Here is a 130,307-nt window from a genome sequence, read left to right on the forward strand (position 1 = left end):
TGCTTTACCAATTCATCTGTTCATGTTAAATATTCACCATGTTAATTTATTGTTATGCTAACCTCGCCTTTTTGATATTATGATCATCTCTCTCATTTATCTAATAAATAAAATTATGCTTATTTTACGCATTTCATCCGATGTAATCGGTTTAGTAATTTTGTAATTGTGTCTTTCAATCAATTAATTACAGTTACTTTTTGCGATTGTTATATTTTAATTATATTTTCTGCTTGTCATTTATTTATTGTTGTTGTGTGGAACGTTCCGGCTTTGTTCACGATAAATGTGGTAGGCAGTATATTTGTACCTTTGTATTGTCTAAAATATGTGTTGTCATTGAGTTATATACTGTATTTGACCCAATAAAGCGCCCCATCCCCTTTTTGAGGCCTCACTTAAACTTACGTTGAGTTAAATACAGACTCACACTATTAAATTCATGCAGTGTTCGTTCTCTATTAGATTTCTTTTTTTGAATTATTAATAGTTCACTATGTGCAATAATTTTGTTAAAGATTATTCCAATGGTCTTATTACATTGTAACCGCCCTCTTCATTTTTAATTTTTGTACCGATCTCAGTGCATATTGGGTCAATTACGTTTTAAACGACAAAGTATAATATTATAAATTCCTATACTTCTGAAATTGTCATTTGTTAGAGATGCTCGACCGCTGACAAATGGTATTTTTTCACTATCAAAAACAGGAGAAGACGATTTTGTATTTTTTCTTCAGTTACAAAAGTTACTTATTTTACACCAATACCACCATTGAAAAGTTTGAGCTTCTAATTTTACATCAAGTTAAAAATATGAAAAATAATTAATTGCATCCCGAAAAATTTCCGTGGCACTATATTTTATATAGAATGAAGTAATGGCACTATATTTTATATAGAATGAAGTAATGCACCAAAGGCGAAATAAATTATTTTATGTTATTAATTTTGTGTTAATTAGGCATATATATACGATTAAACATCAATTATTGTTCAAATGATGAATATCATTTATGCTCTATCGGCGGTGGAGCATCTTTAAGTATTTTTATTTAAAACAAGCGTTATTCTTGTGCCGTAATCTGCAAACATTAATTTGTTTTTTGCTCTACTACTACAACATCGGCGTATATACAATTAATATACAACTTAAGTGCATTATTTATCAAAATAAATTCACATGTATATCAGTCAAACATTATGAACTACTTTCATGTGTAAATGTATAATTAGAACCGCTATTATTATATACCACGTTGATGTTAAATTGTTGATCGTATGGCCATATTTGCTATTAGAATCATCAAAAAGATTTTTGTAATTCAAATATCTCCCCAAAAATAATTTAATTTCTATACTATTATTCAAGTAGTAACAGAAGCTACACCCATATGCCGTGAATCACCAGAGAAACTGCATTAGTTCCCGATCTCTTTTTTATCGTTTGCACTTCAGGCCTATAATTAGGTTACGCGGCGGAAAATATTCTTTAAAATACATATCTCTGTTTATTAATAAGATTATTGGTTTGAGGTAAAATTTTGAAGTAAATATTTACCTGTGTTTGTTCGATTTTATTATTTAATACATGTAGTTATATTCCATAATAAATGTCGAATATTGACGTAATCTAATATAATAATACTCATTAAATTCCATCAAAGGCTGTGTTGACACAAAATTTACCAAAATAAAATTTTGAACAATTCTCAGACTTTTTCAATCAATAAATTGGGACAAATCAACAACCTTGATTTTTTTGTAAAATCATTCAATTATTTGTAAATATAACCTTTATCATTCTTAAACACCTTTAAAAAAGGCTGAAAAGAAAAATGGTATATAAATGTGGTATGTATACCAATTGTATTTTTAAAATTAATTTAATATTTATTGTACCTGATAAAAGATTAGAACACCTAGTATCTTATAAAAATAAATACCTAGAAAGAACTTTTAATATTTTTCTAATAGGATTCTTTGTCTTTTCGGTAGATAAAATGACTAGATTTCTAATCATGAGAAGTACAGTCATTTGCTCTCTCACATAGCTTAGTATTAATGAGTAATACACGTCGATGCTAATCAATACTCGCCATATCTCTTACACTAGAAACATTTTGTTTGGTTACGATCTCCCTTTATCATTAAAGACAAAAATGCAGCCCAACATTTTCAATAAACATATTTTCATTTCATATATTTTCGTTAATATTCGTCTTAGTAATTTTATTTATTTACGCGTTAACATGTATAATAGACAGTTTTAATTGATATGATTATGTCAGATGCTTAGCTATTGCCCAACCAGCTGTAAGCGACATTGAGATGGAAAAAAGGACATCGGGTTTATACTTTCAATAATCTATTCCTTTAAATGTGTACCGCAAAACGCTCCCCATAGAAACTAGATGACAAGGATTTAAGCATACGTCATTGTTGACGCCCATATTAAAAATGGACCATTTTCTGACACTTGTACTTGTCCTGTTGTCGTTGATAGCCTTAAGAAAGTCGTACGCATGAAAATATTCACAAAATGATGATATTGACGTCAGTATTTTAATAATTCAATGAAGAAATATTCAAATTATCATTTTTTTTGGTTTAAACTCATACTAAATAATTCCAATGTACTTTGTACTTTTACAGAAAAGTGATCTGAACAGTAATTCGGTATATCAAAATGTCAAAAAAAAGAAAAAAAATGATCATTCTTTGAAAAAATATATAATATTTCACTACATACTTGATAATTTGCCAAACAGCCAAAATGATGCCAAATTTTATACTAAACATTTTTTTTATTTTCGTAAAGATTTACCTTAATTATTAAATCTTTTTGTTACATGTTTACATGTATAATAGACAGTTTTAATTGATTTAATGATGTAAGATGTTTAGCTATTGACCAACCAGCTGTAAGCGACATTGAGATGAACAAAATGACATCGGGTTGTATTAGATTTTTATTAAAAAATATTGAATATGGGACTCAAATGGAAGTGTCATGGTGTATACATTGAGGTTATATCCTTGTACAAATTAATAAGCATAGAAGCTCGCGGTGAACATTCAGACTTTAATCAAATTTTTAAATATTGGGTCTCTTTTTCTCGATTATATCTTTTTTCATATTTTGTAAGTCCAATTGTTAATCCGCAGCTAAAATCATGTTGTTAATATTTTAAACATTCAGCTTTAATCGAATCTTTATCTATTTGGCCTCTTTTTCTCGATCATCATATTGTTGTCATTTTTATTAATTTTTTTAAGTTGAATTGTTCCTTTGCAGCTAACATCGTGTTGTAAATATTTCCAATTTTGAGACTTAACTCGAATTTTCAAATATAAGTTTTTTTCCTCTATATCATTTAATGATATCGTTGTCATTTTTATCATTCTTTAAGACCAATTGTTTATTTAAGGATTAACCTCTTACTTTGCTTAGTTTATGCGATGGTTAACCCAATGGAGCACGAAGGAAATTGCGAAAAAGCAAAAAATCCTTATATTTACAATATTTTCTTTAAACAATAAAATCAACATAAACGTCAAATACAAACATTTACATGTGTTATTCTCCGTCGAAATTATACTACAGTCATGTTGATCAATGCACAACAGCCATTCAAAAAAGCGCGCCGTTTACTTACCGCTTAATCCCGCCCTTTTTTCTATGACGTCACGAAAAAAGTTATTTTATTCATGTCAAATAGCAATAATGTATTTAAAAAAAACAAATATGTTTTATAGTATGTCTCCGACTGTTTCGTACATGTGTTATTTGTAAAAATTGGCATGTGATTTTGTGGAATGTCAAAGGAAGTCTGCAATGATTAAAAGTATTCATACGCACCGAATCGGCTCACGTTCTGCACTCAAGGTATTGGGAAATAAACAGATCTGCCCCAACAGTGTTACAGAAACAGGGGCAATTGTAAATAGTTGCGGCTAAAAATAGTAATGTTGTAAATATTTTCAATATCCAGAACCTAGATATTTACAGCCGTTAAAGCGATTCAGGGTAGTTACGTCAGGGTATAATCGAACATATACATGTATATGTGATCTGATACTACTGAATATTACATGGTACAAAACATTGAATAAATATCGACATACTATCATAGCTTGAAAGTTACAAAAATACACATTCGATTATACAAAAAAGCTCTGACATTTTAAATTTGTCGCATCACCTAAGAATACACATTATTAACTATAGCGGCTAATAGCTATTTCATGAACACAATAGACTTATATTTGCAAGGACCAAAAACTATCGAAACCATTTATTCCTGTATGCCTATGATGTTTGTTCTGCTGGTTTTTTTATGTCCTTGACTGTCCTGGGGGCAGTAGGTCAAATAAAGTGTATTGCCTCAGGTCTGCCCTGCAGGTAAAGCTTTGGGATATTGTACCTGCTGCCTTAATTGAATGGATCGTAAATGGCGACTAAAGAACAATGTGTGGTTAGGGCCCTTTTTGACCACCAATTCCATCGAATTTTCAAACTAAGCATAAATAATTAAAATTATTGCATTTGAAATGTTTACAACATCCCTGATTTATTTGTAATAAATGTTGTATAATCTGGTAGCTCTATTTAATTCAATTACTAAATAACAGGTTTGGAAATTTGATGGGATTCTAGGACAAAAATGCGCCCATACCATACATAGTCCTTTTGGATCTTACTCCTAACTACCTTTCTTATTCCAAATGTCTCCCTTGATATCGACTTACTTTCAGCTATCGCTTGGGCGCTTGCTCCCGTGAAGTAAGTGTATGTTATAAGGGCCCTGTCCCCTTGCTGAGATACACCTTATCCTATAACACTGGTAGTTTCTGGCCCTGTTAAGTGCTCATCAATAATGAGGTGGAACGATTGGTTGATAGTATAATGTGACTGGGTTGAGTGTTGCTTGTTGTCTTTGGCGACATGCTTCCCAGTTCATACTTATCATCAAGGATAGATATGTCTTTGGTGCAAAATATCTGCCTAGATGGAAATAATATCATTACATAAATTGGAAATAGTTCCAATTTCATTTGATGCATGCATCTTATGGTATACCCATATAATTACAGCAAAAGCATTCTACATATTTTCAATATTTTTTTCATAAGTTACCTTTCCTACATTCTGGGCTGTAAAGAATATTTTGATCTATTCACATAGACTCAGACATAGACTGCCTTAACATGTACATCCTTTGATGGGTTTACCAAATCCATTTAATGTATTATTAAAAAGCCTACAGACTTCATTAACATGATAAGCATTACTCTAAAAGTGTTGATGGATACCGAAACCAGACTAGCTTTTATTAGATATATGTTTGAAATGGCCTTCATAATTTCAAGTAGGGTATCGGGTGATTTAAATATTGAATTACATCCAAAACTGGTCGATTGAAATGCATGTAATTACACATGAATTGAATTTGTTAGTGATATTCACAAGAACATCACTGCTATTTATAAAAAAATATTATATCTAATGGTCCTTACAAACTGTCACTTTGACGAATCTGAAAATGACTGTGCACTATGTTTTTTTCTTCTTTACCTGATGAATCGGAAAGTAAATCCATGTGAGTATGAAATAAAAAACAAATCCCGTAAAAGTCCTGTTTTAATTAATAAACTTAATTGGTTTTAGGATGTATATGCTCTGTATTATGTTAACCTACTATATTGCGTTAACAAGTTAAAGACCTTTTCAAATTTACATGCGTGGTAAAACCGCTCTTAAAATAGAGCATTTCCATACGCCTAACAAAGCACATGGAGCTATTCTTCCCTCGAGAATAGGATATTTTTGTTAACAACAAAGGTTGAGGTGTAATTCTTGTATGGAGAATAGTATATTTTGTCAACACGAATAACCTTTATAATCGCTAACCACTTGTGAGGGAGTGTCACGTAATACACGATCAAATTGGTCGCAATATCTATGTGGTAACCTACATAGGAAAATCATCGTTCTGCTTTTTTACTGTAGTACAGAGTTACGAAGACGAAACAATGATCAAATTGTGGATATACTGTGCTTTAATTCTTCAAATCTCCCAAGGCAATGCCGTTAACGTTGTAAGTATAGTATTCTATTTTAAATTATTTTGACAGAGATATTATCAATATTTGTCACACATTTTTATCGTTATCAACTTGGGATTTTTTTTGCATCTCAACGTCTTCAATATAATGTTACTGAACTCGACAATAATTACTGTCAAAGTGAGATTATTGGTGGCTTTGCCATTTTCGTGTATTTTATTTTGTATTAAAGTGTAAACTTCTTGACATGTAAATTGTAAGACTTTATATACAGAGCGCTAAAGTTTGAAGCGAACTTTGCGAATTAGAGTGATATGGTTCTAATATACCTAAGCATGATACTTTTTCGCGGACTGAAATTTTGTAATAATTTGCCCGTGGAAATAAAGTGCAAATTGATTTTACATAGCTGGTTATTATTATATGTGCATGGAGTTGTACATCAAAATGTTTAAAAATTGCAAAGGAAGAGATATTCTTATTGGTTTCATTGTCTTCAAACTTAAAACATGCATTGTATACATGTAAACAAAACATTAATTTAAAACAAGAGCTGTTGGAGAACAGCATAGCTCGCCTATTCAGAAGAAGTTGATGTTCAAGTATTTACTATTTAAACGTGGAAATGTGACAAATTAACAGACTCAAAAAACCCTAAAGGGCCCCAAATTGGTTTTATTATCACGTTTATCACGTTCAGCATCCATACACATTAGGAAAATAAAATCATAAACATTTATGATGACTTAAGCCTAAACAATAGACAAAATAGAAACTTGCTCAAAATTTTTAACGTGAAATGGGACGCCAACGCTGACGCCGATGCCGGGGTGACAACATTAGCTCCCCCTATTCTTCGAATAGGCGAGCTAATAAAAAATTACGCGTGGATCAATTTTTTATAACTAATTTATATTTTACCTTGAAATATCGTTTCTCGAGTTTCATGCTGTAACAAACGTGTATTTATTCTTTCTTTTTTTGTTGTTGTTATTAGTCTTAAAGTTATATGTGCCATAATTTTCATAATCACGAATCAAGATAAGCTTCTGATATCTTTATTCAGCATAAAAATTACCAATATTTAAAAAATAACAATACTTGCAATGCATTGGTTTTCATTTTACAAGTACAAATAAGAGCTAAAAATGATTTTAGCAGTACTGCTTCAGTGAAGTAAAATTAATACATATAGTTATACTATATAGCCGAAATGTGGGCGACAATTTTCTTTCACATTATTACATGTGTACATCCAAGTAGTAAATATAAAGTGATTTCTGCAGGTATGTTTCCATCTAAACATATAAAAACAAGATATTTACAATACATACATTATGTGTTGTTACTATTTTAAAGGCATCAGAATGTTTTTTTTTCTGTTCATTTGAATTGTTTTCACAGCTTGATCCATCTAACCTAGAGATATTTTCTATAGATTACCAAAGAAAAAACATAATGTCAATATTTCCTCCCAATTAGGCACATATGACTTTAATTAAATAATGTATTTTTTACTTTTATGGGTTAGTGAGTTTTAGACATATATACATATATCCTTGAATAATTTCATCTTGCTTATAATGAACATTTCGTTGGTGTAAAACGTGTAATGATACATTACCATAACATTAAAACGCTATAGCAGTTTGTAAGGTCGTTTCTGAATGGTCAATACGACGGCGTAGTGATATCTCACCAAAAATGAATCCCACAGGAAATATAGAATTTCTGAATGAATTATCATGATTAACCTGAATTGATTGTATGTTTCTTAAACAGAACATATCACAGTGAACTGTCATTATCAAACGCTTACCAGTTTATTAAGAGTGCATTCTGATTTTGAGTTTACTTACAGTAATCTATGATTCTGTGTTTATTTATAGTAAACCCTGATTTCATTTTTATTTACAGTAATCTATGATTTTGTGTTTATCTGTAGTTCTGATTTTGTTTTTCATTTACAGTAATCTATGATTTTGCGTTTATTTATAGTAAACTTATTTTGTTTTTTTATTTACAGTAATCTATGATTTTGCGTTTATTTATAGTAAACTTATTTTGTTTTTTATTAACAGTAATCTATGATTTTGTATTTATCTATACACTTATTTTCTATTTTTATTTACACTTTGATTTATTGCATCTCCATATGATAGAACTCCATTAATGTTAATCTTTAATCATAAATAAACATAAACAAAAACAAAGACGGGTCAAATCTGAAGTAGAATAGCTGTTTAATTCTGTTTGTATGTGTTTGTTATCACCTTCGATTGATCAGGATATATCATTCCGAAATATCAACATTCGATCATCACGTAATTGGTGTTAAACGGATCTCTTTGAGATAAAATTCATGACACGTCAATAATATATTTCACACACATGAACTTTCAGAATGATATATCGTCATCAGAACAATTATGTTATAACAACATGACATGTTCGATAAACGATAACGTATATCAACGAGCATGCAAATTAAGGGCCGGTTCAGTGAAGAATTAACCATATATTAAATTCTATCAAACTAATGCCGAGTTTCTAATAATTGATTTTTCGTTTGGATTAGAATGATATGACGTAACGTCATATCAACAGCTAAGGTCATTTATAGACGGACTCTTTGGTATCTCATTGGTTGGGAGATGTGAAAGTATTAATCATTGTGTTTGGAGACTGCAAAGTGGCAGTCGTGTAGTGTCTTATAGTTGAAGTTAAAGATTTAGAAAGCATCTTTCACAGCTACAGTACAGCTTACACAAAATTCACCATGCCCACCACAGATCCAAACGCTATGTGCACCAGAGAAGTTTGCGTACAAACTAAGGTAAACAAATCCTAAGTGTGTTTTGTAATGCTATGACAGAACATAAAATCCAGAAATTCTTGGGTGCCTGTGCTATGGATGATTTAATGTTGCCATCCAGAGGTGAACACCAAGATTCTCTTTTTTTAACCCAAACTATATCAAATGAATGTTCAATTTCATAAAACGATATCATATTCCCGAAAATATACTTTTCTGCAAATTTTGACTGAAAATTTATGCCTTAAAAATGTTAATATTTTCACAGTCTTGAAACAAATTATGACCAAATTTTGAGGTCTATTTAAGCAATGTTATTTTTTCAGTGTCATAGTACTACAAAATGTACTTGAGCTTTGTTAAATTGGTTGTCAGGCAAAATAAGATGATGTCATTACATGATTCTTTCCAAAGACATAGAAATATAATTACACAAATCATATTGTTTCCGTTACATAGATATAACTTGTATGGCCAAGCCAATAAATCGATTTCAAGAATTTTTATATTGTCGAAAGATATTATTGAACATTGAATATTATATTCATCATTTGAACAATAAAGGGTGTTTAATCGTGTAAATAATAGAACACAAAAAAAATAATATAAAATAATTTATTTTGCCTTTGGTACATGCGCATTCAGTAGTTCATTTCATATAGGATATAACTATATATAGTGGTACGGATGTTTTTTCGGGATGCAATTAATTATTTTTCAAATTTTAACTTGAAGTAAAATTAGAAGCTCAAACTTTTCACTGGTGGTAATGGTGTAATGTAAGTAACTTTTGTAACTGAAGAAAAATACTAAATCGTCTGCTCCTGGTTTTAATAGTGAAAAAATACCATATCAGCGGTGGAGCATCTTTAAGAATGTATAAGATTTGGAGTGCTTTTGCTTTCCTGCAGCTAGGGTGTTAGAATTGTGCCCCTATTGCATGATCGACATTCGATGAATTTTAATAATTCATCAAATTCATTGAAATGTTACTAAAATACTGGGATAGCCAATGGTGTGTTTGTTTATTGAAATAATTTCCACTGGAAGTATTATGGTTTAAAACTAAATTATGAGTTTGCGCATGTTTTTTTTTAAAAACTGCAATTATAAAAAATGAAAGAGGTTAAATACCTTCAATACCTAATGTTCATACTTTGTCACAGATTGAAATTCTACAAATACCTTTTAGAATGTTTATATTGCCTTGATATGAATACATGATACTAATCAAAATGTTATGAACTATTTCCTCCCTAACGCAAACGATCAATTCGCCTTCTATTTTCCTTCATTTGAAGATTTAACCGGGTCACTTTTGTATTTCTTTAAGTATATGCTATGTGAAATGGAAGTCAAATTTGTCAATTCCCAAACTTACAAATTGAATGATGCAGATCGACCGAATTGACATTACGAAATTGTTTGTTTAGTTCTTTGATCTTATCTTCATTATCTGGTTTCCAAATTATGTAGTCAATGTGGCGCCTACGTATTTCTATGAGACAGAAAATGGAATATACAAGATATAGGACAAATATCACTGCTATTTGAATCAGAATGCATTATTGTCGATGTTATAATAATATGACATTTTTATTAAACAATAACTTATATCAATGTCCCACACTGGGAAGATTCAGAACATTTATCAATGTGGTCTAGTTCCTCCTTCGTCCACCGTGTTATCAATATTTTCTGTTTGGTTTTCATACACTTTTGAAGATTCCAGAAAAGCGTATCCTGAATTCACTGGCTGTTGATAGGACGTTTATGAATCAAACAAACAAAACCAATCATCAAAATACATCATGAACTCAACAAAACGTTTCGTTTATTAGGCCTTACCGAGCTATCAACAGTTGATGCCAGTTAAGGATGGCCTTTCCAAAGCAATTATTGTAAACGTCTGTATATTTTGGAAGTCTGGTACGTTCGTGTTGTGTCTCTTTGTGATGGTGGGACTTTTTATTGTGCTATGTCACGGAAACATGATTTGCAGAACATCGAACAACACACATCAACCCGTCGCATTATACTGACAACGGGCGAACCAGTCGTCCCACTTCTTTTGCACTGAGCGCTAAGCAGGAGCAATGTAATTAAAATATATATGCTTATTATCACTACGTTAGATAAGAGCATCTGACAACATCCAAATAGGGGTCATGTTCAGGTGACCTTTGGAGATGACCAATCAAATTGCTGCTGCCAGAATCTTGAATGTGACTTTAAGGGGACGAAATTGTTTAAAAAAGCTATCGAAATATTTTCGTGTAGAAGTCATCTCGCCCAAATAGCACAACAACCCTAAATGTATATGTATACTGGGACGAAATGGCGTTGTCAATTGATGTAGCAATGTGCAGAAATTCCACTGGATCTGAATTACACGTGGTACAAAGGTCATCCGAACATGACCACTTATTGGATGTTGTCAGATCCTCTATAACGGAGTAGTTATAAGGATCTGTATTTTAATCAGATTGAAGCAGGAGCAGACACTTTCTATGATGTATTCTTCTGAGGTTTCAGTCCCGTTGAAGTCTCGTTTCAACAAAGATCAAAGAATTTATAATATTTTCAAATACAACTTATCATTACCTGAAGCGAGTTGCCAAGTGCAAATTTTGTCAAAAAATTACATTTCTATTCTTCGATTCTTCAGATTGTTTATAAGTTTTTTTTTTAGTATAGCCAAAGTTTTACTATTTTTTACTTAAATTGTTTTTACGTAAAAGCATTTTTAGCTGTATCAAGCTAATTTTTGCTGTAAATCTTTGCTAGGTGTATGGTAATTAAAATATTGAGAATTCATGTGTAAAAGGATACACTTTTGTCATTTTATTTTTTACATTTAATGATAATCTTAGCACAATCATTTTTAATCTGAATTATTGAAAAAAAAATTAAATGGGGCAAAACGTAAGCACATGGACCCTCCATTTTTCTGCCTGATTTAGAAAGACCAACCCTCTCCCTATTGACTTTCAAAATATTGACAAAATTTCCATACAAGAACTTTTTCTATAAAGGGTTTTGTTTGGCACAAATGGCTGAAAATGGTGCATTTTTTAGCTCGAAATTAAGGGATAGGGGTAGCATAAGTTGTTATGCTTAGAACAAAATGAGTCTAATTAATCATAACTCGTATATTTTTAAAGACTACCGGAAAATAATTCCTACAAACATCCATACATATGAAACACTTCATTAGGAAATTATAGCTTTAATCTCTCGTGTATATGTACAAAACGGCACGATTCCCATAAAATCTAATATTTTGTCAACTAGGTATCCTTGAGTGACAATAGCTCAAAAACGAGCACACGGACATATATTTAATTATAGAAGAACATTTCGGCTTCTCAGAGCAGTACATCGTTAACAGACTGTGGCGTCTCTCGACCAGGACAGATAATCCGAACCGCTCAACTTGGGTTCAAAATACATGTATAGGCGAGCTAAACGTGAAACGTTCGGTTGGAGATAGTGAGTGAGAAAGAAAAGATACTATATCCTAAATTTAGTCGCCTCTTACGATCATGATATTAATTTCATGTCATCAGCGAACGTTAATTATGAAAAGCCACTGTCTTATACCTGCTATCAGTTTACTCTTATTCAATGAAATAAATCCGTGTGATGTCACTTCGTCAAAAAAATATTTTAAACCAATGAATGTATAGATTAAATTAAGTAAGCATACCGTTCCTCATTCCTAGGCGCCTGATGTGACAGGTTTACCGACGTCCGTCGGCGTCGGCGAACTGGAGACGGCCAATAGGCTGATATACACAATCTCAGCGACGGACCCAGATAACGACGCTTTTCTTTGTGACGTCACAAGTACTATACCAGCTGATGGGCCGTTTGTCTGTAGAAAAGACTCAGACACCGATCGTAAGTATAGACACACATGTGATCGTTGTTACATTATTGTAGTTCTTATGGATTCATTTTGGTCTCTAATTACACAGTGATGACGTAACGCGCGATGTTGGTGACACTTTACGTAACACAGAATGACGTCGTTTTAGACCGCTTTCGCGACGCGTCACTACAACGTTATCCAATACACATATTCAAGTGAGTAAAGAATGATAAGTTAATTAAAGGTGTATACACAAGAAATGGAAATTTTATCAATGTAAAGATATTACCGCAGCATGTTTTACATACATTGTAACACCGGTTCCATGAATACATATACAAAAAAATGTACATGTATATATATAATGTCTCCAAAGTTACTCGTCAATGTATTGTACATATGTAACTACTACATTGTCCAGAATTGCTTTCTATATTAATAACTTCTTCGACTACACATACAACAGTGAATCGAGGGATGCCAGTATTTCCACATGATCATCTTCACTAATAGTTAGCGTGTTGTTACTTTCACTGGCGTTTACCAGAACGTGGCGCACAGAACATGCCGGCACCACAGCCAGTCGGTCTTTCAAAAGACGGTAGGTGAAAACGTTATTCACAGTCTCAAAGTAAAACCCCCGAATAACTTCACACCCCTTTTCAAAAGTTGCACCCCAACTGTCTTTCAGTTTCCTTTTTAGTTTTTCCGGTTTACTCTTCGCTTTAAATAGATAAAAATCCTCACTTGGATCGTATGTAAAGACCGCGAGTATACTGGTAGGTTGACATAGATCATGCAAATCATTTACATGTGAATTGTCTTGTAGATTATCGTCTACACTGACTTGATCGTCACCACCTTCCCTGCTAATCTCAGCCGTCCTTGTCTTCCCGATACGATTTGTACACGCTCCATAATTTCCGGTGATACACTGGTCACATGTATAACATGAGATATTCCTAACAAAAAGGTGGGACGGATTTCCAGTTGCTATAATCTGATGTATTTGTCTATTTCTTGGGATTGGTTTGTAACGCATTTGCGTTTCACGCGTAACCTGTTCAATGTACCTGAAATGAAAATGAAAGTTTTTGTTAAGGCTTATTTAATATCATTGATCATGTCATGGTATAATGTGCATTTATATAAGCGCACACATATATACAATTGAATATATAGACAATATTATCATGTACATGTATTGTTTTATATACATCTATGAACTACTAAAGAAATTAGAAAGCGCATGTGATTGTGCTCATCCTTGCTGCTACAAAGATAAATATTGATAATCAGTTAAAGATAGGGACTCTGTAAATGATGGACATAAAAATAAAACCAAGCTAATGTCATACCTGAAATGTCTTCTCTTGCAATTAGCAGACCCACTTGGCTGTTCAAACTTGTTTTTTCCAAAGTTATAAAGGTGCTCTGCTGACTGGATCGTTTCGGTACCTCTGATAATGGCCATTTCGGCCTGTCGCTTAAAGCACCCTCCAGCGGCGTCTTGGGGCCCTTTTCCATGTGATGTTTCAAAGTAATTTCTTATGAAGCATTCGTAACCAAAGTCGTAACAAGTATGAGCTACAGAGCCCATGCAATGACGACTTTTATACTGGGCTTGACATCCGTCCGTAAATTCATGCATTGTTCGGGTTTGATAACGAATCGATTTCAGGTGTTCCGATACCAAGTTTTGAACAGCATGGGTGAAATATTGGTCATGTGTTAAGTCCGGACTGATAACAAAGAAGTGTTCTGTGACGATATCTGGTGATTCCTCAGTACTTTCAGCCCCATCATATTCAAGAATTGCATGGCGGTGAATAACAGTAACATGAATTGAAACTTCATTCTTTTGAAAATAACTTGACTGTAGTTCATGTTTTTCGATACACGAAAAATTTTCAGAAAAATCGTGAATACAAATACAGTCGTTCATTGGCAAATTTTCAATTAAAGTTTTCATTTGATTTGTCTGCCAATTTGCACGGAACTGGTGAGCCGGAAATGAAACTAAAAGGTGCTTTAAGTAAGAAAACATCTCTCCTGGCGCAGTTGTTTTTTTTAACCAAACAAAGCTTTTTAATTTCTTTGTTTTTCTTTACATTGACATTGACATATTCATATTTTGACCAAGTCACTTGTAGAGCAGTCTCAGATGTATCGCATTCTTCCGGAAGTAGTTTAAGTAAATGTACGCCGCAGTTGTTGCATTCTCTGTTTATACAATCAATGTCCGTGTCCGTTTCTTGGCAAAATGTTGTAGGTATTATTTCGTTTAGATGATTGTATATAGGATATTCTCTCTGTTGGTCTTCTGATTTATTTTCAATTATCTTTTTTCTAAAACTCATGCAATCTTTGAACACAGTTCTTGTTTCGACGTGATATCTACAACAGCAAGTATTCCGGTCCTTTGGGCGCGTCGGCACAACATAATACGGCTTACATCTTTCAAATGTTCTTTGGCACATTTTGATTTCAGGATGTGTTTCTCTGAAACTAAGAAAAACTTCAGTTTGTGTTTTTTCTAAAACGTGTACCATGTGACTTGAGTACAACTTTGGACCTACTCTAATTCGTTTGATATCGCATTTATTTCCGGTTGGTCGAGAGTTTTGCGAAGATGTCCAGAAATTATAAGCCTTTTCTCTGTCCGAGTCCGTTATTTTATCGGAACGTGTTTTCCGGCAAGTGTGCGTCCATGACGATTTTTCCGAAGTCATTATTTTATGACGTACACGTTTTCCATTAGATATGCGTCGCACTGGCAAACCAAGTTTGCGAGCTACTTTCTTTTGGATTTTCTTTTCCGCTGAATTGGGCCCGTTAATAGCTGCACATAAAACATTAATAGATGACCTGGCATCGTCGGAACGTTTGGATTTTGTGCTCTCAATTGCCTGTTTCATGTCACCAAGTATACAGTTAGCAAGTTCGATGTTTTCAACGTCCCCAGGGGAAGAGTATTTCTCTGTTCGGAGAGATTTTGCCGTCGGTGAGTTCGACTCTAAATATGCAGAGATAACGGCGCTTCTCTTTACGGGCGTTTTAGGTAAATTCTCCTTTAGTCTGAGTAATGATCGACATTTACTCATTCTGTTTTTAAATGGTGTTACTAGAGTACCTGTCGCGTTTTGATCGCCATTCATAACTTTTGTTTTATTTTTTTCTCTGTATTTTCTAACCCGCTCTCTAGTTTTTAACCTTTGTTTATTCATTTTTTCTATTTGTTCTTTGCAATTAGCGCGTTGCTTGCGTTTTTGTAATGCTGAAGTTGATACGGGTTTTTGAGTTTTTGGAACAAATTTCTTCTCGTTTTCATAATATTCTCTTCGTTTCCTCTTCCGTGCTTCTTGGCGTTCCTGTTTGTATATGTTGATACGCTGCGTTGCAGTTAAAATGCGCGAGTTTAAATCAATGTCCTGCAATTAAAAGATAATATAATATTTCACATATTGCTTATCGACATGACTCTGTAATTTTGTTAAATAGAGAATAGTTCTCGATTTAAATGCATATTTATCAGTATCAGATTCAAAACGTCGCGTGATAACGTTACGCTTTGAACGTATAACGTAACGACGTTTTTTTTACGTTGTATTAAAAGTGGACATTTCACGGAATTTTTAAATGGCGTGTTATTTCTTTATTATTGATCGTACACTCGAAATAAAGAGTGTTTTTTAATGTTCAGTTCAGACACATTTCTAATATGGTTTTAAATCTATATTCAATATTTCATGATATGCTGATAAATGTTATCAAAATCTTTATATTTGCAAAAAGTAGATTAAAATCACTTGGTGGACAAATTACGGAATTTTTCATTTTCTTCGTTTGCAATGAAAACGCTCTTTAAAGTGGGCTATACTACGGTCATGATATATTCAATAAAGACACATTTCATTTATGATTTCAAAATCCTGAAATAGCTTACCATTTTCTCTCAATATTGCTAGAAATCTGTATGTGCGTTCTTCTGGATCCACCGTTACATGTTGACAATGGTTAATAATCAAGATATTAGCATAATGTACGCCTTCCGAAATCATCGATACGTCATTGGCGTCATTTGTCACGTCATATCCGATTCCTTGCATTATGTTCATTTGTTTGTACGTATGTTTGGCGCGTTTTTGGAGCAGTTTTACAAACAACCACGACGGTAAATGTTACGCGTTACATACGTTTTCGGTGTATTTTGGGGATTTTGAACGCAATTGAAACGTATTTGTATTTCGCTTTACCTCCTATATTTCACATAGAATTAATGTACATCAAAAAACAATTCCATTGATATATAATGTGACGTGAGACCATAAAAAGAGAAGAAACCCACAACGCTTTAAATAAGGGGGGTTTGTGTTTTGGAACGGTATCACCAACATCGCGCGTTACGTCGATGTCATTACATGCGTCATAAATTCAAACATTATGCATTTATAAATCAATAATATTCATATACCGATCATAACAACTAATACATCGTGTACCTTCATGCAAGTGTGCAACTTTGTAATTCAGTTTTTGCATATAGTTAATTTTAATACGGGCAGATTTCAATTGTGATGTCATCATTTTATGGGCTCAATTTATATCGTTTTCTTAGAAATACATGACATTAATTACGTTCGCGGATGAATGACTTCACAATACATACCCGCAAGTGCAGATAACTCTGTAATTTGCAAATACAGAAGGGTTATTCTGCCATTACGGTTTTACAGAGTACGGTGTCTACACTGACAACCCAGCGTTTGTCTACGCCACTAATCCAGTCCACACCATCAACATTTCTTGTACGGACAGCGGGGGATTAACTGGGACCGGAACCCTTAGCGTGGACATCATTGAAAACGATAGACTCACGTTTAATGACTTACCAGGTATGTTGTAATGTCTACTTGACTCTTTGTTAAACGTCTCAAATTATACCGTAGCCGAATTGACTGATGTAATTAACATTTATGGGACGAGTTGTCTTAAATCAACTATATCATTATACAGGGAGATCCCATTTCACTACACATGTTGAGCACAATTTTTTGTAAAAAGGGGTGTTTTCGGTAGTGAACCTCCGAATAACCCTAATTTTTTATTCACGTTAATAAATCGTGATTTACGTTACTTCGCATTTGCGCTAATGATTACACTTCAATAGGTACGTGTACAATGATTTGGATGAGAAAAACTTGACTACAGTGCCTGAAGCTGTTCCAGTGTGTCGAGGGTTATTCAGAAGTAAATCAGAAATCAGAGATATGATGTCTGAACTATTAGGATATAATCTCAGCTTCAACTTATTATCATGTTCATATCAATCAGATCTTAAAGTCAAACCTTACAACTTCAGTTTAATGCTTCATCGTCTCCGATACTCCAGGGGTTACAATCACTGAATTAACATTTACCCCTAACCTATCTTATTGCAAAACTGAGGCAACTGAGGACTACAGAGATGTTATGATTCTTTGATGAACGTCAAAGAAAATGTATAACGGTTCATCTCTCTGAAATCTTCAAATGAATTATCTGAATGGTGTTATTTTTTTTTATTTCGCCTGAATTGCCATCAGTTTTTTCTATGAAAAAGTCCATGGATGGATAAAACGTCAGTGATAGTAACCCCTGTATAATCGAGGATGGTGCATCATATATGTCACATAGAGCCACATTATATATTAATGGAACATTTACAGGCAAACAAAATAATCATTACAATTCTGATTTTATTTTAGTAGTTTAAAGCCGTTTTTCTGAAATGTGATTCAATATTACTTAATAACCAATCTGATTAAAATACAGATCCTGATAACCACTCCGTTAAATAAAGGATCTGACAATATTCCATAGGGGGTCACGTCCGGATGACCTTTATACCACGTGGTCTTCATATCAGATACATTTTCTACACTTGTCACATCAATTGAAAACGATATTTCGTCCCAGTATACATATACAATTAACTTTGTTGTGCTCTTTGGGCGAGATGAATACGTAAGCCAAAATAAGTCGGACAGCTTTTTTCAAACTATTTCGTCCCCATAATTTCACTGTCAAAATTTTGCAAGTAGCAATTTGATTGGCCATTTCCAAAAGTCACCTGGACATGACCCCTAATGGGATTTTCTCAGATCCTCCTGTAAAACGTAGTGATGATAAGGATCTGTATTTTAATCAGATTGCTTGATAACTTGACTATTATAGAAGAGTTTAAATAATGTTTAAACACATATTCATCTTAACTGAATCCCAAAACGCAACTGTCTTCCATGGGCGGATACATGTTTTTGGAGCATCGTGGGAAATAATGTACCGGTTGGTGCGGGTCTTGCAAAGCATTATGGGTATTGATGGAATGAAATGAATAAGAGTATTTTCTTGCTGATTTTTCTCAGATTCCACATCTCACAATGCCGCCACCACAAATAACGGCGATAGAATATACCGGGTGAAAGCAACAGACGATTTGGCAAATACTGCATTGACGTTTAACATAACGGGTTCAGTTCCTGCAACGACGAGCTTCGCTATCAACACAGGTATATATGATTATCAGTCGTTATTGTTTTTTTTTCTTAAAGATTTGGTCCGAAAGGATTTTTCTTCAAATTTATCATAATTATCTATGTATATATATGATCATTGAAGTGTTTTGGTTTACTGTTTATGAACAGCATTGTGACGTCATTTAGAAGGAGAAAGATGTGATGGAAATCTTGGTAAGGGTTGTAAAGGATGTGTATAGTAGAAATGATTATTAGAAGATGAAATCAATAATAAATTCTAACACATCATATCCTTGCTTGTTGTAAAATAGGACACGGGGGGGGGGGGGGGGGGGGTTATGTTCTAAATGTCCTCAAAAGGAATACAAAAGTAAGTGGACTAACAAAAGAATGTGCACCGTTTACGAAAGGCGTGATGGAACTGACAAGGTTTAGTTTTACATTAGAATTATAGAGAGTTGTTATGTACATTTGTCTATGTCATCTTTATCAAAGATGTAATTATCTAGAGCGATGCATGCATTTAGACAGTGATATAAGCTTTAAAAGAACTATGAAAACTGAAGTATGATGATGCATTCGCTATTTTCTACATATATCTCGAAATTAGGAATTATAGGTGTCTATGCTAGTATGCTAGTGTCTAAATCCTTGGATCATTTGTATGATCATTTGATATTTACTCATTTAATGTCTGGTAATATATCCTGAAACACAAATGTAGATTTTTACACTAGATTGTTGTATATCTTTCATTTTTTTGTATTATAAAGAAAAAACAAGTAAAATAATAAAATAATTGTTTTATATAATTTATTTGTATAATTGAATTTCTTATTCGGTCGACGCGTTTTTTTTATTAACCAAAGAAAAAGATATAAACATCGGACTACGTCTACAGTCGATAATTTTTCCTTAGTCAATAAACCCATGCATCTACCTCATCAAAATGCTATAATTGTATAAGGTTTAGATGACTCTTGTTTATTGTTTTAGGTAATGGAGACATAACGGCCACCAGGGATCTGATTACCGAGACCTACGACAGTTTTAAGCTATACATTACTGTATCCGACGGGGGCATATCAGTCGTCGACGTTCTCACAGTAACACTTACAAGTAAGTTAATGTTTACCGTTATTGACTGCTGGTCGATGTTTTTACTCTGTGTACTCAGGATTTCCTCAACCAACAAACCTGTCTACAATCTAACCAATAATAAGTATTTATATCATAACCTCAGCTCTGTAGCAAAATCACCTATTAGTATTTTAATTGTATCTACAACAAATTTGAAATAACCTACAGGTAGCTTGGTACTCCCACTTCCGTAGAACATTAGGTTTATATATCTGTAAAGAGAATTATGCCTTGCATATGTCGTTTGTCCGTAATGTGTTCGAGAGGGTTGTGTTGTATCTTCTGCGTCTGCATGCTTCAGTGAGATAGCACAATAAAAACGGCAAGGATTCCACTATCACAAGGAGACACGACACGGCCTTCCAATGACGTCATTCATATACGCAACACATTGCATACAGTGGAGGACGTTAAGCCTAATAAACTAACAAACTATATTCTGAACAGCTCATGATGTGATAAATAGACATAAATGATTGTCCATCTGCTTCGTATAAAATTCACTTCTATATTTAAATGTGTATTTTGTGTTTATTATAGACATACAAACTGCTCCAATAATCACCAACCTCGTTCTGAATTCGGTGACTACCTTGTCATTTTCGGAGTCCACTGCTGCACAGGCTGTTCTCTTTACTCTTGATGTATATGATCCCGACACCGGACAGACGTATGTGACCTTTGACACAACACCAGCCGCCGAGGCCAGCACGTTCAACCTCACGAATAGTAAGTATGACGTCATAAATATTATAAAGGCCTAGACATTATCTTCCAAATAAGGAAATCAGTACAAAACGTATTGCTTTTTGAAAAATATAGATATATATTACCATATTAAGTGAGCAACTCTCTAACCGAAACGTACTGAGGTTTATGAATGTAGCATTTATCATTATCTACATTAATTTGATTCTTAACAATGCTAAATAATTTGACATATGTATATATATATACACACGATTAAACACTAATTATTGTTCAAATGATAAATATCGTTTATGCTCTGTCGGCGGTTATCTTTAAATAAATTATTACTCTGTTATCTTCATACAATTCTTGTTGCGCATTTGTATTCTGCTGAACCACTATAACATTAGTTGTATGCGCGAATTTATCCTTGCATTCATTTCTTTAAATATGATCAGAATATATTCAGAGGGTTTGTGTTATGTCTCCACAAGATAAAAATATTTTCAATTCAATCCTTATCATTTAATTAACTAAAACAAATCCAAATTTATTTTGGGACTCTTTTTTCTATGAAATCATTGCGCCGTTGTCACGGTCTATCAGAATCTACGTTACAAGCGACTCTAGATTGCAATTACGTTAAATTGAGTCCTTTTACATATTACTACTCGTAATCATTCCAAAATATCACTTTCAGATGTGTTGTCTTTAGCGAGCCTAAAGTTGTTCAACTTTGAAGATCATATTACGTATACGCTTGCCTTCTACGTAACGGACACCATTTTCACAACAGGCCCGTACTATCTACAAATTACAGTAATTGACGAGGGAGAAGTGTGTGTGTTTGACAAGCAGTTATATGAATACACTGTGGAGGAGGGTGGGGTAAGGTTTCATTACATTTAGCTTCACAAAGAGTTTCAACATTTCCAGAATTGTCTCTTTAAGTAAACATTACGGATAACACAATCTATGTTGCAATGCACAACATAACGTGTCTCACTCTTACAGTCTTATTCCGTATTTTCATATTATAGAGTTATCTGCCCTTGTGAGTAGGTATTTATTATGACGTCATTATTTCCGAGCGTAACGTAATAATTTTTTAAGAAGAGAAAACGACGTGAGTTTTGCGTGCAAAAAAATAACGTCAAAATGGATACCTACTCAAAAGAGTGGTAACTCTGTTATTGCAAAGACGGCCTTTCTGAACGAGTTTGAAATTTGCTTTTCCAGATAGGATCCGCTATCATTGACCTTGGATTCACCATTACGGATCCTGACAATCCGGATTCCCAAACCTACACAATCCAGGCCGGGACAGACTCCCATCTCTTTGGTATAGATTCCAATTCCGGAATATTGACGTTCGCCGTGGATTACGATTATGAGAATGGAAATCATCCAAAGAATGCAACCCTTGTGATAGAATGCACCGATACATACTATCTTACAGGTAATATATTGGTAAAACAACTTATTTTCGCTTGCAAATACATTTCGTGGTTTTCGCGGTGCGATAAGAATTCGCAAAAATATAACTCTTGGTGAAACTGCTTTAAAATACAGCTCAAGTGGTGCTCCAGAAGGATAGATAGCGAAATTAAATCTCCACAAGAATGTTTTTATGTAAAAAAGCGACATTGAAGTAACCGCGAAAAAAAGTTCGTTTACAGTAGAATTTTATTTGGAGAAACAAAGACTAGCCCCACTTGGCCATGAAATAATATTTTTTCAGCCGGTATATGTATCCACGATACAGCGGAGTAAAGTGACATTTTAGAATACAAACAAAACAATAAATGCTTTATTGCCTTTGGTACACCACTGATTAAGAAATGGATATATACACTAATAATGCTTTCTATAGCGTTTTAATTAAATTCAATTTTATTAATTACAGGAAGTACCAACGTTACTATTTACGTTCAGGATAAAAACGACAATGCTCCTGATTTTAACGCAGGGGGTTACGTAGTAGAGGTCAACCAGCTGCACACTCTTGGAGAGGTTTTCGGAACATTAAACGCTACGGATCGTGACTCCGGAAACAACGGTGAAATTGAGTACACTGGGCATTCATCCACCGGAAGTAGTTATTACCGAATCGCTAAAAATGGTCAAATTGTACTGCTCACGGACCTGCCATTCGACTACGGTACAACACATCGGTTTTACGTGACAGCTGTGGATCATGGTTTTCCACAACTAACAGGAACTACATATGTGGACATTGTGTATCGATACAGGACCACTACTACCAGGACAACAACAACTACGACACTAGGACCGACGGATTTCTGGACGGTGGAAAATATCGCACTGATAGCGGCTGTCGGAGCACTAGCTCTGCTTGGACTCTTGCTGTTGTTGTGTCTGTTGTTAAGAAACACTGGCTGTTGTCCTTCGTAAGTGATGCGTTAAATTGATAAATTCATTCATAACCTAACGAACGCTAGCTTATGTAAAAAGATGAATTAAAAAAGACAACACTTTCATTTGTATACATCCAAACCTGCCATAGCAACCACCTCTGTACAAAAAAAACCACTGTTTAATAAAACTACTTTATTAGGACCGCAAATGGTTTATATCAACGCAATTTCGCATGTGTGTTTAGACCACCTGACTATAAAGACCATGGTTCCCTGGGTGGTCTTTATAGACTGGTTTGATTGTATTCGATCAATATGTTCTGGAGGTAAAGGTTCTATGTTACTAAACCCTACAAGATTTTAACCTTGTTTTAAAATATGTCAAGAACAATCTTTTCAAAATAAAACAAATAAAGAAACCCACCTTTTTATTACAAAAATACTTCTTTTATTACAGAAATTGCAGCGACCTATGTAAATGTCCAAAACGCCCGCCAAAACGTATTATTGTTACGTAAGTATTACATTTTTACCCCTGTATGTGAACAACGCCTCACATTGGTTATCTCCGACTTCTCTTGATTCCTATTGGTTGTATATTACTTACAACACTCCATACTTCCCAATACGCCTTTTCTTTTAATAACGGGTAGTTACTTACACAGATTATTGGCTCACTACTGTAAACCAACTGCTTTTGCGTGCGGTTCATTTTCGCATATTTTGCTATCAAAATAATTTCGGAAAAGTTTATTCTGCAATTCTTGCACAATTAAAATGAAAGGTGTTTCCATTTAACTTTTAAACCCACGAAAATGCTTTAAACTAAAAATCCTGGAATTAAGTTGTAAGAAAGGCGGCTAACAGTATGTTTTAGTATTGAAAGATATGGCGCAATGAGTAAATGTATAGGCTCCCTTAATGTAGACAAGAAACGATCATGATAACCACGGTATAAGGGGTAAACAGGGCGACCTTTTATGTCCTGTTTTTTATTTAAACGAAGTGTTTTTGTTATACCACGTTGTTTCGCTGTTCAAAACATTGCAATTTTCACTAGAGACGAAAAACATTGAATCCAAATTGACCATATACAATAATGTTTTGTTTTCTTCGATTGCAGGCCTCAAAATCCGAAAACAGCGGAGTGGAAACTTTGGGATAACAGTAAGCAGAAGTTATTATACTCTAATGAAATACATCATATACCCATGTTTTCTCACAATAGTGATCCATTTTATTGAATATTTTCATTTTGCTTGTATCGCCCACACCATATTGTCTCATACCACAAACACGAATAATCTGACTCGCCACACCAATACATAAATGCGGTATAGCTTATATGTGCGTCGGACTCTCTATCGCAATGTGTCTTTAAATTTGTCAACACACCCATAACGTTTATGAGTCTCATTTTGAAACATTATTATAGACAGATACCTAACACGTTATGTCATTAAAACATAAATACATACCTCAATTTTAATAAAAAAAAAACAAAAAACAAAAAAACATGATATGTTATCATAGGTGTTGAACCAGTTGAACCAAACGGTATTAACTGTCAATTTTGTCACAAATCATTAAAGAAATACTCTAGATTGTTTGATGTTGCAGGCTATTTGGTTCCCAAAACAAAAGCAAACAATTCTGTTTTGTCGTAGTCGTCATATAGATGTGTCATGGACTTATTCGCTCCTAGAATTGTGTAATGGAATGGTCTAGTCTTTGATTTAGTAGAGTCTAAATGTATTTTCAGGGGTGAAATTAGTTAAGCACTATTAGGAGCTCACAAAGAAGAAAAAAACATCTATGAGCTTTGTGTGATATTTATCTTACACCTCTTGGGAAACTTATAATAGGGAAAGGCCAAAGGTCATGCCTCCAACAGTGAGCTCGCAAACACGATTTCTATTATTATGGTAGCATATCAATAACTGTTCAGTGTATAGTAAATACAATAGTTGGATAAAGACCTTATTGAATTCATTTCTCTTCAGGTGTAATTATACGGTTTTTCTTATGAATACTTGGCATTGACCACAAAACTTTACACCTGACGTTTGTTATCAAATGCATATTAATTAAAACACGGTTTTCTTCAAAAGTGGGTATGTACTTGAAATAATGTGGAAGGTGTAGATTATAACACCTGACTCTCTCTAACTCATTAAGATTTAAGGACGAACCCCCTGATATATGTTCTTATACGTTCAGAAGAATACATCAACGGAAAATAAAAACGCTAAACCAACCATTGGCCTACCTGTCAATAGAAATCATATGTCTAGCAGTCATATCACAATGAACGTCATTAAGAATTTGATATTATTAAATATTCTTTTTTATGTTTCTTTTATATTAAATCGTTGCTTCAATTGGTATCAGAACTATATTGTTTGAAAAATTAGTCTGTATGCCTTGGCATATGATTAATGTATTTAAAACGTTTCTGATACAATATTTGCTTAATCTAACGGGAGACTGAGGTAAACAATGATGAGCCGCTAGAGGAAATGCGTATAAAGGCATGTTGCCAATTCATTTTCTCTTTAATATCTGACAATTAAATATTCTAAAATGAAATTAAAATTCTGTCCGTCCTGATTATATACGTTATTGAATATGGCAAAGTGATCTCTCAATTAATCCGCCCCTCTTCTTTTAACTCCAACCCCTTCCTCACCGTATCTCTCTCTTTTCTTTATTTACTTTTTATGTGTATATGTTCGTTATCCTTCAGTATGAAAGATTTTATAAAAGATAACTTTGAACGTTTGTGAGAAGTGAGATTGTTAGATATGTATGAATGTATGTGTGATTGTTAATGTTATATCAAATATCATGTATGTTTTGAAAATCTTTAAAAAAAATGTAAAATTAAAACAGTTTCAGTGTATCATTAAACTGTGAATTCAATATATTAAAATTTACTCGAATAATTCTAAATGATGATCGTAAGTGCTCACAAACGATTTTATTTTCGTGGATTTCGGAATCAGTGAATATAATTCCCACGAACGCATTTATGATAAGATATTTTATTCTCTTCTTATCGTCCTTTCTTGTTTATACTGTATAAGGTTTACTCCTAACATTTTTTGTCATTGCTCACTAAAATATTGTGGAAAGGAATAGTAGAAACCTAGCCTGTTGATATTGCAACAGAGTGCAGGACCTTCAATTAACTTAACCGCTGGCTCTGCCAGTGATCGAACCCGACCTCTGGATTACTCAACTGATCGAGCTAAAGAGAGGTTCTCTCTAGCCGAACAGTATATTGTGAAGTGTATTGAAAAAGAGTACAATATCAACCACTTCTTTAATCCTAGGTTTAACGCCTATATTTCATCAGCACTTGCTCGTACTGAGTACATGAAAGTACACACAGACATTTGTTAGAAGTGCTAACGCTAACGTTGACATCAAACAAGTCCAAACTTTAAATCACATTATTATAAACCTATACTTATGAAAGCTGTACATAATATATTATTAATTGTTGGTGATATTTTGAAAATAATTCACTTGCATTGTTAGTCATAGCGCCTTATTTTATTTCCAGTATAATCCATAGCTATCATACTGGGAATATACATGAAAAGTCAAAATCGGCTAGAAATCTATTTTTATTCATAAAATGAATCTTCACAATGTTTTAAAAACAATTAGAAACACACATATTGTTTTGCAATATCGGATACACTACATTGTATATATAAGATATGCTATGATTTTCTACTATTTTCATTGCCTAATACAAAGTCACAAAGTTTCCATTTTTATTGCCTAATACAAAGTCACAAAGTTTCCATTTTTAGAAACATGGGGAGTTAATATTCCTTTGTAAACATCATTGTACATTCAGGGTGGCGTTCGTTGACCAATGCTTTTCTTATATTAATATGTGCGTAAGAGATCGTTTTTGACATCTGTTACAGAAACGACATATCTAACATAAAAATTAAGGACCATTGTATTGTTCCATATACTGTTATATCGCCCGTGTAGAATTTAAATTAATGACCTCGGGTTAAGCCCTCGTTCATTATTTATTCTTCTCTTGCGGTATAACATCATATGTACCTCAGCAAAGGTCCATAATTGATATATATTTGATGTTTTTTAAAGTCCATAAAAACGTTACCCAACGAAAATAAATGGTACCATTATAGTAATGTTTGTACAAATGTATTGCAAAGTGTAAAAACGCTTCTTTATTAATTTGTATTATCTTTTGTTTTGTAGATGAACTGAACGTACATCGCAAACCATTTGTTACAAATGTAACTGAGACGGCTATACCGCAAACGATGAAAATGTGAATGCTACATCTGGCCATTTTGGAGTCAGAACAAAGTTATGCTCTTGGGGCGCTAGCCCATAATAGCTGGTTTCTCGATCACTGAAAAAATTAAGATTTTCTGAACATGACATTGACAATAAACTACCGAATGTGAATTAATTAGCATTCAGTATTTTTAACTCTATAGTAACGCTTAAGACATCTACAAAACAACAATAGATACGTGCCATTCGAAGACGCCTAGCGACGTTCGTATTCGTCCTCTGTCAGCCGAAAACATGTGGTTTTTCACCCTTATGACTTTATTCGGTTGTTGGATTATCATTGACGTTGTTTAATGTCTTAAAAGAACAGACTTTGATGTATTATTTATTTTATTTTTTTCTATTTATTATTTTTTGTTTATGTGATGATATGGATGAATACTTTAATGCTATTATAGATAAACAGATTATTTCTGATATTTTCGTGTGTAAAGTAAAATTTTTAATATGCTAATAATGCAATCATGAAAGAAGGAATAAAGATCTTTAATTGTCATTTCCGCAATTCATTCTGTTCTCTGCAAATTCGTCGTATTCCTATTTTAAGACACAACACGTTTCCGAAGCGAAAAATAAAAGTTTCGTTAATATAATTATAACAAAGAAATATTATATCGGTGGTATAAGCACCTAAAATAAAAAAACCTAATTATATAGGCAGGTTTAGCGGACTACTAAGCACCAAACGAATACAGCTTTCCCTGTGTAATGTATGTTAGCAGTGAAGATTAATTTCGCTTGTTTCGTTTGGCACAATGTTAGTCAATTAAAGCGTTATAATTACGACGACGTTGTGCAAATTAAAATTATTTTTTTCTTAATTGAATTGACCAGAAGGTGAATATTACAGTTAAGTTATGCATTTGTGAATCAAAATTATCAATCTCGCTTTGCATTCCAATTTAAAAACTAAAAACCGTTTAGGAAAGGAGGTGGTCTTTTATATACTAGTAAAGTATAGGTTTTTTCCCTCTTTGTTTTGTTGATAGTACTAGATTTTGTTTGTTCTATTCTATTATTGTAAAGTAGCAACACCTGGCATTGAACAAAACTCTTCTTTTGATTTGTTTGCATTTTGCTATGTCATATCGAAGCAAAGGCGAGCCCAAGGCAATGCAATACAATACAAAAAGTATGACTTGGACAAGGTTCACGATTAAAGAGCTATTCCTTCGTGATGGAGACCCAATGCGTATATTGCATACCGTATTCGACCCAATAATACAAGTCCAGGGACTTGTAAAATATAATGGATGCTTAATAGAAAAAAGAATTTAGACTAGACTTTCATAAAATGCTTGCACAAAGAAACCTATCAATCAATATGCAAAATGAAATAATAAAAGAAACACATACACTTTCTATAGTATCAGTCCGAATTTAATTTGAGATAAGTAAAGTCGGGTCCTCAAAACTCGTGAGAGAAGCATATAGGGATAGGTACGCTTATTGAGTCGAATATGGTCATAGAGGCTGTGCACTAACCTGCGCAGAATACTATCCTTCCCACATACACAATATGATATTGATATATTGCTAAGTCACAGTAACAGAACAAAAACCTCAATAAATTGCTTACAATTAAATATTGTTTTGTATTTTTTATTCTTTTAAGCATGAATTGAACCGTTTGTTTAAGCGTTAAATTGATTTTCGTTTTTAATAAACAAATTCAACCACCAAAATTTCAAATTCGTTTCTAGATATGAGTGGCAAAATTCAATCAGGATTTGATGTTTCCACCTACCGAGACAACCGTTCAACGTAATTCAATATAACGTCATTATTACCTGTGACGTCGCAATATTTATTTTACGATATTGATATTTATGACATAGTCATATGAAATACCTGAACTGGCAAGAAGTGCGATAAAAAAGGTTTTTTCGTACTTTCTGATCGCTTCTGACAAGGTTTATTGTAAGTTTTGTTTAAACAGACCAGTCAGTTACATGCTAAATATATCATGTTCCGTGAACATCAGGACAATCGAACATTATTTGCAAAGAGGGGGTCACAAATATTCATTAAATATATATCTTTATGATTGTCGGAACATTTTCAAATACGCCAGCAAGTATATAATTACACCGGCTTGATATATACTTTTTCAAGGACTAGTCTGTCTAAAAGCAGCCAAAGACTACTTCTACGGGTCAAACATTCAATCCTGATTTAAAAAATACAATATACTACAGTTTGTTCAAATAAAATGACCTATTTCCCTATAGAGAATGGTTGTGATGTTAAACCTCAATATTCAAACAAGATAAGGTTTGCATCGATACTGTAGAACCTATTATATACGTAGGTCAAATTTTCGATTAAATTTTAAAATCGATTATAATTTAAAGGTCCTCTACCTTTCCGAAACAAAAATAGAAAAAACAAAGATAGAAAGAATGAACGAAAGAAAGAAAGAAGGAAAGATAGGATAAGTATATATCTATCGACGGCTTAAGATATGGTTACAACTCCATATAAAATGCTAGATTTCTTGGGTAATCTATGTCTAACAATGTAGATTAATTTCGCTGTTTTGCCGGCTGGTGCAGCGATAGTAAAATAACGTGCGGTAATTAGCATGACAGCGGGAATCAAAAGGCGACCCGCGTTATGAAATTTCAATTGCTCAGAATGTTATGATTAGAGTAGTATTAACTTTAAGTTCATAGTTTTTGCGACTCTACAAAATTATATATCTCGTTTTACATTTTCCATTTTAAAATCTAAAAGCCGTTTGGGAAATGAAGTGGGAATTTTAACGGAAAAAAATAATTTTAACGGATTTATATGTCCACAGTAAGGATTTATATCTGTCAACCATTCCTCAAAATTTTTGGTATCAAATTTTCGCAAACATAACAATATACCGCGATATGGTGAAAATATCAACCCTGCAAAAATTACAAGATATACGGCATTTTGATATAAGTTTAAATTAAAATATGAAGTTAGAAATTCATGATTTATTTTCATTTTGCTGTTTGTTTACGATTACTCATAGAAGCTATAAGCAATAATTTCATATATAAACTGACATGTGCAATATTTATAACGAGTATTCTCGGACATTTTTATCTTTTAAAATAAATAAACAAATAAATGAATTATGTTTAACGATAATAGAAAATGAACTCCAGTATGCGGAAGCCATCTTTAAGAATATTTCCTTGTTTTTTAGACAATATATTGTGTAGTTTTTTGCTAAGTATGAAGGCTATGTATCAAAGTTTACCGAATTTTAAAGTTGAGTAGTGCAATGCGTTTGCCTATGGTTTTGATTAAAAAACAATCAAATTGAATATAAATTTGACTCTTGCACTGTGAATTAATTTTGATGCCCCTTAATTTTTTAATGGTAAAGAAATAGTCCCATAACTTCAAAGCACAAAAATATACTGGGAAATAGTAGATATTACTACATTCCTTTGAAAAAAAAGAGTTATCACTTAACTTAAGTTTTAGTGAATGAATAAATTATGTCATAGTTACCACTAAAATCAAGTAGAACTGAGTAAAATGATGGTTTTGTTACGTCAGTTTTTAATGTCTTCGTGCTTTTTTTACCAAATATTGATACCCTAGTCATCCACCAGAAGGATACTGTATGACGGATACATTTAGTGAAGGTTTATTTCCACGGTTTTTCTTGATATCAAACTACCAGCGAAATATTGCATATAGATGAATCGTTGTACCGTGAAAATAAAACTTCACGAATATGTTCAGTTAAAGGAACATGAACCCAAGTTAAGTTGTTCTGTATGCTTAGATAAAATTTTACGTGGGAAATACCAAACCCAAACATGTTAAAAATAGACTGTTATATTCTATTTTAGGAACACAAAACGAAAGCTGGTCAAAAGCGAGGTTACCATGAACGACAATTTTGCTGACACGTCAAGGAACATTCGTTTTCCACATTCTTAGAAACTTTTCTTATTTCCGATCGTTGGCATGAAGTATAAGTCATATTTGTTTATATTTATTGTAAAACGATTTGTGTTTAGTGTTGATATCAATAGAAAAAAAAAAGCGAGAGTTTTCTTTCGTCGGGGCACCATGAAGCGAGGTTCACGCTAAGGTATAGTGGGAAGTTGCTCCCGTCTCTTGCAGCGATCCATTTATTTTTACCTACTTCCCCAATCGCGCACGTTATTGACCCTTGTCGTGCTCCGTTTTCTATCGGAATTTATTTTTGTCGCTTCACAACGATTTTGACCCACCATTTTGTTAACATTCGCCTAATTTGTGAAGTGCATAATGGGAGATCACTAAAGTTCTATGCTGCTATTTTTATCGTACTCAGTCAACAAAATTCGACCGGGCCGGTTCAAAATAAAGGAAGATGGAATTTCCACTATAATCATTTTATTTGAAATATTTGCACATTAAATGATACATTTTTAGTAAGGTATCTGACACGTCCTACATATGTATTTTACTCAAATGTACATGGTTTATTTAGGTTCATGTCCCTTTAATGAAACCGCGTAATATGTGCCTGCTTATTAGACATCTCCAGTTCTGAGCGTAAACGTACTACATACACGTAGACGGACTCGTATACGACAGTTATCAGGGGGCGTCTCAAAAATTAATCACAACATTATGTTATAGTAACCATGTGAAGCTTATATGTATTTGACCATGTTTAGGGGTCTAGAAATCGGGAACATCTCATTCTTGATATAAAGGTGTATAACTGGTTTATTCATATATATATATATAAATTGTAATAAATTCTCATATCCCTGTGTGTACATGCTTCACCGACCCGCACTCTTCTTATACAATATCAAGCAAATCAAATTAGCTCTCGGCAGAGCTTCAGATAATTTTGCATGTGCATGGGTGCATTAGACGATTTCTTGGGTGGTACTTGATTTTTTTATTCATCTAAAGCAATTTCCTGGCGTACATGTATTATCCAAATGAAAAATTTTCCCTGCTCCAATCCTTTAACACCAGTCATCATCAGCAACATCATCGTTCTTTATTCCTCAAAAGTTGAGAGTGTGAGAATTTAGGGGGGGGGGGGGATGAAGAAAAACAATATATACATTGCATATATACTATATCAAACTTATTTAAATTGAAAATTCGGATCAAATTGCAGTTAGCGATAACATCGTGCGACTACATACACATTACTATACATGCCAGTCAATAAAGCTAATGTCACAGCATCATGAAAGATTTCTGTTTACTTTTTGAGGAGATACGCGCGATCCTTTGTAAATTCATCCGACAGTTCATCATATTCAAATTCGAAATCAGAAAATTTGTGCTTTGAATATTATCTGAAGCAAAAGTTCTTCGGAAAAGTTAGACATAATTACATAATTACCATAATCATCAATCACTTTCGTCATAAAAGTATCTCTTTGTAGAAATGTTCTTGTACAGCTTGTTAAAAGTGTCTTATAATGTCGTATAGTGGCTTATCACATGAATTACATGACAGATACTGTGATACGTCACAGTTTTGTTAAATGAAAATTGCATGTTGCATTTCCAATTAATAATATCAGCTTATTTTATCACTAGTGAAACGACTACATTTCGTTATGTATATGTGTTTTAACCTTTGATACGACCCCGAATACGCGTCCGTCTACATGTACGAGTACATCTACGCTAAGAACTGGAGATGTCTATTCAAAGCACTATCCGTGCTTCAGTCCTTAAATATGCAATAAGTTTAAGGTTTTATATTGTTGTTGGCTCTTTCATGTGATTTAGGTATAATTTTACTGAATCACATACACATAACATTAATATAACATAACATTTCCTTTGCAGATACGTACAATATCAAGAGGTAAATAGGTTAAACATCCCTGTCTCAATTTTGAAGCACGAAACGAGTATTTCAACCAGTGTTATTTAAAGCAATTTAGTCTGTACATTGTGATGTAAAGCTCGTAAAATTGTAAGCGAATCGATCCAACATACTTAAACGATATATTGTTTGTGAAATAAAGCGCACCAACCCATTTCAATAGCATACACATTACAAATAATGTCATACAAAACACCCAATTGATGAATGGTATACGATTCTTTTCTGCCGTTGTTCGCTTTAGAATCAACAGCGATATCTACCAATTAAAGCTTAACAAAAGGTATTTAAATTTAACCTTCATGTACTTAATTCGAATTCTGAATAAGGAAGCAAATAGTCCTATAATCCTGAAATTCCCACAAATTGATACGTGGATTCTGGCCAATATTTAGAAAATTTCGGTTATCATACCGGTCACGGATCGGTGTGGAGTTTGTGTCAACGATAATTACTCTCATGACTGTCAGATTTACTAAAATAAGTATTTGATGTAAGTGGCATCATAAGCCCATACACGTGTAGCTTAATACTAACACGTCGTGAAAACAGTCATGGATGCGTTACCGTTGTCAAATCATAAAAAAACAGGTAACGTCAAGGTCAGGTGAAATGATCTTCTTATTAAATTACTGTGTGCGTACTATGTGGTTGTGTTTTTCATACGTTTTGGAAATGTTTGTCTTGAATATCATTACACCTTCTTCTAAACATGTTATTGACAACGTGCATGTGCGTCAAATGAATTAAAGATCATCAACTCTAAAATGTGTCATGCATTGTGTTAAATTAATTAGTGTGTAATGAGACGACGTAAACAAATTAACAATCGATCTACCCTAAAAATGTGGGATTCCATGTGTTTTGTGAGGGCTGTTCAGTCAATACGTGCGTGTTTGAAATCAAAACAAACAAATTAGTACTAGGGACTAGAATTGACGGCAATAATATTTCTTTAGAGCTTAAAACAATATTTATTTTTTTTGGATTCATACCTATAAATCCGTCTTTCTGTGTAGCAAATTCTTTTTGTCCGTACCTCTATAGAAAAACATCCCAGAATGCCGCGAAACAGTTATAGCGACGTTGCAAGTATTATAGTGATATAATTACCTTTCCGTTTTCTCTTTGCTATATTACCTTACCAACTTGTAAATAGTTTACATTTGCGTAAACGCAGTGGTTGCCGCGCAAGAATACACACACCGAAACACTGACTTCCGCAGGTAGTGTGCATGCGCATCCGGTTAGGCCTATTGTATCTGTATGACAGATCTTCAATATATTGCATGTATGAATGTAATGTAAATCTTAAATAAGATGTCAGGAAATAAAATATTTGACACATAATGTATAAATGGGATAAAAAAGATAAAGTTGACGTGGAACTATATTTTGTGTACTCTCTGAATTTGACACATTTCCCGCCAAATTGAAGCCAGCTGTTCCGGTATTCCATCAGTTGACCGACTATTCCAACAATAGTATAATATTAAAAAAAAAGTTTTATTTCATTTGAACACTTCATTTAAATGAAATAGTCGGTCGAAATGTAAATTTAAGGAATGATTTTTATTGTTTGTTGTTCACAGGTCTACGCGCATCTGCGGGTAGGGCGTTAAGAATTGTACCTGCTGCCCCTATTGCATGATCGTAAAAGGCGACTAAATTTAGGATATTATTTTTTCTCTTCTTCCAAAGTGACTCTATCTTTCCTTATGCCTCCATTAGCACTGCCTCACTTTTGGCCTTGAGTTGAGCGTTCGCCCCTGTGAGGAAGGCTCTGGGTTCTGTCCCCTGGCCGAGACACACCAAAGTCTATAAAAGTGGAAGTTTCTGCTCCTGCTTAGCGCTCAGCATACAGGGAGTAGGACGACTGGTTCGCCCGTTGTCAGTTTAATGTGACCGGTTGGATGTGTTGCTTGGTGTCTTCGGCGGCATGCTTCAGTGATATAGCACTATAAAAAGGGCAACAGTTCCACTATACAAGAAGACACAACATGAATATACCGCAGTTTCCTAAAACACGCACCTCGCACAACATACACGCAACACATCGCATACATGGGAGGCCGTCCTTACATGACCATAGCTGTTAATAGGACGTTAATTAATCAATCAAACAAACAAATCATTTAAAATATCTATACCAAAATGCAGTTTACACACCAGTAAACAACAAACAATAAAAATCATTCCTTGAATGAACATGGCGTATCTTAATTACAAAATGATATCATTTCAAAATATTTTATTGTCAATAAACAAACTTCATACTTTATACCGAAATTGATGCGAAAATCTAGTGGTATTCGGCATCACAATAGAAACATTGACATTACATATTGACTTGGAAAATAATTTCATATCAAGATGTCATTTAAATATACATTATAGATGTAAATAATTCAGTTATACAGAATAAGGTAGGTATATATATCAATACTTGGACTATATGATAGGATATACATACATGTATACTAGTCTAAAAATTAAAAAAAATGATTTCATTTTGCCAATGCCTAAACCTCCATGAAAAGCCTACATAATTTTTATTTAAGCATTGATGTCACTTTTTGTTAATTTTATCGGGGTTTGAAAAAAAAGTTTGTTTGCAAACTATGTGGCGGATTCTCACAAAAGTTTGCAAACAAATTTTTTTTTTCATATCCCGATAAAATTAAAAAATAGTGACATCAATACTTATAATTAATTTCATACTATATTTGATAAAATGAAGTATGTTTAAATGTACCATTATAGTGGTTTTTTAAGGGATTCTTATTTCGGATCAATACGCAACGTCAATATATCTATTGTGACGTCACGATAACGTCGGGGTTTCGCGCCATTCTCGGATTATTTTTCATAGTGGTATGCAAAGAAAATATTGGCCAATCGGAAAGTCGGATTTGGTATGAAAACAAAGATAAATTAATTATACAGAGGTATCTTGGAATATTCCATCGGGCTATTCTGTGATGAGATATCGATATTTGATTCAATCGGAATCAGTGAAAGGAAGACATAATTTGTGTGGGAAAATGTGAAATTTGTTAAAATATACAACATACAATTATTCTCAATTTTATGCGATGATTTGATTTTCGCAACACATGTTTATTTATAAATGCATGACAAAACTAGTGTGTTTTATCAATGTATTTGATTCCTTCCTTTTTGATAGTAAATTAGATGATCTGATTAGCCAACACCACTACATGCATATTGATTTTGGCAATAGATATTACTAGTTCATGTCAAAATCGCAACAATTACAATTTGTATTGTATAAAAGTATTTTCAATTTCTACGCCTTTTGACAGAAAATAAGACGCTTTTTTTCAGCGAATATCAACACTTGCAGTTTGAATTTGGCAACACATGTTAACAATGCATGTATTGCAACAATTACATTGTATTTTGTATCAATATATTCTAATTTTTTCCTTTTCAATAGAAAATACGATGATCTTTGTAACGAAAACCAACACATGCTGTTTTGTTTATGACAATAGATGTTACTAATGCATGTCAAAATCTCAACACAATAGCATGCTTAAATGATATAAAATCTGTATTCATCTAAACAATGAAAAGGTAACAAATGAAGAACGTGTCATGGTCAAAATGACTGAGAAGGATAATAATGATTCTGGGTCCAGAAATGCCACGATTTAAAACATTAATATGATCTGACACAATGTAATACATCGTTGAAAATAGCATAATAGAATATATAGGTGGTTAATACGCAACAATCGCAAAGGCACAGATATCGGGCTAGTTTCCAAATTTACCAACGTAGTCGTTATATTGAATTTAACAAATAAATAACCGTGGAGAAGCGAATCTCCGATCCAGCTGTCTGAAATACTAACATCTCGCCGTTGGCAGAGTTATGACATAGTTATGTTAACAAAAATGTGAAAATTTCTTTTTTTTTATATTTTACCCTCTAGAAAGATACCATATAGAGGGTACATTTCGTTGGGGTTATTTCCGCGGTTTTCTTGATATCAAACTACCAGCGAAATATCGCATATGGTGAATCGTTGTACCGCGAAATTAAAACTTCGCGAATATGTTCAGTTAAAGAAACCGTGTGATATGTACCTGCCAATGTAAAGCACTATATGTACTTCAGCCCTTAAATATGATTTAGTTTTAGGTTTCACATTGTTGACTTTTTCATGTTATGTTGTTGTATTTTTTGCAGAATCAGACACACACACACCGAACATTAATATTACATATTATATCCTTTGCAGATACGTACAATATCGACATATAACATAGGTTAAATATTCCCGTCTCATTTTTGAAGCACAAAACGTGTATTTCAACAAGTGGTATTTAAATGAGATTAGTCTGTACATTGTGATGTAAAGCTCGTAAAATTGTAAGCGTGATTGTATACATCAGACAAAATGCCTTACAAAACACCCAATTGATGAATGGTATACGATCTCTTTACAATCAACAGCGATATTAACAAATCAAAGCTTAACAAATTAAAAGGTATTTAAATTTAACCTTCGTGTACTTAATTCGAATTCTGAATAAGGAAACAAATAGCGCTATAATCCTGAAATTCCCACAAATTGATACGTGGATTCTGGCCAATATTTAGAAATTTTCGATTATTATACATGTATTGATAACAGATGGGTGTGGAGTTTGATATTACTTCTTTTTTGTGTGTCACCGATAATTATTCTCATGACTGTCAGATTTACTAAAATAAATATTTGATGTAAGTGACATCATAAGGCCATACACGTGTAGCTTAATACTAACAGAAACGTCAATCATATTGCCGTAGGGCCGGTATGTTTTGCTGTGATAATTTCGCGATTTCGTGGGACATTGCTATGAACGCGAAAATTCGATCAGCGATATACATGTATTAAGAAACGTTTGAACCATATATACCCTTGACGCAAGATCGCGAAATGTAAAACCGCTAAAATATGATTTTTTCGGTTTAGACCAAATCGCTTAAATGTTGAAAGGCTTAACGCTATTTTGCTATTTATGCATAATGGTTTATTAAGTATAATGTTTGTACAACCGTCGTGAAAACAGTCATGGATGCGTTACCGTTGTCAAATCATAAAAAACAGGTATCGTCAAGGTCAGGTGAAATGATCTTCTTATTAAATTACTGTTGGCGTACTATGTGGTTGTGTTTTTCATACGTTTTGGAAATGTTTGTTTTTACCATCATTACACCTACATCTAAACATGTTATTGACAACGTGCATGTGCGTCAAGTGAATTTAAGATTAATAACTTTTAAATGATTTATATATGGAGTTAAATTGATTGGTGTGTGAGCAGACGACTTAAACAACTTAGCAGTTGATCTACCTTAAAAATGTGGGATTACATGTGTTTTGTGAGGGCAGTTAAGTCAATGCGTGCGTGTTGGTTTGTTATCAAAACAAACAAATTAGTACTAGGGACTAGAAATGGCAGCAATTATGTGTCCTCACATGCATAATAATATTTTAGTTTTGCTTTGTTTTAATACCTATAGATCTGAATGTAAACTTTTTTCTCCATACCACTATAGGAAAACTTCCGAAAATGCCGCGAAAAATCGACGTTATTGCGACGTCATAATAGAGAAACCAACGCTACTTATTGATTTTGGAAAAAAAATATATTTTCATTTCCAAATATGTTATTGACAATAAAAATACCATTTACCGAGAATGATGCGAAAATCCAACAGAATTCGACGTCACAAAAGAGACATTGACATTGCCTATTGGTTTAGAAAAAAAAACCCATTTCATTTCAAAATATCTTATTGCCAAATTTAAAGATACATTCAGTTATACAGAATATGGTAGATATATATTTCAAAACTTGGACTAGATACAGGATATACCTATACTAGTCGAAAAATGGAAAAAATCTTTCTTTTATGATTCCAGAGCGATCTCAATGCCTAAACCTCCATGAAAAGTCGAGATAGTTTTCATACAGAGCGACGAATGTAACCTGTTTCCAATTCCTTCGTTTTGTGACATAAAAATTAGACGATTTTTTCAGCGAATATCAACACTTTCAGTTTGAATTTGGCGACACATGTTCACAATGCATGTCAAAATTGCAACAATTACATTGTATTTTGTATCAATATATTCTAAATTCTTCCTTTTCGATAGAAAATACGATGATCTTTGTACCGACAACCAACACATGCTGTTTTGTTTATGGCAATAGATGTTACTAATACATGTCAAAATCTCAACACAATAGCATGCTAAAATGATATAAAATCTGTATTCATCTAAACAATGAAAAGGTAACAAATGAAGAACGTGTCATGGTCAAAATGACTGAGAAGGATAATGATGATTCTGGGTCCAGAAATGCCACGATTTAAAACATTATTATGATCTGACACAATGTCATACATCGTTGAGAAATAGCATAATAGAAAATACAGGTGGTTTATACGCAACAATCGCAAAGGCAAAAATATCGGGCTAGTTTCCAAATATACCAACATAGTCGTTATATTGAATTTAACAAATAAATGAGCATGGAAAAGCAAATTTACGACCCAGCTATCTGAAATAATAACATCACGCCGTTGGCAGAGTTATAAAATAGTTATATAAATTTACAAAAATGTGAAAATTTCTTTTTTTTTCTTTTATATTTTCTATACCTAGACAATTTCTCTTGCATGAAGATGTTGTGGAACTGGCCCCGATTTCTCAATACAAACTAAAGTCCTAATTTTTTCACACACGTTATATAAGGAGAAAACTTAAATATTGATTGAAGGTTGTACTTTTGTTTCGAAAAATTGGAGCATGTTAGTTGTACTAATTACTTATGATAATTATCATCAGAAAGAAAATGAAGACCGTCGGCGATCGTTTTCGTAATTGTAATATTCACACATGAAGACTTTCCTTATTGCTTTCGTTATTAAGCTACTACTCACATAGAAAGGATTTGATTGATCGAGAACTGGAGTGTTACGGGACACTATTTTCTGTATATTCTCTTGATGTACCAATATATTAAAATCCGTGACGTCATCATAACGTCAATACATTCGGGTAGAATCATAATATTAATTTACTATTTATCCATTAAAGCTTGATTGCATATTGATCATATATGTCAAAAGTTACTGTATAACACTTAAAATTTGCGAAATTGATTTTTCGCGGTTTTCTATGCGGAGCATGTTCGCGGAGGTTAAATTTCATGGTTTACAGCTTCCTTAATGTCTTTTGTTCTTAGATGATTCCATGAGCTTCTGCATAAATCGCTGGTGTTCAAAATTAAGGAAAATAAACTACCATCAAAATTTACCCAATGCACAGTATAAACATTGTGTTATATAAATGTTAAATTATATATTGGACACCCTGTTTATGTCGCCGCATATATATGTATCACATAATCTGTCTGATATCCAATGATTTCGCCCGTATAATAAATTAACATTTTTTCTTTTAATATTTGATGCTTATTTTGCATCCACAAATTGTATTATCATACAAGTGACGGGTGATACCACGCAATTATGTGCAATCATAATCGCATATCGTTCGTACATTTGTACAGACGATGTACGCACCTGTTATTGGTGGCATTTAATAATATATATTTAAAACTACACAGGAGATTGTTAAAAAAAACAACCTCAAAGCTTGCATATGCACTCCTATTTGTAGATTCATTGCCAAATAACATTAATTGAATTATCATGTTTACGTATTTTGACAACTCCTTTTAATTTGTGTGCGTGTATCTGTGTTTGTCTGTTATACATGGCGTAAAACGTTTCGAATCGGAACGTTTTACGGTCTTAAAAATCGTGCAATAAATATCTTGTTTCTTGGCCTCTTGGATTGATAAACCATGTTATATGTTCGATAGTTTAATATTGCGTGTATTTGTTTTTATCAAAGATCATGAACTTTGATTTAAGATTTATTCTGTATTTCGATATTTTGTGGTTTGTTTATATATGAATGTAGTTGTAAAATCAACGATATGTTTCTTGCAATTAGTTTGAGGTCAAAACGTACATTGACTAGACTATTGCTTTACATGCACCAGATTTAACACACCGAATATTAATATGGATCTAGAAAAACATTTTCTGTAATTCAAAATTTTGACCAACAAACCGTTTCAACACTTAGTATACAATTTTTTTTTATGAATTTGAATGCTAAAAAAAATCTTGACAAATAGCAATTCAATTAAATTCGGTATTATTTAGATGACCTTAAAATATAATGAACGATACTAGACTATTTAAAGGTTTAATCATGACTCAAACTTCTGTAATAAAAGTGCATATAATTACAAAGAGAACATTTTCGCCGGCTCTATTGACCGAGGAAAGAAATGTCATTCATGCATGTCAACTTCATGTGGTGAATATCGATAAATTAAGGCATGGTTAGGTTGCCAATCAAATTAATTGGAATATTCATACCAAATAGATCACCTCCTTATTGATTCTTTATCATGACGAATATGCAATATCATATGAGTATAGATCAGAGAAAAAAAAATACATATCCGATAAAGGCTTCCTAATTGGTATTAAAACTGTTCTTATCGTGTGCGGTGTTAAGCTAGCAGGTTAAATACCCTTTATACGAAATTGTGAGGGATATACCCCTTTTAATACAGCACCTCTATTCACCTTGACGGAATGTGGGGAGCTATTCTTCACAGAAAAAAGAGAATCGCTTGTTGTTGAGAATTTAAGCGATCTTTATGAGGCTCAACTCCTCACGTTAGCGGTGATTAGTTTTCATGTTGTACACAGTTGCTCATGTATACCCGTATACCCTGAAACGGACATATATCGTTAAAGCCGTGTATCAAAGCTTAAACAGAATGTGAAGATAAGATGTATTTAATGAAATGACTTTCCTCCCCCAAAATGAGAGGCTTTTGGATATATTTTGCTACGATTTTAATCCTTTTCGACTCCAATTGCCATGCCGTTGTAAGTATGTTTTAATATTTTTTTGAAAGCTGCTAAATGCACTTAATATTTTTTTGAATTTCCGCGGTCTTTGACATGTTTTATCTTTATTACATTCATTGTCTTCTTCTTTTCAGCCTAATAATTGTATGTATGCTTTTTGTGAAGTTTATTAAAATATATCTTACATTTGAATGGACTATATTAATATTTCATTACAAATATAACATTTTTTTTTTAAAATATGGAAATCAATTCGATTAATCATTGTTGTCATAAAGGGGGCTCAAACAGAGCTAGCAATTTTAGCAGCTACGTTTCGAGGTTTCCTATGTTTGATGCCGTTAAAATTCGAGAATGAAGATTAAATATAATTTAATTACCTTTGCAACAATAGTCTGATAATTATGTATATGTGAAGATGATTTTTGCAAATTTAGTTTCATTTTTGTATTCCCGAATGTAACACTCACACCAAAAATGGTAATTTTTTTTCTAGTTAACACGATATCAACCTCTTCTTTATATAGTGAAAATAACTTAAATCTTGAATAACTTATGAGATATTCTGTCATTTTGTTATCAAGGAATGCTTACACTATCAGATACGGAATGGGATGACATTGAAAATAAAAATCATTTTGAATTAGTTTTTTTTTATTTATAAAATTAAATGCATAATTAGCGGACTAAAACGGAATAGATTGCAGTGGCGGATAATTCATCTTTACTGATGATATTAATAATATATTGGGTCGATCTAGTAGTATCAATAGATCGACCCAATTTATTATTAATATCATCAGTAAAGATTTTATTTTATTTTTGTGATTTTTACTGTATTGTTGATTAATTTCACGGCGATAAATTTTGGAAATTTTCTTTAATGAAAATTTTCGAGAATAATTATTTCTGCATTGTCGATTTAATTACAGTACTATGCCATACCATCATGTTTCTTTTCATCTGTTCCATCATGGTATTTGCGGGCAGCATTTGGCTGACTAGAAATCCTCATTCAATAATGATATTTTCAGACACATTTGGTAAAATATCAACCAGTGTATTTTCAAGACGAGATCAATTTTGTGAATTGTTGACGCCGGATATAGCTTAAGCTGACATTGGTCCTTTGAACCAGATGATCATAAAGTTTCAGCTATAGTCTCCCGCAGCTAAATAACAGTAACCATTGAAATTGATATCGATGTGTAGTAACATAATCCTGTTTTAATAAAAAATTGAAGTGCATTTTCTATAGAATATCATTATTTTAATAGAAGTGTATCAATGTTTTATAAAATATTGAAATACATATTTGATAGAATATCATCATTTTAATAGAAGAGTATTAATGCTTTATGAAATATTGAAATACATATTTGATACATTGTAGAATATCATCATTTTAACTTAACGGTGAGATATTCATGTTTTTATGAAATATTGAAATACATATTTGATAGAATATCGTCATTTTAACAGGATGTGCATATTTATTTAACGAAATATTGATATTAGATAGAATATTCTCATTTTAACGATGAGATATTCATGCTTTTATGAAATACTGAAATATATATTTTATAGAATATCATCATTGTAACGGTGTATTGATAATATACAGCTAATTAAGTTTGATTGACGCGTTAATCAGACAAAATAATAAAGAAAATCTCGACCAATCTACAATTCATTCATCGACACAGAAAGTCGTATGGATATGTTGATAGGAGTGGCGTTCTCACATCTGCGTACTATATATCGCTGACATACAGGTATTGAAATGATATATTGATATATATTTCATGTTCAAACTAGTATCCAATGAATAGTTTAATGTGTATAATGCTAATATATATGTTTTAATTTCGCAAAATTCAAGGAATTATCTAAATTCGCCAAAGCCAATATTTCGCGAAATTTATTAAAATCATGCTTTTACACATCAGAGCAAGTTGTATGAATTATGTTGTCAAAGACTATGAATACCATTCGCGAACATAAAGCCCCGCGGAAGAATTTCAAAACAGTGAATCGGGAAATTTTGCACTCGCGAGGTTGAACAACTATGTAGCAAAGAGTGTGTAGCTTTCAATGAAGGGAATTCATTGATTTTGAAATGATATATTCAGTACTATATGAGCAATTTTATTGACATGAAATATGTTATGAAAGGATGAGGTGTTACATTTATACTTGCCTATTTGACAACGGTTTCATATTTCTATGATCCAAAAGTCGATAGCACTGGTATTTTTACAGTTATTGTAAATGCATGATAAAGATAATGATACATTGACGATAAAGTTAACGACCGAAACTATTTTTTCAATTGAAAAAAATACTGTAAAACAAGTTCGATAAGTTTGTTGAGTGGCAAAAGTTATTAGCTTACCGTTAATATTATTTTCTAATGAAATGAAACATATTACACCAAAAAAATAATTTTCATCACGTGCGTCCTTTGATGTTTCCCACCGTCGCCCTAATTACTACGCTTTAGTTGACAATCACTGCACCAGACAGCAAAACAACTAAATTATGTTATATTGGTAGCAAAGATAAAGCAGGGAATCTCGTATTTGTTTGTTTTGATAGCCTCATTTTAGTCCATTGATATTCAATTTCTTATGTAATTGATGTTTTCAAGAAACTTTTAATTTTTGTTTACTTAAGAATCGCATAGGGCATAAATGCATAAAAAACCTTACATACAGCGATAAGACAAATTATGTATTAAGTATAATCATTGACCAAAGGGTTATGGAACAAATCATCATTACCATGTACGTAATTTCCTATTTTAATCAGAACATTTCAAAACTATTTCGTCAACAACACACTATGTCATACGTTTATTTATCTAACCCACTTTCTCGGGTTTATGGATACGAAAATGCCATCATATTTCTGATGTTATAATGATATAAGGCAATCATTTATAACACATTTGTCAAATCTAGAGGTGTCAATACACGAAAGTCTCATTCACGCTATGTAATGTACCGTTCGCTTAATTTCGTGATAAAATCCAATATGTTAAAGGACATTTAACCCAGAGTGAGTTAGTAAATGAACGTTAAAACTAATACGGTTTAATTTGATGAATACTTGTTTTCATACGGTCGGTATCTGGAAAACTTTCAATGCTTTCTGAACAACAACATTTAAATCAAATCGGTGTCAAGCGACAAACTATTAAACTAAGCTGTATGACAGATCAATAATATAATTCACACTGTTGGTATATTCAGTAATCTATAAGATCTCTCAAGACGTTTTCTATTAGTCTTGAATGAATGTAATGTTTTTATGAAATTTGTGAAGAAAACTGGCGTTGGCCTAACGCGAACGGTCCGTCAGGTTTAAGTTTTAATACAAAATATGATCAATCGATTGAATAAATGAGTATGAACTGCGATATGAATGTAGAGTCACGTGCAGTGCCTGCGTTCTGAATTTACTAAGTTAAACTAAGCATGTTATTCCACTATCGCTAAACAAAACACGATAAATTCCAATCATCGACCAATATATTTTTAAAAGGAAACTCATCAATATGCTCTTGTCATAAAATATATTTCTGTCAATTAACCTTGAAATGGATTATGATTTGAAATAAGTTTGAATTTACCAACATTATAATGCAAACATATGATTCAATTTCGGTTTAGATATATTCAATGTATACAATTTGTAATTATATAAATTGTCATGCTTTCTTAAATTGTGTCTCTTTGATATTATTATAAACATTTTATTAGTAATACACGTTACGTTTTAGGTCAGTATGATTGAACATCAGGAAAATCACAGCTTAGTCCTCTACTTATAGACGTTACAAAAAAGGGTAAAGGGAAGGAAATGGTAAGGGAAGGAAATATATTAAAATTAATATTTTAAATTTAACTTTATTAATCATTTTTTTTAATTCCAATACTATCTCACACAAATGTACGTTTATATTTGGAACTTGAACATTCGTGGGCTGAAATATTCGTGGTTCTGTGAATAATGTATTGAATCAATCTATTTGTTTTAATATTCCTGGTATACTAGCAACTACAAAAACAACGAAAAATTCTCAACAACGAATATTTCCAGTATTAAAAGAAATGGTACGTAGGAATCACTTTAAAAACACCTTCAAAACATTAAAGATACTCAATAGTGTATACTTATTATTTACTTATAATTAAACAAATTGTGTTAATTATTATAAACGACGATATATTTTTTTACTTTGAGATGGTGAAGCAAAGGATGTAAGCAAAGCAATAAGACGTTCAATATCATGCCTAAATACGTACGTGCTCTAAAAGGTGATAGCATACAGTATATGGCTTGTCATTAGGAGCATAGATGGCATTGATATTTGTTTTTTTGTTTGTTTGATTAATTAACATCCTATTAACAGCTATGGTCATGTAAGGACGGCCTCCCATGTATGCGATGTGTTGCGTGTTTGTTGTGCGAGGTGAGTGTTTTGGGAGACTGCGGTTTATTCATGTTATGTCTTCTTGTATAGTGGAACTGTTGTCCTTTTTATAGTGCTATACCATTGAAACATGCCGCCGAAGACACCAAGCAACACGCTCCACCCGGTCACATTTATGTGGTGTAGCAAAAAATAGTCGTCATTTTACAAGAAAATATTCCATCCATGATTTGGGCTGGTTTAATTGACTTTTATCCATATCATTTTTCTCATCGCAATTGCAAATATAAATCTTCGATCTCATCTTGTTTCGACCTTTGTTTTAAGGAGGAATGTCTCCAAAATATTATATTAATCTTGTATACCATCCCAGTATGATACAGTCCCAAAGTCAGTATCCTAGACATACTTGTTACTAAAAAAAGTCGTCTGAATAATAGGTTTCCGGACGGCACAGGGCTGACGTCGGACGAAGACCGATAAAGTAAACTAATTAAAAAAAATCATTATATAGAAATTCAACGAATGTATTCATTTGCAACGAGACCATTCGTATATGAGTTGCATGTCTTGCTTTTATATGACGCTGTTCACCGAATTAATCTACATAATGTCCCGTTAACGCTTTTCCGTGCTAACATACAATCTGCCGAATAACACTTAACCCTATCTCAGATATTCAACAGACATTTAAATCGGTGTCAATTGATATGCCATGATAAAATCCAATTTATGGTATATTAAATCCATATCTCATACATGCACTGTTGACTATTCGGGTAAATAATTTTCCATATCTCTTTACCTTTAATCGTAAACACTCCTATATTGCATATTACAAAGCTACCTCCATCAAGGATAGGTATATATTGTGGCGTCATTATTTCTTCAGTTAACCTCGTCGTTTTCTTTCATGAAAAGTAAGTATGACGTTACACTCGCAAATTGATGACGTCACAATTGATACCTGCAGCAAGGGCAGATAGCTCCTTAACATAGAAATACAGAATAAGGACGCATCTGGAATTTGTTCTGACAAATACGTCCACTAGTGGACACAATCACATCTTTTTCTGGGATTCGCCGTTTCCTTTCGTTTTGTAAGTTGCTTGAATAGGCTTATTGTCCTATTAACAACTAAACTCATTAAAGTATGTCTGCCATGCATGCAACGATGCGGGTGTGAATGCATGTATGGTTTGGAAGACTGCAGTATATTTGTGATACGTTTGCCGTGTCTTTTTATAGTGCTGTCTAACTTAAGCATGCTGCCTAAGACATCAAAAACACACTCAACTAGTCAAATTATACTGACAACAGACACAAACCAGTCGTCCCAATTCCGTCATGTTGAGCGCTAGTGAGGAGCAGAAATTACCAATTTTACAGACCGCGGTATGTCCCGTCCATTGGACAGATCCATTAGCCTTTCGCTTTTAATGGCGATACCTACATGCAACAACACTTCATAAAAACATTGGGATCTTTATAAATAGCAAATCTTATCTCTATTTCCCTCATTGGGTCTCGCCAGGGATCATTCACCATCAATAAGTTTCTGACATGAAATGCATAATGTGTATCATGACGTCTCAAAAGACTACTAACGATTTTAAATGAATATCGCCGAACGACAAGCGGAATGGCAAAGACCAAACGACATAAAGAGAGAAGATAAAAATCTGGCGCCACACAGAAGATAAAATTATACAGCATAACATAGAACTCACACGTACAGACTCCTTATTTACTAGTTAAATGGTAATCATAACTTTAGGGCCAGAAATGTGTCCATATAAAAATACATATAATAATATATGATCCGGATGGTATAAACATTGTAATATAATGATAGACTGATTTCCTCAATCCTTGATAAATTAATTAAAACTATAATTATATGACCTCTTGTTAATTGTTTTTTTTTATTCTTATTGATCTTTCCTTGAATTGAAGTGAGAATACTACATATAATGTGTTTAATTCGTTCACCAAAAACAACCAACCATTATTTCAAACACGCGATATGTGTTTTTACGTTAATTGCAATTTTACCAAAGCCTCAGTTAGGCGCCAATACAATGTCAACCGACGCAAAATTTAATGGAAATGGCCGCTATATCAAATTGATGTTGAAAAGCTCAGACGAAATGCATTTTAAATATGATATATGTCATATTTGCATATGAAATGATAACAAAGTATAGCTATTTAAAAAGATCATATCATAAAAGCATTATACATACGAGTTACATACAATAGTGAATTTAATTATCAAATAGTAATTTCCATTTTATTTGAGATCCTTAACTGAAAAATTTACACTTCAAATACATCAAAAGTATGTATTTCAACTTTGAGGCAAGGTAAACTTATTGAATCTTTAAGTGTGTTTGATGGTGAATCATACAATGTATGAAGTATGCTTTTAGTTTCATGTTTGTAGTTCATAATGGTGTTATACCGCCCTGGAAGTACTTAGTAATCACTACAGGCGTAACCAGATGTCTTTATATTATATTCTGCAAGGGCGTACCAAAACAAAATCTTTTTATATTTATTTATATATTAAGTGACACATGTTAAGAAGAATAATGACTATATGACGGCACCCTGAAGAAATCAAAGTTTAGGCGATAGAGTGAATAAAATGGCAGGGAAATCAGCTTAGTTCAGTGGTTCAGTACCGGAGATGCAGTTTAACAAAATGTAGCGCTGTACATAAATTACCGCTTCAATCAAAGTGCAAAAAGCGCTAGGTCAATACTACAACTTAAAAAAGTATGTTTATAGTTCAAGTTTTATATTGAGATTTTTGCAGTTGCATTCATTTGTATTCTGACTAGATGTATAATTAAATAATCAATATTAATTAATTTATTATTATTCAGTCTCCGGACGTACAAGGGCTCCCAACCTCAATCGCCGTCGGCGAGTTGGAGACAGCCAACAGACTGATATATACAATCACAGCGACTGACGCGGACAATGACGCATTTGTCTGTGACGTCAGTAGTACTGTTCCGGCAAATGGACCTTTTGTCGGACTAAAAGACGCCGATACCAACCGTAAGTAGTCAATACTGAAACCGCGATACTCCGGATAAATAAGGAAGTTGTTTTATTTATTATATTATTATATTTTTGACAATCAGGGTCATTTAAGGACTTGTTTGCGGTAAGGATGTTTGTATATTTATGGAGGCTGTGGTATGTTTGTGTTGTGTCTCTTTGCAATAGTGGAAATATAATGATATATCTCTCACGGGGACAATTCTGGTTATTGACTATACGTGAATGGCAGTTCCGTGTTTGAATGTATGTAAGTTTTTGGAGACTGTGGTACATCCATGTTTGTCTTCTTATGATAGTGGAACTCTTGTCCTAATTATAGTGCTATCACACTGAAGTGTACCGCTGTAAATACCAAATCAAATCAGCACACCCGACCCAGTCACATTATACTGACAGCGTGTAATTCAGCTTGTCCTCTCATGTTTAACATGATTACGCTGAAAACTATAAGAAACTGTCCCTTGTGTGGACATGTTCCGAAATAAAACCTATTAATGGAGAAATTGTCTTTACCATGTAACATTACATGTAAACCAAATTTCTTTCACATCAATTTATTTTCGCGAGTTTTGCGATCCAAATAAAATCGCGAAAAATCATCTCCGCGAGTAACCTTCCACGTTATATTTATTAGAAATATCACAAAAATCCATTCAATTTTTCAATAAATGGATTTTCTAATCTTCACGAACTTGTTTTAAAATGAATATCGCGAAAGTAATATTCGCGAAAGACAGTTGGTTTACAGTATATGAAAAAAAATGTTTGATTTCATTTTTCAGTGTATGGGATTTACACGGACAACCCGACATTTGTCTTTGCCACTAACCCTGTCTATACAGTCAATATCGAGTGCACGGACACCGGAGGGTCAGTGGGGACCGGTACTCTTAGTGTTGATGTCATTGAAGGTGATGCATTGACCTTCAATACTTTACCAGGTGTGTGATGCACATATGTTTAGTTTAATTCAGGTACACTACATGTTGATGTGTTCAATTATCTTTTTTCTCGGATATTTTCCGGTTTCGCTGTCTCGACACAAACTTAATTCTAAAACGAAGTTACAATTTAAGTCAAATTTGTTACATAAATTATAAACGGAGAAGACTGAAAACAGAAGTATTCACATTTGTTTCTATAAATCGAAGCCTGGTGAGGCTTCAGACTCGTCGCAGTCTTGTATTTCAACACAGATCATATATAATAAATCGAATAAGTGTGGTTTTCAGAAAAAGATAAATTGTCTCTATTTGAGCCAAAATTCATTACATACGTCAATCAATACTGCTATTCTGAGCAGTTAGAAAGGGTTGAATATATGTTAATGTTATTTATTGAAAGAAAACATTCTTTGTGCCAATTTCGCAATTGTTTTTAACATTGCATTAGCTTGGCATGTAGTGAAATTCGTGTAACATCAATATTTGCCTTAAAATACAGCTAGCTTTGATTTACCATTGCTCCAAATCAAGCAAACAACTATATTATTTTATTCCATTAGCAACTTTAGTAAGAACTCCTATTTCAACGAATTTATCACTTAGTAGACCAGACAATGAAAACAATTCCATAAGATGTTGAAGAAATGTTAATAAAGCTGTCTCAACTCCAATAGATAAAATGTCTATACATACCTCTTGTCACATGGAAACGTAAAACCCGAATATAGTGTGTAAAAGCTATATCATCCTCGACACTGCAGGGATTACTATAACTAACGTTATATACACCCCTGGACTATCTCATAGTGAAATTAAGAACGCATAATTTAGTCCTTTCATGCACACGAAAAGAGCCGTATAACGGTGCATTGTGATTGACTGTGTAACTCAAGCCTCAAAGAAAATGCTTGCAAGCTATTAAGACCTGTGATTGATTGGTTCAGAGTTTCTCTGCTGAGCTGCCTCTGATTTTACTATGAGATAGTCCAGATGTGTATATAACGTCAATAACCCCTAAGTATCTAGGGTGCATTGTTTGCTGCTGAAAGAAACATAAATTGAGTCCTGGATAGAATGCTGGAGTATTGAGGATGAAAGCATAAAACCATAATTATGATTTCCTTCCTCAGCTTCGACTACCCACGACGCCTCGACTACCCTGAACGGGGCTAGCATTTATACAGTGGCAACAACCGACGCTCTAGGACATACTACCAAGACGTACACAATGACATCAATTCCTTCTACAACCAGTTTTACTATCGATGCAGGTATATTCCAATCCCTTAATCGTCTTTTCATATTACAGAGTTGCCTGTTCTTGAGATGGGCTATCCATTGTGACGTGATTCTTTTGTGCGCGAAATTAAGTCATTTTTTATTCAATTGCATGGCGTTACGTTCGCAAAACGCATGTCACAATCAATACCTACCTATGTAATCGTAAATTTATATGCAGGTCAAATTTGAGAGGTATTGAAATTTAAACAAATCCCGCGTTTTAATTTCCTTGTGTCACAAACATTCGCCTACAATTTAAGATTAGATGTTATAGGCCTATGCATGTAACAAAATTATAACCTTTCCGTATAATAGGCAAAATATACTATGAGTCGTACATGTACATTATATGAATGGGGTAGATTTTATGGATAGATCATTAGTTTCCTGACCTTCCTGAATTCACATTGTCGATAATGAATATTGATAAATTAATAAATAGCCAGGTACCTGTTAATAAAGAAAATAACACCAACGATAATTTGATCAATCTTAGAATATTGTAATTGTTTACGTTGACATATCACCTGTCCTCGCTGATACATGTATACATATGAAGGCCCCGTCCATCTTCGGCACAAACACAAAATTGTAACATCCAAACCCACGTGCCCTTCAATATTTGGCCCCGCTCACCTTATAAACATACCTTCCAATGAGAAAACGTTTTGATTCGCGACGCCGCGGAGTACTTGTCTTTGATCATGAACTACTGATACTTGTCGTGATTGTATTACACTTTCGGCGTTCACAGATAGAGGTCAACGGCAGTAACGTATATCGCAATCAATACTACCAGTAAGGGGAGACAATTCTGCAAATACAAAACTTCATTTTTTTATATTACAGATTAATCTTTTCTTGAAAGGAGGTATTGATTGTGAATTTGTGTCTATGTTTCTATTACACAACATCGATTTTTTTCAGTTTAAATTTATATTATGAAAAAACAACAATTTAAAACATCTACCCGTTTCAGGAAATTTAATGGTCCATATAATTTACGTTTTTAAATGCATTCTGAAGAAATAATGCCACAGTAAAAAGATTTCTTTTATTTACATCACATTGAGTTGAAAGTACAAATATTTGTTAAACTAACAAGTATTAACGAAACACATTATCAGAGATGACTTTCCATTTCTATGGGCTGATATGAAATATGTCATTATTTAATTATATAAAACACGATATGGATCTTAGATTGGCCACCAGACCCTAAGTTATTGATAAGACTTTAATAGCTCCAAATGTTCCTCTGGGAAAAATGGCATCATGGCTAGTTAAAGACGCCTACAGCTCAAGAAATCATGTTAAGCTCATGTTTATTACACTTTCTCAGCAGAGGTCTTTACCAGATTATCTCCCCTAGTATATTACTTGAGATAAGACATGTAGCAAAGACAAACAAAATCAATCCGTATTTTAATGATTGTATTAAATATTCCAGAGACTGGTGGCCAGTCTATATAGACCTCGGCAAAAATGATTATATGTTATTATTTTTCTCGGGTTCGCTGACAATCTTATTGGATGTCGCTATCCCACGTGACTATGAAAACTATCTACTTTTAGGCACAGGTGTGGTGACGGCAGCTAGAGACCTGATACACGAGATATACACCAGTATAAAGCTCTACATTCAAGTCTCCGATGGAACTATCTCAGCAGTGGAGGTTTTAACGGTGCTGCTCACAAGTACGTGATATATAGGCAGCATCTATAAATTTATATAAATTTATCTGACGTTATCTCATTTTCAAAATAATATTAAAAGTACATTTACACTGTTTTCATAGATGTTAATGATGCCTCTGTGTTGATGATTAATTACTCTTTTTATTTTTATAGTGTTATATCACTGAATCAATGTTGGAAATACCATTAAAAGTACATTTACACTGTTTTCATATATGTTAATGATGCCTCTGTGTTGATGTATTACTCTTTTTATTTTTATAGTGTTATTTTACTGAATCAATGTTGGAAATACCATTAAAAGTACATTTACATTGTTTTACCAGATGTCAATAACGCCCCTGTGTTCACTAATCTACCTACGTCGATCGACGTGTTGGAGTCCGTCGCCTCCGGGACCCTCCTTATAACGCTGGTACCTGATGATGCAGACCCAGGAGCGTCGCTCACATATACCATGACAGTTAGTCCTATCGCATACGCAAGTCTGTTTTCTTACAATACCAACAGTAAGTATGTCTAAGAATACTGAAATTCAAAAACACTGTCACGATTTCTCATATAAATTAGAATATTAATTGTAGAAATATGAATAAATAATGTAATACCGCGCACTTTTGAAAACACACATTCTAATTGCTGCAGCAATAGTTTATGCTTATTTTTTCGCATTATTGACCTTTGAGCTCGTTTTTTTAAATAAAAATGCGCTGAAAATTGATTTATATTACAGTCTAACAAGTAACTCTAAGTAACAACCAAAAATTTGACTACGAGACTTTAATCTAAAATGAATAAAATAAAATCATGCAATTTTTGAAAACACACTTCTGATTGCTGTAATATTTTAACTATGCTTATCTTTCGCCTTGTTGACCTTTTTTCATAATTGTTTATCAATATGAAAAATGAACTATGTTACAGCACAGCAAGTGACACTCAGTAATGGCCAGAACTTTGACTACGAGACTACTATCTATTTCAACGTGACCTTCATGGTATCTGACCAGTATTATACCAATGGCCCTTTCGTGCTGGATGTCCACGTCAAAAATGACAATGAACCATGCTATTTCGATAAAACGTTCTACTCGTTGAACACAAATGAAGGAGCTGTGAGTTGAAAAAAATATTGTATTGTTGTCCTGGTTCTATCTATTCATGAGTTCAAAGCTGATCTAAATCTGGTCTTAATGAGACTCGGTTAAATTCTTACTTTTATACTAGAAGACACGTTAACATCTGATGGAGACGTATGTTCATATACAAAACGAGATAAGTGAGACCGAAAAATTTCGTGAAGTTATTGTGTTCACCTATTAATAAATAAATAAAAACAATCGTGTGATAATCACATATATTACGCACTGGGTGGAAAAACTATATATGTTTACTGCATATTTAAAAGAAATAATGATAAAAAAATTCTTTGTACTTAATTAACATTAATGTACAAAATAATGCATTTTCTGAAGTAAAATTAATGTGTACAGTAAATTTTATTAACCTGCAGAAAATAAAGAGGGATGTCGCTTTAGCTAACAGTAAATATGTTTATTTACCCTCAGAGTGGCAGTATTAGCCTAAACCCGAATTTCATCATCAGTGATTACGATGGCATATCAGCGTATTCACTCACCTTTAGTACAGCTAACAACAGCGAGAGGTAAGTCTGCCACAATAGTTAAAGTTAAAGATGCTCCACCGATAAGAAATGGTGTTTTGTTTATTTTTTCTTCAGTTACAAAAGTTACTTACTTTACACCATTATCACCATTGAAATGTGTGAGCATCCAATTTTACTTAAATATAAATATATAAAAAAAATATTCATTGCATCCCGAAACAATTCTGTAGCACTATGTTCTATATGGAATGAAGTTCTGACTGCGCATGCACCAAAAGCAAAATAAATGATTTTATATTTTTTGTGTTAATTTCGTCCAATTTATTGCTAGATTCACCATCGATGCATCAACGGGAGTGATAGGGTTCGCCGTGGACTACGATATAGATAATGGTGCTATGGCCTCCACTGTCATACTGACCGCGGTTTGTACGGACGCCACCGGAGAGACTGGTACAACCAACGTGGAAATCATAATAGCGGTCAGTCATCCTCGGAGCCAACCTTCTAATAGACATTTCAATACATAAAAAGATATCTCAATTAATTAATAGACATTTCAATCTATCAATAGACATTTCAAGACATTTCAATGCATTTATATAGACATTTCAATCCATTAATAGGCATTTCAATCTATTAATAGACATTCCAATCCATAAATAAGCATTAAATCTATTAATAGACATTTCAATCTATAAATAGATATGTTAATTTATTAAAAGAAATTTTAGTGTATTGATAGACATTTCAATTTACAAGTAGACATACCAATCTATTACCAGACATTTTTAATATCGCTATAGACATAAACACCGAAACCAGCTTCGACTTTTTCCGGGATCATTTCAAAATGCTTAAATATATTTAACTCAGACGATCTCAGGAGAGTTAGAGCTATGTATTTTGAGTTGACCTCTAAATCCGATCAAGTCGTACTCCGAGCATGTGGTTATGTAAAAAAGTATCTTCAGTTGAAAAGGAAAATATAAGTATAAATATGATATTATCATTTCTGCTTTTGTTTTATTATTTTGCATTTCAGAAGCGCGCGAAAGAACAATATACAGGACAATAAACATTGTTACATGTATATAGATTGAAACATTGGTGGTTGATGGTGTGATTTGACATGACCTTAATAAACGGCTAGATTCATAAGATGGCTTTCCCTGTATGCAATTTGGCGTATGGGTGTTGGCCTATATGAATTAGTACTGACTAAAACGTATCGTTATTGTAAATGATCATAAATAAATATTATTTTCGGGTTTTAAACACACCTTTAATATGTTAGGGCGCGTTATTTTTTTCTATAAGCCAGGTCAGTGGTGTTTGTTTTATAAGAGAATTCATTACAACAATCTGGTTTATCGAAAAGAAAAATATAAATACTTTTGAGGAACAATGTACATGTATGCAATACATATACTTTAACGATAAGAAACTAAAAAATAGAAAATAGGAGGTTACTGAAAATCCAGTATGCTATACTCTGGATGCTTACCTTGGTATGTTCTGATTATTATTAATTTCTTCACCATTTATTTGAAAATATCGGCTTATATAAACATACGAATTTCTTACAGGACGTTAACGACAATGCGCCAACGTTTGGAAGCGCTAGTTACACATTGACGGTTGACCAGTACACGGATCCGGGGGCGCTAATCGGCACACTGCTACCGACGGACGCTGACTCCGGCATTAACGCTGAGTACACATGCAGGTAATTATACGACCTCAGCATTCATCCCTAAAGACATATTGGAACTCTTCTTTATCAAAGACTTGACCAGTCTATTATGAAAGTTCAGGGGTGAATAAGTGAAAATTAAAATAAAATTATAAGGATAATTACTATAGCTGAATTTCTGTTACTTCTCTCTTGCACGTAATATATATTACATTAGTAAAATATGTGTCAGTTAAATGCATTACAAACACACATTCCATGAAAGATAAAATTCGCAGGGACACAAAACAACGTCTTCTATAACTGCTAAAACTGAGGTAGTGCCAATGTAGACGTAGGAAAATGAGAAGAAAGATAAGGTCGCCTTTTACCATCGTGCTATGGGGCATAAAGTACAAAATATAACGCCTTACTTCCAAGGCCACTTTTTGTTGTTGCAGGTTAAAGACAAAAGGGTATTTGTGTAATATTAACCGGACAACGATATTCTGAAATATGTTAATAGATATTAATAAATAAATCAACTTCCATCAAATTCATTTATCTAACAAAAGTCTAGAACATCTATTAGTCGATGCCTTCTTTAATGCGATCTCTAATTCTAATAACACACAGTGCCACCACGACCCATCTCACCGGCGGAACCTACTATAACATTGGATCAGACTGCGGTGTTTACCTCACAGCGACTCCACTAGGAAACTTAGATTATGGAACAATGGTCCGCTTCAGCGTCACCGCTACTGACAAAGGCGCCACGCCGCTCAGCGGGACGACGTTCGTCGACGTCATTTTCAGGGAAGCAACACCTACGACGACTACGACGACAACAACTACCACGACCGAGTCCAACTTCTTCGACGATCCTGGTAGTCTGGCCGCTTTCATTATTTGTGTTCTGCTTGGCACTATTCTCCTTGGGCTGTTGTTGTATATGTGTTTGCGGTGGTGCGTGACAGGATCGTGCTGCGGAACGGATCCATGTGATTTCTGTAACTGGTGTAGGGGCGATGGGCGCGACTGTTGCAGACGCAAACAGTAAGTTCTGTCCTATCATAATCTTCGATACTACAAGGGTTACTATCACTGTTGTTATATCCACTGCTGGTCTACATTCCATACTAAAACTGAAGACATTCCATGAAAAAATAACTGACTATTTACATAGTACTTTTCGGTTTGTTTGAAGCTTACAGAAATAGCAATTATCATGGTGTATATCATAGGACCAAAGTACCTGCTTAGTTGGTGTCTAACACAAATCCTTCATTTGTGCTACATGTATGACATAATTCATGAGTGGATATTATGACAGTGATATTAATCCGTAGAATATAGCGGGTGTTGTATAGCCTATCGACTATCTAGATAGAAAGAGCGTACGAATATTGCTTGATCATAGTTTCATGAAAGTCCTTAATTCAAAGGAAGTTTCTTAGCTATTTGTTTTTCATTCATAAGAAAACGTTACCGACTTTCAGGAGAAATATCAATTAATGTGGAGGTTTCTTTTAATTGTCTTAAATAAGATATTCGGACTACCCAAGTTTTATGTACCATTGTCCCATACACGTCAGTTTAACATGTTTAGGCTGGACAAGATAATATTAATATCGAACTTTTCTTTGCCAGGCGACGCACAAGAAAACGTGCAGTAACTCCGGAAACGCCGTAAGTAGATTTACGCATCATTTTAACTTCATGATTTTCTGAGAAATACACACATAAACTCCTACTGAAAGTTAAGGTGTTTCTCATTTAATCATTTATGTCACTATTTTTTTTTATTTCTTCGGGTATGTTTGCCAATTTGTTAGGATTCACACAGTTTGCAAACAGTTTATTTTTGCAAACGCAGATGAAATAAAAACATGAATAAAACATCAATGCTTATTTATTCATATTATTTCAAAAAAAAAAAATGAAATAAATTACATGTAAATGTAATATTATATTGGTTGTTTTTTCCAACGGATTAATATTGCAGATCAATATCAAATCAATATATCAAATATATTTCGAAATATTTAAGTCGTTTTTTTTTTGTATTAATTGCAGAGAAAGACCAAGGAAGCCCCCGAAAGACGAATTCGAGTACTGGAAAGAAGGTAGATAAAGTCATATATCATATTATAAAGCATATTATAAAGACATAGCCAAATACTTCTATAAATGGGATTGGGAAGGAGTATTAGTGTAGAGGGAGGGATTTTGTTTGTAAACTTTAAAACACCAGTAAATGTGTTACCTATTTTCAAAGGTAAGATTAACTGGTTTATATATGACTGTTTTCTAGGATAAAATCTAATTTGAGCGAATGTAGTTATATACGTACATTTGAAGTACTTCAAAAACCATTATGGCATTTAAACATCTTAAAACAAAGCATGGAAGGTAACCTGTCTATTAAGACATCTGTCACATTTTTGTCCGTCACTTTTGGTGTCTCATTACACTGGTTTAACTGTATTTGGTCGTGTCAAATTTCCTATTGTTATAGACGATGGTGGACCGTTAAGAAAATCGAGAATTATACACAACTATTACGATTAAAGGGGGATAACACGGATGTATGTATGAACTTAAATGTGTAGCCGCTTATATCTATATACATATATCAAGTAAATAAACAGCTACTAAAAATGTATATATATATATATATATATATATATATATCACATGTTTGTTTGATTAATTAACGCCCTATTAACAGCTATGGTCATGTAAGGACGCTCTCAAATGTATGCAGTGTGTTGCGTGTATGTTGTGCGAGGTGCGTGTTTTGGGAGACTGCCGTATATTCATTTTGTGTCTTCTTGTATAGTGGAACTATTGCCCTTTTTATAATGCTATATCACTGAAGCATGCCACCGAAGACACCAAGCAACACACCCACCCGGTCACATTATACTGACAACGGGGAAACCAGTCGTCCCACTCCCTGTATGCTGAGCGCTTAACAGGAGCAGAAACTACCACTATTCTAGACTTTGGTGTGTCTCTGCCAGGGGACAGAACCTCACAGGGGCGAATGATCATGCAATAGGGACAGCAGGTGCATTTCTAACGCCTTACCTGCAGGGCTATATTTGCTTGGATACCGGTTTGTAATTAAATTATAAAAAAAATATAGCGCTTAGTTAACTCTTAGGGATGATCTGCATTAAAAATTCTATATTTTTTCCGTTTTGTTTATTATGTGTTTTTGAGGGAGAGGGGGTTTGTGTTGGGTTTTTTGTTATTGTTTTTGTTTTTGTTTTTCGATTTGCAATTTGGCACTTTAGAGGTTGTGGTACGGTAGATTATTTAATGTTTGTTATCGCCTGGGAATAGTCACAAAACTAACACAAAACCATAAGTTATAGTTCAGGTACATTTGCAATCTCTTCATTGTCAACTTTCTTCCCTGTTTGACAGGCATACAAAGATGCATCATTAACCTTCATATGCATGTATTCTTCTAACTTTTGATGGTCAAGCTGAGTTTCAACCATACAAATAAGTGGATATACTAAAAACAAAATAATGGGTTTTACACGTTTATGAGTAGACTTGCCAGCAGTCTCTAGCATACTGAAAAAATAATTACTAAAATTTGGCTTGATTTTTTGTCTCTACTACATGTCTGAAGTTTTAAACTAAGGGGAAAATAATCGAGTAAAGAGCTCTGTTTTGAAAGTTTTATCAACATCATAGGGTTTTGTGGCCAGTCTAGTCACTAAGCTATAGGCATCTTTTACCCAACACAATGCTATCTTTGCATTAAGAATATCTGCACCGTATATAGTATACTATCTATTAACTCTGCCGATGTGAAACCTGCTAATGATAAGTAAAAAATATGATAGTAACGATTATCACACCTTTATGACCGTTCTGTTGTTTCAGATGATGCCCCACAGAGTAGAGCGGGAACTAAGCTGAGTAGAAGGTTAGTGTCTGCCCAGAGAGGGAAAGAGGCTGCGGCCAATATATTTATTTTGGCATCATCGCCTTTTTTAATTTTAGATATGTCTGTTTTGGTGCATGCATTATGGTGTCTCTGATTTTGTGTAATATAGTTAATGATTAATTTTCAGATAATATTTAACATAGAATGATCTATTTCATTATCTTGATACTTTTTATAATTAACCTCATTCCATTTAAATGCTGTTAGACTACTTTATGATTGAATAAATTTTTATATGAGAAAAAAAATTCTTTCAAGAAAAGTACAAATTTATTTTAATAAAAGGTCATTATATTTAGGAAAGAAACAAATGTACAAAACTATACGGGGGGTGATGTACATGTGTAAAGCTTTACCTTTGTTAAGATGATATAAGCTGATGATATCATCTTTATACGTCTATTTCACATCAATTTTAATCCTCAGTACCCTAACATTGTAAAATATATCTAAACGTTATTCTGCTTCTCAACATTTATTTAGTTCCCAACACAGCATCCGCGATACTCCAGGGGTAACTATCACTGTTGTTGTATCCACTCCTAGACTTTTTCAAAGCAAAACTGAAAGCAGTTCATAAACAAAATCTGACACAAGGCTACATATACTTTCTTTGAAAAGAGCGGCTCCCACCTTCAAAGCTAACCAGCACAGTTAACCTTTTAATTTCTATTTGTGTACATTAAAGGACCAAACTACCGTTTCATCTGTTGTCGTACACAGTATGCCATCAGTTTTGCTAATGGATATTCTATGGGGTAGATATAACGACAGTGATAGTAACTCCTTGGATATTGAGAAAATCAACTCAGAGGATTGTAATGTTAAGTGATGTGTTAATATTTGATGTCTTTTAATAATTTCAGTTCCCACCTCAGTCGACATCGTGACTACCCCGATTTCCCACAGGCTATCACGCCAACGGATATCTCCCTTCGACCTGGACCGAGGATCATTTCCCCTAGATATTACTAGTGACGTCAAGTCTACTTCGTCATCATCAATATCAACAAGGAGTCACTATCACTGTCATTATAACAAACAATCTTTACAAATGTTACATCTTCATCTTATAATAATGCGTTTTTACATGATGTTTGAAAACATACGTCACCCCAGGTTTACATGCAATACATTTTTCTTTTGTAAAACAAGAAATATTGTCAATCTGATTAAATTACAGATCCTTATTATCACTACGTTTGATAAGAGGATCTGAGAAAATCCCATTAGGGGTCATGTCCAGGTGACCTTTGGAAATAGCCAATCAAATCGCTACGAGCAAAATTTTGACAGTGAATTTCTGGGGACGAAACAGTTTGAAAAAGCTGTCAGACTTATTTTGGTTCACATAGTTATCTCGCCCAGTGAGCACAACAAAGCTAATCGTATATGTATACTGGGACGAAATATCGTTTTAATTGACGTGACAAGTGTAGATAATGTATCTGATATGAAGACCACGTGGTATAAAGGTCATCTGGACGTGACCCTCAATGGGATATTGTCAGATCCTCTATTTAACGGATAAGGATCTGTATTTTAATCAGATTGGAAATATTTATCTATGCAGGTTGAAATTTGTTATTTTTTCTTTACGTGCTTACGTAAAATTTTACCCCACGTAAAGAAAATATTTTTCGAAATACACAAAATGATTACGTGATGACTACGTAAACAATAACTTTCCGTCTTTCATGAAAAATTTTTTTTTGACTTAGATAAAACCTTTTGTCTCTTCTGTACATTACTTAGACAAAAATCGTTGAAGTTTAATTTTGATTTTTTTTAATAAATGTATAGTTTGGAAGTTTGACCATTTTCCCTGTAAGGCACTGTTAACTTTGAATACTAAGATATCAATATAAGGAATAGCGTCTAGCTGCTACATTGTATAATGATGAAAAAATAAATAAAATTTAATAAATAATGCTTGTGATAAGTTTTCAAAGAATTGTAGATTTATCTTGTTTTGACGACTACCGAATTAAGTAAAACAATCAATTATCTACAATGGATAGTAAAAAGCGTCATTTTTTAATTGCTTGATTTCCTATTTAACATATTTAACAATATTGGTTTTTGCGTTTGCCTTACAGTCCTTTGATACTAGGATTCACCTTGAACGCTATCTTTCTGTAACAACAACCTGCTTCATACGTTCCGGATCTATCTTTTATCGAAAAGTCGTATCATCCTAGGGTTAATAGCAGGCGAAATTAAGTGACTAAACTGTGTTCATCATGATGTTGTCTCCACATATTATGTTATAATTTACCGAGTAGCATATTAGAATCATTATATCAAGTATCATCTTATTTATTGTTTATTTATTTTAGGTAATGTTGGATAATGTTACCAAATCAAATATCAAACACAAATGTATTTGTTATGATTCGTTAATACTGTTATCAAACTCATTTATGTATATCATGTATTTGCATATTACAGAGTTATCTGCCCTTGTTGATAGATATTTATTATGACGTTTACAATTATGTCTGCGAGTAAACCGTCAGATATTTCAGTTAAAAAGTGATATATGCCTTATCGCAAGTAGGTAAATCTGTAATATTATAACATAATCAGTTTTATTTAAGAGATTCATAAAAATATTGCCATTGTCAAAAACTAGACCGGTAATTAAACAGGAAGATATATTGCTATGTACATGTATGTCCCAAGGCCTAATGTATGTAACAGTCAGACCGGTCAGTCTAATATAGCTCCTAGCTGTCACTGTCATAATGTTATGTTGTACTTACTATTCAATTGATATGTAATATAGCAACACTATTTTATGATAGCAATATTTATCAACGTCAAGTTAGTCAATTGTTTACTACTATTGAACGTTTACAATGCCACGTTATATAATCGTGTAGTCGTCACGTTGAGTGAACCGCACCATGTTTGGAATGCGCCAACCATTAAGGCGGAATGCAACCGTCATTTTGTAACATCGTGTTAGGTATACATATATTTCAAGCAAATAGTAATATTGTTATTAATTTTATTCATGCGTAATATAGTCGGTGTAAATAGTAAAATCTGACATACGTATATTTTTAGCTTAAACCCCTGACGATGGTGGATATATTGTGGCACTACTACCCCAATTCAGCCAAGTGTAAATCGTTATACAGTTTTTCCATAAAGGGTTGCATCGAGGCTTTGATTGGCGGTCCTGTGGTGGGCGACGTCTGCAGGTTCTGTGTGAGCCGAGTCTTGGCCTTCGTTCTATGTGAACACTTATGCATTATTTTATGCTGATGCAACGCGTCCATGAACTTCGACTTGTTGGACTTTGATATGTATATGTGTTGCTGCATCCAGGTAGCCATCAAATTAACCGACAATGTAGCAGCTGGTAGCCAGAACCTGTGATATTACAGACCACGAACAACACCGGTGATTCCTATCTGAGAAGACTACTAGTGTGTATTATTATAATTATTGTATGTAAATAAGCTTTTATAGGTAGTTTTTGTGTATAATATTGGTTCATAATGGGTAATTTAGTGTGTGCAATAGGTGTATCTAGTTTTACTTAAGGAAAAACCCAAAAACAATCATGTATATCTTTGTAAAATCAAACCCTTGTATATATTGTATAACAGTCTTGGTATCATCCCTTTACCACACCTTGCATTGCCGAGCTCGTCCAAAGTTTACACCAGATCAGTATATATATTTGGCTGGCCAGTGATATACATATACAGAGTAGAGGGACGGATAGCGGACACACCCTGTGTCTGGTCCCATTTCGGGGCCAACCACAGCTTACTCTGTAACCATACTTTCACGTATATTGTAAGTTAAAATGTACCACACGAAATAAAAACGTCGAAACCACATTGCAGTCCTTCTTCAATTACAACACAACATCGACGTGAACCTCACGGACGATGTACCAACAACCAACTTCAAGCCATACTACATAAACCATCGAACTTTAAAATATTATACTGGTGCTTAGTATAATATTTTAAAGTTCGGTGGTTTATGGTCTATTCTGTATATGTATATCACTGGCCAGCCAAATATATATACTGATCAGATATTGCATACATGTATAAATGACAGGTATTACATGTAAGTACACCATGACAGTGACAGCTAGGAGCTATATTAGACTGACCGGTCTGACTGTTACATACATTAGGCCTTGGGACATACATGTACATAGGAATATATTTTCCTGTTTAATTACCGGTCTAGATTTAGACAATGGCAATATTTTCATGAATCTCTAAAATACAACTGATTATGTTATATTATGCAAAGCCTGAATATTGAACTATATATACATCAGCATTACCGTTAATAAAAAAAAACATATAAATGTGTCATATTTGCTTGATAGATTTTTAGTGCTTTTATTGTTAAAATGTCTCATTAAAATATGATCTGACGTTTGTCATAGTTTTTGTATTTATGTATTAGGTAGCAATTAGCAACATTGTGAAGTTTATCTGTACGCATGTACATGTTGGTATATGATTCGTTGGTTTGATAATTAGGCTTTATGCGGATTGGAAATAATATTCCCCACAAGGGCAAAACAATCATCATTTGCGTTAAATCTTAGGCTAACAGCTAGGGTCATTTAAGGACGACCTTCTCTGTACAGAATGTGTTGTGTATGTAGATGTCTGAATGTTTTGGGAGGCTGCAGTACGTTCTTATTGTCTTCGTTTGTAAAAGTGGTACTCTTGGCATATCTATCCTACCGACAACACCTAACAACGTACTCGACCCGGTCACATTATACTGACAAGCATACAGTCGTCCCATAACCATTATGTTGAGCGCGAAGGATCTTAGGTCAATGGAGACGAGAACTTAACCAAGAACATTCACGCAACTAATAAACAAAGTCAAGATTGTTCTTTTTCATTAATTCTAAACATACAATTTTCTTTTGTGATAAAGTTCAAATTAACAATAATATCGACCAGTTATACCGAATACTACTAGGCAAATATATGTAAAATATGGTTAAGGGTAAAAAAAGTAGTATCAACGGTTGTTTTCCTGATAACACTTGATCCTTATAAACGTATGTCTGTAGAATACTAATTACTTTATAAGTTAATATAGGACTAAGAAGTAATTCTAACAGTGTGGAAGTATTGACAAAATTTCGAGGTGATCTGCCCTTTGTCAAGACACAAAGAACAAATAAAATGTTCACAAAAACCAAGGATGTAGCAAAACCATAAACAATTAACACATCTGGGCCGACATAGTGGATTTAACTTTGAGTGAGTCATTTCAAAATCTTTTTGCGTGGGCTTACTTTCGCGAATTATATGTATATTAATTCACACGACAAGCTCTGATATGTTAAATCATAATTTTGATAAATTTTGCGAATCATTGAATATCGCGAATTTTACGGAATGAACCCCCCCAGCTCCCGAATAATATCATAAAACAGTAAACCTTCTGCTAATCGTATGTACCCTTAAACAACATATGTATATATTATATAACATAATAGAATACAGAGATTACTGGTATGGAATAATTCAATAGATATTCATTAAATTTGCAAGTTGTAATAAAACATACATGTAAAAGCCACAAAATTTGAATGACTATTAAACGGAATATTTCAAAATGCAGTGAATGAAACAGAGAGACCCCAGGGTCATATAAATTTACAAAATCTAAACAAACTTTAAGACCTTTACATCTATAAAGTGTATTTGATTATACCATTTCCAGAATTTTTAAAAGAATATTTTTAAAGTTTTAGCCTATTTGACCTTTTTTTGGCCCCGCCTTTCTGTCCCCCAAGGGGGTCGGCTGGACCAATATGGATAGATATTAAAATGCTATCTCAGGCTAATAATTCTAACCAAGGTTTGACCTCGTTTCCAATGAAAATTGAGCAAAACATGCTCATAAATGTGTTTTCCCTATATAAAACTATAGTAAACTTGACCCCTCTCCCAGGGAGGAAACGTGAGACACCCGAGGGTATATAATTCACAATTTTTGTAAAGGACCTTAAGACCTTTCTATTTATGAAAAGTATTTGATTCTACCATTTCCAGAATTTCATGAAGAAGATTTTTTGAAGTTTTAGCCTATTTGACCCATTTTGACCCCGCCCCTAAGGCCCTGTGGAGGTCAAGTCATTGAAAATTTGTTAATAGGGATTAAATGGCCTTCTCATACTGATAATTCTGACCACAATTGACTCATTTCCTATTACAAATGGCCAAATAAATGCGCAAAATGTGTTTTCCCATATAAACTATAGTAAACCTTAACCCCCTCCCAGAGGAGAAGCTAGAGACCCAGGGTCATATAATTCACAATTTTTGTAAAAGGACCCTTAAGACCTTTCTATTATGAAAGATTATTTGATTCTAACCACATTTCCAGAATTTCAGAAGAAGATTTTTGAAGTTTTAGCCTATTTGACCCCTTTTTTTAGTCCCCGCCCTCTGCCCCAGGGGATCGGCCCAGGACCAATGTGGATATGATATTAATATTGCTATCTCAGGCTAAATAATTCTAAACAAGTTTGACTCGTTTCCAATGAGAATTGAGCAAAACATGCTCATAAATGTGTTTTCCCCTATATAAACTATAGTAAACTTGACCCCCTCCCCAGGGGGAAACGTGAGACCCCAGGGTCAATATAATTCACAATTTTTGTAAAGGACCTTAAGACCTTTCTATTTATGAAAAGTATTTGATTCTACTATTTCCAGAATTTCAGAAGAAGATTTTTGAAGTTTTAGCCTATTTGACCCATTTTGACCCCGCCCCTAAGGCCCCTGGGGGTCAGTCATTGAAAATTTGTTAATAGGATGAAATGGCCTTCTCATACTGATAATTCTGACAACATTTGACTCATTTCCTATTACAAATGACCAAATAATGCGCAAAAATGTGTTTTCCCAATATAAACTATAGTAAACTTAACCCCCTCCCCAGGGGGAAACTAGAGACCCCAGGGTCATATAATTCACAATTTTTGTAAAGGACCTTAAGACCTTTCTATCTATGAAGAGTATTTGATTCTACCACATCTGTGAGTAGAGAAGAAGATTTTTGAAATTTTACTCAATTTTACCCCTTTGTGCCCCTCCCACAGCCCCCTGGGGGTGGGGACCATATAATTCACAATTTTGATTGGCCTTATACCTTAAAAGGTTTGTGCCAAATTTCATTGAAATATTGCTTCTGCAGTTTTGGAGAGAGAGAAGTCGAAAAATGTAAATTGTTTACGGACATACGACGCACGACGGACGACGGACGACGGACGACGCACAACGACGGACAAAAGGCGATTAGATTTATGTCACTTGAGACTTCGTCTCAGGTGATGAAGTCTCAGGTGACCTAATAAAAAATATATATCAAATAATTTAATATGTAGAGCGGAATGAACACAAATAGCCATAAACTTTAATGATGACCACGTTAAACGTTTTTTGGTCTGTCCAACAAGAAGTCGACGCTAAGCAATGCACCTTGCGGTTTCATTGAGTTTTGTTTAATTGATTAAACAGCATCGTTATCCAGGTATTCAACTCCTGTCTAAACTCATCAAAACAAAAGTTTGTCATTTGTTTGTTTGAGTTTTACGGCCCATCGACAAACTAAGGTCATTTAGGGCCCAACTTCATAGGCAGGCATTAGTATTAGGATATAAACTGTATCTAAAAGATCAGGTTAGAAAAAAGGCAAGTAAAACTAAAACAAAATTGTAAATGTTGATTTAATAAAAAGAGTTACATAGGATAAAAAAAGTTTTGGGCTTAAAACACACGAGAAAAATCATGCACAATGTGACGAAACGATTGATATGAATGTAATGATGCGATAAGAAAACGTGATAAGAAAAACGATCAAATTTTGTTAAAAATGCCGATCTCTTTGAGATAATTGAAAATACGATTATGTCTCACGGCATGAAACAAAGTGTACATGTGGGAGACAACCATAGTACTTATCTCGTTTGTGTTTAAAATCAATACAATGCAATACAATATGCTGCCACTGTGAGAGGAGAATCGCATGCATGGCATGTAGCAGATTCGAATTAGACAGTTAACTCTCATTTCTTCGATCTGCGTTTTCTCAACCAGCCATTTCACCTAACATCGATGTTTTATCAGCGGGCAAACCAGTCGTTCCACCATCTTAATGTTGAGCGCTAAGCAGGTGCAGAAACTTACACTATAATCGACTATGGTTTGTATGGTACAGATGCAAGAACTAAGAGTCTACCTCATAGGGACAAGCGTTTTCTGAATGTTAATAGAACGTAAATATAATAAACGTAACCAAATATTCACCAACAATATTCAATACCCTTGTATATTTTCTACTGTATGGTTCCCCTGACATTGCTCTGTTCACTGTATTTATAAACCAATTAAAATCCATTTTGTTGGATTTTACTAGATTTTAGAGCCAAATCAAAGCATGTTTGTAGGTTTCGCTTATATAAAATGACGTTAAATAAGAACCTTAGAACACCCCATACCAATCCTTCATGCATTCAATACTTTTAAAGTTGTAGAGAATGATTGTAACAAAATCAATATTCCTTGCAAGTTGATGACATCAATTCAATACCATCATCATAGGATTAAAATGCATTTGATATTATCTTATATGCCATTTTATTGGTCATATTACTTCTTATTAAGCGACAATCCAGTTACTTGTTCGTGCAATGCGGCTAATCGGATATGCATTCATTGACATTGGTGATCACACACGTAGACTCTTTAAGGTTAATAAATAATCATTTTCATTTCCGTTTTCAAGGTTATATTAATTGTATACAGTGGGCCTTCTACCATAAGCGTTATTGAAGGAAATATGAAATAAGATAGCTTACCATTGATCTACATTTTGGTTTAATCGAGGTGTAACATACGCTACAGATGTAAATTCTATGATTTTCAAAAAATTCGACCTATATCTATTTTGATGTCTGTTATGACGTTTTTAAATTAATACCTTTAATATCAAGTTCTGTACGTTAAAAGCGTTGATACGTCTTAGTGTAGAATGACATATCAAGAGCTTTTCTTGATTCGTCAAAAATGTTATGAAATTACACGACGTATAACTTTAAAAGAAACGATGTGACGTCAAAATTTATTTGCGTTTCTCTATAAATAAAGATTTAGTTTTATACTACAAGGAGGGAATGGTTCGGTCATTTTATTCATATAAACGTTCTAAACAAATAAAGTTGTAATGAAATCCTGCTTGACAGCTTACCTTAATAATTTTCAAAACACCTGTAGCCAATTTATAGTTTAAGGAACATAATCATAAATTTGTTTTAATTAATTATTATATCCTAACATAAAAATATATTTTTTAAATTAATAATAAGTTTGAAATGTAAGTCATAAATCATATAAGTATAAGAAAAGTGTTAAGCATGCCGAATGTTGTGTTCTGTTATTTGATTATTCTAACTGGTTTTCTTTTGTTAAAATGATGTTCCTCTCTACGTCAATTTGAACCTCATTTTACATATAAGAAGATACCACTCACGCTTCATGTGGAGACACTCAAAACAGTCAGGCCGGAAATATACAGCATCGCAATACAAACTTACGCTTCATTAATTATCTCTCCTTTAACTAAATATTCTTTTGAGAGAGAATCTTGTCAACACGTATATACCATGTCAATATGTTTGCTGACGATCTACACTTGATGACTAGCGTATATACACATTTCTACATCATAAACTTGTATATATGATCACCTCACACAGGGAGAGTGTAAAAAGATGTTCACGCCAATGATAATCGCTAATGAATAGATTCCCTTTCTTATACACCAATAAATGCTGTTTGATAGGGAGGTCATGAAGTTTATGAAAACATCGAATCTGTACATCTGATCATATTTCTAACTTGTGCCTCCAGAGATGAGAACGCGTGTACGAAGATTGGAATATATATGGAATTAATTTTTGTCAAGTTTGATACCATTTTGTAGATATTTTGTTTAACACAAGTCATTTTAAAATCATTTGATGATTTTTACTGGAAGAGGCGTGTTCCTTAAATTAAAAAGAAGTGCGGAGATTACGAAAATCATTATAAGGAAACGCTGAAGAGAAACTCGACTGAGGAAAAGGCGTGATAATAAGCCAGGATAGAAGACAATCAGATTTTTCTTACCTCCTACTCAATTTTCAAATGGAACATTTCATCTTCAGTATTTTTGTATTGGTGCTTGCAAATCACATCGTACATGGTGCGGTAAGTATAAAACCTGTGGTATAGAACTTCTTATAGTGCTATCTCACTGAAGTATACTTCTTTTGTTTGTTTGTTTATTAATAAACATGCTATTGACAGTCAGGGTCATGTAAGGACGGCCTCCCATGTACGCAGTGAGTAGCGTGTATGTAGCGAGAGGTTCGTGTTTTGGTTTGTTTGTTTGTTTGATTAATTAACGTCCTATTAACAGCTATGGTCATATAAGTATGGCCTCCCATGTACGCAGTGAGTAGCGTGTTTGTCTTGCGCGGTGCGTGTTTTGGGAGACTGCGGTATATTCGTGTTGTGTCTTCTTGTATAGTGGAACTGTTGCCCTTTTAATAGCGTTATATCACTGAAGCATGGCAAATACCATATAGCCGATCATTTTCACTGGGATTTTCACGGGATTTCTTGGGCCATCGCCTTGGTCATGGAATTCTGATCCTTGAAAAACCAATCGGTTTGATAACAGAAATATTTCGAAATTCAGAAATTTTGATTAGGTAAAACTAATGTTTTAGTGTAAGGTGCTAATCGCGAAAAGTTTAGATCGCGCAAATAACCGACCTTACGGTAATAACCGTAAGCCAACAATTCTCCGCACACGATTTAACTTCCTGTGTATCGCGAAGAATTCGAGTTAGCAAAAAGTCAATTTAGGTCGGCAAGAAATACAATGAAAAGGGCAAAACCTCGGCGTTGTTACTAATATTTAAATAAACTATACAAAAGTGTCAGTGTCTTTGGATGATAATTACAGAAGATTTCACGAAAAAAGTATTCATTCTATTAAGAAAAACGAAAAAAGCTGGTCGTCAACATTTTCGCCCAGATTTGACGAATAAAACTTTAATATTTAATTACTAAAATTATTTAATTAATAATTTTATAAGTCTGTAAATGAACAGTATGTCGGTGACACCGTTATTCAATACTTCAGTATATGTGTAAGCAGGCCATTACACTAATGAGCCCTAAAGCCAGTTATTCGATGACCGTGTAAGGCTGTGTAACAGTCAATCGCAATGTATTGGTTATCTTCCAAGGCTGTATTCCGTCTTTGCATATTAAAGAGTTAGCTCCCTTGCGGGTAGGTATCGATTGTTACGTCATTATTTTTGTGAGCGCAATTCCCGTCGTTTTCTCAGAGAAGTATGACGTTACGCTCGCAAACACATGACGTCACAATCAATACCTACCCGCAAGTGCAGACAACTCTGTAATATGCAAATTCGGAATACCGGTTATCATATTAGCTATTAAATGGTTTTTATAGTCTTAGGAGTCAGCGATCTCATTATTTAATTTTTTACTCGGGCAATAGTTCATCATATAAATTTCACGGCCTTCAAGTGAAATTAGCACGAAATGCATGTGATATTTACGTGAAGATATATTGCCTATGTAGTGGCTTATACTATAAACCAACTTTCTTTCGAGGCTACTAAATTCGTGATTTCCATTTCAAAACAAGTTCGCAAGTATTAACATTCGCGGATTTAAAAATTGACTGTACATTCCTATCAGTATCAATGATGTAGATGTTAAATCACGGAGATAAACTTATGACAATTTACTTGGATCGCGAAATGCGCGAAAGTATACCGCACGCGAAAGAAAGCTGGTTTACAGTAAGCGTTTTCTACTTTAAAATACTATGAAATCAGTTTTCATTGTGTAATTCTGTTGAAAGTTGGCTAAACTGTCCCGACCTATTGTATTTTTGTGGGTCGAACTGCTGTATCAGAAATCTGTAAATCAGTTTATCTATGACGTTCTACGTCAAGCTAACCATACTCAATATAAACAGATTGTTTGTTTACCTCCTGACTATGGTGACCTAAGACGACATTAAAATGTCGGATGAAATCGCGCGAGATGACATTTGATGTAAAGCATTGTACCACAGTACGGGGTATACATATTAATATCATATTTCTATGTCCCGTGTAATTGGGCGTGCTTCACATATCAGTTGTACCTGTCGCATCAATTACACGAGGAGGATGTATTGATAAATAAACATTCATCTCCTTGTATCAGCGATGCGTTATTAACAGGAGAGTTCATTCAACTCTCTTGAATAGGCATGATAGCTGGATTTGCACGTCAAACTTTTAAAATTATTTTGAAATGGCTTAACCACCAGACATTCAAGATAACACTTTAAAGTCACGATATTGCACGTTTTATGATATTCATGAGCACTGGGATTTTTATTTATTTTTTATATTTTTGTTTAAAAGTGTTTAACCGCACAGTACACATTCATATGAGTGCAATATACACACGAATGATGAATGTGAATATAAGCAAAAGCTGAAGTGTTATTCATTTATATCGTGTCTCTTTGTGATAAAGGGACTTGCAACATTTACCAAAGTATAGAGAAACGCATCCCGTTAAGTCAACTGATTGTGACTACGCATAAGTACACTTGCACTAGTTTCGTTGTTGGTATAATATAACCGGGTTGGGAGTATTTGCTTTGTGGTCTTCTGTGGCATGCTTCAGTGATATAGCACTATTAAAAACGATAAGAGTTCCATTATTACAATGGGGAATTACAAGAAAAAAAGACCAATGACAGACTTCCTTTGAAGATTATAGAGAGAGCGACACCCTACTTCAAAGTCACAAAGTCAACCACAATGTACCGTTTATTTTCATATCCATCAAATTAACTGTTCATCCGTTGCTGTAGACAGAGTCTTCAGTAGGACCTAGACCAGTGCATATTACAATAGTAATAGTAACCAGAATGTCGAGGATGGCAGGGTTTTTGCCAGCTGTTTTGGGAAAAGGAACCCAAGCAAAAATTGGGAAAATATCATCGGTGTTTTTCAAAAATTGGGAAAATTTATCAGCATTATTTTGTTAAAAATTTTCATCACAATTTTGTTGAAATAATATCACAATGGGGAAATTAAATAACAAAGAATGTCTAGCTGTTTCTTTAAATGATATTATAATATTCTTAAACTTCTACATTTAATTTTACTGATGTCATAGGTATAATATAAGACATCATATTTGGGGTTTCGATTTAATTTTATTGCACTTGGGAAAATACTGACGTGTCCTTTTACCGGACCCTACAAAGGCCTTGCAAAAACCCTGGATGACTTTGTAATTATTAACATCTTTATTTCACAATTGTATAGCGTTATCATTTTGAAAATCATATCAACGTATGGTTAAGTGAAAACATGCATTTCTCTTTGAGGGATATTTTTTAAATGTATGTTTCCAAAACAGTCTCATATAACACGTTCTTAACACTTCTTTTCACTAAGCGTTTTAATACTATTTACGTATTAATTACATTTGGAATTATATTTGCATTTAAATTTTCATTTGGCTTCACTTAATTCTAACAATTGATAATTTATTCCCTATTTTATGATATCAATTTAATATAGAAAATATTAATAAATATATAAATTAAAAAAGGAAATAAAAATCAAATAAATTAGTTTTTAAATGGGAATCTAATTGAATAACTTATTTATTCTGTGCATTTTTATGATCTATTTAAAAATTCAAAAAGAACAAATATACGGATGTGACATTGCTAAGCTTTGATTAACATAAGTTGTATTATATACAATGTTGTATTCAAAGGACATTTATACCGATAGCAATGTCATCTTTAGAGCTACAATTGATTTCTATTGCCGCTAGTGGAGTAAAGTAAAACTTTTGAAAAGACTATTCACAAATTGGAATATATGTTAAATTGTATGAAACCTACTAGGCAACGTATGAAATATTCATATCACAATAATATATTATTTGCGTATAAATGTGGTTTGGGATTTTTTTCAAAGAAAAAATGTACAACAACTCTACAGATTGTAAAATTAAAGTCTTGTGAGTGGTAAGATAGCTATAGAGATTATTAGTGATCATTATGTTAGTTTCACGCAAAAATGGTATCAAGTCAAGTCATTTATCTTTATTTAGAGTCGTTAGAAGTGGTACAATTTACAACCAGGTAAAAATAATAACAAAAAGATACATAACTATTTACATAATCTGATCATATATGTTCATTATCACATTACTGCATGCATTTAACTCATGAAAACAACATATTAACTTTTGTTAAGATATGGACATATAATCATTTAGGTCACTGATATAATTTACAAACAAAATCACAGATAAGCGAGTGGTTACTTTTGAGTAAAACGTTACAGCTAATTATGTTATAAAAGTTTTTAATTAACACATGTACATATATGCATCCATCTATAAGCACGAAATAATCGGAGACCTATAAAGACATAGAAAACTTTGTCCTAATGATTTACTGCGGCAGTGATCCACTAGCACATATGTGGACCATTTTGTATCCCACTGAAAATCATTGTAGGAGGGGTGCGCGTTTTCCTTTTCTCGTGTTATATGGAAGAATAATTTACAAGCCATAACCTTATAAACGTCCGTGAAAACATCGTTATTAGAACGCAATTGCCTACTTGTATCACAATACTTTGTTTGAATGTTGGATTAAATGAACGTCCTGTTAACACCCAGAGCCATGTAAGAATGACATCTCATATATGCGATGACTTGCGTGTATGTTGTGGGTGACTACGTATTCGTGTGATGTCTTTTTATATAGTGGAACTTTTGCCCTTTTTCATATGATGGCATTTTTGTATTTTATCGTAAAATTTAAACTATCAAAAAGTACGTACTAAATTATTCTAATGTTTTGTATTTTTTGTATCAAGTCCCCACAGTTCCAAGGATTACCGACGTCAGTGAATGTTGGAGAGCAGGAATACAATGGACGTCTTATTTACATCCTAACGGTGACAGACTCGGACCAATTCGTCTGCACACTTAACTCTGTCACAGAGGGAAACTCCGACAAGTTCCGAGTACTCATCGATCCAATTACTGGCAGTACGTATAAAACCTGTTTTTAAATTGTCAGGGTTCGAAAGGCGCTTGATTGTTATTGGGGGAGTTCGAACTGAAGTAAAGGAGACAACTCATGATATTTTTAAGAAGCAATTGCACTATGACTTTGCCTCATACTTTTCAAACATTTGATAGATCGTAGATTTATTTAAATTGAAGGTGGTTTTTTTTAAGACTACCACCTTAAAGAACAGAAAACAACCTCTACCTCGAATTGCAGAGGACTCAGTTAATTGTTCGAGGAATACGAAGTCATCAGATGTTGGGCATCAGCTGTCAAAAATATTATCTCAAATTACAACAAATTATGAATATCAATGGCGTTTTGATATTTTGTGTTTTACAGCATATTTATTTTTATAAAAGGGATTTTTATTTTTTATCATAATAACATTGAATAGAAATGGATAAAATGCACAATGAAATGTTGCATATAAACAAAGCTCAAGGACTTGTCACCTGTTGAGGAACATACGCTTAAAATAATATGTCTTTGGAAGGAAAACGGATACATTTCTGCTGGAGAAATAATCGGTATTCGACGATTAGCGTTACGAGCTCTCCAGGGATTTGTTTTATACAAATATATAAGTATGAGATGGGACCATGCAATCAATTTAACAAATTGGGTGTCTTCGAGGAATGCGAGTTCGAGGGGTTATACTGTAATTACGTAAGCGTTTTATAATGTTTAATACATTGTTCACTTACTACATGCTCCCGGAAATAAAGGGAGAAGATGTTACCCATGTGTAACATTAATTCGTTCCTGTTTTGTCTCGCTTTGATATCCCCGGGACTACAATCTCTCCCATTGTCATTCGTGGGATATAATCCAGAAAATAAAACTGTGATTTGTGAAGTGGTGGTCAAGCGTCTGGGTTTAGAGAGACGCATGTTTTTTTCTGTCGAGTATTAACTGTCTAAAGGGGGATAATTTCTATTGTTATTTCTAGGCTATGGTGTATATACGCACAACTCTAACCCGGGGACTTCTGCCTCACCCAATGTCCTGTTTGATTACGCAGCCAACAACTCCTGGACAGTGAACGTGGACTGTACTGACAGTGGGAACCTTGTGAACACTGAGACACTCACAGTGAATATAGTAGACAATGACCTAATAGTAGTAGACAATGACCGCCTCGAGTTTACTAATTTACCAGGTATGTGTATAATAGTACACAATGACCGATTTCAAGTTCAGTAAATCTAAATCCAAGTATGTGTTCACTGTATAAAAATAAATAGTCACCCGTGCTTAAAGAAAGGAAAAATTGTGTTGTGATATACTGATATAACGTATACCCCTTATCTTCGCGAGTAAACAGTTTTTATAAACTAAAAAAGTTTTTTTTTAACTAAAAAAGTGAAAATCAAATTTAATCGGTTTTATATTATCACGATCTGTATGTGAGGATATAATTGACTAAACCGCTTAATATTTCGCGGATGAAATTTTCACGATCATAGCAATGTTCTACAAAATCGCGAAAATATTATCCCCGCAAAAACAGCCGGTTATACATAATGAACTATACAGATAGAGTAATAACTATGGAGGACAAGACTAAATCATGTGATGTCCATTGTTTTCAGACACAACGAATCAGATCGATGCTCTGAACACAGCCTCGGGAGTAACGCTGTTTACAGTTCAAGCCAATGATCTGTTGAATCACCAACCATTAACCTATACATACACGACGAGTCCAGCGACCACGAGTTTCGCATTGGATACCGGTATACACCTTTCGTACATTACATGCATTTTTACAGTAATTTTAAGAAATTGCATGTAACACATTTAAAATTCATTGCACATAACAATATTATGTCAACGAGGGGAATTACATCCAAATCTAAAAAAAAGTAATATGTTTTGACATTGGTACACTCATATTGTGTCGTCTTGTATAGTGGAACACTTGCCTTTTTATAGTGCTATAACACTGAAGCATGCTGCCGAACACAAAAATAATATAATCCTCAAAGAATGTATAACATGAACTTATATTGATGGCATTTATTCCAAGGTTCCGGTATTGTGACTACTGCACGCCATCTTCAGCACGAAATTTACAGTTCGGTGGATTTGTTAGTTACTGTAAGTGATGGCTACATGGCGGTTCGGGAGACACTCAGGATAGACCTCACAAGTAAGTCACGTAGTCAAACACTCAGGCACAACACCCAGGAAAGACCTCACAAGTACGTCACATGCTAATGATTGAGCTCACAATTAGGTCACATTTTCAGGATTTACCTCACAAGTTACATTTTTTGTATACAAAATGTTTGTCTTCCAACTCTATTATGAAAACATTAAGTATTTTTTTGTTTGAAAGCATGGTGTAGATTGAATGAGTCATTAAAAATCCCCGTTGTATCCCGATGACAATCATTTAAATTACTTCTTAAACTTTCCATCAAAATTTTTTTTATTTTTTCTGGCACTCCTTTCGCGTTTTGTTACCGATGCATTCTAATAACGACATCATAAAATTAAATCATTTTGAGGAATTTATCTCCCTTTGTCTAATTATATTCTTATATCTTTAAAATATAATAAGTTGTAACTTCTTTCGCGTTTACTTATTTCAATTTTCATTTCTTTTATATTGATTAAAATAATTTCAACTAATATTTGTAGGTAGATATAACATAATCATACCTATGTTAAGGGTCTTTTAAGCGTTATTCAATTAATAATAAGAAGCTAAGGGCCATTTATGGCCCAGCTATCAAAATAGCGCTATTTAGAACTACACCCTCATTGTATGACAGTACGAACACTTTATGAAAACACAGAATAAAATAGATCTCTTGGGTATCTCATTTCATTTCAAATTTTAAACATTTAAAATACCTACAATTACACAGAAGAAAGTAAAAGTTACATTTACCAACAATTGCATTAAAAATAAAAAGACTAGACTTTTTCCATAATTCTTTCTCATGATTCGAATTTTCAAATAATTTAATGTCAAAAAGATGTCGATATGATTTGACATCAGGCATAGCCTATCTTAGTCTTCTCTTCATACAGGTAACATGAATATGAAACACATTATACATGGTAGGGATTATAACGGTAGGTTACTTGAGTGTGCATTTGCCTTGCCTTTCTCTACTATAGATTTGAACAGCGTCCCCACCATCACCAACCTGCCCGCCGAGGTGAGTGTGCTGGAGTCAGTAGCCAGTGGATCAGTCATCTACACACTGACCGTTAACGACGATGATACGACAGATGTCCTGTCCTATACCGTCAATGTTAATCCTGTCACGGACTCCGCGCTCTTCACATTCAACACTCTCAGTAAGTACGGGATTATCACAGAAACGTGAAATAAATAAATAATCAGTTATAATAATTGAAATAGTTTAATGCAATGATTCATATTTGGTTTATTAAATTAACGTCCGGGCTCATTCAAATAATGTGAAAATAATTCATGAATTCGTAGAAGTTTCTGTAAAGTTGCAATAAATCCATTATACATATTGATGTGGCGCAGTGTTAGAAGGCGCAGGTATGTATGGCTTGGCGATTGGGTGCCGTAGATCGTGATTCGTGGCCCGGATAGGGCAAGAGTCAATAAATTGTCATGCTTTGTTAAATTGTGTTTCTTTGAAATTTATTGAAAATATTCTAATACAATATTTCACTTAATGCAAAAATAAATAAACTTAATGGATTCGAAGACATTTTAAAGAAAGAAAACTTAGATAGTCATTGCTTGCTATTCAATTCTTTTTTAAATTTACATTGAAATAAAATTTTGTTGAGATTTCTACAATGTCCAGATAATGTAATATTACCCCGTTACAAAAAAATGTTCTTTTAGGGACATAAAAGAAAAGTTTAAAAAAGTGTAATATTGAGTAATAATTTTAACATTCAATAAAGCTTGATTATAAACGCATCACGTTAGGTTCTGTATAGTTACTATATATTCGTGTTGGTTTTAATTTCGCTGATTAACCCTTTGACCACAAAAATTTAAAAGCTAGCGAAATTGTTCAAAAATCATGACGGTTTTATATATCATATCATATTAAAGATGCTCCGCCGCCGATAGAGCATAAATGGTATTCATCATTTTAAACAATAATTGGTGTTTAATCGTGTATATATATGCCTAATTAACACAAAAATAATATAAAATAATTAAATTCGTCTTTGGTGCATGCGCAATCAGTACTTCATTCCATATAGGATATAGTGCCACGGAATTTTTTCGGGATGCAATTAATTATTTTTCATATTTTTAACTCGAAGTAAAATTACAAGCTCAATTTTTTTCAATGGTGGTAATAATGTAAAGTAAGTAACTTTTTGTAACTGAAGAAAAATACTAAACCATCTGCTCATGTTTTTGATAGTGAAAAATACTATTTGTCAGCGGTGAATCATGCTTTCAAAAGTTACAATAACAAGCCACCGCTAATAAATTACAAAAATCGCGAAATGTTATACCCGCGAAATTTTACAACTTTGCAGTAATTTTTTTTATTGTGACCTATATTTAGACATGGAAGTGTCACTAAGTTCCGGAAGTGCTTTTAACTATGAACAGACCACGAGAACGTACAATCTGACGTTCCTGGTCTCAGACACAAAGACAGAGACGGGCCCGTATTCTCTAATAGTCAACATACTGAACGCCAATGAACCATGCTACTTCCAGAACAGCTTGTATTCTGTGGCTATGAGCGAAGCCGGGGTAAGAAACATATCTTAACTATGGTTGTATATATTAAGTCTGTCAAATTGAAATAGGTATGTATTTATGTCAATGCTTAGAGGTGTGTATTTCAATTAGACTAAGGTTAAATAGACCTAATTAAACCTCGTTAGCTTGAATAAAATAAATATGTATGACGTAATTGATGTAAATCATTTAAAGCATTTGTTTATAAACTTTTGCTTCATTTAACAAGTTTGTTGATTCTGTAGAAAATATCTAGAAAAAGACTGTTTTCAAGACAAAAGCCTGAATCTGTAGAAAAAATCAAGCATATGAACGTGTTTTCAATACAACATTTGTTTTGTTAATGATTTGATTTTACTGAAACACAGGTGGGCGGTTATCCGGTAGACCCTAACTTTGTGGTGAATGATTATGACGGTACGTCGACATACACGCTTGGCTTGTTAGCCGGAAACAACAGTGGTCGCTTTAGTATAGTCTCCTCGTCAGGAATAATAAACTTCGCCACAAACTACGACATTGACCAGGGCGCAATGCCTTCAATTGTACAGCTGACGGTCCAGTGCGTTGATCCGACATCACTGACGGGCACTACGCTTCTTCTCATAACTATTGCGGTGAGTGAAAAGAATTATGATTTCTTCCCTATTTGAGTTATCTACCCTTGCGAGTAGGTATTGATTTGAAGACATTTGTTTCTGTGCGTAACGTCATAATGACGTGGATTTCCCAATAAAGCATTGATGTCTCAATGGATACTTACATGCAGGGCAGGCAACTTTGTAATATGCAAACCGAATAATCGATCGCACAACCGAAAATTGTACACGCCACCATATTCACAACTAAAAATGAAATTGATTATGCATTGAAAGTATCAAGTAGAAAATGTGATGTCAGTTTTATTTTCTTTGCTTCCTCCTGAAATTTAATGCCATTATATCAAAATGGGGCGAATACCTAATCTGGTTTCACGGTTCCTTGACAAAAACGAATTTCTTGTGCTATATAAGCAAAGCATTTATAAGGGAAATGACACATGAAATCCGGAAAAAATATTGTTTTACTACAATAACATACACACTTATCTTACCCATATTCTAGTTATTATTTTTAAAACACTAAACATTTAAACATGGTATTTATAATTTGATCCTACAAAATTAATGTAAAACTTTCGTTACGTTAAATCATATTTCAATTACAATTTTTTTTATTTGTTTAGGACATCAATGATACTGATTATTGTTCGAATAATGAGTATCGTTTATGCTCTGTCTGTGGTGTAGCTTATTTTAAACAAAAAAATATAATTTGACCTTACAGATGTAAACCTTTCGTTTCGTAAAATTATTTTCATTTTTGTTTGTTTAGGACATCAATGATAATGATCCAGTCTTTAGTCAGAGCACCTACTCGTTTCAAGTCAACCAGAACACCGCTCTAGGGACACAGTTAGGGTTACTAGTGGTGACGGACAATGACTCTGGGACAAATGCGGAATACACGTGCAGCGGTACGTCCACTAACAACGCCCTGGGCTTGACCTATTACAGCATAGGCACAACAGACTGTGCAGTGTATGTGTTGTCTACCACCGGACTAACAGATGGTCAAATTGTAAGTTCGTGTTTAAATGAAAGGACAAGTGAGATATTTTACGAATATTCTGAATGGCATATAATATGTAGCTGATCTTTAAGGTATAATATCTTCATGCAAAGTATTTAGCTTATCAATGAATAGGCGTAAAACGGCACAAAAGTGATTGCTGAGCTGTCCTATCTTTACCGAAAGATTCTTAAATTTCAATTTACATTCTGTTGAATTCAATGAGTTTGTTTTTGAAATGCAAAAAAATAAGTTCCCACAAAAGAATTTTCATCAGTGTCATAAGTAATTTCCAGACCGTTATTCATATCATCGATTGCATCTGAATCGAGATAAATACATAAAACAGCGTAAAGCTTCCATCAGACTCGAATACAGCCGCTTATCTCATAGAATTCTAGCACCAACAGAAACATCTCTCACAAAGGGAGAAATGAAATAATACGAAATAAGTTCGGTGTTTTCCAAATTTATTTCGAATAAGTTCAACAAATATTTCCCCTTGATTTTTCTGCAGATCACATTTTCAGTGACAGCTACAGACAAAGGTACTCCAACGGCTCGGACTGGAACTTCTGTGGTAAGCGTTACTTACTCTGTTGTTACCACGACAACCACTACCACCACGACAACCACCACTGCCACAACCACCACGACAGTTGACCCGCTCACACAACCAGGCACGGTTGCCGCTATCGTGATCGGGTCGATAGTGGGCGCCATACTTCTTGGATTGCTACTCTACTTCCTGTGGCGTTGGTGTTACACAGGGGCATGCTGTGGGCCCCATCCATGTGATTTCACGAATTGTTGTCAACGTCCGCAGCAGCAGTGAGTAAATAAATAACGTAGTTTTTTCCCTGATAATTCATTCCGTCTTTGCATATTACTGAGTTAGCTCCCCTGCGGGTAGGTATCGACTCGTCCGTCATTATTGTGTGAGTGCAATTCTCCGTATGACGTTACGCTCGCAAACACATGACCTCACAATCAATACCTACCAGGAAGGGCAGATAACTCTGTAATATGCAAATACGGAATTACAGACTGCATAAAAACTATCCTATCTTACGATTATCTTACGAAGAGAAATAGTTTGTTTGTATAAATTAACATCCTTTTAACAGCCAGGATCATGTAAGGACGGCCTCTAATGTATGCGGTGCATAGCATTTGTTAAGTGTATGGTGCATTTTTGGAAGACTGCGATATATTCGTGTGGAGTCTTGATGTTTAGTGGGACTGTTGCCCTTTTTATAGTGTTATATCACTGGAGCATTCTACCAAAGTAGCTATTTAGTCAAAAATGAATACTGTGTCTCATAGAAGATCAATCGTGAACCCCATAGATGAACACTTTATCATATAACTGGCCCGTAATGTAATTTTATAAATATCGTTCTATATATATATATAGTATCGCACCTTGGAAAGAAATGTCCCCAAATGATTTGCGGAGAGCCGTCACGTGGTGACCCCCTAACACTTTATAGGGGTCAGTAAATTTTGTTATGGTGCAATATGGCGGTTTTCGCCCTCGCTTCAAAATTTAAACACATTCTCTTCAACTAAATATACCATTTTATTAATTTATAACTGTATATTACTTGCTATTTTTAATACGAGTTGCTTCCCCTACGCCAGTTTGAAAGTTGATGATGTGGTGAAAGTCAAACGCAACAATTCGATCGTTTGGTCGACTGTGATTATAAAACAAAAGGAGGGATTCGTACTAGTTAATTCTCATTCCAAAATCAATTTTTCGGCATAACTTTTGAGTGATAATCTCAGTGAGAATGCAGAGATGAGCAAGGAGGTTGCGCTTTAAATGTTGGAGATGGATGTTTGTGGCACTTTTGTTTGCGATGCTTTCAATATACAGCAAGTCTGGTGTCATATTGAGGTAGGCTGACTGTGCACTAGGAATGTCGAAATTATTGTTGATTTATATTTTTGGCTTATTTCATTCAGTATCATTCTGCAGGTTTCTCATACTAGGCCAAATATTTTAAGAGCGTCGATTGTTTGTATCCTTCGCCAGCATGATTAAAGTTTGATTTCAGATTATTGACAAAACAAATAGGAAATAAAGACCTAATGAAACAAATAAATGGTCCACGATGCGATAAATTCGTTATACAGTCAGTTACTGACCCCCTTTAAAGGCATAGAGGTCAGTAAGAAGTCTAGCATGTTCGATCTACGTCCTCGCCCCGTATAAATCTTACTGACCCTTTATGCCGTTAATTTTTGTTTGTTTGTTTGAATAATTAATTTCTGTTTGTTTGTTTGATTAATTAACGTCCTATTAACAGCTATGGTCATGTAAGGACGGCCTCCCATGTATGCGGTGTGTTGCGTGTATGTTGTGTGAGGTGCGTGTTTTGGGAGACTGCGGTATATTCATGTTGTTTAGTGGAACTTTTGTCCTTTTTATAGTGCTATATCACTGAAGCATGCCGCCGAAGACACCAAGCAACACACCCCACCCGGTCACATTATACTGACAATGGGCAAACCAGTCGTCCCACTTTTGGGAGACTGTGGTATATTCATGTTGTGTCTTCTTGTATAGAGGAACTATACACCCCAACCAGTCACGTTATACTGACAACGGGCGAACCAGTCGTCCCACTCCCTGTATGGTGAGCGCTAAGCAGGAGCAGAACTACCACTTTTATAGACTTGGTGTGTCTTTATGCCTTTAAAGGGGGTCAACAACTGACTATATAACTAATAATATATATCCTATATATGACATCGGACGAATGCCTCAGGAAACGTACAAGTCACATTTGAGCCGGTTTTCAACTTTTATATATAGAGACGAAATTAAAAATTATGCTAAAGGATGTACTTATATCTCTCTTAATAAAATTAAGAAAATATGAAATTTACCAAACTCGATAATAATCTGATATGGCGCTCATGATTGCTGGTGGCATATCAAATTATTGAGCATGTTTTGATAAATTTCATATCACATAGCCACTCATGTAAGATCATCTATTTAATACAGTTGAAGCTAGTCGCTATCAGGCTAGATCTACTGAAATGGATATTCGACAAAAGGATTCTAAAAACTATTTCTATCCTTATTATTTTCGAAGAAATTTGGAGAATGGCCAATCCGAATGTGAGAATGAAGGTGTGGATTTTGGAGTGGCTTCCCTTCCTAATAAAATGAGTAAAATGTAAAATCCGAAATGATGCATGTTTCAAAAGTTAAAAATTTTCTTACAAAGATCCTCTCGTTTACAGTCAGAATTACCCTCGCCGCCAAGTTACACCACAAGAAACGTATGTATAACTTGTTGGATTTTTTTAAAGTTCAAATGTGTTTTAAAATATTGAGGTATTTTATGACTGTAATCTATTACTAATTACAATTATTATAATGTTGTATTGCTAAAAAACACGAAATTTGTAATTTTTACTAAATCTAGGAATTTATCAAAATTCGCTTAAAAAATATGTCGAGAAATTTATGAAGATTATGGTTTTAAATATCAGAGAAAGTCTTGTGAATGGCTATAAAACTATTCGCGAAAATAAGTCTCCGTGAAAAAATTACAACTAGTAAATATTGAAATTTAACACCCGCAAACTATACAGAACAAAGGAATGCTTAACTAGATCATATAAGACGCAATATTTCTTTCCGATTAATCGTGTGGTTGACATGTAAATGTTTTTGTCATCAGCAGACACATCGTTAAAGAAGCCCCAAGGGAAACTGCAGAAGAATTCAAATATAGACGTGACGGTGAGAATGCTTATACTAAAAGTTTTAATTTTGTTATCTGTTAACATTGTATACATTCATTGCATTATTATAACGCCTTCATGACAATTTCGATTGTTAATCTTAACAATGCATATCTATACATTAGCACATTACGTAAAGACATCACTAACATTGCATAATTTGTTTCGACTAAGTTTGTTGCTGATACCAAATATGTAATTCAAAATCACCAATCTTTTTCAATTAAAAATTCTTATTAATCCCTCTGTTAAATTATCATCTGACAACATCTTATCAGGTGGCACGTTCTGGTGACCTTTCGAATTGGCCATAAAATTGCTCCTTCCAGAATCTTGGAAGTGAATTTCAGGGACCGAAAAAGTTTGAATAATTATCAGTACGTAGTCATTTCACCCAAAGGGCACTACACATTTCGCCCAAAGAGCACTACTGAGCTAAAAGTGTGTCTAATGTGAAAAAAAAATCCTATTGTCAATTGATGTAGTTAGATGTTTAGATTATGTACCTTGGTATAAAGGTTATATCCTGGGCCCTTTTCCCTTTTATAGATACCGACCTAGGATCAACGAAGCCTAAACATAATGACTATTCTACTCGGCAATGGTTAGTTATACATCGCTATATTAAGCTAATCTTCCCACCGCATCCCAGTCAATTTAAATCCCTGTTCTTTGTTCTTCTTTGACATATAAATGACATATATTAAAATAACATAAATAATCACATCCTGTTTCTACGTGCCAAGAATAACTTATTTATCAATATTGAAATGGTGAAAGTAATAATAACTTGTGTTATATATATTGGTTATGCTTTGGTCGAACATAAACCTTTTAAAACCTAATGTTAAAATAATGTGCGTTATTTCAAAATAACATTATTCATTTAAAGAAAAAAAGGGACATGTTAGAACACAATATAAAGTCATTGTTAATTTAACGGCAAGAGGTTAATATTAGATCTTCTTTACAGGCGTGCAACCGGACAACGTGATTATATGGACTTCCCCCAAGCCGTCACCCCTTCCGATGTCCCCCTGGAAGTAGGTCAAAGTCGGAAGATAATCGGCTACACCCCGGTGATTAACAGGCCAGCTCCGATTGGATATCTTTAAACCACGTGACAATTGGAAACACTTCGATTGGATACCTATAAACCACGTGACAAATTAGAAATACTCTAATTGGATGCCTATAAACCACGTGGCAATTTGAAAGACACTGAATTGTTACATATAAACCATGCGACAATTTGAAATACATAAATTGGGTACATATAAATCACGTGACAACTGGAATGTTTGTTTGTTTGATTAATTAACGTCCTATTACATGTAATTGGAAATACATTTACTTGTATGAATATAAATAAGTGCAACGAATGACGTCATTTTCAACATTATGTCTTAACTAATTGTGATATTTCAGCGATTAAAAATTCCAAGTCCCCAATGCCAGCCAATTGCTTTGGACTGTTAAAGGGGAATGTCATAGAAATATATCAACAAAACCATTTTAAAATGTGTATCTGTTGGTGGATAAAATGGAACATACAATTTATTTGTAATCAAGAATTGAACAAGCAAGTATACTTTGTTTTCATTGGTGAATAATATATGATTATACATCTTTACAGATGAAAGAAAAACTCGTGAAACAGAATATGCGAATTATTTATGCATTAAACTGACTTGTCGTAAATTATATGTATTGTGTTATAGTAATATCACGTATGTCTAAATTTCATATTAACTTCATTAAAAAGATATACATGTATGGGTTTATTCTTGGTTGTTTGATTATTTTAACGTCCCGCTAACAGTCAGGGTCATGTAAGGACGGTGTTCCATGTATGCAGTGAGTGTGAAGTGCGAGGTGCGTATTTTGGGAGCCAGCGTTAGGTTCGTGTTGTGTCTTCTTGTATAGGGGCTTATTCTTCCAAATATCATATTTGGTTGGAAATAAGTTTCAAATGCAAGATATTTTGGCATCACAAGAGTTTCTCGGCTATTCATCATACCCGCCTCCAAAATCGTACAATTATTCACACCCCATTTATATATCTTGGTTTCCTGGTACAGTTATCTCATAAAATCTCTTTGCAATAGTGGGATATATATATACACCGGAGACTGAGAGGCGACATCAATAATTTAAAATCATGATTACTTTCCATGATGAAAGAGGAACAGTTGAAATTTTCCGACAGGATACTACATCTTTGACCAGAAATCATTCGAAAAAGCCAAAAGAAAAAAAATTGTAGGCCAGATATAATTTAATACTCATTTGGTTTTAGAGCTATCGATATATAGATTTTTTGTTTGTTTGTTTGATTAATTAACGTCCTATTAACAGCTATGGTCATGTAATGACGGCCTCCCATGTATGCGGTGTGTTGCGTGTATGTTGTGCGAGGTGCGTGTTTTGGGAGACTGTGGTAAATTCATGTTATGTCTTCTTGTATAGTGGAACTATTGCCTTTTTTATAGTGCTATATCACTGAAGCATGCCGCCGAAGACACCAAGCAACACACCCCACCCGGTCACATTATAACAGTTGAGCTGGAGACATCATAAACGCCACAACATGGGACCTCGAGATAGGCCTAGATAATTACTAGATATATTTATAACTCAAGTACATCCCAATAATGTTATACATACAGGAATCCGGAAGTATTAACATTAAATACATTAAATAATGTAGTTATAAATATTTCTTTATATTATGTATTATTATTATGTTTCAGGTACTGATATAAAGGCACGTGACATGCTTGCATCCATAAACTATCTTATTAAATTTTATTGAATAAACTATTACACAACATGTTGAACTCTGACTTATAGGTAGAGGATTCTTCCAAAGAGACGGCCTATTTGATACTTTCAAGGTAGGGAATATGCGTCAAAAAACGCCAATTATAGAAACCCACCAGATATTAATGAAAAATAAAATGGAAATGAAAAATAATAATAAAGTGGCAAAGCAATGTTTTGAATAATTAAGCAATAAACTGTTACCAGATTGGTCATAAAGTTGATATCAAGCCAATCAGGAAGGAAGATAAATAGAATGGCGCCCGTAAGGATGCCATGAAAATTTATCTTTTTGACGGATGGGATTCATATCAACTGTATGTCCAATCTGGTGAAAACGTTACCCAAAATCAGATCTTATTAACCCCAACATGCAATGTTAAAAAATGCAAATGAATTTGGGAAAAAAACAGTAAAACTCATGAGTGGAAGAATGGTATAATAATTGCCTTGGATATGTTTAAAATGTATATCCGAGCATCAATGATATCAAAATTTTCCCGGGGGCGGCCCCCCGGACCCCTACCAACGAGATGGGCGGTACCACCTCCCTTCTCGTGCTTTCCCCCGGACGGAAGCCTAAGGCCCTCGCAGGACCTCTACTTTTTAATTATTACGTTCTATTGAAATATTTGTGGGAAACCCGATATCAAAGAAAAACTGGGATGTGAAGGTGTATGGCCATCCTACAATATTGTTTGGACTGTCTAGAACAAGAAAAGTTAAAAAAACAAAAATGAAAAAAATAGAGGATCAAATATTAGGACACAAACTGATTCTGAAATCTAACATTTCTGACAAATCGCTCTTTTCTTGGACAAAAAAAATGAATTTAACAGTTGCAGAGTTACAGGAAAATCTTGTTGCTATCATTAATGAGGTTTTCCAAAATGATATTCCTGATACTGTACTTGCGATCAATTCCATTGCTCCTTCGGCCCCAGTTCACACTGTACGGAAACGCCAGATGAAACATGTTTGTAAACATTCTAAATCTGCAATATAAAAAAATTGCAGTTGAAAAATTCAAAATTGGCACATTTTCTGCTGTTGCATTCAGTTGAAAAATTCAAAACTGGCACATTTTCTGCCGTTGCATTCGAAAACACTTGGTACCCTGGTGAATGTATTCAAATTGAAAGTGACACTGAAGCCACTCTGAAATAATAAACCTATAAGGGGTCTTTATTTCAGTGGCCATCACGGGAGGATGTCATGGTGACAAACATCAAAGCTGTGTTGTGCGAGACTGAGATCAGTCCTGTTTGTGGAGGGAGACTGTGGAATGTCACCAACAAATCGGAGATATCCGCAATTTTTAAGGCCCTCTTAGATAAAAATTATTATATAATGATTAAATGCAAAAGGTTCCTTTTTTTGCAGTTTAAGAAAATACATAAGATAATTTCTTTTGTTGAAAATTGTTTGATATTTGATCAAATTATGATAATTTATTTCTTATTCATCTGGTAACACTTATAGTGGTGAATCTGAAATGGCACCACTCATGCCTCTATAATGAGAACTTTTTCTGCCAAATGGAACCGGTAGAACTTGAGAAGAAGTTCAAAATGTGTTTTCATGATGACGGTTGACTTGGATTTCGGATCGCCCGAAAAATAACAACACTTTGTCGGACCATGTCAGGATCATCTCATGTAAGTTTCAGCTAGATCGCACTGGTAGAACTTGAGTAGAAGTTCAAAATTTGAAAAAGTTAACCCACGACGGACGACGACGGACGAAACATGACGACTATACCCTTCGGGTCACAGGATCTTAAAATTACCATTTTTGAGCTTAAAAATTCGATTTTTCATTTCCTGCGTTAAAATCACTACATAATTAGATTACTTGCAAACTAATTTATGCTTTTTAGATCACGCTTTTTTAATTTTTTTTAATGCTGACATCCTAAAATTGCAACATTAGCGAGTTCGAGTGTCTTTCTTGGACAGAGTGATGGCAACGATCGCCATAATAGACAGATGTGATACATATACAGTGTCTAATATTACATCAGTTGTGCATTGCCGATGGTTTCTCTGTTTTTTTTCTTCAAAACTAGAAAGTAAAATTTGTACATTGTAGGACTTAAACGACCTATTGTTCATTAAGGGCCAAACCACAATATGAATATCTGAATCAGGGGTAAATTTCAATCTCGTTTTTAATTTGTTGGTTTGAATTGGCTACACATGCGTATGGTAGTCTAAATTTAATTTGTATAGGAATGTAAGGATTTGTTATTACAAATTTGGATTTTGTGTATGATATAGTATAACTATTTAAAAGCATACGTATTACAAAAGTGTCAAATCAAGTTATGTTACAAGCATCGCTTCAATTCTGTTTTATTTTTATATATTAAATCTACAGTTCAGAAATATATTATATATATAATTATTTGTTTGTCAGGTAAAAGTAAATGAATGACATTAGTAATCCCAAAGTTAGAACTATTCAAATGTCAGATAGTTATTTGTAAACACGTGCGGTGAAATCGACCGGCCTCATGTTGTTATAAAAATGTACTTATAACCAGAGCGTCAAATCAAGTTATGTAAAAGCTTCGATTCAAACTACAATTCAGATATCAAAACTATGTAATTATTTGTTTAATATCCGACCAATTTATTGGATAGCGATTATGAATAATACAGAATTGTATGTATAAATGTTACATTATTTTGCCTACGGAAAGTTTGGCTGTAGGCAACATTTCCTGAGTACTCCGGCCAGCGTGAATATAACTACAGCTAGACCATGTGATGCGGACAAACTGTAAAATGACACATCGTATGAACCCGTTACGTCAACAAACCAACCTGAAAGAACAAAAATAGAATCCAGAAGCATTAACAAATAGTTTTAACCTCATCTGTTTGATGTAAAATTTTACAACCTATGAAATCGCTAGCCCTTCATCCCTGCATGCCATTCCGTATTTGCATATTTCATAGTTATCTCTCCTTGCTGGAAGGTGTTGATTAATGATTATGACGTCATGTTTTGCTTACAAAATAATGTCACAACTAATACCTATCCGTAAGGGAGATAACTCTGTAATAGGCAAAGACGGAAAAAAGGCTCAATTTCAGAATTGTAAGTATTTTAATTACATTTGGAGAAGAAGTTATCTATAATGGCGGGATGATGCTTGTTAATTTTATCTTTAAGTGTTTTTTCTGGTGTTTCTGTCACTAGCAGTAAAAATTGTTCATTATTAATACTCAACTAAGTTAAACTACACATTATTCGCAGTAATGTTTCGGGCGCGAATCTATTTGAATTATTGAAATCAATATTGAAAACTGATTATGGATTTACCCGAGATGTATCCGGCACAGATGCGACTAATTCCGAGTAAAGGTGTAATGACACCTAATGCTATGGCGTAGTTATCTAATCCAACCAGTTCCATTGTAGTCATAGACAGGACTGTATTTCCAACACCAAGGGACATTCCGAAGACACACATTATGATGAGATGTTGGTAGTATGTAGTCGCGAAAATGAAGCCGACGCCAGATAAACAGCTAATGCTTATAAAACATGCTGAAATAATGAGTCCGTCAATGCCGGGTATAAGTATACAAAGTCCTGGTAGTAGCCTGCTAATTGTTGTGGAGACGTTCATATAGAAATACAATAGCAATGCGTCTTGTTCATCAAATCCTTTTGTATGTAAGAATTCCAACATGTAGATTAAAGCTGACGAAAATGAGGAAATCATGAGAGATATTCCAAGGATAAAGATAATAAAAGATTTATTTCTCATAAGCATTGTCAACTTTTCTGTGCCTGTGTATTGTTCACTTGCTTTACATACATTGTTATCTCCCTCTTCATGAAGAGAGTGATTTGTGACATCTATTACATCATCGATATGTAGTGGCTGATGGCAGGGTTTTCGATAATTTGTGTCCTCCTCGGCCTTTGGATGCTGAATATTTGTTTTGTTGTCGTTCTCGACGGCATCACCCTGTGGGGTCAGAAGATGGGTTTGTCTTTCGTTTCCATTATCGCCGTCATGCCGGGGCTCATGAAAAGTTTTTCTGTCAACAATTGGTTCCATGTCTTGTTGAGGCTGCTCAAGGGCGTGGTTGTCGTTTACAACTTCCATCTCTTGAAGTGACTGTTGAATTTGTTTTTTGTCCAGATCGTCTGTGCATGCAAGATGATAGTTCTGTTTCGACACACCAACTGACCTTGGTGTACATATAGCAAAGAACCATATCATGTTACCCATCAATCCTCCCACCAGAAGGATACATCCACGCCATCCGTATATCTCAATAAGATACGCCATAAAGTAAGGAAAAAACATTGACCCACATCCCGCACCTATTCCAATTACTGCTATTGCAATCAACTGTGATCTTCCATCGAAGTATTCGCCGACAGAGGTAAAACATGATCCAAAGGTTAACGAAAACCCGAATCCTGTAGAAAGAATAAAAATTCAATGATGTGACCAATTTCAGAAAATAATGAATATTATTAACTATTATTTTATTATTATTTATTTCAATTTTAATTGAACTGTATCCTTAACACACAGCGAGTTCATACAGAAGATATGTTAATGTCTTCGGCCTGCTATATGTGCAGTATGTTGTGGTGTGTGGACGTCTGCATTTTTGGGAGACTAGTATATTCGTATGCTGTCTCTCTATTATAGTGATATTATAGTGCTATCTCACTGAAGTATGTAACATTTGAATCACCTATATTATCATATGTCAGCTTACCTGCGACAACGCCCGTCGAGACAACCAGAAAAGAAATGCTTGTGGCGAAAAAAGATGCAGAAAGTCCTAGGAAAATAAACAGTCCTCCGCACATTCCCGTCAATCTCACTCCGTATTTATTTAGGCATTGTCCACAAAAGAAACCTTGAAACAAACAAATTTAGACAATGTCCATATCTTGAAATAGATCCCAGAAATAAATCACATTATAGGCCAATCGCATTCCAAATTGATGCACAAACGCAGTGATCGGGATAAGTACAGAAAAAAACATCGAAAAGAGTTTACATCTACAGTACCGTATGGAAACAAAATATGGTCTCAAATGCTAAAAGTAATTGCCTCAAACGTTTAAAAAAATCGTTAAAACAAATAGAAAGACAAGTCACTTGGTGAAAATTTGATGGATCCGAGGCCACACAGCGTCCAAATCATAATTTTTAAACAAGTTCAATAATTTGATACGACACGACTTTAAAAAAATCTATTACGTAGTCATGATTATGTAAGATTTTATTTACTATATAAGTACATTTGTAGTATTTCTTTTCATTTCTATGTAAGGAAAACCGGGTAGGCTGTAATTCCAATCAGATTACTTTGTAGGGAAGAAGAGGACATTTCTTCATCTTGGTCAACTTTAGATACTTGAAAATTACGAAGGTATCATTTTTCCGATGTTTCCTTTTCATTTTTCCGATGTTTCCTTTCCATTGTCGGACAAAGATCAGTACATGGTTGGCGCCATGATCAATCTGTGGAATGGCCTCAAAGCTTCAGCATGGGAGGCGTTAGGAGGTAAGAAAACTTAAGATCCTAAATTTAGTCGCCTTTTACGATAGTGCTGCCCAAATTGTATAATCATGCAAGCCGATTAAATTTAGCATCTTTGTTCTTAATGAAGTTAATGTATCTCTTCCTTGACACCACCTGACTTATTTTTTCTATTGAGCGCTCGCCGTGTAGATACTAACTTTTTTCCACTATACAAGAAGACACAACACGAACATACCGCAGTCTCCCAAAACACGCACCTCGCACTTCAAACACGCTGCATACATGGGAGGCCGTCCTTATTTGACCATAGCTGTTAAAAGGACGTTAATTAATCAAACAAACAAACAAAAAGCTTTTAAAGCGTGTTAAAATGTCGCCAAAGTTCCTGGTTCGATTTTGTTTTGTTTGATTATTTTAACGTCCTAATAACAGCCAGGGTCATGTAAGGACGGCCTCCAATGTAAGCAGTGTGTAGCGTGTGTGAAGTGCGAGGTGCGTGTTTTGAGAGACTGTGGTATGTTCGTGTTGTGTCCTATATCACTGAAGCATGCCGCCGAAGACACCAAGCAACACATCCCTCCCGGTCACATTATACTGATAACGGGCAAACCAGTCGTCCCACTGCCTGTTTGCTGAACGCTAAGCAGCAGCAGAAACTACCACTTTTAGACTTTGGTATGTCTCGGCCAAGGGACAGAACCCAGAGCCTTCCTCACAGGAGCGAACGCTCAACTCAAGACCACAAGGGATACGCACCCGGTGATGTTTGTTAACTAAATGATGGTATAACAATAATTCTTTTTTTGCATTTTCTGTATATTTTTGCTGTTATTGTAGTTTTTACTGATTGATAAGAAGTCAAATAACTGATTATGAATATCAGTTTGTTGTTAGGAAACATTTTAACTTCGTCATGCCAGATATATGTCCTCAAAAATTACTATTTTAGAGCTTAAAATCTTTTTTTTTCATTTCCTGCGTACAAATCACTACATATATTGGATTATTTGGTTCTGATAGGTATTTGTAGTCCTATTTTGGTCATTTTGATACTTTATATGTCGATTTCGATAGCAAAATGTCAATGTTATGACTATTTTTCACTTTTCAGTGAAATTCGAGATGTCGGCTATTTTGATGACGTCATAACCAGAACTTATACAATGTTAATATTTTCTTTTTGCGTTGTTGATTTTACTGATTGATAAGAAGTCAAATAACTGATTAGAAATAATAGTTTGCTGTCTGAAAACATTTTTGCTGCGTGAAGTCAAATATGAAAAATTTGCTAATAAAATGACCAAGTGAAATTCGAGATGGCGGCCATCTTGATGACGTTATAACCGAAAGTTTATCCAAACTTGTGCAATGTTAACATTTTGATTTGTGATCAGTGGGTCATAAGGGTTCAGAAAAAATATTGGTTCGGAGGTTTGGGGGGGGGGGGTGTGTGCATGTGGGACCCTCCTAGCCCATGGCCTACGAGGCATTAGGAAACATGTCAGTCAGGAAGAATAGAAAAGATTATATCCAAAACTTAGTCGCCTGTTACGACCATGCAAGTACAATGTTAACGCCCAACCTGCAGGGCCACTGTTTTTCTTCAATGTTTGCCTACATTATTATAGAAAAGTTATACGCACTCATCTCAGAAATGTTGAAATGATCATAAACGACCATCCTATTATAACGCACCTGTCCGTGGTCAATGAGACCCAAATCAGTGGCGTAGGAAGATGAAACGTAATGGGGAGGGTAAAGGTCCTCTATATTTTGTAAACCCCCCGCCGCACCTACAGCAGGAGATTAATTCAACACACAACCATACATACTTTATATACTTTTTTTTATATATCATTAAATATAATCCTTGTACACATTTATTGACAGTGGGGTCGCTAAAAGGAAATTAACGAATACACAAATTGGCCAAATTAGCGTGTGAACGCCGAAGGCGCGAGATTTTGGGGTCTGGGGGTCGACCCCGGGAAAAATATTACGATTTAGAATGACTGAGATGAGTTTTACAATGTATTTTGATGATTTTGCGAGCGCGAGATTTTGGTGTTAGGGGGGGGGGGTTCGGGGGTCTCCCCCTGGAAAAAATTATTACGATTTAGAATGGCTTAGATGCGTTTTACGAGGCAATTTGATGAATTTGCGAGCGCACGAAGGCGCGAGATTTTGAAGTTTGGGGGGTTCGGGCGTCTCCCTCGGGAAAAACATGTTTCGATTTAGAATGGCTAAGTTGAGTTTTACGATGCATTTTGATGAATTTACGAGCGCCCGAAGGCCGAGATTTTGGTGTTTGGGGGGTCCGGGGGGTCTCCCCTGGGAAAAACCCCATTACGATTAAGGATGGCTGAGATGAGTTTCACAATGTATTTTAATGATTTTAAAGCGTTCTTACCATGGTAATTTTTCGATTTAAAGCAACCTGCATTTAGAAATGATAATTGTGATAATTGTGTTGTTATATCATTGTGCAACCCTGCTCGATCTGAACATTCCGGCTTCACACCATCGGCTCATTGTTTAGTAACTCAAAATAATAATGAATTAATTGTCTTGCTAAGACATATAAACAAAGTAATCTTTTAAGAAAAATTTTTGAAATACAAATTTAGTACGTAAAATCCCTTAATTGACATTTTCAGTGTAGTTCATGTATATTGAATTTCTAGTATCAAAAGTTTGAACATTATGTGCATAAACGGTTTAGTAAATGCGCCGCGCAGCGGACATTTTTTTATAATGGAGAACGAAAAATGTGCATAAGGACCCTTTTTTTCTTTCAAATATGCATTTTTAGAACATTTCAGTCTGCCCCCTCGCCCGTCCTGGGGAACGGGGGGCAGTTGTTTTGCCCCCCCCCCCGCCCCCCGCTTCCTACGCCCCTGCAAATCCACTCTCTCGGTCAAACTTACTTTACGGACTCATAATATCAGAACTCATAAATCCTGATAAAAAACCGATTCCTCATGGACCAGTTTTTCATGTTACATTAAACAACGAGTAAACTCGTAAAACGTAAATACTTCAAAACTTTAAGACACGGTGGAGGAAGGAATATCTCAGTCTCTACGAGAATTCCAACGCGCATCAGGTACTGTTAAAGAAACAATTAAAACTGGTGATGTGGTACAAATTCATGTTGAAATTCACAAAGAAAGTGACAAATATTTAACTATACAGCACAATGGATCGCACGCTTTCCGGTCATCGCTCATTTTAGCGTTCTGCTGAACAGCATGTCTACATTTTGGTAGATCCGGCCTTCGGCTGCCACTTGCCGCAGGGTAAATTGCGCTCCTTTGTGCTGTATAGTTAAATATCTGTCTACTTTCTTTATCCCGCATTACTGTTCATATCCTATTATTTAATCGAACAGTGTTCGTTTTGTATATCTTGATAAAGGGACAGATCGCCTCGAAAATTTGACAATTTTTTTTATCCACACGGTTGGAATTACTTCCTTGTCCCATATTTACCATTTGAAGCAATTCATATCCTACAGACTTACGTTTAATGGGACCCCATGTCATCTCATGTTGGTATTACTTCTTTGTTTGTTTAATTAATTAACGTCCTACTAACGGCTAGGATCATGTAAGGACGCCCCCCATGTCTGCAGTGTTTTGAGTGTATGTTGTTAGAGCTGCGTGTTTTGTGAGACTGCGGTATATTAATGTTGTGTCTTCTTGTGTAGGCTTTGTGGAACTGTTGTCCTTTTTATAGTGCTATATCACTGAAGCATGCCGCCGAAGACACCGAGCAACACACCCAAACCGTCACATTAAACTGACAACGGGCGAACCAGTGGTCCTACTCCCTGAATGCTGAGCGCTAAGAAGGAGTAGAGAGTACCACTTTTATAGACTTTGTCGTGTCTCGGCCAGGGGACAGGACCAAAAGCCTACCTGACAGGGGCGAGCAATCAACAGAAGGCCAAAAGTGAGGCGGTGTCAAGGGAAAACTTGGGAAGAATAAAGTCAGTTAGGAAGAACACAGAAGATAATGTCTTAAATTTAGTCGCCTCGCCTTTTACGATCATGCAATAAGGACAGCAGGTACTAATCGAACGCCCTACCTGCAGGACAGTTCATTCATACATGAATAGCAATACATGCATACATACATCCGTATTTCCCCTCCCTCCTCTAATAAGCGCGCTACACTGTGTTCTGTTGGCGATTGAACATCTTTATTAGGGCTTTTCACCATTTGGTGAAAAAACCTACTGTTTTTGTTCTGTTTATTATTATTATTATTCTACACTTTTTTTGTGTCCAAAAGATCTTCAAAATGGTAAGAGGTATGCCAATGGCCTTATTGTTATATTGTATGGCATGAGTTGAAGAGGTGACCGCAACATTTTTAAGTAGGTCGAAAATCCCAGATGGCCGCCATGACGTCATACAGAAAAAGTTTAAAACAGCCATAACTCAAAAACCATTTAAGATACAGCAAATATTTTTGATGTTTTATGTAGATCGTATAAAAGACTAACTTTCATTTTGTACAGAAATTAGGTCAAAGGTCAAACAAAAAAGTTCGCTATGGGGTCAAAGTTCACGAATTTTTATTTTTTTTGATTTTTCCGAAATTTCTTTTTAAATATCGATGCAGAATGTCATTCTGATGAATTTGGTGTCCTTTATTTTTCGGTAGCACTTCTGGTTAATGCTGTATGCCATTTTGAACAATCCTTTGATCTTTGCTAAATTCCCGCCAAAATGCTTAACATTATATATTGTCGAACTGAATGACTAATATAGTCTGCAATTGCTATAGAAAAAACCCTCTAATGTTCTCTAATTTTCATCTTCATCAAAAAAACAAAATGGCCGCTATGACGTCATATCTTAAAATAAAAAAAAAATAAAAACGCTTATAACTCACTAACAGTTCTTTTCACAGATTTCATCCAACATTTTTTGCAGATAATCTTAAGCGTAAACTTTTTCTCCCTACATGTTATTACAAAAATGGCAACTTTCGGTTTTCGGTAAGGGTCAAATGTTAAAGGTCCTGTTTTTTAACAATAAACTTGAAAACTCTTCTCCTGAAGTTCTGTAAGGTCTAGGATCTTCATGTTTCATATATAAGATGTCCAGGGGAAGGGCTATAAAGTCTATACTAGGAATGACCTTGACCCATATTCACAGGGGGTCAATTACACATATCATAAATAAATTGTTTAAATGGTCATAACTAATTTATCGTTGGTTTTACAGCTTTCATGCAATTTTGTTATTTGAAGATAATCTACAGGGCAATGTTTTTCGTTTTCTTATAATAACTTGTTATAACAAGAGATCCCAGAGGGATCTTGGCGCCCACCATTGAGTGAACTTTATTGGATCTTTGTAAGACTGATCTTTTCTCTGCTTTTCCTTCTTTCCCTGCTTCCTCAACTTGGAAGACTGTTGTGTCTTCTTGTATAGTGGAACTGTTGCCCTTTTTATAGTGCTATATCACTGAAGTATGCCGCCGAAGACACCAAGCAACACACCACACCCGGTCACATTATACTGACAACGGGCGAACCAGTCGTCCCACTCCCTGTATGCTGAGCGCTAAGCAGGAGCAGAAACTACCACTTTTATAGACTTTGGTGTGTCTCGGCCAGGGGACAGAACCCAGAGCCTTTCTAACAATCCGATTGGTCCCAAAATGCAATATGCATAACTAGGGACCAAGGGGAACCTACACAGGAAATTTTAGAAAGATCCCTTTAGTACTATCTGAGAAATAGCGATAAGAAACTTCAAATGACAAAATGCAAGTAGACGTTAAGGCGCATTCGATCTCGTTATCATTTGCTCGAATTTGGAAACGAATTTTGAAATATGAAATGCATTAAGAGGAGAGTTCACTTCGGCTGATCAAAATTCATGCAGATTTTCACTAAAACACTTTTATTCAAGGCTGAAAGTCAAGGTCATTTATTGGTTACAACTTCAAAACCCATGCATTACCTAGTTCTTAACTTACCTGGCAATGACGACAATTTCTAGTATATATATTTAATGATGACGACAATTTCTAGTATATATATTTAATGAATATATATTCAATTTATAATGAAGACTTTTACATTGTACCAAAAAAATAATGATGTCATATTACCCACCTGCCATATCAGCCACGCCAGTTGTAACAGCTTGGACAAGAGCCGTTTGTGCTTTACTTTCCCCAAATACACGAAGAAACTCCAGATTTAAAACGGACATGTTAAATGAGAACCCTGCACACAAGAACAGAGTCAGGAAATTAACCGCAAACACAGTGTATTTCCTTGTCGAACACAAGTTATAAGACATTGTAGTAAAGTAGCTCTTTAACTATGTTTTAACAGTCTCAAGCAGAAAGAAATTCAAGTGAAATATCAATCTGTTTGGTAAAAACACAGGATGACCACGTTGGCAATACAATACATAACTTTTTATGTCGCAGAATGAATAAACATTCTATAAATGAAGTCTGCAACCCCGCACACAAAATGCCGCTGCATATTTAACACGGACATTGTTTAATGTCAATACTGCATTTGGGCACGAACATGCATGCATTCCACTGATAAGGCATATCAACATGACCCAATTTACTATCTGGAGATATGCTGATCGTGAAAATACTTGGTTGTGTGTTTTAGGATATTTTCCTGAGGTGACATTAAAATACTGTCATCAGAGGAATATTTAATTAAATACATCACATACATGTACTGCCTGAATATACGGCAGTCTCCCAAAACACGCACCTCGCATAACATACACGAAACACACAGCATACATGAGAGACCGTCCTTACATAATTAATCAAACAAATAAACAAACATTTAATGCCAGCCGAGAGGTGTTGCCCTTTAACAAGGAAAATAGTCAATATATCTGAGAGTCCCCATGTAGAGTAGACCTAATTTTGAGTAACAAATGTAGGAAATGCTAGAAGTCTGAAGCATAGTCCACCTTTTTATGATGAATTAAAATGGCAGAGTATCATTAAATACACAGAAGTAAATATCCCTAGTTGACCAGACACACAAGATATATCTGATAGTTAAAAGTTAAAAACTGGACGATATGGATTAAGAAATTAGTACACCAGAAAATACATATTAAGGATGTATTCTTCTGAGGTTTCAGTCCCGTTGAAGTCTCGTTTCGACATAGATCAAAGAACTTATGATATTTTCAAATAAAATCGATCAATATCTGTAGCAAGGTGCAATTTCTATTTTAAGTAGATTTTTTCTATACGGGGATTTTAAGAAATTACCAATTTGACGGCCATTTTAAAATTGTGTCATTTTTCGCTTTGAGGTGAGCCACAGTTTTACCATTTTTTACTGAAATTGTTTTAACTTAAATCGTCACTGCGTCAGTGTTTTTTAGCTGTATCGAGCTAATTTTTGCTGTAAATCTTTACTGGGTATGTGGTAATTAAAATATTAATGTGTGAAATGATACACTTTTGTCACTATTTTTACATTGAATGGTAATTTGAGCACTTTTATTTTTACTCTTAAATACTGAAAAATAACAAATATTCAAATGAGACAAAAAAGTAAGCACACGGACCCCCCATTTTTATGTCTAATTTAGAAAGAACAACCCTTTTCCTGTTGATAAGCAAAATATTAACAAATGTTTAATATCAGAACTTTTCCTATAAAGGGTTAAATTTGGCAAAAATGTCTGAAAATGGTGCATTTTGTAGCTCAAAATTAAGGGATAGGGGTAGCATATGTTGTTATTCTGAGATAAATATTAGTCTTATTAATCAAAACTGGTATATTTTTATGAGAAAAAATATCAGTCTTATTAACCAAAACTGTTATATTTTTAAAGAAGACTTGGAAAATAAATTCTACACACACCCATACATATCAAACATCTCATTAGGAAATTATGGCTTTAATCTATTGTGCATATGGTCAAAACGGCAAAATTCCTCTAAAATCCAATATTTTGTCAACTAGGTTGAGTGACAATAGCTGGAAAACGAGCATACGGACATATGTTTTTTCTTCGATTTTCTTTTATGGTATAAACTCCTGTTTCCAAAAATCTATATGAGAAAAACGTTTAATACAAGAAAATTTTGACTTATCGGAAGAGTACATGTACATCCTTAAATAACCTTTATCTTAAGCTTAAATAGTCGGCCGATTTACTCAATAATGCACATTTCTTCAAACACCAATATATATACCTACATTTTCGTTCTGTATATTCCAATTGAACCATTTTACATATTGTAAGGGATAGCAGGCGGTAGAGCGAGAATGGCTTATGTGACAGTGGTCAAGCAACACTTTGACCTCCTGCAACAGACTGTAGACGTCCATGGTAAGTCTACCAATACAGATTAGCCTGTTAAAGGGCCACTTCCTTTCCGAAACGGCTTTTAATTTTTAAACTGGAAATGTAAAAAGAAATTAATAATAACAAAAAGTAACAAAAAGTAACTAATTTACCGTTAATACTACACTAACCATCACATTCTTAACATTTTAATTTAAATAAATTAATTAAAAGCTAATTTTCATAACGCGGGTCATTTTATGTTTCCCGCCGTCGTCCGAATTATCCCGCGTCGGTTGAAAATCACTGCGCCAGACGGCAAAACAGCGATATATATATATACACTATTAACATAGTTTACGCAGGTAATCTTGCATTTATTTAAGGATTGTCAATTTTGTTGGTTGCATTGACTGATGAAGAAAGCTAATCTCGTGCTAATGAAGTAAACTGCCGCTTCGCAGTTCATGTAACATTTGCAGAAGATTAACTTTCTTCATCAGTCAATGCAAGCCACTATACAAGAAGACACAACATGAATATACAGCAGTCTCCAAAAACACGCACCTCGCACAACATACACGCAACACACCGCATACATGGGAGGCCGTCCTAACATGACCAAAGCTGTTAATAGGACGTTAATGAATCAAACAAATAAATAGATGTTTCTGAGCAGTAACAGCAGCACAGAAAATGTGATTCGTTACTCGATTTAACAGGGGTCCGGTTACGAAGAAAATGACGATTTTTGTGAAAATGCTGAATAGTTGGTATCTACACATAATCAAACCCTTTAAAACTCAATTTGCAATTATTATGGAATGTAACTGAATGTTGTATTTCCGTCTAGTGAATATTTATAGCTGAAATTAATATTTATTAACTAAACCTGTTGTGGAATCTAAAATCTAACCCCTGTGTCTATGGTATGCGATGCAGTCCAACAACTATGTTTTCAGGGCTCATGAAAACGTGTTAAATGTGTGATTTAGTCGCAGATCTTTGTTTGTTTAATTAAATAACGTCCTATTAATAGCTATGGTCATGTAAGGACGGCCTCCCATGTATGCGGTGTGTTGCGTATATGTTGTGCAAGATGTGCGTTTTTGGAGTCTGTTATATGTTCGTGTTGTGTCTTCTTGTATAGTGTAACTGTTGCCCTTTTTATAGTGCTATATCACTGAAGCATGCCGCCGAAGACACCAAGCAACACACCCCACCCGGTCACATTATACTGGCAACGGGCGAACGAGTCGTCCCACTTCCTGTATGCTGGGCGCTAAGCATGGTAAAAGACTGTATACTGAGAATCTTTTTGAAGGAGTCCATAATCCACCCTGATAATTTTATGGTGATTTTTTTATTTATTGTAGCATTCAAGCACTGTTTGTCTGTAAGCAATTCGAATGCGTCTATTCTGAGTTGCTCCTGAAACTCTAACCTGTAAAGGTATATTCCAAACACGACCATTGACCATCTTATTGAAATGGCGGATAAAGACTGACTTTATTACCTAGCATTGCTAGAGAGTTTACATCCAAGTGAAATAACTCTCGTGGACTTATCCAATACTACTACATAACCCTCTAGTGACAAAGCAACTGATTAAAATACAGATCCTTAGTTATTATCAGTACTTGTGATATGAGGCTCTATTGAACGGTATGGTTATAAGGATATGCATTTTAATCAGATTAGTGACAAAATGTTTTGAGATAATGTACCGTACATTCTTACGGAGGATATAATGAGAAAATTCCTCCTTTCTTCCTTTTTATGTATTTCTTTGATTTGCTGTAACCTTTCCTTCTCTGGTGTTTTGTTGTACCCCTCGCATAAAACACTTGGCGAACACATCACCGACAGTTTTCTCTGACACATCTCCTAAATCTACGTGTTTCGTTAACATCCTAAATGTAGTGCCAGTAACACAACGCATAGATGGGAGGCCGTCCTTACATGACCATAACTGTTAATAGGACGTTAATCAAACAAACAAACAAACAAGTCTTGAAAAACCCAATCTGATTAAAATACAGATCCTTATTATCACTACGTTGGATAAGAGGATCTGAGAACATCCCATTAGGGGTCACGTTAAGATGACCTTTTGAAACGGCCAATCATATTGGCACTGCCAGAATCTTGACTGGGGACGAACGAGTTTGAAAAAGCTGTCTACATTATTTTCGAGTATGTAGTAATCTCGCCCGAATTGCACAACAAAGCTAATTGCATAAGTATACTAGGGCGAAAAGACGATTTCAATTGATGTTGTAAGGTGTAGAAACTGCATTTGCTCTGAAGTACACGTGGTATAAAGGTCATCTCGACGTGACCCCTTATGGGATATTGTCACATCCTCTATTGAACGGAGTGGTTATAAGGATCTGGTTTAATCAGATTGTGAAAAACCAAACCCTTTCTTAAGATTTTATTTTGATTTTCATGTTTGCTTTGATTTGTCATTGGTTGGGGTGTGATTGATTGTTTGATTATTTTGATTATTTAAGTCCTATTAACAGCCAGAGTCATATTGCTTGGTGTCTTCGGCGGCATGCTTCAGTGATATAGCACTATAAAAAGGGCAACAGTTCCAATTTACACAAGACTCAACACGAACATACCGCAGTCTCCAAAAACACGCACCGCGCATTTCACATACGTTGCAAAAGTGCATTCATGGGAGGCCGTTCTTACTTGACCCTGGCTGTTAATAAGACGTTAAAATAATCAAACAAACAAGTTTATACTATTAAAGTGCATATGCAGTTGATAACAAAATTCTTAAGACAACTAGAATACCTAATAAGCTTTGCTATTCAAAAATGTATCGGTGAGTTACCCTCATCACAGCAAAATTGACATCATACGTAACTTTACATGCTGGACTAGTACCTTATCATGACAAATGAAAATAAAATAATGGTAGAAGCAAGTATAAAACCATGCAATATCATGAAAATTCTCCTTTATAGCTGCAAAAAACTGTACAATATATGATTATTTACACTTACAAATTCTTCACAAAACTTCTGCATACGTTTCAACGTTTATTAGATTTAACACAGTAATCAGGAACTTGTTGTCGATAAATTGGTGTTTTTAATGTTCCCGCACCGCGCATGTACATAGCGATTGTTTACATTCGCCGTAAGATAATTATATGAAATAGTGACTAGGTCGTTTCTATTTCTTTTCAGTATTTCTCCATTTTGAACAAAATGGTTATACAAATTTTAAAACCATTTTTATTTCTATAATTCTTTTTTATCTTATATTACATGATTTTTTAACGATTTAGTACCTTTACTAAAATTGGCACATGAACAGATTCGCATTGTTCGTGAAAATATATCCTTTGCTCGTATCACAAGAATCAATGCAACATGTATGTGATCAAATATGAAATTCAGCATGAATTATTTATATTTGATATTATCATGATACGCTCTAATTGTTAACACCCTGTGACATGTAAGGGCGGCCATGCGTGACTATGATGTCTGCGTTGTCAGTGTTGCGTTGGCCCTGTTAGTAGTGCATTACAGTGGTTCCATATAGAGAAATTATGCTCCAGTGACACAACACTATACACAGTTCCACTATACATGAATACAACACGAATATATACCCAAATACACGCACCACGTACTTTTATGAAATAATTAAACATAACACGTAAATATATATATATATATACTTAAACTTTTAAAAGACGTTGTGCATCAGTACACGGTGTGAAAATCTAGAAATGCTTTACTTGTCCTAATTTACAAATCATAAAAACCTGGAGGAAAAATGGATAATACTGAAGTGTTGTGGGATATTTTCTTTCTGTGTAAATGGAAACAAAAACTTTATAAGTCTAGCTGTATAGATAAGGATTAATACACCCATCATTTCCAAAATACCCTTTCAGGCAAACCAGGGTTTTCAAGAAAGTTGATTTTTCCTATCAACTCTTTTTATCAAAAGCCGCTTTTAGAATATTTGAATTAAAACTGATTAGGTGTGATTAGTTCAACAATATTAAGAATAAAGAAATACACGGCATTTCTTTCCGCTAACATTTTCAGGTGATTGTTTATTTACTTTAGCTTAGATACAAGATGACGTCATAGTAAATGATGACGTCATAATAGACAATACTCGCAGGGGAGGTAACTATATTGTCAGTAAATATAGGTACAGGTATCCCTATATTATCAAATTATTATAACTATTCAATAACGAACATATAAATGACCATTCAATAATGGTTTAAATAATTTTACAAACATATTTTCTTTGCAGAGTGTGTTTATAATCGCAGCAACTCCCATCATGTAAAATGTCATTTAATTCAACCACAGAATGAACTGCCTGGCTATTAGGAAAACGGAATTCTCAAAGAATTGAATGATGTTAATTTGGAACGAGAAGCTTTCATCAAAAGAAAAACCATTCTTCCAATTTGGAAAAGGCAACTAAACAAAATTTCTAGAACCATAAAAGAAACAAAAAGTTCGTCGAAACATACAAACAATGGATTGCTCTTGAAAGTCATATCCTCCCGCAAAATTATCTGATGGAAGAAATTAATGGGGACGCCACGGATGCGAAAATACTACGATTTGAATTGGTCGTCAAACGCTTTCAAACTGACGTTAAACTCATTGAAATCAAACAGAAGAGATACGGAGATACATATAAAGCGGTAGATATTCTTATGAATGAAGAAATCTGCAAAATATCTTCAACTCACATTTCCGAAAAGTTGAAGGAAATGTGAGTTAAAGACACTTCCGGAGAAGAGCAAAAATATATCTGTCTATGGGCCAAAAAACAAAACCTCTTGGACTCATATCAAACAAACTACGGCAAGGAGAATAACAAGGAACCTGCCGTAAAACAACGCACGAGGAAGAGAAATTCAACTCGACCACCTCCATCGGATGTAAAAGGCAGAAGTAGGAGCAGAGCAGAGAAAAGCCAAGAACACAAAAACAATACATTCCTCCGCGGAAAAGATCACAAAGTGACCAGAGAAAAAGAATACCCACTACTGTAATAGTAGGAATACCAAAACCAGGCAGACCGGGAAAGAAACAAACTAAAAAAAACATACCGCCTTATCCATTTTTTCAGGAGCAGGTCAACCAAACCCATCCCGCGAGAGATAATCGGAACAGGAAACCGAGCCAAAGGAAATGATATCAGAATAGCTCCAAAAGTAATTAACTTATCCAGTAGAGACCTCAATGAACAGGAATTAAATATTTTGAAACATGGACTTAAATTCACTCCAACTCCAACCAAAAATATTCTTGAACTACAGGTAGATATAAAAGAATTTGGAAGAAATTTACGCCTAAAGGAATACTTTGCTGATAAAGAGGTCACGGAAGATGTACCTCTAGTTAGAAATAAATCAAATTGTATGCCACCAAAAGGTCGAGACTTTCATCTGGATAACTATTTAGACACTCTTTCGGATCTGATACAAACCAAAAACAATGTAAAGCAAAACATAACCCGTCGATAAAGGGAAGCCTTAGATACCATGACAAATGAGAAGTTCATAGTGATCAAACAGGCCGACAAAGGTGGGGCCATAATAATAATGGATTCTGAACAGTACAAAAAGAAGTTCTTGAACAATTAAATGATCCGAAATAATATACAGATACAGATATTCATGAAAACATGGACAAAATAACTATGAAGGAAAATAAGCTAACAGCACAATGTAAAACACTCACTGAAAAAGAAAAGAACTAGCTAACAGTGTTTAACGTTAAATGTAGCAACTTCTATGGTTTATCGAAAAATCATAAAAGTGAGGTGATCCAAGAAGCCATTGATTTACAAAACTCTGAAGTTGTGAATATCCTAAGACCGGCAGATTTAAAATTGAGGCCTATTATTGCAGGACCGGCATGCCCAACGCACCGTCTAAGCAATTTCTTGGATTTCAATTTAAAACACTTATGTCAAGATATCCCGAGTTACCTCAGAGACGACATGGATTTCATAGCACAACTCCCAACCGAAGTTGATGAAGAGGCAATTCTGGTGAGTTTCGATGTGACAAGTTTATACACAAACAAACCACACGAACTCGGTATTGAAGCCATGCTATCTGGACAAACAAACATTCAAATGCATTGGATCCAAGATTCAAAATAGAATTCATAATTGAAGCTTTGAAACTGATTCTCCTGAATAATTCTTTTTGCTTCAATGGAAAACATTATCTACAAATCAACGGGACAGCTATGGGCACCAAAGTCGCTCCGACATACGCAAATTTGGTGATGGGATATCTTGAACAACAGCTTTATGACAAATTGAAGGCAAACTATTGCGAGACATTTGTCAACTACGTAAAACTGTGTTGGAAAATATATCTTGATGATTGCTTTATTATTTAGACAAGGTCAAAAACAGATTTAGTAACATTTCACAATATGTTGAATAACCTAAATACGTCCACTAAATTCACCATAGACCATCAAAATATCGTAGAAACGGCAAAGAACATAATTCCAATCTTACATCAAAGCCAAAAGATGCAATAACTTGTCAAAAAATCTGAAATCCTTCAAAGTAAGCGACAGCCGCCAAATTCGAAAAGGATACTTACAAGTGCACGATTTAATGATTCTGAGGGATGCACCTACTCGGTGACGAAATGTGGAGACACACGATGTGGGACCTGCAATTACATCCACGAAGGGACTAATCTCCTTTTAAAGACTGGGGAAAAAGTAACGCCTAATAATTATTTAAGTTGTAAAAGCAAAAACTTTATCTACGTGATTGTATGTCCAACTTGTAAAGAATTCTACATAGGACAAACAGGAAATGCACTGAGTGAGATAGTCCGAGTTCATCAGCAGCAAAAACGCTCACCAGAAACTCGGAAAATCCCATTCAGTGCACACCTCGACAAATGTGGTAAAGGTTATTTTACTATATTCCCATTTTACATGATGGAAGATGCTGGGATTACAAACATACACTGCAAAGAAAGTATGTTTGTAAAATTGTTTAAACCATTATTGAATGGTCATTAATATGTTCATTATTGATTAGTTATAATAATTTATAAATATAGTGATACCTGTACCTATATTTACTGACTATACCGTTACCTCCCCTGCGAGTATTGTCTATTAACATCATTTACTATGACGTCATATTGTACCAAAGCTAAAGTATATAAACAATCGCCTGAAGATGGCCTGAAAGGCCCGAAAACGTTTGCGAAAAGGAATGCCGTGTTGATATTTTTTATTCTTAATATATATATATATAGATAGGAAGCCGTCCTTACATGGTTAATAGGACATCAGATAAACAGGCACTCAGAATGTAAGTTTATCGTTATAAAGTTGTATTTGTTATTTTGAGTGAAGGCGTTAGAATCTACCTGCTGACCCTTTCAACCATAGCTATTAATAGGACGTTAATTAATTAAACAAACAAACAATGACTGACCCTTTCGAGGATATTATAAAAGCCGACCAAATTTTTTATGTTATCTTTCCTCTTCGTAAGGCCTGTCTAGTCACCATCTCAATGTTGACTGCCTGCCCCTGTGACGAAGGCTCAGGTTTCTGTCCCTGTTAAACTACTGGATTGTCTGGTGTCAGTATAATCACCGGGTGAAGGCGGTGAGGAAATAACTTGTAAGCGAGGGGGAAGGTCACTTGTTAATTACGATCGGGAAATCGCTATTTTATACAATTTAGGAATGTTCAGTTTTTTAAGGGATTTATGTGTCGGCGTCGGCGTCCGGGAAACGGTTTCCGTGCGATAACTGAAGTATTTATTGTCCGATTTCAAGCAAATTTGGGCTTTATATCAATAAGATCTCAGATGAAAGATAATATTCGAACCCGAAACGACTGCGGACCACTGATTTTTTCCAGATAAGCTTTCTTTTTCTTCACATATTTGCCAATGCACCAAATTCTTATTCAATATAACATACTGTGAATTTTGCACAATTTTTTTCTCTTTCAAAATAGGACTATAACATCTAATTTTTGAAAGGTTTACCTTTTCTATACTCAGTATGTCTTTTTAATTTGGAATATATTTTTACCAAAATGTCCTTCAAAGAATGATTTTATGTGTCCTCCTGTAATTATTATCATTATTATTATAAAATATCCTTCAAATAATGATTTTATGTGTTCTTCTATATTGATCATCATTATTATTATTTACTTACACAAACAATCCAATTTACTATGCAGTATTACTGTAACAATAAGTATTGTTATTATGTGTGAATGTATCTGCATAACAGATGCAGAGAGTGGTGCAAGTTAGGTGAATTTGGTGTTCCTTATGAGTAAATGTGTTTGTTTTCTTCCCGAATGAAACGGAATGAAAGTCTCCCTTCTGACTATTTTATGTAAGAGTTGTCTCCCTTGATATATTTTTAAACTGTTGTGGAAATTAATTTAATTAACTTCATTGCATATAATTTTTGAGTGGATGAGACGAATGATTGAAATGTATGCAAGCGCAAATTCTTAATACATCTGTTATTGGGTAAGAGAGAAGAGCGAGATAAATTTGATCTAAAATATAACAAATATGGAAATTTAATGAGAGCCCTAGATATGCGAATGGGAAATGTATTGTTATTTACATGTATTACTGAATAAAATAATATTTTTGAAAAAAAAGATCTCAGATGAGTGCGATAATGGTCAAAATCCGTCAATATTTGCAAGAGTTACGGGACTTTAAAATCGTCAAAACAGAAAAATCCATGGCTTCCTCTCGATAACTTAAATATACCATAGCTGTTAATAGGATGTTAATTAATCAAACAAACACACAAATAAATATTTATCGTCCTATTTCAACCAAATTTCATAAATTGTTTTATATCAAGTAGTTCTGGGATGAGTTCGATAATAGTCAAAATCCGTCAATATTTGCAAGATTTACGGAACTTTAAAATCGTCAAAACAGAAAAATCCATGGTTTCCGCTCGATAACTTAATTATTTATCTTCCAATTTCAACTAAATTTCATAAATGGTTTTATATCAATGAGATCTTGGATGAGTTCAATAATGGTCAAAATCCGTCAATATTTTCAAGAGTTACGGGACTTTTAAATCATCAAAACAGAAAAACCCATGGTTTCCGCTCGATAACTTAAATATTTACTGTCCGATTTCAACCAAATTTGGTATGTTGCTTTATATTAATGAGATCTTAGATGGGTTCGATACTGGTCAAAATCTGTCAATATTTGCTAAAGTTACGGGACCTTAAAATAGTCAAAACATGGCTTCCGCTTGAAAACATTAGTATTTATTGTCCGATTCCAACCAAATTTGATATATTGCTTTATATCAATGAGACCTTAGATGGGTTCGATACTTTTCAAAATCCATCAATATTTGCAAGAGTTATGGAACTTGATTTCTTCACCTAAATTAATAACAATATTTTCAACTGTAAATAACTATTTTTTGTGATGCTGTGCAGGCGACACATCCACTTCCGTAGAATTCTTGTTCTAATTTAAGATAACTTGTTATGAAAACATGTGCGCCACGGAACATAAGGCTTATCCATGAGCATTTCCCAGTAGTTGATTCCGCGAAAGGCCTTGTACTTTTCACGTCAAGTCCAGAAACAGGCGTTGGGTTGACACAGATTGGGGAATGATAGCATTTCAAAAAATTGAAACATCATCAGAATTTCAGATGATATATTGTGCCGAAAGACGTTAATGTACTATTTGCAATTATTTTAAGTATTATATATAATCATGCATACTGGGCTGAATCATTTCAAAAGATAGAAAATGCCGACACTGATTCTCCTGATGACTTCATTCATGATAATGATTTATTAAGATCTAATAAGATCACCAAAGTTCTAAATCAGAACTACTTTCCCCGTAAGGAAAGTTGGAGGAAGTAATTTGTCAATAAATTTGATTGGTCAATTTGAAAGGTAAGCATAACGTGACCCCATATGGGATATTGTCGGATCCTTTGTAAAACGGAGTAATGGTAAGGATCTGGATTTTAAGTATTGATGTCAATGTATTGAATGTCCATATTATGAATCTGTCTTTCGGTGACATTTCCTGAGTACTGCACCAAACGTAAATAGTACAACCGCTAGACCATGAGCGGCCGCCAGGCTGTAGTAGGATGCATGATAGGACCCAGTGACGTCTACTAGCCATCCTGTGAAAAGAAAAGTAATCATAAATTGTTTTTCAATAAAAAGTTAGTTTTACAGGTATATACCGTCACGAAACGACTTGGGCTTATGTAATGTCGCTGCATCCGTCGTCTGTCAATTTTTCACAAAAATCCCTACAAGTCGTAAACGGCTGAATAGATTTTCATTTTCACCAAATCTGGTCTGAAGCTTCCTTGGATGAAGGGAAAACAATCTTGTATAAACGGTGACCCTGGCGGCCCGCCAGGGGCCTGATGGGCGGGCCCGAATATGGGAATTATAGCAGATTCTTTCAAATTCTACTTCTTCTGTAGGAATGAAGGGATTTAGTTCTAATTTGGTCTGAAGCTTCCTTGGGTGAAGAGAAACCAATTTTGTATAAACGGCGGGGCTGTTCCCCAGGGGCTAGAAGGGCAGGGCCCTATAGGAGATTAATAAATTCTTTAAAATCCGTCTATAGAAATAAAAAGATTATGTTCAATTATAAAGCCTGCAAGCTGATAGCTTGTGTTTTTAGCCTGAAACTTGTGATACAGGCCGAATGGGCCTCTTGTTACCACTTTCTGCATAATTTTGAATAGATACAAATGAATTTTCAAAAATATTCCTTCAGTTCGCAGACGAAATAGCGGTAAAAATGTTAACTGACGGACGAACCAAGGAAGAAAGGCAATTTTAATAGCCCACCTGAGGTTGGTGGCCCTGCAGGTAGTGCGTTAGAATTATACCTGCTGCCCCTATTGCATGATCGTAAAAGGCGACTAAATTTAGGATCTTATCTTTTCTCTTCTTCCTAACTGACTTTATCCTTCCTAATGCCTCCCTTGGCACCGCCTCACTTTTGGCCTTTAGTTGAGCGTTCGCCCCTGTGAGGAACTGTTATTTTCATAACGCGAGTCGCCTTATGTTTCCCGACGTCTCTCAGCAATTGACAATCACTACAATACTTTTGTTTGTTTGTTTGATTAATTAACGTCCTATTAACAGTCAGGGTCATGCCGATGCCTTAATCCTATGACATTAGAACACCAAATATAGATTTCTTGGGAAAATTATGTGTTAATGTAGGTTCATTTCGCCGTTTGTCTGTGTATGGCCCTGCATGTAAGGCATTAGAATTGTACCTGCTACCCCTATTCACTCTTTTTCAATAAGGAGGTGCATTTCACGAAAAAAGTTTCTCGGAAATTAAAGTCGGTTAAATTCAAAACCTCCAGTGCCAATATATAGGTCGAGGGTTGTATCATTACGGTGTAAAATATTTTCAACAATCTCCTATTAGTTTTTGAGATTTTGTCTGTTGAAAACAGTGGAAATTTAGGAGCAAATTACGATGAAATGTCCGTTACTATTCATATTTAACTACTCGTATCGTATTAATTATAGTTTATGGTCACTTCAAATCAGACCATTTGTGAATATAAGCAAACAGAAAGGTTTTCTATGGAAATATTGTACCTTAAATAGTATTTATATTGTCGTGTATTGAAATTTACAGTGAAGATTTGAGGGCAGATTTTGTGATTTCACCACATTTTTTTGTGAAACAATATTATTGATTATTTTAGTTGTCATTAACAAACTGAAATCATTCACTATAAGTTATGCCAAGTTTTAATTGGAACACTTTACTTATGAATAATACAAATTCAACCATAAACTTTGATTTTCTGGGAACTTTATACACAATTACATTAAAATGTAACATATGGGAAAAGTAACGCACATTTCAATTGTTTATTTGAATGTAAGTAAGTGCATATATATTATTGGTCATTCCGATTTGAAGTCATTTAATAATAATCACGTAAAATTTCAAACTGCTAAGTAAATTGCCATTTCCTATGGTTGCATATACTTATTATCAGTCCTTAATTATTGTCTGTAAATGTACAAAGCGATGATCGAAATGAAATTCGGAGTAACTTGAAACTATAACTCTAAACTAGAAATGAACAAGAATTTGTAAAATGAATGGATAAACACTTTTAAGCACGATTTCAATTGCAAAGTTTTTGCAAAGTTTTGTTGTATCGCACACCGGACCATGTATTACGGTACCTTTGATTTGGACACTTCGTTTTTATATACATGTAACGTACATTTCACAAAAGTAACGTACATTTCTTGGTACCTACTAACACCTCATTTGCGAATGAAATACATCATGTACCGTGATGTTACACTTAGTGACCTTATTCTAGTACTCTTCCATCTTATCCAGAGTAGCCCGTGTGACAACAAACATTCGCCCCGATTTCGCGGAAGCTTTGGGCTCATCTATTTTAAACAAAATGTCACTTTTGCTACACCACAATACGTCTCCACCCTTGGGCCATTGGAACATTTTCTTTCTCTGCTCCATGAACGAAAGTTTGTATCCTAACTCATTGTCCTCTACATCTTTGTCGATTAATTTACCAACATAGGCCTTTCCATCGTATAAAGCCACAACAAATTCACCGATATTGACATCATTGGGCGACTCATCTTGCGACTGCACAGATCTAGATGTCGATGGACTTTCCGTGCGCGTGCGAATGTGTCCCACGTCCACATGAGTGTTTCCAACTTGTTCGCCGTCATCATTGGATACATTGTCAGCACTCGCGATGTCCCCGTGTTTATCCGACGTGACCTCCTTTTCCCACAACGAACAAAGATTCCATTCGATACAAGCATCACAATAACAACTGACATTTCTGACAGAAATTCCGTTGTCTCCCAATCCAACCACAGCATGGATCTTCATGGTTCCCTTAACTGGCTTCAAATGTAGATTTTGCAACTCGCTTGCCGTGGATTCGCATCTTTCTTTCGCAACAAAACGGAATTTCACGTTCTGCATAGAGCAAGTGTCCGACTGAGTCCATTCATAAAAATCAGACGCGTCCTGAATTACAGTCTTACCCGACCTCATTGCTTGGTCCGCCATACGTTTGGTTGTTCCTCCTAACCCGTCGCAAGGCCCTTTACCGTGGCCTGCCTCAAAGTAGTTCCACCTTGCCTTCATACCAAAGAGTTGTTCGTGATTTGCTACCATGTGAAAAATAGTCTTGTTTCGATACTGACTTGTAGGACTATCGGTCCAGTAGTGGATGCATTGTATGTCCGGATCGATAGCTTTGGTCATCTCCACGATATCGGTCAGAAAGGTGACAACAGTTGCTGAGTTGTGAGCCAGTTCATCCGAAATAAGAACGACGCTCTGGTGTTGAAGGGTTTGAACCTCGTTATTCTCACTATCTTTCGTGTAAATTACGACTGGGTGGAGGGTAACGCCTGTTTGGTGCCAGTATGCAGATTGAATTTCTTCCGCTGATCTGCAATTATAATTTTCGGCAAAGTCCATGTGGGCAATTGCGTGGTGGGCTGGAAGTTTTTGTTTCAGAAGACGTATTTGTTCGTACTGATTTCTCATTCTAGCAACGTGCTCCTGAAATTCGGCTGTTTGATTCCGAAGACGAGCTACAAACTCTTCAGACGTTGCAGTTTGCTGTACCATACGCATTACCATCTTTTTCTTCCCCTTCTCCTCCACGGGAACACGCTTCCATTCGTGATACCTAACTTCAACACTTTTCAATTCCTCTGAAATATCTTGAATCTGGGGGTCTTTCGCATATGTCTCTGCATTAACAGGAACATTTATGCCTTCGCGCCTCATCGCCTTTAGAGTTAAAGCCATATTCTGGTGCTTGGTACACAGACAGCTGTCCCGAGAAATGAATGACGTTGTCTGTATGTACTTCGGACGGATTCTGGAGAAGGATGTCAATGATAACTTTACATTCGGATTTTCAGCGAGGAATTTCGTGTGCAGATTTGTCAGGTAGTCAGTTAAAGTTCTCTTTTGAGTGTTTTCACGTCTGCCAGTTTTTATTTTGTCTGCTTTACCAGGTTGGCTTCTGCTGTTATCATCCCTTTCCATGAAAGCGATCACATCGTCTCGAAACTTCATCACTTCCCCTTTTCTTCGGAGCTGTGTCACTGTGTCGATTGCCTTGTCTGTAGCCTTGGCAATACGATTTCTACATATACCCGTTGTTTTACTTATCAAAGTTCCACATCTGTATTTCTTTGTTATCCTGCCGCATATGATGTTGCGTACAAGTTTCTGTTTTCCCGGTTTGTTGATTTGTATGGCCGACTTAACTTCATCCATGATGGCATTTGACATCAGTAGTTGTTTTCTCACTTTTGTCCCCTGTTCTTTCGTTAGGCCGGCGTCTTGTATCAACCTTTCGGTTTTACTTCTAGGCGTGCTAGGATTATTTTCAGTCGATTTCTTTTTTAGGCGTTGGACACTTCTGCAAGCCGATCTGTACTTTACTTTCAATTTATGGTAGTCTTGTCTCAATACCTTCAGTTGTCTTGACTTTTTCGATATAGCTCTACTTATTCTTTTTCTTGGTCCATTACGACGAGAAGGGACATTACGCGCAAATGGCAACTGCACGACCAATCCACTCGGTCCTGGCTGATTAAGATGCTCCTCGCTGCAATCTGGACTGTCATATCCACTAGTATCCATTTCATTTTCAGCTGCATCAACATTGGCATTGGCATTGGCATCTTGCATAAGTTGCACTCTTGCTGCATGATCCCTTTTCTTTTTCCTGTGTTTCTTTAGTGCTTCATTCTGTTTGTAATTTCTCTTTATACGCGCAACTTTGCTGAGTTGAGATGACGGGACATAGCTTCTTTTTCGTCTTTCCCTCTCTTTTTTAAGATATGCTTCTGTATTCTTGGCTTTAAGGCGTTCCCTGTAAGCTTTCTGGATTTCAGCGCGTGATTTCACCATGTTTTCCTGAAATATAATCAAGATATTGTTTAATGTTTACTTTAAAAATTATTCATTAGCAAATACTTCTTTTCTTAGTATTGTATATAGTTTCTAAATGCATTTCTATCCTCTTGAAATGTTCGTTACCATTCATGGTAATGTTCGTTACTAAGGCTTCTGAAGCAATTATGCAGCAGGTAAGATACAAACGATGCAGGAAACATTTTTATGTCATTGTAGTATATATTACTTGTACAGTTATCAGATATATTATAGTTACCAACATTGTGAGATTAGTTGTTTTGACCACTTTCTTGGTCTGTTTATAATATAAATATGCACTATGTTTTTCCCAGCAATGCATTTCTATAATGTCTTTTATGAAGATGTTTCCACACATTTTACTGTTATCGTCAAAACCTTGCATGATGCTTGTACACTTTCAGAATAAAATAAAGAAAATTGAATCCTTCATTTGTACTGCTATCTCCTACATAATTTGTTATAACGTATTATGAAATGTTCGTTACCTTCAGTAACGAACATTTCTCTATGTTTAGGGCTCATTTATTTAGGCGAATAGACTTTATGCATTTCATAATAATATTTGTGATGATCTGTGTATCCAGTTTGATGTTTACATACCAATTATTATTAGACTTTATGATTAAAAAGGAAAATATCAGAATATCAAACAGGTGTACTTACCACTGGTCCAACTACAAGTAGGTTTGCATTCACCAACGTATCTGTAAACAACGCTTCTGACTTTGAAAAAATGGCGGAAGATCACTCAGAGAACACGTGGTTCGTATAACGTGCAGAGCTAGCATCAAACGGAGCTGATCGTAGGTTTCGTAAAAATCGGATAACGAACATTTCAGTCACGAACATTTCTATTCTATTATAACTGCCGCTACATGAATATACAAGTGCTTGACCCAAGCGAGTACTCGAAAATATTATAGTTTTACAACCGTAGAAGTCCAATATCGAACCAAATCAAAGTATCTTTTTCTAAAATTTCCAGTATCGAGGGGTAATTGGGTAACGAACATTTCAATTCTAAAAAAAATTCTCTAAAACCAAAACTCTGGCACAATTTCTGTTTCGATGTCTAATAGCCGATACGGGTAAGTATATTTTATTTACAGACATAAATGTCTTCCGATAGTTTATAGACATAATTACATGACATTTACAAAGTATTTATATATTTTTTTAGCCAACGCTCTCATAGTAACGAACATTTCTATCACTTGTGAGACAACTACAAATACGTATGCCATGAGCTTTAAATTTAACAATAACTTACAATGTATTTATTTTTTAAAACAAGTGTGATGTAAGTACACATTTATAAAAATAGTCGCAGTCTATTCTACAATTTAAATACTTATACATATAGATTTTCATGACAAAAATTGACTAGCGACAGTAACGAACATTTCAAAATAGGGGGTTTGGGTCTCTGTAGTAATTTCAGGAATAGTTTAAGTTTCTATACAATGCATGTGGCTATATCGGCAACGGGTCGGGGAAAATGTAGGACACATAAAATTAACAAAATATACATCTATTACCATGGGCTATGGGTGAGACAACGAATGCACCTCCTTATAGAAATATGATGTATTGCATGATCGTAAAAGGCGACTAAATTTAGGATCTTATGTTTTCTCTTTTTCCTGTCGTCTCAAATGCGTTTGGACTTTTCTGGAACGCTCGCTCCTATGAGGTAGGCTCTGGGTTCTGTCCCCTGGCGGAGACATACCAAAGTCTATAAAAGTGGTAGTTTCTGCTCCTGCATAGCACTCGGCATACAAGGAGTGGGACGACTGGTTCGCCCGTTGTCAGTATAATGTGACCGTGTGAAGTGTGTTGCTTGGTATCTTCAATGATATAGCACTATAGAAAGGGTAAGAGTTCCACTATACAAGAAGATACAACACGAATATACCGCAGTCTCCCAAAACACGTACCTCGCACTACTTACACACTACACCCCGCAAAGATGGGAGGCCATACTTAGATGACCATGACTGTTAAAGTTATATGTGCCGTAACTGGGCGGTAATTTTAACATGCTATTTTTTCATCATTAATTTATTAAAAACCATAAGGTTTGATGAATAAAGCTGTAATAACCATTCAAATGGCTCCAGATGAATTTTAAACTTTAGTTACAACACATTTTGTACTGAAAAAATGTTGTTTTTATGCCTTAAATAAATTTAAATGAAAGCATACCTGCAGAAGTTACTTTATAATTACTAAAAACATTGTAAAAATGTGTAATGAAATTGTAGAACACAATTTGGCTTCGTGGTCTCACCGTATATACTCTTTTCACTTCGCTATTGATGTAAATAAATTATTTTTGACATGTTATGTATGACACTAATTACATGTTGTTATTAGATAAGGGAGATAACTCCTATAGCTTTATTATCAATACATCCTATAAAGGTCATATCATTGATTTAGGTTATAGAACTTTCTAGAATATTATCATGTATAAACAAATATGTTTGTAAACATGTTGATTATAAGTAGAGATCTAAAATGATCTATTTCCAGAAAGTTCTGTGTGTTTATTTGTTTACTGTTTTTAGTTAGATTTTCCTAGAAATAGAAGGTTCTCCAATATTCTTGAATTAGGGTTTAGCTATATATACTCCAACTGTCCAAAGCTAATAAGAACTGTAATGAGAACTGTAATGAGACATATCAAGAATTGTACAGAGCCATATTAGATTCTATTGGGAGATCTATTGTGACTTTATCTGTGGACTATTACAACACTGTGGATTTAGTGCTATTGTGTGGATTTATTCATACTGCCTGGAACTTTTCAAATCATCTGTGGATATTCATTTTCCTCGTGGATTTGTGATTATTGTTAATTTCAAACCATGAAGGATCAAGGATTATACCAGGACATTCGCATACAGATAAGTAACACTTTAAATCATTGTATATTACTCTTGTACCACCACCAATTACTTTAGATATTGTAAACCATCTCTGTATAATATTGTATATGTAATTAAATTGTGTTTTGAATTTAGCTGCTGGTTTCTCATTTCTGTTATACTGGGTCATAACAGACAGTACTGCCAAAAATCATTTTCTGCTCTTATTTATTCATGTTAAATTAAAACCTATGTATTGAAAGCACTGTAATTTTCAAAAAGTTGGTAATTTTTGGTGATGAATAACATATTAAAAGCTCATCTTGATTCGTGAGTATGAAAAATACGGCACATATAACTTTAATAGGACGTTGATTAATCAAACAAAAAAATTGATTAAAATGATATTTTTTGTTTCAGACACGTAGTGAGTTAGTAAAATTCTTTAACAAAATTAATGCATGTACCTCGAAATAGCCAGCTGTTTCGTAATGCAATATTTTCTTTAAAAATTGATTTACCTGAAACTACTCCAGCGATTATACTGCTAACACCTATGACTGTCATGAGTACTCCCAACCCGACGGCATAGTTGTTAAGACCAACGATTTCCATTGTAGTCATAGACAAGACAGTGTTACCACATCCCATTACCATCCCAAAGGTACACATTAGGATCACATGTTGGTAGTATTCACTTGCTAGAACTAGGCCGACGCCTGATACACAGCTTATACTTGTAAATATTGCTGATACAATTAGTCCGTCAATGCCGGGTATAAGTATACACAGTCCTGGTAGTAGCCTGCCAATTGTTGTGGAGACGTTCATATAGAAATATAATAGCAATGCTTCTTTCTCATCAAATCCTTTTGTCTGTAAGAATTCCAACATGTATATCAACGATGAAATGAAAGACGAAATCTTTAACGAAATTCCAAATATAAAAATGATAAAAATTATATTTTTACACAACAACTTTAACTTTTTTATACCAGTGTAATGTTTATTTGTAGTAGATTTAATGTTTATTTCATGTAACGACTGATCAGTTTGGTTTCTGTGATCCTGTGGTTGATGAGGTAGCTGTACGTCGTATGTGACATCTCCTTCATGCAGAGGCTGACGCAAGTTTTCTGGATCGTCATAGTTACGTGTTGCCACGCCGACTGACTTGGGCTTGCAGACAGCAAAAAAGCAGACTATATTCCCCATTAAACCGCCTACCAGCAGAACACACCCGCGCCATCCATATACCTCAATCAGATACGCCATAAGGTAAGGGAAAACCATCGACCCGCATCCTGCTCCTATCCCAATCACCGATATTGCAATCAACTTCGCTCTTCCGTTGAAATATTCACCGACGGATGTAAAGCAGGAGCCAAAGGTTAATGAAAAGCCGAAACCTGGTGTGAAGAAAATTATTTTTGATACATAATACCTAGAAATATTTATTGATATGCCAGTACCACGTTAATCTAATAAATCAGACCAAATGAACCGAACCGTAGAACCGTCGTAAAAAACAACACGTTTTAAATTCCCACACACAAAAATATGAGAAAGAATACTTATTAATGCATTCTCACTACTATACAAAGTATAATTAATGCATTCTCACTACTATACAAAGTAGAACCGTCGTAAAAAACAACACGTTTTAAATTCCCCACAAAAAAATATAAAGAATACTTATTAATGCATTATGCATTCTCAATACTATATAAAGTCTAATAAATGCATTCTCACTACCATACAAGTAGCTTCGATGTGATCAGACTCTGATGAATCTTAATTTACATATCTAATATTTGAACCGAATAGCCTTCTTATAAGTTATGAGAAAAATTCACTAACGGATGCTTTGGTTACACACGCGACAAACTACATACATGGGAAGGTCTTTCTGAAATGACCCTGGTTGTTAATATGACGTGCATTGAATCAAACAAGTGCATTAATGCCAGGGTCATCTAAGCTTGGGACATATTACTATATTCACAATACTACATATATGTTTTAATAAAGAAAAGTACCTGCGATAACGCCGATTGAAACGATAAGATATGGAATACTTGTGGCGAAGAATGATAAAGAAAGTCCCAGAAAAATCAGCAACCCTCCACACATTCCTGCTATCCTCACTCCGTATCTATTGATAACTTGTCCACAAATAATACCTGGAAAATAAATATAAATTAATTAATTTTCTAATTTGGAAATTTTACGGTGTGCGTTGTTGTATGTAATATACTTTTAGACAATATGATTAAAATACAAATTCTTATTATCACAATGTTTGATATTGAACGGAGTGGTTATAAAGATTTGTATTTTTATCAGATTGAAATAGCACCCATAGCTTCGGTATTGTAAATGTCGTTCTGACCACATTTGGTTACAATCCATGCAGAACTTTATGACTAGTAACGATTTAAAGAATTTGTTCACTCGAATCCAATTTAACTTACTGATAGGATTATAAATTCTTATGTTCATTTCATATGATTACATTAACGCTTTGCATGGTTGTTTGATTCAGTGTTAAGTTCTTGATTTAATCATAAAAACTGTTTTAGAATCCTTGCACTTTGACATTTTTTCAGTGATCCATAATGGTAGACAATCTGTTTCCCGCTTTTTTTTTTACATGGTGCCACATTAACGACTGGTTCGCTCGTTGTCAGTATAATGTGACCGGGTGGGGTGTGTTGCTTGGTGTCATCGGCGGCATACTTCAGTGATATAGCACTATAAAAAAGGGCAACAGCTCCACTATAAAAGAGGCCACTACATAAATATACCGCAGTCTCCCAAAACACGCACCTCGCACAACAGACACGCAACACACAGCATACATGGGAGACCGTCCTTATATGACCATAGCTGTTAATAGAACGTTAATTAATCAACCAAACGTACCGCGGCCTCCAAAAACGAAATGCCTGAATTGGCTAATTTGAAAGGTCACCATAACGTGACGTCAAATGAGATGTTATCCAATCCGATTGAATACATATCCTTATTATTACTCTATTTGATAAAGGATCTGACAATATCCAAATGGTATTCGCGTTGTATATAAATATAAAATATTGTCATATCTCTACTTTTTTGTTTCCAAATTTTCACAATTTAAATAGTTCGTAATTTAAAAAACTGCAGTAGTGTGGTTTTAAAGAAAGTTCCGATTGTAAATCAATTCTCTATATGTTTGTATGTTTGTTTAATTAACGTCCTATTAACAGCCAGGGAAATGTAAGGACGGCCTCCCATGTATGCGGTGTGTCGCGTGTATGTTGTGCGAGGTGCGTGTTTTGGGAGACTGTGTGGCAATTCTCTATACTTGAAAATTATTAACGCAAATCCCTTTGTCTGTCTCATTTACAGTAAAGTAAATCTTTGTTTGTTTGTTTGATTATTTCAACGTCATATTACCAACCAGGGTCATGTAAGGACGGCCTCCCATGTACGCAGTGTGTAGTGTGTGTGAAGTGAGAGGTGCGTGTTTTGGGAGACTGCGGTATGTTCGTGTTGTGTCCTCCTGTATAGCGGGATTGTTGCCCTTTTTATAGTGCTATATCACTGAAGTATGCCGTCAAAGACACAAAGCAACACACCCCACCCGTTCACGTTATACTGACAACGGGCGAACCAGTCGTCCCGCTCCCTGTTTGCTGATGTATTGCATGAAATAAACCAATTTAAACCAATGTAAATATGAGATAAAAAAAGAGAACATATTCCAAAATACAGCTGTCGATAACCCCATAGATAACCTTGTAACAATGCAACCCCGTAAATCTTGCTTTGTGACGATTTTTTTTTTATTAATTAACGTCCTATTTAGAGCCAGGTTCATGTAAGGACGGCCTCCCATGTTTGCTTTTTTTAGTGTATGTGAAGTGCAATTTTTCTGCTTTCTTCCTCCAACAAACATGTCTTTTAGTAGGACAAACTATACTAAGCGTCAATAATTAAGCACCTCCCTATTTTTTAAATGCAGACAGACTTCAAAGTTTAAAAAAAATCTGATCAAAATACAGATCCTCAAAACCATAACGTTCAATAGCGGCTCTGTATCTTAATCATATTGAACGTTTTGTTTGCATTTTCTGTTGACATGTACGATATAATTGTACGTAACGTTTTTTAATCCATTGATTGAAGCACAGATATTGTTAAACTAAGACATCTAGCAATGCAGGAAAACAGCTCCACAAACCTGCATATTAAGATAGCTTAACATACACGTATTTACAAATACACTAAGATATATATTAGACAACTAGTTTGGAAGAGACAGTAACCTTGTATATGTTTTAAGGCAGTTATATCTAAATGATTATGCTACCTCGCGGTATCAATAACCCTTGAAAACCGACCTCTCGGACCCGGTATCAATTGTCCTTGAAATGCGACCTCCCGTTATCAATATTTGTTTTGAAATTAAAGATAAATCCCGTTCATTGAACCTCGTCTCGCAACGTTTCGCAAGCTGTTCAATCCATAGTAATTATGTTGCCAACTAAATAACTTTATTCTTATCAAATAGACAAATTTCTGAAGTGTCATAATTTATAATCCTTTACCTAAAGTTTATAAAAGACGTTCACAATGGTTATAGCGTAATATTATGACCAGAATTTTCTAGTCAATTGATGGCAGGGTAATTTAAGCCTTTAATAGTTGAAAGTTTGCAATTTGGACAAGAATTTCTGTCAGCTAGCGGCACGGTAAATGCATGCAAACAAATCAATGCTTCTACTGCCAAAATTCAATATCAACTAATTTTTTTTTCTTCTATTTGTCGATGTAAAATTTAAATCTTTGATATTTTCAATTTGTCAACATATACACTGAACTGAAAGCTCTTTTTTTCAGTAAGAACATTAACACACATTTAACTCTAAATCAATACATTAATTTTGTCAAAGATCGATATATATCATGTTTTTGTATTAACATTGTCAATGACTGATACATGTATGAGAGCGTGGAACAGTACTAGTAATGCACACGTGTATTAGACTGCCTGCATACCGCACTAAGTGTACTGTAGAAGACACACATACTATATCAAGTGGACGGCCCAACGCCTTTAGTTTGTATAGTACACATTAGAAAACACATGTTCCACACATAAAACACCGTATACACACTACGTATACGAAGATTATACTATGGTGAGTAAAACACGCACCCCGCGAGACAACATACATGCAACACACAGCATACACGTACATGGAAGGCCGTCCTTACATGACCATAGCTGTTGGTTGGACGTAAATTAATCAAACAAACAAACAAACTATGGTGAGTGACAAAACGTCCACATACTTATTATAAAAGCGATGAAGACGAAAAAAAGTTTTATACACTGCAAAATCCCCATTTTACTTTAAATCAATACATTTTATGCTTGCTTTCGTTTTGTCAACTAAGTGTACTGTAGGAGACTCATACATAATATATATGTGCCATTAAACTTGGCGGCGTAACCTTTTGTTTGGTACAACGCTAGAAAATACTGTCCCATATCAAATCTAACAACGTGTACACGCTAACAATGTGATATATGTAATATAGTGGTCGATAAAACGTCCAAATAATAATTAAAAATCACTTTTTTTCGGTTTGTTTAGCATACATCGAATAATTAAAGACAAATAAAAAAGAATAGATAAACGATATTATACTTACCAGCTAAATCCAATATTCCGGTCGTAACGGCTTGGACAAGAGCCGTTTGTGCTTTACTATCCCCAAAAACACGAAGAAATTCCAGATTTAAAACGGACATATTAAACGGAAATCCGCCACACAAAAATAAGTTTAGAAAATTAACTGCAAGTACCACATATTGCCGTGTGGCACACAAATGATATGACATCATGGTAAACTAGCTACACATGTACGAACTCCGTACAAAACATACTAGATCGCCTGTCTGATAGACGAACTGTTGGAGCGTATTTAATCACTGCATTCATGAAGTCGATAGATTTTTTCACAGCGCTAGTACATGTTGTAGAACAACACTAGACTTAGTCCAATACACCAAAAAACGGAAGAGCATTCCACTACGTCTATATAAAACTTACACCAATGCAAATTGTTCACAATTTAATTATATTGCATATATATATAATTATCTTGGTACAATCCCCTCGCTCCTTCCCTCTCGTTTAACATAAATCTTATATCAATGAATTACACAATTAGACTGAATGTCATAAAGGTGGGATCGAGGTTGATCAACTCTACCGGTGTTATACATAACGCATACCCGGTGTTCAGGAAAATATATCCCCACATTGATTTCGTTGAACACAGACTACCCGGCCCGGTAACATCTTGCTAAACGATGCTGTAAGTAATTTAATTTCATCGTCTGCATATACCGATTAGCCTGTTTCCATATACATTAATTTCACTATCTATAAACGTACCACCAGCTGTTCCATGTAATATACTTTTCTGTGGACATATACAGCCATAAAATCATCTGGGCTATTGCAATACTACAATATTGGCAATTTTGAAGGTTACGAAACGTGATGTTTCAAATACGCTATCGATTGCACTGTATGCTCTAACATTTTCCTAACTTAAAAATACACTCATAATATGTTTGACATGAGATGAAGCAAGCAATAGCAGGCGATACCGTCCAGCACTCGGGATATAAAGTTTGGTCTCGTCGTCAAAATAACTGAAATGCGACAGGTGCGTTTTGTTGACATTTCCAAGGTTTATCACATGTGATGATAGTGTGTTGAAAATGCAGGAAACAGTGTTTTGGTGTTTTTAATAGCATGTCAATCCAATAAATATAGCAATACTGTCATCGTTTTCAGCTCAGCAAATAAGACTTGTTATTTGTTAATTTCTTAACGCATTTCACCCTAAATGGGCTCATATCAACTTCTATAATGAAAACAACGTAACATGTCTGCCTAGTAAAACCATTTTGACAGATACTCTGCTCAGATTTAGGACTAATTTTAGCAAATTAATTTATAATTCAATCATAAAAGCAGAGACATATATACATAGAGATTGGAAACTCCTTCTTTGTCTTTGTTGACAGGCAAAGGGACCTCCGATTTGTAGGCATTTCCCCTTGCCTAACTACTTCTAAGTGTATTCTTTTAAACATGATATTTTTGCATCAATACAAAGTTTAAACATTATATCATGGTTTGATGTGAGCAGTTTTCCCGATTGATGTTATTTACAATGATTTTTGAAAGCATGAAAATCAGCAATTTTATCTGTTTTTTCGAAAATCAGACATTCAAAACCGGAAGTGCATTTTGTTTTATCAATATATAAGTTAAAAAAAAAATTTTCTATCCAAAATCGTTTTCAAGCCATCTGAAAATTACTGAAAAATTACTGAACTTTTATAACATATCAAATTTATTCCGCTGTATTTAACTGTTTAAAAGTTTATCTAAAAACCCCTAAGCACATACAGTGGTACATTTGCCGATCGTAAAAATGTTGGAGTTGCCAATCTCTATTTATATATGTTTCTGATAAAAGTAAATATGCATATATTGAATATCAGATAGGATAATTATTGACATTTTTATTGTTGTTATTGTATTGACACCATGAAAACTATATTGGTGTTAGATTTTCTTACTTAGAGTATAAATTCACTTTTTGGCAATACAATTGTGTTCTGTACTTAATTTTAGATATATGGTATGTTAAAATTCGGAATTGTAAAGTTAAAAGTCTCGTTTCAGGTGTTCTTCATATACCCGTTTACAACTGACATTGATCAATAGCCCTTAATAAAGCGACAGCTTATATTCTGTTTTGGTTGGACAACCCAGGCTTATTTTCTAGACCGACTTATTTCAAGAATGTCTTATTTTCGAAGTAATTTATCCTGCTAGGCATGTAAGGCGGTTCATTCAAGGTGCAAAAGAACCTGAAAATAACTCAAATTCTCATGGACAGGGTAAGAGAAAATCAGAAGAAGAAGAAAAAGAAACCCAGCGCTTATATGACCAAAGTAAACGCGTAAGGGGATACAAACAATCGTGGTCAAGTGAGTTCAAATGACTTACATATGACAATCAAAATGGTTTGCTATTTTGTACAACTTGTAGGGCGATTTATGGACCATACGGAAGAGACAAGTCAGCGCACAGTTTGATTCCCGATAAATATAAGAGATATGCAGGTGGGCCATATGTAACAGGTTCAAAGAATCATCGGCACAGTTCGTTTGTTGAACACGAGAAATCTGAAGGCCACATATTAGCTGCAGAAAAACTAACTAATAAGTCTAAGACACCGGGTGAAACGCCTGCTGAAAAGGCTTTACAAACTTTGAATGCTTCGGCATTTGAGAAACTAACATTATTGTTCCGGAAGGCCTGGATGTGGGATCAAAATATCTCAATGATAAACAATGCAAAGTGTTTGTCCTTGCAATTGCAGACGTAGAACGTCAACATATAGAAGAGAATATGAAAAACACAAAGTTCATATCACTTCTTTCGGATGGTTCAACAGACATCTCTGTGAAGGAAAATGAAATCATATACACAAGGCGCAAATAAAGGCAGAATCAGTGTATCTTTCCTCGGTATTATGTCAGTGAAAAAGGCTGATTCTGCTGGAATACTGGATGCTATTCACAGAGCAGTGAATCTTTACCATCAAGTGTACACATTGCATATGGCAGCGACGGAGCAAGTGTCAACACTGGAACAACTAGTGGAGTGATAGCCAAAATGCGTGAAATGTATCCGGCTGGGAAATCGATTGTGAGTGTTCACTGTATGGTTCATAGACTTGAGTTGGCCTATAAAGACTCTTTGAAAAAGGTGAAGCTTTATACAAAAGTCATCACTCTCCTGCCTGGTCTTTACACACTCTATCACAAAAGTCCACTACAGAGAAGCAATTTGGAATCTGGCATTCAAGACTCTTGGTACAACACTTTGTTTGTTTGTTTGTTTGAGTTTTACGGCCCATCGACAACTAAGGTCATTTAGGGCCAAACCTAC

The 130,307-nt window shown here is 34.4% G+C and overlaps 6 protein-coding genes across 8 annotated transcripts; 3 read left to right on the forward strand and 3 right to left on the reverse strand.

Moving 5' to 3' along the window:
• Window positions 1-5,770: 5,770 nt before the first annotated feature.
• Window positions 5,771-29,423, forward strand: LOC138309227 (protein dachsous-like). Its single transcript, XM_069250380.1, has 12 exons — window positions 5,771-6,102; window positions 12,610-12,787; window positions 17,495-17,653; window positions 19,166-19,309; window positions 20,273-20,395; window positions 20,957-21,145; window positions 21,807-21,994; window positions 22,346-22,565; window positions 23,013-23,517; window positions 23,942-23,998; window positions 24,608-24,651; window positions 27,736-29,423. The coding sequence occupies exons 1-12, from the start codon at window positions 6,037-6,039 to the stop codon at window positions 27,810-27,812; spliced, it is 1,950 nt and encodes a 649-aa protein (XP_069106481.1). The 5' UTR covers window positions 5,771-6,036; the 3' UTR covers window positions 27,813-29,423.
• On the reverse strand, window positions 13,089-14,268 carry LOC138309228 (uncharacterized). The gene is made up of 2 exons (XM_069250381.1): window positions 14,117-14,268; window positions 13,089-13,831 (listed from the first exon to the last, which is right to left on the reverse strand). The coding sequence occupies exons 1-2, from the start codon at window positions 14,230-14,232 to the stop codon at window positions 13,210-13,212; spliced, it is 738 nt and encodes a 245-aa protein (XP_069106482.1). The 5' UTR covers window positions 14,233-14,268; the 3' UTR covers window positions 13,089-13,209.
• A 12,902-nt stretch (window positions 29,424-42,325) lies between the features above and the next one.
• On the forward strand, window positions 42,326-63,090 carry LOC138309282 (protocadherin gamma-A10-like). Of its 2 annotated transcripts, XR_011206233.1 has the most exons (16): window positions 42,326-42,692; window positions 50,004-50,181; window positions 50,970-51,128; window positions 52,262-52,402; window positions 53,988-54,110; window positions 54,437-54,619; window positions 55,035-55,225; window positions 55,679-55,776; window positions 56,069-56,219; window positions 57,327-57,466; window positions 58,049-58,471; window positions 59,066-59,104; window positions 59,492-59,541; window positions 59,934-60,003; window positions 61,322-61,364; window positions 62,252-62,347. XR_011206233.1 is itself a non-coding variant. In XM_069250457.1 (15 exons), the coding sequence occupies exons 1-15, from the start codon at window positions 42,627-42,629 to the stop codon at window positions 62,358-62,360; spliced, it is 2,094 nt and encodes a 697-aa protein (XP_069106558.1). In that variant the 5' UTR covers window positions 42,330-42,626; the 3' UTR covers window positions 62,361-63,090. The 2 variants fall into 2 exon arrangements, 1 of the variants encoding a protein (XP_069106558.1); XM_069250457.1 differs by lacking the exon at window positions 59,934-60,003 and having other exon boundaries at window positions 42,330-42,692; window positions 62,252-63,090.
• An 8,224-nt stretch (window positions 63,091-71,314) lies between these two features.
• On the forward strand, window positions 71,315-88,376 carry LOC138308583 (protocadherin Fat 4-like). The gene is made up of 14 exons (XM_069249629.1): window positions 71,315-71,650; window positions 76,396-76,570; window positions 77,545-77,754; window positions 78,188-78,331; window positions 78,625-78,747; window positions 79,728-79,910; window positions 81,125-81,318; window positions 81,675-81,923; window positions 82,681-82,926; window positions 83,435-83,748; window positions 86,179-86,217; window positions 86,622-86,683; window positions 87,235-87,289; window positions 87,659-88,376. The coding sequence occupies exons 1-14, from the start codon at window positions 71,588-71,590 to the stop codon at window positions 87,798-87,800; spliced, it is 2,199 nt and encodes a 732-aa protein (XP_069105730.1). The 5' UTR covers window positions 71,315-71,587; the 3' UTR covers window positions 87,801-88,376.
• Window positions 88,377-90,196: 1,820 nt separating this feature from the next.
• LOC138309060 (monocarboxylate transporter 9-like) lies at window positions 90,197-101,499 on the reverse strand. Of its 2 annotated transcripts, XM_069250188.1 has the most exons (5): window positions 101,176-101,499; window positions 94,263-94,406; window positions 92,839-93,954; window positions 92,193-92,336; window positions 90,197-90,503 (listed from the first exon to the last, which is right to left on the reverse strand). In XM_069250188.1, the coding sequence occupies exons 1-4, from the start codon at window positions 101,363-101,365 to the stop codon at window positions 92,203-92,205; spliced, it is 1,584 nt and encodes a 527-aa protein (XP_069106289.1). In that variant the 5' UTR covers window positions 101,366-101,499; the 3' UTR covers window positions 90,197-90,503; window positions 92,193-92,202. The 2 variants fall into 2 exon arrangements, with proteins under 2 accessions (XP_069106289.1, XP_069106288.1); XM_069250187.1 differs by lacking the exon at window positions 90,197-90,503 and having other exon boundaries at window positions 91,397-92,336.
• An 11,165-nt stretch (window positions 101,500-112,664) lies between these two features.
• Window positions 112,665-127,796, reverse strand: LOC138309173 (monocarboxylate transporter 9-like). Its single transcript, XM_069250330.1, has 4 exons — window positions 126,976-127,796; window positions 123,309-123,452; window positions 121,791-122,678; window positions 112,665-113,570 (listed from the first exon to the last, which is right to left on the reverse strand). The coding sequence occupies exons 1-4, from the start codon at window positions 127,166-127,168 to the stop codon at window positions 113,440-113,442; spliced, it is 1,356 nt and encodes a 451-aa protein (XP_069106431.1). The 5' UTR covers window positions 127,169-127,796; the 3' UTR covers window positions 112,665-113,439.
• Between the last annotated feature and the right edge of the window lie 2,511 nt (window positions 127,797-130,307).

Source organism: Argopecten irradians, chromosome 15, assembly GCF_041381155.1.
Source record: "Argopecten irradians isolate NY chromosome 15, Ai_NY, whole genome shotgun sequence".
NCBI lineage: Eukaryota > Metazoa > Mollusca > Bivalvia > Pectinida > Pectinidae > Argopecten > Argopecten irradians.

Excerpts from the sequence above, each read along its gene's own strand:
- LOC138309227 (XM_069250380.1), top strand. The coding sequence starts at position 6,037 with ATGATCAAATTGTGGATATACTGTGCTTTAATTCTTCAAATCTCCCAA. Across the intron at positions 20,396-20,956 it reads TCTCACAGTAACACTTACAA|ACATACAAACTGCTCCAATA; the intron begins GTAAGTTAATGT and ends TGTTTATTATAG. Across the intron at positions 23,999-24,607 it reads CCAAAACGTATTATTGTTAC|GCCTCAAAATCCGAAAACAG; the intron begins GTAAGTATTACA and ends CTTCGATTGCAG.
- LOC138308583 (XM_069249629.1), top strand. The coding sequence starts at position 71,588 with ATGGAACATTTCATCTTCAGTATTTTTGTATTGGTGCTTGCAAATCAC. Across the intron at positions 71,651-76,395 it reads ATCACATCGTACATGGTGCG|TCCCCACAGTTCCAAGGATT; the intron begins GTAAGTATAAAA and ends TTTTGTATCAAG. Across the intron at positions 82,927-83,434 it reads GACTAACAGATGGTCAAATT|ATCACATTTTCAGTGACAGC; the intron begins GTAAGTTCGTGT and ends ATTTTTCTGCAG.
- LOC138309173 (XM_069250330.1), bottom strand. The coding sequence starts at position 127,168 with ATGATGTCATATCATTTGTGTGCCACACGGCAATATGTGGTACTTGCA. Across the intron at positions 123,453-126,975 it reads CGGAATATTGGATTTAGCTG|GTATTATTTGTGGACAAGTT; the intron begins GTAAGTATAATA and ends TTTATTTTCCAG. Across the intron at positions 113,571-121,790 it reads AATCGCTGGAGTAGTTTCAG|GATGGCTAGTAGACGTCACT; the intron begins GTAAATCAATTT and ends TTCTTTTCACAG.
- LOC138309282 (XM_069250457.1), top strand. The coding sequence starts at position 42,627 with ATGAGAGGCTTTTGGATATATTTTGCTACGATTTTAATCCTTTTCGAC. Across the intron at positions 58,472-59,065 it reads GACTGTTGCAGACGCAAACA|GCGACGCACAAGAAAACGTG; the intron begins GTAAGTTCTGTC and ends TTTCTTTGCCAG. Across the intron at positions 61,365-62,251 it reads GGAACTAAGCTGAGTAGAAG|TTCCCACCTCAGTCGACATC; the intron begins GTTAGTGTCTGC and ends TAATAATTTCAG.
- LOC138309228 (XM_069250381.1), bottom strand. The coding sequence starts at position 14,232 with ATGGCCATTATCAGAGGTACCGAAACGATCCAGTCAGCAGAGCACCTT. Across the intron at positions 13,832-14,116 it reads TGCAAGAGAAGACATTTCAG|GTACATTGAACAGGTTACGC; the intron begins GTATGACATTAG and ends TTTTCATTTCAG.
- LOC138309060 (XM_069250188.1), bottom strand. The coding sequence starts at position 101,365 with ATGTCTTATAACTTGTGTTCGACAAGGAAATACACTGTGTTTGCGGTT. Across the intron at positions 94,407-101,175 it reads TGGCGTGGCTGATATGGCAG|GTTTCTTTTGTGGACAATGC; the intron begins GTGGGTAATATG and ends GTTTGTTTCAAG. Across the intron at positions 92,337-92,838 it reads CTGTGCCGGATACATCTCGG|GTTGGTTTGTTGACGTAACG; the intron begins GTAAATCCATAA and ends TTGTTCTTTCAG.